This window comes from Leucopleurus acutus (assembly GCF_964270905.1).
Source record: "Leucopleurus acutus genome assembly, chromosome: 7".
Classification (NCBI taxonomy): Eukaryota; Metazoa; Chordata; class Mammalia; order Artiodactyla; family Delphinidae; genus Leucopleurus; species Leucopleurus acutus.
The window spans coordinates 21,842,608-21,986,786 of NC_139150.1; the positions used below are offsets into that span (position 1 = coordinate 21,842,608).

At 37.7% G+C, this 144,179-nt stretch overlaps 4 protein-coding genes across 4 annotated transcripts; 2 read left to right on the forward strand and 2 right to left on the reverse strand.

Annotated features, from left to right (window-relative positions):
• Positions 1-1,231: 1,231 nt before the first annotated feature.
• On the forward strand, positions 1,232-96,795 carry SHOC1 (shortage in chiasmata 1; the record flags this gene model as incomplete). The annotated part of the gene is made up of 27 exons (XM_082843643.1): positions 1,232-1,276; positions 3,745-3,868; positions 7,585-7,672; positions 15,054-15,238; positions 22,604-22,769; positions 22,974-23,085; positions 24,016-24,166; positions 25,124-25,225; positions 26,302-26,410; positions 34,313-34,407; positions 35,141-35,380; positions 41,325-41,738; positions 44,878-44,997; positions 45,960-46,136; positions 57,352-57,456; positions 60,967-61,145; positions 71,038-71,110; positions 75,229-75,295; positions 76,946-77,124; positions 78,783-78,900; positions 80,089-80,200; positions 81,472-81,593; positions 85,705-85,798; positions 89,744-89,875; positions 92,115-92,264; positions 92,918-93,881; positions 96,695-96,795. The coding sequence occupies 27 exons, from the start codon at positions 1,232-1,234 to the stop codon at positions 96,793-96,795; spliced, it is 4,524 nt and encodes a 1,507-aa protein (XP_082699769.1).
• LOC309964541 (heterogeneous nuclear ribonucleoprotein K-like) lies at positions 30,435-31,883 on the forward strand (the record flags this gene model as incomplete). Its single annotated transcript, XM_082843644.1, is given in 2 exon segments — positions 30,435-31,197; positions 31,200-31,883. Coding segments are annotated over 2 exon segments (1,389 nt in total). The 3' UTR covers positions 31,826-31,883.
• A 5,594-nt stretch (positions 96,796-102,389) lies between the features above and the next one.
• LOC309963532 (guanine nucleotide-binding protein G(I)/G(S)/G(O) subunit gamma-10) lies at positions 102,390-109,523 on the reverse strand. The gene is made up of 3 exons (XM_082841969.1): positions 109,440-109,523; positions 104,680-104,811; positions 102,390-103,422 (listed from the first exon to the last, which is right to left on the reverse strand). Exons 1-2 carry the CDS (start codon positions 109,518-109,520, stop codon positions 104,686-104,688), a joined length of 207 nt encoding a protein of 68 aa, XP_082698095.1. The 5' UTR covers positions 109,521-109,523; the 3' UTR covers positions 102,390-103,422; positions 104,680-104,685.
• Positions 109,524-118,194: 8,671 nt separating this feature from the next.
• On the reverse strand, positions 118,195-135,442 carry DNAJC25 (DnaJ heat shock protein family (Hsp40) member C25). The gene is made up of 4 exons (XM_082841968.1): positions 135,042-135,442; positions 122,538-122,690; positions 119,997-120,467; positions 118,195-118,627 (listed from the first exon to the last, which is right to left on the reverse strand). The coding sequence occupies exons 1-4, from the start codon at positions 135,372-135,374 to the stop codon at positions 118,505-118,507; spliced, it is 1,080 nt and encodes a 359-aa protein (XP_082698094.1). The 5' UTR covers positions 135,375-135,442; the 3' UTR covers positions 118,195-118,504.
• Positions 135,443-144,179: the final 8,737 nt, after the last annotated feature.

A 144,179-nucleotide genomic window follows, 5' to 3' on the forward strand; every position in this document is an offset into this window, starting at 1 on the left:
AATCTAACAACATTAAAAAGTTTTCACATAACTTATTGGGTTTGTTTTCATTGGAATGCTTATTATAATATCCAAAATGTCTTCTGATTCATTAGTGAAATAAAATAATTGTGCTCTATATTAAGAAGTTTGCACTTAGATTTTTAACCCAGTAATTGAGTAGTTAAGAATGTTCACTTGACGATAACTGAAAATAGGAATAGATTCATAGCCAATTAACGTAAATGAGATCTTCAGTTCTTCTGGAGAGCAGTTTTACTATTTGGAAATAGGTAAACCTCAAACAGATTTTAAATGATAATGAAACTAAGCAAGACCATTTGGATTAAAATGTGTATTTCATTCACTGAAAGCTTACTGACAAACTACTACTGTATGGAAACTTCTAGTTTATATCTGAATTCCCAAAAACATTTTAAATGATTGATCAAAATGCTAAGAACTTTCTGATAAACTGGACTGTGTCCTAGAGTAAATATTCTAAGCTGTAATTCCTCTGATTCTCACGTAAATGAGAACCATTTTGGACTCATTCAGCATTCGAAATTTATTGAGACAATCTGGGACTAGCAGATGCAAACTATTATATATAGGATGGATAAACAACAAGGTCCTATCGTATAGCACAGGGAGCTATATTCAGTATCCTGTGATAAACCATAATGGAAAAGAAAAAAAATTTACTTCATTAGGTGAATTTGTTGATTTACTAATAATGACCCAATGACCTAAAAATAATATAGTTGCTTTATTCCAAATGAGCTAGTAGGGAATTCTAACTCAGGCTTTTTATTTTCTAAGAGAGTGGAATTTTCCAAATCCTACTCCACTGAGCACAGTTTTGCCCTTTTTCAAGACCACTTAGGAAATACAGTTATCCTGAGAAAATCACTATCAGTCTTGTGAACCCCAGCCTCTTTTGCAACAAAATGATCACATTAAATATATTGCAATCCACCAGCTAGGAGTTGTATGGATAAAATAGTGTGAAAACTATATGAACAATTTTATACCAATATATATTATTTTCATATTAGATTTAAATCACAGTAATAAATGTTATTTTCATAGTTAAATTTTTATCATTCAGAGCCTTTTTTAAAATGAATGAACCAGTGGTTTGTGATTAAGAATGGTTTTCTGCTCCTGGCTTTGCTGTTTTACCAACATTTACTTTTAATTTTTATATTTCCGGACGTTGTAATTTGTACTGCTTCCAAAGAAAGAAGACATGTTTCCAGCATTCAAATATTGCGCAATAGACTATTCATATGAGGTAGAGTATTACTGGATCACTACCTGTTTACTAAAAATTATGATATAAAAATGTTATCTACATTCACTATATGATTATGATTATTTTTCAGTAGTCCTTAGAGTAATCCTTAGTCTAATTACTTTGAAATTCATTTAAAATTACTTTCCACTTTTAATATACCTTAAAAATGCTACTTTGGGAAGGAAATTATTGACAATTTAACATGAATTTGAAGCTGTCAGCAGGAAAAAAATATAGAAACTCTTGACAAGTTTGGACTGCTTTTATGAATGATCTTGAGCGATCTTGAGAGGAGTGGGGAAAAAGCAATCCCAGTTATCTTTATGATAAAATGACAGTAACAATATGTATTGGCCACTTACTATGGGCCAGATACTTCGCTCTTTTGATGGATTATATCATTTGATCACTTGCTCTTTTGATGGATTATGTCATTTTGATGATCATAACTACTCCATGAGGAAGATACTATTATCTTATCAGGTTTTACAGTTTTACAGGTTAGAAAAATGGTGTCTAGAGAAGTTAAATAGCTTGTACAAAGCTGAAATTCAAACCAGGCACATCGTTAAGAAACTAATTAAGGACTTCCCTGGCAGTCTAGTGGTTAAGACTCTGCGTGCCCAATACAGGGGACATGGGTTCGATCCTGGTGGGGGAACTAAGATATCGCATGTCACGCAGCAAAAAAAAAAAGAAAGAAAGAAAAAAGAAACTAATTAGAATAGTTGTCACACAACAGTTCATAGTTCTTATGATCTTAATTAACAAGTTAAATTTTGGTTTTCTTTATAACCTTGACCCCCATCTATCAGGAAAAAAATTGCTCCACTATAACTAAAACTGTGTTATATTTTATAGGAAATAAAAAAGGTATATAGGTATCTTCAGGTTTTCTTATTCCCTCATAACCGAGGAAGGCAAATGTATCATTATAACACATATATGGTAGGGAATCAGAGGTCATCGTTACACAAATATTTATGAATGTATTATCCACTTGCAAAATTAGTCTATACTCAAACATCCTCACACTTTCATCCTCACCAATGGTATCTTAGTTTCTTGCTGGTATCTTAGTTTCTTGCCATGATACAATACAGATATACTAATCAATGGCAAATCTTGCAAAAGATACTGGGTTTTGTAAAGTTCGTGAAAACAGTGTTGAAGAACCACTCAAATAACAGGTAAAGTTATTATCAGACGAAGATTTTACAAAATTAGACCAGATTACAGACAAGAGAAAGAGAATGGTTTGAATATCAAAGGAGTCAGAGATGCCTTGGGAAAATTTGACTAAATCTTCAAATATTTTCTAGAAATATTTATGATCAAAGGTGAAGTAATGACTAGTATCATGCATATCGTCATATAACACGGTTTTGAGGGAAATTATGACAAAAAATCAGTTATAAATATAAGCTAACTATGAACAAAATTTCATTAAATATAAATTTTAATTTTTATAACTTTATTTCATTTTTTAGACAAAGTTCTAATCAAGCTTTTCTTTCCTTTTTACTATGAATCTTTGGTCCTCATTTTATATAAATTACTTTAACTGAGCTTTTCTTTGTACCATTTATTCTTAGATAATGAAGACCTCTTATTTAATATGTTATTATACCTTCAGTAAACATAAAACTCTTGGGAAGTAATGCAAGAAACTATTATTTGTCCAAATACGTAGAATAATGAATTCTGTGGGAAGTTGAGAGTCACTGAGGGACGGCTTCATAGAGGAAATATTGCTTAAGATGAGCCTTGAAAGATGAATAGAATTTTGATAGCTAGAGAAGAGTATCAGGGCATTTTTCAGAGGCACAGTGTAGACCACAGTGTTGATGAGGAAGTGACCACTAAATGTTAACGGGGTAGTAATTGATCTATTTAAAGACTACAGTTAGTATTAAAGAGTAATGGGAAATAAAGCAGGAAACTAAAGGCAGACCCAAGTATAGAGAATTTTGATTTATAAGCTTACTTAACTGATTTAACATCCTTTTAAGGTTTAATTATTAGATTTTTTAAAAAATTAGTAACATATTTGCTGGATGTCACAAGTGAAACTGTGCAAAGATGTAGAAAACAAAAGTTAAGATAGCCATATTATACTGTTAAGTGAAAAACAGCACATTGCTAAATGGTATATAAATGATGTGATCCCATTTTTTTTGTCACACGCGCGCACACACACACACACACACACACACACACATATTTTAGCCTAATCTAGAAAAGAAAGTATCTAGGAAAATACACCAAACTATTACTGATATGACTAGGGACCTTGACTTTCTCAGTTATGTGGTTCTGTGTTAGATATTTTATAGTAAGCATGTATTACCTTTAAATAAAAATAATATAAATTTGAGAGAATTTTAGTATTCTGAATATTGACAGATAAGTATTTTAAACCCACTATATATTAAAAGATTTTATAATCTTACTTTCTTACATAGAATGTAGTTAGAAAGAAGTTTTGCAGAGATGCTTTATTGCTTCGAATCCCTTCATGTTTATATCAAGATGAAAATTATCCTGCAAGAATTACTGATAATAAATTTAGGAAGCCATGGACAAGAGGTATGTTTTATTTTTTAAAAATTTATTTTTAAAAGTGTTTCAGAGTTTAGCATAATAAATTATTAAGAAAATGCAGTGATTTTCTCATTATATAAAAGTGTATTCATATCAGAATTCCAAGAAGTTTACAAATTAATATTTTTATGACAGAATTTAGGTGACAAAGTAAGGAATTGGAAAGTTTATACTAGATATGAATAGAATAAATAAAAGATATGTAGGTGATGAAGTCTTAAAATATTCTAACATTGTAACATTCGTTGTACTATAATAGGATCTTGTTCAACTGTAGGAAGGCTACTTTAAGTTGTAATAATACACTGAATATAAAACTATTTTTAAATGTATATGTACAAAATACCATCTTTTGCTTTTATCACGTCATAGACTTAAGAAAGACTAGCCTCCCTGGAGGATACAAGTCAGTTAACGACATTTATTTACCCTGTATTCTGTATAGGCACCGTTACAGGTGCTAAGAACACAGTTATGAATAAGTCATAGAAATAGTCCCTGCCTTCACTGGGTTTTCAGACAGGTAAGGAGGATGCAACAATAAAACCATTAAACATGTAAACTAATATTTGGTATTGATAAATGTATAGAGAAGATACATAGTGTAATGTTACATGAAATTTCAGGAGTAGGGAATGCTATTTCCTAAGATGGTTAGGGTAGGACTACAATGAAGAGGTGGACATTTGAGTTGAGATCTGAGTAATAAGACGGCAGCAGCCATAAAAAGATATAGGGGAGAAGCCTTTCAAGCAAATGCAAAGTTCCTGACTCAGGAGTAAACTTGATGTGTGTAAGGACCAGAAAATTAGGCCATCGTGACTACTTAATGAAAAAGGGGAGATCTGACAACTAGGCAGATTCTGAAAGATATGAGGCTTTGAAGGCCATAAGATGGAGTTTGTTTGTTTGTTTTTTTATATTATGGCTGATATGGTAAGTCATTGGACAGTTTTAAGAAAAAGTGGCATAACCTGATTTTTGCATTAGAAAAACCATTCTTGTTGTTTGGAGGTTGGAAGGGGTAGGGATTGGGAGGCAAGGGTAGAGGCGAGAAAATCAATCAGGAAGCTACTGTATGGTTCAGAATCTAGACTACTAGGTGAATCTATACTCTACATAAAAGATGGTACCTTAAACTAGGCTTATAGTAATAAAGATGTGAGAAGTGGTTGAGATTGGGATAATTTTAGAGGTCCAGCCAACAGTGAGAGGGTTAAAAAAAAAAATAGAAGAATAAAGAGTTTCTTCTAGGTTTTTGACCTGAGCAACTGGTGGATGGCAGTGCTATTTCCTAAGATGGGGAAAGGCTTGTGGGGAAGCCTATTCGTGGCTGGAGTCAATAGCTCTGCTTTGGCCAGGTTTAAATGCCTATTAGGCATCTAAGTGGAGACATCAAGAGGCAATTGGTTATATTAATCTTGAGCACAGCTGGAGTTTCAAATTGGGGTCATTGATATGTAGACGCACATTAATTTGTAGAACTGTATGAAGTCACTGAGAGCGTGAGTATAGATAGAGCAGAGAACCTAGGACAAAGCGGTAGAACACTCCAGCCATTAAAAGGCTGATATAGAAGGTGAAACCAGCTAAGAAGACAAGTGAGGTAGAAAAACCAGAAGAGTGTGGTGTTGTAGAAGTCTAAAGAAGAAAGTGTTTCAAGAAGGAAGAAGTGGTCAAAAGCATTGGTCCCTGTTAAAGTGTCAAGTAAGATGAGAATTGTGTGTTGACCGTTAGCTTAATTAAATGTAGATCATTGATGACCTTGGTAAGAGCAGTTCCACTGGAATATTGTGTATGAAAGCCTGATCAGAGTATGTTGAGAAGAGAATGGGAAGTGGGATGTGAGATGGTAGTTATAAACAACTCTTTTGAAGAATTTTGCTATGACGGTAAATAGAAAAATAGAGGTGCATTAGCTGAAGGGAGAAATGGGGTAAAGAGTTTTTTTTTTTAGATGTGCGAATTAAAAAAATATATGTGTGATAAGGAAAGAGACTATAAAATGTTTGTCTGCCAATGGAAATAATCTTGGTAAAAAGAAAGAAAATGATGATGCAGGAAATAAAAAGGATAACTTAGTAAAAGAGGATAATATCAAGAGCACAATGGGAGGAGTTGGTATTAGAAGCCAGGATGGTTCTTCCACTATGATACGATAGGAAGGCAGGGTTTGTAGGTACTTATGGTAGTGAGATGTTAGAATTGGTGGTAGAAGATGAGGTCGTTCTTTTCTATTTATACTAACTTTTTGTGTGGAGGCAAGGACATAGAGAGTGGGTAGGGGGATGAGTATCAAAAATTTGAGGTGGGGGGAGTGTCAAATAGTTGTCCTGAAGAATGAGAAAGTCAGTTTTATTAAGAAGGATATTAAGATGAATTACCATTATCATCTGTCAATGTTGGATGCCCATTTAAAAGTTATGGTCAAAATCTCAAGTGAGCTTATTCAGAATGGCTGGGTTTTTTTTTTCCCAAATAATTTTCAGCTGTTCTAGTGTACATATACAAAGTGAAGAGTAGGGGGTTTCCTAAGTTGGTATAAGGGAAAGAGAGGCAAGGGAATTAAGAGTCTTTGTGAGGGAGTGATTGTGAGACTGGCCATGGAACCTAAGCTGTATGAGAAAGGAAGTGAGGACATGAGGGAGGATGAATATATTGTAAAAATGGAAGGGTCAGTGGATTGAAGGTCTCAGTCAGGTTGGAAATAAAGTAAAGAGTAGCTTTCATCAAATGCTTCTCTAAAACTATAGAAGGAAAAAAATGAGTTAATTATTTTTCCTAATTCTTTTCCTTTTCTTCTTTTTAAAAATAATAATAACAATAACACCAAAATTTATTAGGCATTTACACCATGTCAGGCACCATTCTAAGCAATTTACATGTCTTATCACATTTAATCTTTACAACACTATGAAAAGGCCATTATTGTTCCTAATTTGTAGATAAGTAAACTGAGGTAGAAAGAGGTTAAGAGATTTACCCAAGATCATGCAGTTAATAAAGTAGCAGTATAAGTATCTAGGCAGGGTGATTCCAGAACCTGTATTCTTAACCACTAAACTTTTATATTTTCAGTGAGGCACAGACTCAGATGTTCAGTTATTTGTTCAAGGTAACAAGAATAGTAAGAGCTAACTCTTAGGTAGAATACAGGTCCTTTGCCTCTTCACTCAGTTGCTGCTTCTGACACTAGCATATGACGTGGTTCCTCTCCTCAAGGAATGAAGGGTCTAATTTGGGAGACAAGCTATAGATACAAATAAAATTTTAAACTATGACTGTATATGATTAAGTACTGAAGTGAGTGCCACTGACAATATTATGGCCCTTCAAGGGGAATGTATCAGAGTGAGCTGGAATGGTAAATAAAGGCTTTATGAGAAGTTACATGAGCTGTTGAACAGGATTATCTGGGATGGTAGTGCTGTATAAGCAAAAGAGAGGCTGTATAAATGAGAATGCTCTGTTCAGGTGATATTGTTCTGACTGTGGTAGAGCGGGTTTTTTTAAAATTTTTTAGTGGGTGTTGTAATAATGAGAATGATTATTTAAGTATTTGGAATCTGGTATAACTTGAAAAAATTACATTTGTGAACAAATAAAGATAACACCATAATGTAAAAGGTGAATGTTTGGCTTCCTTGTATTAAGTTTAAAAGAAAATTCCAGAAGCTAACGTTTACCATTCTCCTTTCTAGTTTCAGCTGTTTCAGTTAGTGAAATGACAGAAATCTCACTCTTGGATCAATGGAAAGCAAGTCTCTTTGTGGAGGAGTTCCCTGCGAAGTATGTATCCTTAATCCCAAATTTCCCCTTTACATCTAGAAGATGAATAGTAAATTCTCCAGACAGCTAAGAGAGAAGATCCTTTCCTTTACATCCTCACAGGTTTTCTTCTTTTATCCAAAAAACAAGCCCTAGTCTGAACCACAAAGGAGGGGTTAATTGAAATGATTTACAGCCTCTTTTCTATCTTTTCCTCATTTGTCACATATTAACAGTTTTCTATGCATTTGTATTGGAAAAGACAGAAATAAAGCCAAGACGGTATTATGCTTTTAACAATAAGTAAACTTTTGGTGGAAAGTGTCTATAAAAAATCCTTTATATTAAAATCAGTCTTTTTAATCCCTGTAGTAGAAATGCAGATTAAGGCTATTTTCTAACATACTTTGTCAAAATGTTATTTATTATTAGTTCACTCATTCATCAGATATTTATTGCATACTATTCTGTATGCTGGATACAGGATAAAAAATGAATAAGATACAGTCTCTACTCTCAAAGAACACAAGAAAATAGGGATAGAGATTTATAAATAAATAATTACGATAGAATGTGGGAAGTACAATGCCAGAGATAGGAACACAGAGCATAATATGAGGAAGAACATCTAACCCATTCTATGATGTTCAGGTAGACATAAAGTAGAGATTTTAGTGCAAATGTAAATAATTTACTCTGCTGCTTCACTTCATGCAAAGAGTACTGATCAGACCCAGGAAGGATTTAGTTATTGTTCAGATTTCCAGTTTTAGTAATTTAAGTTTTCCTCAGTTACTCTTGAAAGAAACAAATAACCAACTTAAATGTGTCCAGCCTCTAAATACAGAGAAGCCCAATTTACTATTTCTGTCATCTAGGAATTTGAAAATCAGATTAGGAAGATAATATATGAGCAGAAAAAAATTAACAATGTTAAGAATTAAATGATAATATAAAATGACCATCAAAAGGTCTATCACAAGGTATAAGGTCACTACAAAGTATCTATCACATGACTAAACTCTAGAGCAGGGAGGAAGCAGAAAAGTGTAGTAAAAAGAGCTCTGCACTATGAAATAAAAGATGTGGACTTGATTTGAAAAGTCAAGTAGTGACTCAACAAGTCATTTTCTCTCTCTGATCCTCACTTTCTGTATCAGTATAATGATGATGAGTCAGTGTTTCTCAAACTTTAATGTACATATGAATCGCTGAGGATCTTATTAAAAATGGAGATTCTGATTCAGTCGGTCTGTGTTGGGACCTGAGATTCTGCACTTCTAATATGCTCTTAAGTGTGCTGATGCTGCTGGTCCAGGAGCCTACTTTGAGTTACAAGATACAAGATGCTCTCTAAAATTTCTTTTCACCCTAAGAGTTAGATTGGTAGGGCTGTGCCTTTATAAGCAGGAGAGATCAGCTTCACAAAGAAGTAGGAACTGAGCTTGAGCTGGACAAAGAAGGATAAACTAAGTTGAGAGAAAGCATTTCAGGCAAAGGAAACAGCCCGTCTGAATAGAAGCAAAAATGTGCAATAATTACTCAACAAAGGCAATGATCAGGCTCAAACAAAGGATTCCTGTATGAGAGAAATGCGAGGCCCTGAAGCAATGGGCACCCCATCATAACCGACCCTCCATTTTGCAGTACCAAGATCATGTCCATGGCAAAGAAGGTGGAATCTGTGGCACCACGTAGAATAAAATTTATATTTCTCTGCCTCCCTGTAGCCACGTGACTGAGCTTTTCCCAAAGCATATAATCAAAAGACGCTTATGCAATTTCTGAAGAATGTCCTTAAAAGGAAATGGTGTGTTTTTCTCCTCACTTTTCTCCTTTCTGATGTTATGATAGATTACAGATGTAACAATTGGTTGCAGCAACCACCTTGGAGTATACAGGATAAGAACTAAATCTAGGAATGGCAGAGTGGAACAAAAGAAGCCTCAGCCCCTGATGAATTGTGAAACTGTCTCACTAGCCATGACCTGCTAGCCTCAAGACTTTTTGTGTGTGTTTTAGTCATCATTAATTACAAGTTTGTCTCATGAAGTGAAATTTAATTTTTAATAGCCTTTACTTTTTAGATCACTTTTTGGTTCACAGCAAAATTGAGCAGAAGGTTTAGAGATTTCCCACATCAAAATTTAATTTTAAATTCGGGAGCTTTGTTACCTAATGGAAATTAAGAATAAACATTCTGATCATTAGCACTACCTAGATTTCCTAAACCTTGCTTTTCCTCTCTTTCTCACCTCTGTTTCTTCCTCCTGTTTTGTTACTTCTTAATATTGATTCTAAGACCTCAGTTTTTTTACTTTTATTAATTTGTTGGTACACTGTTTTAACATATATAGGCATTTTCTGTCATGTGTCCTGAAAAACCTTATGTTCTTCAAAACTGCACACTAAAAATAACAGGGCATACAGGAAAATTAGCTTCTATAGTCACAGCTATGCTACTTGCAACAGAGCACTAATAAAAATAATAACTATTCTAACTTGTTTTAAAAAAAGACCACCAGCATACTTGAAAAGACATGTTAAATTCCTAACAAATACATATTAGGGTAAATATAGAAATTTGAAAAAAATGAAGATATCTTAATGGGCAGGCTAAAGGAGGAGTTGAGGCTACTGAATTATGGAGACAAGGGCAAAATGCAAAAAGATCATGGAGAACCATGCAGTAAGCTTCCTAGCTTCCAGGACAGAGCTCATGGCCAACTAGAGCAAGAGGAAGAACATATAACAACATTCTCTATTCCTCTGTGGCTTGCTGCATTCAGATGAATGCAGTTGAGTACAGGACATTGCACATATATTTAGTTCATGTACACCTCATAATAACTATGTGAGATGGGTATTACAATCCCAAGATTACATGTAAGAAACTAAGACTCAGATTAAGTCAATTGCCCACAGACATGTAGCTAGTCAATAGTTGGAGTGAGGATTCAAACCCTCAAACCCTAGTCTGTATGACTTCACACCCTATACTCTGGTTTGGTTTATATAACATCTTTATTGAGATAAAATTCATATCCATATAACTCCCATTTAAAATGTCCAACTCTGGGACTTCCCTAGTGGTCCAATGGTTAACACTTTGCCCTCCAATGCAGGGGGTGCAGGTTCGATCTCTGATTGGGCAGCTAAGATCTCACATGCCTTGCAGCCAAAAAACAAAACATAAAAGAGAAGCAATATTGTAACAAATTCAATAAAGACTTAAAAAATGGTCCACATCAAAAAAAATCTTTAAAATTTTTTTAAAAAATTAAAAAAATAAAGTGTCCAGCTCAGCAGTTTTTAGTATATTCACAGGGTTGTACAACCATCACTACAATCAATTTTAGAGCATTTTCATCAACACAAAAGAAATTCAGTACCTATTAGCACTTACTCCCTATTCTTTCCCCCTTACCCTGGACAAACAACCACTAGTCTTCTTTCTACCTCTCCAGATTTGCCTATTCTGTACATTTCTTTTAAATGGAATCTAACTAAAATCATACACCAATCCCAGCGGGGGCTGGGGGGGCGGTGGTGGTGATTTCCCCACACCATGAAGCAATGCTCTAACACCAGCTGGGTGTCTCACAGTTCAACTCAATTCTAACACTATCAACCTGGAGATAGCATCAGATACCACAGGTTAAGGGTTTAGTTCTATAAGACTGCCCCCGCACCCCACACTTTAGATGCCGTTTGCAAGGTTATCACCTGTGCTTCTGACTGACCATCTATAGACTGGAGGTTCCAACAACTCCCTCTTTGGGTTCAATCAACTTGCTAGATAGACTCAGAATTACAGAAACATTTTACTTACTGGATTACCAGTTTACTACAAAAGGGAACAGTCAGATAAAAGAGATACATAGGTCAAGGCATGGGGAAAGGGCATGGAGCTTCCATACTCTCTCCCATCACCCCACTTTCCCAGCACCTCCATGTGTTCACCAACCTGGAAGCTCTCTTAACCCTGTCCTTTTGGGTCTTTAGGAAGGCTTCATTACATAGGCATGATTGATTACATCACTGGTCATTGGCAGTTGATTCAACCTCCAGCCCCTCTCCCCTTCCTGGAGGTCAGAGGGGTAGAACTGAAAGTTCCAATCTTCTACTCACATGATTGTTTCTCGTGGCAACCAGTCCCCATCCTTAGGTGCTTTCCAAAAGTCACCTTATTCACATAACCAAAGATAACTTTATCGCTCTCATCACTTAGGAAATTCCAATGGCTTTAGGAGATCTGTGCCAGAAACAGATATGAAGACCAAATATATATCTCATGTTATAAATCACAGTATCATACATACAATATATGATCTTTTGTGACTGACTTCTTTCACTTAGCATAATGTTTTTAAGTTTCATCTATTTGGTAGTATGTATCAACACTTTTTTTTTTGGCCACGTGGCATGAGGGATCTTAGTTCCCTGACCAGGGATCAAACCCTTGCCCCCTGCAGTGGAAGCGTGGAGTCCTAACTACTGGACTGCCAGGGAATTCCCAGCACTTCATTTTTTATGACCAAATAATATTCCATTTGATGGATATACCACATTTTATTTATCCATTCATCAGTTGATGGATATTTTTTCCCCTTTCTGGCTATTATGAGTAATGCTGCTATAAACATTTGTTGACAAGTTTTTGTGCAGACATATGATTTTATTTCTCTAATGGTGGAATTGCTGGATCATATGGTAACTTTGTGTTTAACTGTTTGAGGAATTGCCAGACTGTTTTCCAAGCAGCTGTATCATTTTACATTCCCACCAGCAGTATATGAAGTTACAATTTATTTACATCTTGTCAATACTTGTTATCATCTGTCTTTTTGATTATAGACATCCTGGTAGGTGGCTCATTGCATGTCATTGTAGTTTTGATTTGCATTTCCCTGATGGCTAATGATGTTGAGCATCTTTTCATGTAGTTATTGGCTTTTAGTATATCTTCCTTGCAGAAATGTCTATTCAAGTCCTTTGCCATTTTTAAATTGTGTTATGTGCCTTTTTATTATTGAGTTTTAAGAGTTCTTTATGTATTCTAGATACAAGTCGCTTATTAGATATGTGATTTGCAAATATTTTCTCCTGTGGATTATCTTTTCACTTCCTTGGTGGTATCCTTTGAAGCACAAAATTTTTAGATTTTGATGCAGTTCGATTTATCTACTTTTTCTTTTGTTATTTGTGCTTTTGGTGTCATATCTAAGAAGCCTTTACCTAAATCAAAATCACAAGGATTTACTCCTATATTTTCTTCTAAGAGTTTGCCTGTGATATATATTTTTAAAGACATAAATCAGATCGTGAAATGTCTCAGTTATTGGTGGTTTATCCATTTCATCAGTGGTACTCAGTTCCAGTTACCCTGACCTTTCTGCTTTTCTTAGACTATGCCAACCTTGCTCCCCTATTTTAAGCCTCTGTATGGCTTACTCCCTACCGTTATTCAGGTATCTGTAGCTCCTCAGAAGGCCATTTACTAACTACACTCTCTAAAATATACCTTTTGTCAACCCTCTGGCTGTTACTTGATGTTCTAATGTCTCTTTTTATTTCACTCATAACAGTTTTTCACCACCTGACATTATGTTATTTACTTATTTATATATTTGTCTATTGTCCCATTAGCAGGTAAACTTCATGAGCGCAAGAACTTTGTTTTGTTCACCATTCCACTCCCAGTGCCTAAAGAGGTGTTAGCACATTGTAGACACTCAATAAATATTTCATTTAAGTTAAGGAATTAGTGAACTGCAGTGGATGAATTTACTCAAAAAGAATGACATGGAAAGAAAGCAAAGACAATATAGACTGGAAGCCTGGGAAACATCAGCACTACAAGTTAGGCAGAGGGAGTGGCACCAATGAACAAAGAATAGATAATATTGGACAAGGAGGAGATCCAGGAAATACTGGTCTTTACAGTTCACTTATATCTAGGGAAAGAGAATTGATGGAGTTTTCTCAAAACTATAGTACCAAGGATTTTTATAAAGTACTGACTCTGTCAGTAATATTTATTTTTTTAAAAAGCAGTTATCTAAGCACTAAATTTAGAAGTCTATAAAGATCCACATAGGAATCAGAGTTCTTATGAGTAATATGGACCTCGGTGAGTTGAAATATTTTTTCTTGTACCTTGTATTTTCTTAAAGAGTAAAGCAGAAACTTTAGAGATTTTTCTATATATGATCTGGGTATGACATGTTCATTATTTTTCTCTAATTACATTGGGGAATTATATTGATTTTGGTTCTTTCAGTCTGTACAGAGAATTATTAAGGCTAAAATATTTTAGGATATCATAAAAATGTATATCAGAACGTGTAGCTCAATTGCCAATAATATATTTATCTGTTGCAAAAATCAGTGGAAAGATCTCTTGTAAGTCCAAATACCCCAATGATATAGACAATGGCAGATATACCTGGATCAATCAGGAAACAGGCAAGGTACAGGCAGGGTGTCAAGGGAGCCAAAAAAAAAGTTCCCAGGACTAACAACAGCTGGAAGTTGTTACCACCCTAAGCTTGAAGGAGCAGTAACCAAAACAGTAAGAACTGCAGCTATGGGAGAGAGGCTGTCTGATAAAAGATATAACTGTTGGTAGAAGAGTGCAGCCACTTCTCCAAACTGTGGCCCAGGAGGGAAAGATTTGGAAAGAATAATATTTCAACCTGTTTGTTTTCCCACCTTTGATCTCCTGCCAGTGCTTCCACTGGTTGAACGCAACCAGAAGACGGAGCAAGGGAGCCTAGTTGGTTCACAGAGATCAGTCTCTGAGGTTGTAGAACAGAATGTAAAAGGTTGGATAATGACATGGAAAAGCAGACATTCAATATCCAGCACAAGGGCATTTTGGCAATGCATGGCAAAATCTAAAAATCTATGTATCTTTAACCTCATCATTTCCATTTTTAGGAACTACATTTTGAGAAAACGATTAGACAAGTGCACAAAGATATTCCTTGCATTGCTGCTCATAATAGCAAACAATTACAACAAGTTTACATTTCCAATACTAGGGAACTGGTTGAATAAATTATTATTTACCAATACAATGGGTTCTTGTTCATCCACTCAAAAATGAAATGAATGTACATTGATTGACATATAAATGTGCTCATGCTTCATTGTTTAGCAGGAGAAGAACAGGTTACAGAATACTATGTACTTGAATCCACTTTTATTTTAAAATATTCCAAAATAATTGAGAAAATACAAAATTTTAAAATTCATCTCTTGAATGGTGGAGCTATGGGTAATTTTTCTCTGGATCTGTTGGAATTTGATAATTTTCTACAGTGAACATATACTACTTGTTAATAAAGATGTTTTAAAATAGGACATACACAAAATCAGTAATTTTCTAATGTCACAGGAAAACAGTTACAGGAATGATGACCGAGCTTAGCTGTGAATTTGAGGAAATTGTTCCAAGTTCAAACCCAGACTCCCAAACTGAAGTAGAAGAAGCCAGCTTATATAACCATAAGGACTACAATGAATTCTTTACACTTGTCAACTGCTTAGAAGAATGTCCATTACTTCAAGCACAGAAGCAAGGTAAAACATTTGTTATTTCCATTGTTATAAAACATTTCTTACTAATATACAAATTTTCATTTCGGTGATTTTTTTCTTTTATCGGATTTTTAAATTTTTTATTTTGCTAAGGGTATTCACCCACAAAATTGTAATTCTGAGTTTCACATTAGTGAAATATTTTCTTTCATATTAATCCCCTTTTTGTAAATGTAGTTGTTTTTGGAGTTTAAGTGTGCTGAGCTTGAGAATAGCCTCAGAGGTTTGATTATAGGTTGCTCACAACATATTGCTATAACGATATTAGCATCTATGTACAGATCTGATGACACAGCAGTCTGGTGTAACATTAAAGTAGTAGATTATTAAGTGAGAGTTATATTTTATTTCCCCAAATATGCTAAACATTTTCAATCTTACCTAATTTATATGAAACCATAATTCAAAGTGGAGATAGAAAAGTTGCAGAATTAGGTCAAGAAATTCACTCTGTTTTTACAAATTTACAGTAAGTAATAATTAAAGATACATTTTATCCAAACTATATGCCAAATCTCTCATCTTACTAGAGGGTGATAAATTTTTCCAACTGTGTAAAAACTTGCTGAGAACTACCTTTCTTGTATGTATAACAACCTATTCCCTTTTTATATTGAAAAACTTATGTCTCCATTATATAATTGCTACTATCATTTAAGATATGCTTTAGCTTGAACATGAAAAATAATTTGGTTCTTTTAGTATTGTTTTTATGTAGATACATAAATGGTGTATAAAATTTTTAGTGTTGGCAAATATGTGTGTGATATAGAGAGAGTTAAATCCCTCTTATAGTTTGAGAAGATAGAGATTGCATTAAAGACTAAACTTGAGAGCATGCTATAATAGGAAGAGCCTGAATTTGGAGTCAGAAGATTTGATCATAGTCTAAATCTACTCTTAAAAAGTGGTACAATTTTGACAGTTATTAAAAAGTTTATGGTTTTCAATTTTCTTCTATAATTTCTTTCTTTTAGTTCATTCTTTTAATTTCTTATAAACAATTTTGTGGGGATCAAATTATATATACATACATGTAAAGATATGATTTGTAAAAAATAACAGGCTACCCAACCACAGCTGTTATTATATTAATGTGTCAAGCTAGAAGCATCTATTGGCAAATTTCATAATATCTGTCATCAGCTAGAACCAGAAGCTTCTTTAACTATTATACACTGAATGAAAATATGCTTGAGTTTCCCAAATACATATGAATTGTCCATATCCTATATCTCCTTAAGGGTCCTGTGTCATTTGACGTCACTTAATAAATTTAAATTTACAATTCCATTTATTTTCCTTGCAGTTATATTGATTGCTACCAGATTTATAGATACTTTGGTCTCACTGTCTAAATTTAAAGGAATGTATTATACTTTGAGATTCAATTGATACTGTAAATTTGCTCTGTCTTATAAGAAATATAGTTATTACTAAATTATAAGTTAATTCCAAACATATTTCTTTAAGACATAAAAACAGTGGGTATTTTTTTTATTATTTGTTGGTTTGTTCATATGTACTAATTTTTCTATAATATTCACATATTATTTGTCAATAAATGTAACCATTTTTATGACTATCCTTTTAGACATCCCAGGAATATATAAATAAATACAAATTTTTAATTTTTAAAAATAGTACATGTACATAGTTTAGAGAGTCAAATAGTTATTCAATGTTTATAATAAAAAGCAGCAGCCCCCTAGCTTCATCAACCACCCACATGTATTTTAGCTTTATAGAGGTATAACTGACAAATAAAATTGTAATGTATTTAAAGTGTACAATGTAATGATTTGATATATGTATACATTATGAGAGGATTCCCACCATCAAGTTAATTAACACATCCATCACCTCACATATTTACCTTATTTTTTCTTCTCTTTTTTTTTTTTTTTTTTTAATTTATTTATTTATGCTGTGTTGGGTCTTTGTTTCTGTGCGAGGGCTTTCTCTAGTTGCGGCGAGCGGGAGCCACTCTTCATCGCGGTGCATGGGCCTCTTACTATCGCGGCCTCTCTTGCCACGGAGCACAGGCTCCAGACGCGCAGGCTCAGTAGCTGTGGCTCACGGGCTCAGTTGCTCCGCGGCATGTGGGATCTTCCCATACCAGGGCTCGAACCCGTGTGCCCTGCATTGGCAGGCAGATTCTCAACCACTACGCCACCAGGGAAGCCCTCTTCTCTTTTTTTTTAGTGGGAACACTTCAGTTCTACTCTCTTAGCAAATTTAAACACTACAGTATTATCACCTATAATCACCATGTTATACATTAGATCCTCAGACCTTATTTACTTATAACTGCAAGTGTGTACCCTTTACCAACCTCTCTCTATTTCCCCCACACCCCAGTTCCAGACCCTGGCAACCACCATTCTACTCTCTGTTTCCATGAGTTTGGCTTTTTATTTTTTAATTAAAAAATTTTTTTAGATTCTGTATATAAGTGATACCATGTGGTAGTTTTGGTTGTTCTCTAACTTATTTCACTTAGCATAATGCCCTCCAGTTTCATTCATGTTGCAAATGGAAGGATTTCCTTTTTCAAGGCTGAACAATATTCCCTGTGTGTGTGCGTGTGTGTGTGTGTGTGTGTGTGTGTGTGTATCACATTTTCTTTACCCATTCATCTCTCAACAGACACTTAGGTTGTTGGCTATTGTGAATAATGCTGCAGTGAACGTGGGAAGACTCTCTTTGAGATAGTGATTTCCTTAGACATCTGTTTCTCCCTTTACGACATTTATATCTTTTATGGTATTACTATGCTGGCTAGGATCTCCAGTACATTGTTCAATAGAAGCAGTAATAGTTGCCATCCTTGTCTTGTTTGGATAGTAAAGGAAATACTTTGTTTCACCATTAAAAATGATATAAATATTATTTCAATGTTTACATCATTTTCAGTGGCGAAACGTTAGAAAAACTTACATACTTTATTGGGTTGAGGAAGCTTCTTCTATTCCGAGTTTGCTAAGCTTTTGATCATGAATGAGGACTGAATTTTATCAGTCCTCATTCATTTAAAATTTTATTAATGAATTTTATGTTTTCCTACATCTTAAGTATATAGAATGTCCCTTTACTAAAAACTTATAATTCTATAATCTAAACAAAATTGTTTTACTATTGTGATCTTATTGTATATGCCTTATAGTATTTTTAAATGTTAACAGTATTTTGGAAACATTTCACCATATATTTAAGTTTTCTTCCAAATCATGGCTTTTAATGACTGCAGCTTTTAATCTTATTCATGTATTATAGATTTCCCAATTAATGTTGTTTTTAATTTAAAGTACGTTCCTAAATGTATTGTTGACCTGAAATAAATAGATTGCCAGATATTTCTCCTGCAAAGATGGGTTTATTTGGGATCAACAGAGAATTACAATTCCAGGTCTGCAACCATGGTGAGCCACATGTAAGTCCTTGCCCAGCAACAGGGGAACTCTTTTATAGATGGGAAAAGGAAGTTGGGAGGGCTATAGTAAACAAAGAGTCTATGGCTTTTCATTGGCTGAGTCCTTGCCAGGAAAAAAGAGGCGTCTTCCTTCTGTTGGGCTCTGCTATCATAGCAGAGCATGAGAGCTTCCCCTGATCATCTCCCAATTCTATTTAATGAGGTTTCTGTTTCTTAATTTTTTGCATTATGTTTCCACTTCCAATTATTTCCTTAGAGTGAATTTCTGGAAATGAAATTATTGATGTAAGCATTTTTTGGCTATACGTCCACTAGCATGGTATGAGAATACCCTATTCATGCCAGCCTTATCATCATTACTATTGATGTTGTAATACATTTATCCAATGTGATGGGCAAAAAATTATATTTTTACTTGCATTTTTAAAATTACTGGTGTTTAGTGTTCATTTGCATATTTTTATGTTGTGAGATGATTCTCTTCTTTGTCTCTTTTTCTATTCTTATATTTTATCTTTATGTATCAAAGATATCAATAACCCCAAATATATTTAATTTGAACCTAACCAGTCCTGTCAGTGTTTCCTTTATGATTTCTTTCATTGTTTTTAATACTGAGAAAATTCTTCCTTGGATTAAATAAATATTTATTCATATTTTGTTTGAGCTTTTCTTCAAGATTTTAGCATATGTTTAAAAGTAAAAATAAAAAAATTTTTTCCTAAATGTTTTGGCAATTTTCCCAATATTGTTTATGGAATACTCTTTCCTTTCCCCACTGATTAGAAATACCACTTACATCATATGCCAAATCCTCATCCACATTACTGTTTGTTTCTGGATTTTCTATTATGTTCTATTGATTTACCTATTACTGTGTCAGTATCATACAGTTTTAACTATTTAATACACTAGTGTAACATGTATTAATAGTCTCCTCATTTTTTTCCTACTCTCATGTCTATATTCTTCCAGACTTACTTTGTAATCAGTTTTCCAAGTTCCAAGACAGACCACTTGAGATATCGAAATGTTATTGGTACCTTTTAGAATTTTTACCATAGTTAGTCTTTTTAGCCAGGAAAACGGTTTATCTTGCCTTTTCTTCAAGTTTATTGATTGATTGATTGATTGATAATGCTCCTCACTAACATTTTATGGTTTCCTCCGTATACTTTCTGCACATTTTTGTTATGTTTATTCCTCAATATTTGCATATTTGTGGCCGTCATGAACGAGTTTTTCCGTTAATTTTTGACTAGGTTTATATGTATATATTTGAAAACCATTGATTTTATAATTTTTTATCAGACACTTTAGTGAACTCAGTTGTTTCATTTCGTTATCTTGGGTTTTCTAAGTAGACAAAAGTATCTTCTGCAAAGAATAACCCTATCTTCTTGCCTGTCAGTAGACCTCTTTCCTTCTGCTTTTTTCATAGTTAACTAGCCAAAATTTTGTTTCCTCATGACAATTTAACACTCCTCTACAATAGAGGAAAACAGTCTCCTCATATCTGTGTTGGTACATATACTAGTGGTAATAAGGTAAGAAATCCAGGGTATGCTGGATTTCGTAGAATATAAGGAAGTAACACCCCTAGTAAAACCTTTGATAGTTATAAAGAACATTAGTTGTGGTGTGATGCTGCCCTCAAGTGGCTCCAACAGAAAAAGGTGGTTACAATGTTCATTGCAGCACTATTTACAATAGCCAGGACATGGAAGCAAGCTAAGTGTCCATCGACAGATGAATGGATAAAGATGTGGCACATATATACAGTGGAGTATTACTCAGCCATAAAGAGAAATTGAGTTATTTGTAGTGAGGTGGATGGACCTAGAGTCTGTCATACAGAGTGAAATAAGTCAGAAAGAGAAAAACAAATACCATATGCTAACACATACATATGGAATCTAAAAAGAAAAAAAATGGTTCTGAAGAACCTAGGACCAGGGCAGGAATAAAGACGCAGACGTAGAGGACGGACTTGAGGACACGGGGAGGGGGAAGGGTAAGCTGGGACAAAGTGAGAGAGTGGCATGTACATATATACACTACCAAATGTAAAATAGATAGCTAGTGGGAAGCAGCCACATAGCACAGGGAGATCACCTCGGTGCTTTGTGTCTACCTAGAGGGGTAGGAAAGGGAGGGTGGGAGGGAGACACAAGAGGGAGGGGATATGGGGATATATGTATACGTATAGCTGATTCACTTTGTGATACAGCAGAAACTAACACACAGTTGTAAAGCAATTATACTCCAATAAAGATGTTAAAAAAAAAAAAGGTGGTTAGAAAACAAGACCTCATAACTGATATGAGGCATCCTCATGGACTCCCAGAAATACCAGGATGAGCCTGTAGGAAGGAAAGACGGCTAGAGGGGCTGTGTTTGAAAGTGGAAGGTGGAGATGGGGATATAAATGAATGCTGTTTGGGTTTTTACTGTTAACATGACTTCATTAGTACTTACGGAATGGATTTACGAACAAACCGTCTTTAAATCGTCTCAGCTAAACCCTGCTTAGACATGGACCTGATTTTGGCTAGCTTTCTGCTGTGTATCATGCGTGGGAAGCTCTTGGTCACAGGATTGTCAAGAACTTAACAGGTTCCAATAAACAGATGAACAATCTCTTAGGAGGCTAGCTTACACAACAAGTTCTCTTTTGGTATTTTAAGTTAGGACTAGGCAAAGAGATGGTCCCTGCCTCTCTACTCTACACCACATATTTATTAAGCACATGTATACCAGTGATGTAACTGGTCATGGGAGACATCACTTCATGCTATCCTTCTCTCATACCATTCTAAAATTACTTAACTGAAAGGCCACTGCCCAAAACAAGAGACCATTGCTTCCCCTTCAAGGTGGCTTTCGCTTTGGGGAGCTTGGTTTTCTGAGTAGTTCCTCATCTGAGTTTATATTTTCCTCTTTCTTTTTCCACTCAGAGATTATTGAGGAATGGGAGTAGGTTTTATGTTCTCTCCTGGGCCTAGAAACTGCTAAAGCACTGACACTGTTAGCTAAGATTCTAAAGTGGCCCAAACATGATAGGGTGGGGATAGAGAGGAGAAAGCTTTTCCAACAATTAACTGTTAGCAGTCGTGTTTCCTAATATGCAAGCTGTGTCACACTTCTCTAGTAGATACTTCACTACACAGCTTCCATTGTAATTAATTTTATAACAAACATGTTTGAACAACCTTAGTGTGCTAGAATCAGAGTTGGCCTCATTTATAGGCTTTTTAGACCATCTCCATTCCCTACATGTCAGTCTCTGGGGATGAATTGGAGACCTTAAGAGATAAAATCTTACAGAGAAGAAAACACTAGGGTCAGCAGAAGTCAAATGCTTTTATTTCTTTACAATCTTGCTGAGGCTAACCCTGGCTATTTTGAGGCGTAAGACCACAAGATGTTTTCCTCCATTGATTACATTAATTTTGTTGGAAAAAAATATGAGCCTTTACAACTCTTTCAGGACATTTGGTTACTACTCAGTGTACTAAATAATGTTACATTTTATTGAGCTTCTGCCTGTGTACCAGTACTATGCTGCATGATTTATTTGCACAGTACAGTGAGGAACTAGAGAATTTAAAATGTGTTTGACTATTATGTATAAAATAAGCTATAACAATATATTATACAACACAGGGAATATAGCCAATATTTTATAATAACTATAGAGTATAACCTTTAAAAATTATGAACCACTATATTGTACACCTGTAACTTATATAATATTGTACATCATCTATACTTTAAATAAATAAATAAATAAATTTTTAAAATGCGTTTGAAAACCCCGACTGTATCAATGGCTGACTACAGTAACTATCTAGATCCTTTTGTATAACTTTTAGATTTCTTCTTCTTCCTTTATATTTCTTATTTATTTTCAGATTTGTATATTGATGATGAAGAAATAATTTTTGTAAATAATTTGATGACCTATAGAAGTCAGCTACCAACTTCGCATACTCTGTTGAGTAGGCTAAAACTATTTTTGGTAAAGGATCCCCTGTTGGATTTCAAAGGACAGATGTTCACAGAAGCTGATTTTTTCAGGTACTTAGTTGCCCAGTGTTGTGAATATTTTTAAGAGAAGAAAATATTCTTTGTATGCTCACAAGTCTAGATGTTATCAATCATAGTATTTTATCATTGTTTACCTCAACTCTAATTTTAATCACTATGTATTTTGATTAACTACATTTGGTATGTACCTTGCTTTTAGTAAACACTAATTTAATGTTTTATTTTTTTGTTAAGGGAGTGTTTCTCTTTTCAAGGAGATATGAAAGGTTTTGTGGAAGATTTTTACATGGATAAAGAGAACTTTTGTCAGGAGAAGCTAGAAGATACAGTAGGTTTAAATGAAGCTGTAATATTTGCTTTCAGTAATTTTTAAATAAAAGTTAGTAAATCACACTTTTACAAGATGTAGTAATATACATTGGCCATTTACTATTGTCAAGTTAAAAAGACTTGATAACGGATTGAACGTGTATCAATTAAAGAGGCAAATTTACTTCAGAGACAGTGGTCTAAACCTTGGCTACACATTGGAAGTACTTGATAAATTTTAATAAAATTCTGAAGCCTGGATCCTACTCAGATATATTCTGATTTAATTGGTCTGGTGTACAGCCCAGGTATAGGGAATTTTTTAATAATTTTAATCAATATACCTGGTATAGGACATTAAGTGGTCATATATATATTGGTCTTAAGGCGTTTAAAGGTTTTGTTTTCTTTTTACTAAAAACTTTAACACACATGGTAAACAAATTAATTCACCTATTAACCCCTTTTCTCCAGTCTCCCTCTTCCTCCCCTGTTAATTCTGAGAGTTATGCACATACAGTCTCACTTGTTGAAGAATCCAGTTCTGTAGGAATGAAAGAGAAATAAATTCTGTGGAATGCAGTAAAGATCCATTCCATTCCATCTGCTCTTTTTACTTCTCCATTCACCAGCTCTCATTTGCTGCAGTGATTGTTTTTAATTTAGAAGTTTGAAAATTTGTTATTAACATAAAAGAAGATACTTCTGCATCTAGGGATATTGTATGTCACTAATGTAATCGGTGGCCATGAAGGATATTACTCAGAGAGAACATTGCTTGTAATATATTTTTTTGGCTGCTACACTTACATTTTAAATAAAATGTATGCAGAGCATTAAAGTTTTTGAGTGTGGGTTTAGTTTAAAATTTGGTACACCAATTAAGCAAATGTATCTATTTATGAACTCAGAAATATTTATTTGGAAAACCTCAATAAAAACTAGTTTTACCTATATGTTATTTCAGGCATCAATTTTGCCTGAGTGTGAATTCTTAATATCTGCAAGCCTCAAACAAGAAGTTGATATTCCATCACTCTCAGAACTGAAGGAGTCATTAAACTTAATGCCAGAAATGATAAATTATGTAGATGAAAATGAAAAGCTTTTCAGAAGAGGTGAGAGTTAAATTTAAAATCTATTACTTGTTAGAACTACTTAATAATGTTTGTTATAAAAATTCTTGTTCATTAAACTTTTTTCTGAACCTTCAGAGTTTTAAAGTGTCCTGTAAGTTTGCACAACGAAATCTCAAAATTATTATTGATAAGACACTTTTCTCATTGTCTCCTCTTTATACACTTGCAAGCTTAAAATGTCTCTGAAATTAATTTAACCATTTCAAGATAATTATAAAAATAGAGCTAAAACACGTATGACTGTATTAATTTTTTTGAGTTATTTTCTTATACATAGTGACAAAGCACTAACAACTTCTATGCTGACTTTAGAAGCTCAGAGTAAGGTTATGATTCATGGAATCAGATGACTGGGAGAGTCATAACCTAGAATTTAGATGGTTTCTTCCCAGTTAGACTAGTAAATATTGTCGAAGTCTTTTAATATAATTTGAGCCCAAATATTTAACTGTCCTCTCATACATTCCAGTTGAAATAATCGAAGATAAATAACATTAGGGAGGAGTGAAGGGGGAATTTGTGATATCCATTGAGAATAGGGATGCTTGTCATCAACAGACTTGAAGGAATTCTTGCAGACAAGAGTAAATCAGGGGATTACTGACGAGCCTACAAGTCAAGCAAGGTAATGAAAAGCCAACCTAAGTAAATAGATCAAATTTATACCAGAACTTGAAAGTCTAGCAGAGCTCAAAACTGCAGGTGGCCCATGGGCTTGTTAGAAGGACACAAATCTATGCATGGTAATGGAAAAGGACAGGTGAATGTACTGAATGGCTGTGGTGCTACACTCCCAGCCTTCACTTGGCCCTGATGGTGTACTAAATGACTCCTCAGAATCATTGCCACTGAAGAATGAACAAGACTACAGAAAAACTAATATCATAGTACTTTTGCTGGTAGTAGGCTTTTTCCTTTTTTTTTTTTTCCCCCCAGATCTTACTATCAAGCATGGAATTTACATTGAGGATATAAAATGCAGCTCCACAGAAATTTTGGCCATTCAAAGTCAATGTGAATCAGAGTACAAGGAACCAGGTAGAAATTTTGAATAAATCATGGAGCTTATCAGGGGATACCTATATATGATGTAAAAGTACAATACATTCACATATAAAGTCTACTATGAGACAGTTTTCATGTTTAAAATTTGATTATTGCAAGCCAAGTTGTTCTTTTATCTACCCCTTTACATTTGTTACTATCATTAACATCCTAGCATCAAAAGAGGAGATTTACAAAGATTGAGGAAGAGGAATGGAGGAAATAGCATTAATATTACAAATAGAAATCTTGTAATTTTATAGCTCAGTTAAAAAGAACTTTATATTTTACCTCAGTATTAGCAGTCTTGCTGACCCTTGTTATACTTTTGTAAATTTAACTTTTTAATCCCCAAAGCAATCCCATCATTATTGTTACTATCACTATCCTACCGAATTTGGAATCTCAGAATCATCTCTTGTTCCAGTGTAATGCCAGATTGTATTGCTCCCTAACTATGTTGATGATGCTGTTATTTAGTTACATTTATATCTGATCATATTAATCATCTATTTGGAAGTATACTGCTTTATTTATGAAAGTGACAGAAACACACTGACTAGTTATGATAAATGAGGATTAGTTTTTCAAGCCCACCCCATAAAAGACATAACTCTGTGCTAAGCCACCTAGACTCCATACTTTGTAAGGTGAAAAATTACTGTCTATTAATACTATTTGTTTAACATCACCAGTATTTAGTATGGAGATAAAAATAGTACTACCTCTTAAGTATTGACAACATAAGTTGTCAGAATTGAAAACATTATTACACATAAAGTCTTAGAATTTATCTTATATAGTAAACAATAAAGTTTAGTTGCCAATGTATTTTTTAAAAATCACTAGTATATAGTTGAGACACCATGTGGTATATGTGTAATCCTTTATATAGATGGAAATTTAAAACTGTTATTTTGTGTTTCAAACAACCCAAATTTCTTTTGATTGAAAATTTCTGTTGTAACACAATGATCAAACATAATAGTTGCTTACAAAAAATTATGAATTATACATAATTTTATTCAATGTTTATGTAACATGATTTTTTAAATTTTTATATATTCTAGTAGAGTTAGAAATGCCATTAACTCATCTACACCTAACAAACCAACATTCTTCAGTGAATTCATTATGTGCAGAACTTCAGAAATTTCCATCTTCTCCTGCTTGTAAAATGTAAGTAAAGATTAAATCTAGAACTCAAATTGCAATTCAGAAGAAGCAATCTTTAATTAAATCTCTCCATGTAAAGTCAATTTCCCAGATAGCTCTGTGAAAAAAAATGTAAGAGATTAAATGGTGTTCATAGTAAGCAACTGAAGGGAATATATGAATATATATGTACATAATTGTTTTTATATGCATAGAATATCTTTAGAAGGGCACACAAAAATCAGGTACTGTTGGTTGAGCCCAGAAGGAAACTGGGTAACCTGGCAATATAGGAGGTAGTAAGTGATCAAGCTAGGCTCTTTTATACTTTTAGTATTTCGAATGTGAATATATTACCATTAAATATAAACAACTTAAAAATTTTAATTTTAAATTTAAAATTTAAACAATCTGCTTAGAACATTGCCAGTGGATGCTTACCAATGACACTGCCTCTATTGTCACTCACTACCATGAAATACAGTGTAGCAGTATATTGGTTTGTTACGGCTGCCATAACAAATACCATAGACTGGCTGGCTTAAACAACAGAAACTTATTTCTTCACAGTCTAGAGGCTGGAAGTCCAAGATCAAGGTATCAGCAGGATTGGATTCTTTCTGAGGCCTCTCTCCTTGACTTGTAGATAGCTGTCTTCTCCCTTTGTCTTTTTTTTTTTTTAAACTTGCTTTTTAATTAATTTATTTATTTATTTTTGGCTGTGTTGGGTCTTCGTTTCTGTGCGAGGGCTTTCTCTAGGTTGCAGCAAGCAGGGGCCACTCTTCATTGTGGTGCGCGGGCCTCTCACTATCGCGGCTTCTCTTGTGGAGCACGGGCTCTAGGCGCACAGGCTTCAGTAGTTGTGGTGCACGGGCTTAGTTGCTCCGTGGCATGTGGGATCTGCCCGGACCAGGGCTTGAACCCATGTCCCCTTCATTGGCAGGCAGATTCTCAACCACTGCGCCACCAGAGAAGCCCCTCCCTTTGTCTTCATGTGGTCTTTCCTCCATGCACGTCTATGTCCTAATCCCCTCTTCTTAAAAGGATACCAGTTATTTGGATTAGAGCCCACCCTAATCACCCCGTTTTAACTTAATTACCTCTTTAAAGGCCCTAGCTCTAAATACAGTCATTCTAAGGTACAGAGAGTTAGGGCTTCAACATATGAATTTTGGGGAGGACAAATTCAGCCCATAATGAGTAGTGAAGAGCCCTGAACTAGAGCCAGATTGCCTGGCTGTATCATTAACTAGCTCTGTGATCTTCATTGCCCTGTGCCTCAGTTTCCTTATCTGTAATATTGGGATAATAATTGTACATACCTCATAGGGTTATTTTGGGGTCTTCCAAAAGATTTGTCATACCTCTCTGACCAGGAAGAGCCAAGGGTAACAGAGCAGTGTGTTCAGTGGTTGAACAATAGATTTGGCTTTCAACTTACTTCCCTAGGAGTATCAGAGATCACATCCCCTCTCTAACAGAGGACATCCACTGACCTTCTTTACCTGTGTCAATGTGGTACTGGTGTTGGGGAAACCAGATACGTAGAACCAAATACTGAGCCACAAATCTGTTCAGTACAGCCCAGGATGGTCTGTAATCTTCTCAGAATTTATACTGCAGGGTTGGATCATTGTATTCTAGTTTGAGCCAAAATTGCATAGCTTAATAGCCCAGCATCTTTGTCCTCTGAGTCTGAGATAGCTTTGACTGCTATCTTATACCATACAGCATACCTGTAATTTAATGTTTTTTATGTTAGATTAGTCTGCCATCCTGGAATAAAGTCACCTCATTCCCCTACTTCTTATGCTAGTTACACAACTAAGAACATAACCAGTACAACCCCCTTCTTCCCCACTGTAATCCTGGAACTTAGTATGTCCTAAAATAACACATTTTAAGGAAAATTACAGGAACATCTCCAAGTCTCTAATAAATTATTCCCAGAGTGGACACTGTGTGCTGGGTTTTGAGTTCTTAGCTGTGATTGGCTGATCTGCCAGAGGAGAACGCTCTTGGATTACTGGAAGCAACTGGAGCATCTCATCACTAGCTGCTCAGGCTTCTATTAATGGTCTCAGGAAGGTGTCACAGCATAAGATGGAGGAGCCTGACTTTGAGGGCCCCAATTATCTTCATCTTCTGGCAAAGAGGTATTTCCTTTGGGGGGTAAATTTGTGCTATACAGAACTCTACCATGAACTAGAACCACCCATATCAGATATGAACTCTAAAAAAATAGCATGGGATGAGTACAGAAACTATCTATAATTGGTTTAAATATTTTTAATCCCTTTGTTAAGGTGCAAGGCATTTATTTGCAGGACGTATACTTCTTTTTTTGTGTGCTCTTTTACTCTTTTTTTTACTCCATATACCCTAATCCATCTGTTAAGGCAGATTGGCAGTTAGAAACAAAAACTAGCTGAAATTAGTATAATCTTGAATTTCAATCTGATATTGAAAGTATTTACTTAAACTGCAGTAAACTCTTTCATCACACAAGTCATATACCTACTTATTGTTATAATTCAAATATCTAATGAGAATTTATGAAACTTGTCTTATCTGTGTATTATGATTTGCCAAAGTTAGAACAAAAAGACTTTTTTTTGGTGTTTTAAATAGCAGTGTTATTTTATTTTATTTTATTTTTTAACATCTTCATTGGAGTATAATTGCTTTACAATGATGTGTTAGTTTCTGCTTTATAACAAAGTGAATCAGCTATACATATACATATATCCCCATATCTCTTCCCTCTTGCTTCTCCCTCACTCCCACCCTCCTTATCCCATCCCTCTAGGTGGTCACAAAGTACCGAACTGATCTCCCTGTGCTATGCGGCTGCTTCCCACTAGCTATCAGTTTTACATTTGGTAGTGTATATATGTACATGTGTAGAGAAAAGGGAACCCTCTTGCACTGTTGGTGGGAATATAAATTGATACAGCCACTATGGAGAACATTATGGAGGTTCCTTAAAAAACTAAAAATAGAACTACCATATGACCCAGCAATCCCACTACTGGGCATATACCCTGAGAAAACCATAATTCAAAAAGAGTCATGTCTATTTACAATAGCCAGGACATGGAAGCAACCTAAGTGTCGATCAACAGATGAATGGATAAAGAAGATGTGGCACATATATACAATGGAATATTACTCAGCCATAAAAAAAACGAAATTGAGTTATTTGTAGTGAGGTGGATGGACCTAGAGTCTGTCATACAGAGTGAAGTAAGTCAGAAAGAGAAAGACAAATACCATATGCTAACACATATATATGGAATCTTAAAAAAAAAAATGGTCATGAAGAACCTAGGGGCAAGATGAGAATAAGGACGCAGACCTACTAGAGAATGGACTTGAGGGTACGGGGAGGGGGAAGGGTAAGCTGCGACAAAGTGAGAGAGTGGCATGGACATATATACACTACCAAACGTAAAATAGATAGCTAGTGGGAAGCAGCCACATAGCACAGGGAGATCAGCTCAGTGCTTTGTGACCACCTACAGGGGTGGGACAGGGAGGGTGGGAGGGAGGGGTATGGGGACATATGTATAACTGATTCACTTTGTTATAAAGCAGAAACTAACACACTATTGTAAAGCAATCATACTCCAATAAAGATGTTTTAAAAAAAAAAGAGAGTCATGTACCACAATGTTCATTGCAGCACTATTTACAATAGCCAGGACATGGAAGCAACATGTGTCCATTGACAGATGAATGGATAAAGAAGATGTGGCATATATATATACAATGGAATATTACTCAGCTATAAAAAGAAACGAACAAAAAGACTTCTAACACTCGTTCAAAGCGTTACACTCGTTCAAAGCATTACTCTCCTTAAAACCCTACACTCATTCTCTGTCTAGCTGTGACCGGCTGAGGCAGCATAGGGACGGCATAGGGACAGTAGCCTTGCTTGGCTACTGCAGCACTAGGGTGTCAGTTGGTCCCACCCAGAACACTTCATTTCTGCCCTGCAAGGATATATTAATAACTGATTGTTGTGTCCCTTTAATACAAGAAAATGGAAACTGAACAGCCAGAGGAAACCTTTCCCAACACCGGAACCAATGGCGAATTTGGTAAACGCCCTGCTGAAGATATGGAAGATGAACAAGCTTTTAAAAAATCTAGAAACACTGATGAGAGAGTTGAATTACGCATTCTGCTTCAGAGCAAGAATCCTGGGGAAGTGATTGGAAAAGGAGGCAAGAATATTAAGGCTCTCCGTACAGACTACAATGCCAGTGTTTCAGTCCCAGACAGCAGTGGCCCTGAGCGCATATTGAGTATCAGTGCTGATATTGAAACAATTGGAGAAATTCTGAAGAAAATCATCCCTACCTTGGAAGAGGGCCTGCAGTTGCCATCACCCACTGCAACCAGCCAGCTCCCGCTCAAATCTGATGCTGTGGAATGCTTAAATTACCAACACTATAAAGGAAGTGACTTTGACTGCGAATTGAGACTGTTGATCCATCAGAGTCTGGCTGGAGGAGTTATTGGGGTCAAAGGTGCTAAAATCAAAGAACTTGGAGAGAACACTCAGACAACAATCAAGCTTTTCCAGGAATGTTGTCCTCATTCCACTGACAGAGTCGTTCTTATTGGAGGAAAACCTGATATGGTTGTAGAGTGCATAAAGATCATCCTTGATCTTATATCAGAGTCTCCCATCAAAGGACGTGCTCAGCCTTATGATCCCAATTTTTACAATGAAACCTATGATTATGATGGTTTTACAATGATGTTTGATGACCGCCGTGGATGTCCCGTGGGTTTCCCATGTGGGGAAAAGGTGGTTTTGACAGAATACCTCCTGGTCGGTGTGGGCGTCCCATGCCTCCATCCAGAAGAGATTATGATGATAGGAGCCCTCGCCAAGGACCTCCTCCACCTCCTCCTGGACGAGGGGGCCCAGGTGGTGGCAGAGCTCAGAATCTTCTTCTTCCTCCACCACCACCACCTGGAGAAGGAGATCTAATGGCCTATGACAGAAGAGGGAGACCTGGAGACCGTTATGATGGTGTGGTTGGTTTCAGTGCTGATGAAACGTGGGACTCTGCAGTAGATACATGGAGCCCGTCAGAGTGGCAGATGGCTTATGAACCACAAGGTGGCTCTGGATGTGATTACTCCTATGCTGGGGATCGTGGCTCATATGGTGATCTTGGTGGGCCTATTATAACTACACAAGTAACTGTTCCCAAAGATCTGGCTGGATCTATTATTGGCAAAGGTAGTCAGTGGATTAAACAAACCCGTCATGAGTCAGGAGCTTCGATCAAAATTGATGAGCCTTTAGAAGCGTCCGAAGATCGGATCATTACCATTACAGGAACACGGGACCAGATACAGAATGCACAGTATTTGCTGCAGAACAGTGTGAAGCAGTATTCTGGAAAGTTTTTCTAAGATTAGTGAAGAACTGAAGGAGTCCTGCATCTTTTTTTTATTATCTGCTTTTGTTTAAAAAGCCAACATTCCTCTGCTTCATAGGTGTTCTGCAATTGAGGTGTAGTGAAATCTTTGCAGTTCACCAGATGTAATGTTTCAGTTCCTTACAAACGGGTGGGGGGTGGGGGAGGGTATGCAAAAACCCTGAAATTTTGAAACAGCAGCAGAGTGAGTGAATTTTAAATTTTGCTTATTGGTGGTGGTTTAAAAAAAAATCCCCCCATGTAATTATTGCGAACACTTTGCTTTGTGGTCACTGTAACATTTGTGGGGTGGGACAGGGAGGAAAAGTAGCAATAGTCCATATGTCCCTGGCATCTAGTCAGAGCAGTGTGCAGAATATAATGCTCTTTTGTAAGACACGTTTTATGATTTTTAAAATAAATTTAGTGAACCTAAAAAATAAATAAATAGATTAGCCGAAGTTTCCAGGGCCATTTGAAACAACTTAAAGGAATTGTCTCATCACTGGTGAAACGGGAATAGTTTCCATTGGTTCATGAATACAAAAACTTAAAAGTCCCTATTTAAAAAATAGATTTACACCTCAACTGTGAAACTAAAAACAAAGAGAAAAAGTGTTTTAAAAAAAAACAGAAAGGAAAAATAATATGTAATGTTATTATACTCTTAACTTGCTTTTATGGCCCTAATTACTTTTATTTCAGAACACAACATTTTGGCTGGAGGTATGCCCAGTTAACAAATATTCTGAGTTCCTGCTACATGTAAAACTCTATGCTAGATTTTATGGTGCTAAAAAGAAAAGTCTGTGTGGCATTACGTCTTTATTTCCACACTGATTACTGAATCGTGAATATATTTCCATACATGAACAAAGAAGATATCAAATTCAGACATATCTTCAGAAAGCTCCATTAAGAATGAGAATAGGGACTTCTCTGGCGGTCCAGTGGGTAAGACTCCACGCTTCCACTGCAGGGGGCACAGATTCAATCCCTGGTTGGAGAGCTAAGATAGCTTTATGCTATGCAGTGCAGCCAAAAAAAAAGGAATGAGAATATTTATCTATATTATTGTCTTCTGCTGAACATGGCTTGCCTAAATATTTTCTCTTCCTTTCACTTTAAAATAATCGCCTACAATATGAGGTGTCTAGTTGTCAAAGAGACCTTGGTAAGGTTGAAGAATTGTCTAGATTCTCAAATATTGCCGCCACATGCCAGATTTTTTGATTATGTGGGTAAATTGGATGGTTTAGACGTAAGACTTAGTTGTCTGCTACTACTCAGAACTGTCAATTTAACTAGCAGTACCTACAATTAGCATGCTCATGTATGCTCCATATGAACAGAGAAGCAAAATAAAATTCTCACTTAGGAGGGAGTGGGAGGTTTGGGGCATAGATTAAAGGGTTCGTGAATTAATGGTCTCTTCCCTACCAAGGCTAATAACTTCATACCTACTAATAAGCAGTATTTACTGATTTACACTGCTTGTCGTACATACTTTCTTCTCTCCTCAGCACCCAAAACACACAGACAGACATCACTCACTCACACACAAGACTGAAGGACTTGAACTAAACTTTAGGACCTGTCACTTCCTGAGAAGATAGAGCAGACAGAACTTTTTCATAGTTCTGATCCTCAGCCAGTAGAAGCTCCAGAAATTCTGTTTAGAATGGACCTGGTGGGGACAGCGATTTTATAAAAATTTGTGTTGAAGCTACCATTTTGTATGGTAAGCAAGATAATTTTATGTAAATCGCATTTTTATTTTGGGTGGCTTATAGTGTTGGTGCTAGCATGTTTTACGGAAGGAAATGCTAAAACCCTCCCAAGTCAGCCCCCTCTGGCTCCAGCTTCCACTGAAGGAAATGGAAGGAAGTAGAAGTAAGTTACAGGAAAGCAGGAGCAGTTAGGGAGCTGACAAACTGACAAACCTTCCTAGGGTAGGAGGAAGTAAGCATTTGAAGTTTGGTCTATGGAACTCTCTACTTCAGTTTACACATTTATAAAATAGAGTTCATTTTTTTAAAATAAATTTATTTATTTTATTTATTTTATTTTTGGCTGCATTGGGTCTTTGTTGCTGCATGTGGGCTTTCTCTGGTTGTGATGAGTGGGGGCTACTCCTCATCGCGGTGCGTGGGCTTCTCATTGCGGTGGTTCTCTTGTTGCGGAGCACAGCCTCTAGGCGCGCAGGCTTCAGTAGTTGTGGCGCGTGGGCTCAGTAGTTGTGGCATATGGACTTAGTTGCTCCGCGGCATGTGGGATCTTCCCGGACCAGGGCTGGAATCCGTGTCTCCTGCATTGGCAGGCGGATTCTTAACCACTGCGCCACTAGGGAAGCCCTAAAATAGAGTTCATTTTTGACATGCTTTTGAGTGTAGAAAATACTTAGAAAAATACTTTTCTTGAAATTTTATTATGCAAAAAGACAATATAATTAATAAATTAAACTTTAACTCTTCTTTTTCAGTAGTTTGCTTATTGCTGAAGAATCAGCTAACAAATACTGTATGATGTGGCAATCAGAAAGCTGCAGAAGCTCTTTGAATACATTTTTGTTTAGAGGTAAAGGTTAATTGATTTTGAATGCTAAACAGAAAGTATAGATAAAAGGTACAATCAGTAGAAATGTATTGTCAGTATTATTATTATTATTGAAAATACTGTCATTATAAAAAGCACCATTCCAAAATTAGGATTTCAAAATTTATAATCCTAATTTTGGATTGAAGCTTGTAATGCAGTTAATATTATTAAGTAGTTGTGCTACTTCAGTTCCTCCACACAATATTCTGTGTCCCTACTTAGGCTAAAAAGTAATGAAGCAGAAAGTTCTGTGTCAAAATACTTAAAATGATAGTCATCATAAAAATCTGATAAAATATATCATCTTGTTTAGGCTCATTATAATGAATTGGAATTTCTGATTTAATAAATCTTACGTTAACTCTTCAAAATATTGTCGAATGTATTAATTTAGTAATTACTAAAATGGTCAAACAAAATAATAGTTCCATCTCCTACTAAATAGTAGAATAATTTTAACTTCATGATATTTCCATAAGTTGAAATAAACCTTTATGTAACTTCTATTGCTATAATATTTTGGACTTTTACAAATATTAGCATCTTGAAGATGAAATACTAGACATAACTTTATTTTAGTTTTTTTCTAATTTGTAAAAATCTATTTTGTAAGAAATTTCCAGTGTGGTTCTGTTTATTGTGTTTTTTTATCTTTTTTGCCCTGTGGACTGTTTCTCACTATTTGTTTTTTGGTTTGTTGTGGTTTTTTAAGTGCCAAGAACTGGAGAGCCCAACAGTCTATATTCAGTTGTAGATTTTAAAAAGATATTTTCTATTGAAGAAGAAAGCCTTGTGGTTAATCCTGAAAATGCAGAGTGGTGGAAACAAGCAGGACTAAATCTGATAATGACAGAAACTTTGGAACATCTAAGTACATATCTGTATCATAATCTATCTTCTGATGATAGTAAACTGGAGACATTTTTGCCTACCAATGTGCTTCAATTAAAATGTAAGTATGTAATAGTAAATATCACTTGTGTAAACATTTTCAGAATGAGATGTTAGATACTGGCTTTCCGCCAGGTTATTGGGAAAATAAAACTAAATTCCAACATTAAATATAGCTCTGGCTCCGCCAGAATTTATAACTTCGACCTTCACTAAGCCTCATTTTCTTCCTTGAAAAAATGAGGAAGTTTGACCAGCTAATCATTAAATCTCTTTCTGTCCTAAAATTCTATAGTCTCAGCTTTAAATGTCTAGCCATTTTCAGTTAGTGTCTTTGTTTTCTTTTATAAATGATTAATTTCTAGCCCATTTTCTGTTTACATCAGCCTAGATACAAACCAGCACTGTTATTTTTCAGCCTGACAGCTGAGCTTTAAGTGTTCAATCATATCTAGTAATCTCTCTTCAACAATAGAAAATCTTCCTTTGTTACCAAAAAGTTTACTCATTAAGGGTTTTTTACTTGTATAATTTAAGAAGACAAAAATGTCTTTTGAGTTAATTTTTTTTCTTCTTCTAGGAACTTTATGTTCTCCCAAGTTCTTTGAGCATATTTATGATTATTACCTTGAACTCTTTATTGGGTAGATTGCTTATCTTCACTTCACTTAGTTCTTCTTCTGGGGTTTTATCTTGTTCCTTCATTTGGAGCATAGTCCTCTGTCCCCTCATTTTGCTGATTCACAGTTTTTATTTCTATATGCATGGTAGGTTGGGTATGTTTCCCAGTCTTGTAGAAGTGGTCTTTTGTAGGAGATGTCGTATGTGTCCCAGCAGCACACTCCCCTCTGGCCACCAGAGCTATATGCACTAGGGGTGCCTCTTATGTGGGCTGTCTAGGTACTTCTGTTGTGGCAGACTGACTAATGTGAGTGGTCTGATAGGCATGGCTGGCCCCTTGTCCAGTTGGTTGCCAAGCCCTGCCCTTGTGTGGAGGCTGCGGGCTACTAGTGGGCAGGGCTGGGTCACAAGGTGGCTGGAGCTCTGGGGGCCCCTGGGGCTATTGCTGGCCCACTCATGGGCAAAGCCAGGTCCCAGGATGGCTGGTTATAGACCTGGGGGTCACAGATCTAGTGTCAGCCTGCTGGTAGGTGGGGTTGGTTTTTGACACTTCAGGGGCCTGGGGTGTCCTGAAGCTGATGTCTGCCAGCTGGTGGGTGGGGTCAGACCCTGAGGTGGCTGGCTGAGGGGCCAAGGTGTCCCAGAGCTGACATTAGCCTACTGGGGAGTGGCAGTGGGACTCAAGGGATCCAGGGCTAGTGCCCACCCACTGATAGGTGGAGACAGGTGCTGGGGTCTCTGGCTGCAGGGTCCTGGGGTGTCATAGCTGGTACTGGCCTGCTGGTAGGCAGGGCTGAGGCCTAGGAGATTCTGGGGCTGTTGTCCAGCCACTTGTGGGCAGGAATGGGTCCTGGGCCTTCTGGTGGGCAGGACCAGGTCCCAGGGTGGCTAGGGGTTCAGGGGTGCCTGCTGGTGGGTGGGGCTGTGTCCCCACGCAGCTATCTGGTTGACCTGAGGCGTCCCAGTACTAGTCGACAGGCTGATGGGTGGGGCCAGTCCCAGTTCTAATAAGCTAGAGGGAGGATTCCAAAGTGGCACTTGCCATCACCAGAATCCTCATGGCAGAATGAGCTCCCAAAACATGGCTACTGCCAATTTCTGTGTCCCCGCAGTGAGCTCCAATTGCCGCTGGCCTTTTTGAAAATCTCTCCAAGATCAGCTGGTGGGTCTGATCCAGGCTCCTTTCAAAGTACTGCTTCTGCCCTGGGTCTCAGGGTGAGTGAGATTTTGTGTGCCTCCGTTGAGAGTGGAGACTCTTTCCTACAGCTCTCCTGCTCTCCCCAAATTAAGCCCTTGTGGTCTTCAAAGTCAAATGTTCTGGGGGCTCGTCCTCCTGGTGCATGACCCCAGCCATGAAAGCCTATGTGGGGCTCGGACCCCTTACTCTTTGGAGAGAACCTCTGCAATTAACCTCTGTAATTATCCTCCCATTTGTGGGTCACCCACCCGGCGGGGGGGTATGGGTGTCGACTATACTCTGTCTCCACCCCTCCTCTCTGTCTCGTTGTGGTTTCTTCTTTATATCTTTAGTTGTAGAAGATCTTTTTCTTCTAGTCTTCAGGTCTTTCTCATCAATAGTTGCCCTGCAAATAGTTGTACTAATTTTGGTGTGCCCGTGGGTGGAGGTGAGCTCAGGGTGTTCCTGCTCCACCATCTTGGCCACTCCCCCTCCTCTTTTGAGTTATTTTGGTTGCTATGTGTGCCATTATAGTAAATGGAACATACTTAGACTCAATTATACCTTTTTGAAATATGTATTGTTTTAAATACGTATTGTTTTCAATACGTATTGTTTTAAAATCAGTTTGTGCAATAGTTAATAAATTTAGCTTTTAAAGGAGCTGGGGAAGTTTACTTTTATTTTATTACAGAGTAAATAAGTATATTTAAAAGTGAATTTTAGGGACTTTCCTGGTGGTGCAGTGGTTAAGAATCCGCCTGCCAATGCAGGGGACACGGGTTCGAGCCCTGGTCTGGGAAGATCCCATATGCCGCAGAGCAACTAAACCTGTGCACCACAACTACTAAGCCCACATGCCACAACTACTGAAGCCCACGTGCCTAGAGGCCGTGCTTCACAACGAGAGAAGCCACCACAATGAGAAGCTCGTGCACCACAACGAAGAGTAGCCCCCACTCGCTGCAACTAGAGAAAGCCCGCGCACAGCAACAAAGACCCAACGCAGCCAAAAATAAAAAAATAAGTAAATAAAATTTTTTTAAGAAGTGAATTTTAGACATTATTGTGTACGTTGGAAGACTGCTCTAAGGAGATAGGAATTGGGGTGAGAATTGTTATCAAGGGATGTTTCAAAGACAGAAGACAGAGGGCTTTGGATGTGGTAGAAAAGAGGGTAGATAAACAGACTATGAAGCAAATGTACACCAGTCTATCCTAAGACCCAGATGGTTACCCATGGTAGAAGAAGAATTTTAAAAGAGATGAGGTCAGATTGTGAGACAAAGAAAAGAGAGAAGATGATTTTATGGAGTCTTCCAATATCCTTAATAATGTATTAAATCTATAAAATTATGTATAATCTTTATTATGATATATAACTATATTGAGGTTAAAATGAAACATATAACTCATCTTGTTATCTAGTAGAATTATGAATCCCGAAGTTTCATCCTGAAGTTTAAAAAGCAATAACTTTATCAGGAGCCCGTGGCCACGTTGTCAGGATAGGGGTGGTTAAAGAGAGTAGTAGAGGAAAATAATCAGAAAAGTGAAATAGTAAACAGTTCCTATTTACCTACTAAACACTCTAGAATATCTCTAGAAAATATCTTGGAGGTTGCAAATTGGTAGCACTCAGATCCTGTTCAGCCCACGTACTGTTGACCCATATGGTATTTTAATTAGTTACCAGCATTTAAAATTTGGAGGGTTGTACGAAACTGATCTGTATTTTGAAATTGTCTTTAAAATTCCAAAAATCAGACTCAGATTCTCACATGGCAACAACTGGTTAGGGCTGGTAGTAGCTCACCATTTAGACAGACCATGCACCCTCCAGTTCACCGTAGTTCCCAGCACTCACAAATTGAGGCCAGGTATTGGTTGGTATTTAGCATTACTCTTGCACTTTTGTCTTATATTTATAATAGTTAAGAGAAAAGTAAAATGTTTCCGATACCAGTATCTCTAATAAAAGCAAAAGCAAAAAAATTTATAGACCACATTATGGAAGAAAAAAACAAAATCTATCTTCCCAAAGATTATGATTTAAGCACTGGCCCTGTACTTCACTCATTTACATATTTAGCTGGCCTATAAGACACTTATGTTTTTTTCAAATAAACTTTGAAGTATAATTTACATATAATAAAATGCACTTGTTCTAACTGTACAGTTTAATGAATTTTGACACATGTATTTTTATACCATGAAACTATCACCACCATTAAGATATAAAATATTTCTATCACCAGGAAGTTCCCTTGTGCTCCATTGCATTCTATAGTGATTCTCCTTCTATCCCACCCTTCTCCCCTACCAACCTTCACCCCTGACTTCAAGTAACCACTGGTCTACTTTCTGTCACTATATATTAGTTTCCTTTGTTCTGGAATTTCATTTATGGAATCATACAGTATGAACTCTTTTGTGTCTGCCTTCTACTCAGAATAACATTTTTGAGATTCACTCATGATGTTGTGTGTATTTGTAGTTCATTTCTTTTTTATTACTGAGGAATTTTTCATTATATGGATGTACCAAGGTTTGTTTATCAACTCTCCTGGATTTTTTTCTAGGTTTTTACTGTTATGAATAAAACTGCTATGAATATTCTTGTAGAAGTCTTTTTGTGGACATTTGTTATCATTTCTCTTCAGTGAATATCTAGGAGTATAATTGTTAGGTTTTATGGTAGGTGTATGTTTAACTCTTTAAGAAACTACTTTTTTCCAAAATGGTTGCTCTGTTTTACATTTACACCAGCAATGTGTGAGGGTTTCAGTTACTCTATATCCTTGCCAACTCTTGGCATTGAAAATCTTAAATTTTAGCCCTTTTGATGGGTATGTTGTGGTATCTCATTGTGGTTTTAATTTGTATTTTCCTGATAATTAATGATGATGACCATCTTTTTACAAGCTCATTGGCTATATTTATACCTTCTTTTAAAAAATATATAATAGCTTTATGAACATGTAATTCACATACCGCATAATTCACCCATTAAAAGTATATACCTCTCGGGCTTCCCTGGTGGCGCAGTGGTTGAGAGTCCGCCTGCCGATGCAGGGGACATGGGTTTGTGCCCCAGTCCAGGAAGATCCCACATGCCGCGGAGCAACTGGGCCCGTTTGCCATGGCCGCTGAGCCTGCACGTCCGGAGCCTGTGCTCCACAACGGGAGAGGCCACAACAGTGCGAGGCCCGCGTACCGCAAAAAAAAAAAAAAAAAAAAAGTATATGCCTCTCTGTGAATACACTAAAAACCATTGAATTACCATTCAAAGTTAGTATATTCACAGAGAGGTATAATCATCACCACAATCAATTTTAGGAGATTTTAATCCTCCCCCAAAAGGAATCTTGTACCCATTAGCAGTCACTCCCATTCTCTGTCTTTATAGATTTGTCTGTTCTGTATGTGCCATAGAAATGGAATCATACAATATGTGGTCTTTCGTGACTGCTTTCATTTAGCATGTTTTCAAGATTCATCCATATTGCAGCATGTGCATATCTTATATGAAGTATTGATCAAATATTTTGTCAAATTTTTAATTGACTTTCTTTTAAAATATTATAACAGTTCTTCAAATATTTTGGATACAGTCTTTTTTTTTTTTACGGTATGCGGGCCTCTCACAGTTGTGGCCTCTCCCATTGCGGAGCACAGGCTCCAGGCGCTCAGGCCCAGCAGCCATGGCTCACGGGCCCAGCCGCTCCAAGGCATGTGGGATCCTCCCGGACTAGGACACCAACCCTTGTCCCCTGCATCGGCAGGCGGACTCTCAACCACTGCGCCACCAGGGAAGCCCGATACAGTCTTTTTTAAAGTATATGTATTACAAGTATTTTCTTCTGGTCTGTGGCTTGCTTTGCATGTAAATTTTTGACCCTTAGAATAACTGTAGGTATGATAGCTCCAAGGCTATGACTTGTTGTTAGACTATTGACAATAGTCTGGAATTCTTTCTTTGCTCAGTAACCTTAGCTCCAGTAATAGGAAAAAGAGGTGCTGAATTTTTATCCTTTAAAAATTTATTTTATTCAGACGAAAAATTGATTTTAAAAGCAGTAAACAAAGTACTCGTAAGGATCAAATTATATTAGTAAGAACCCAGAAGTAAAGGTCATCTTAATACCCTAGTAGAACATTCATTTAGGCATGAAAGTCATTGGATATTTTCATTTTCTGTTTTCAGCATGGCTAGAACATAAAAGTTGTTCCTCACCTATTAAACTTATTGAGATATCTACAAACGATCATTTATCACCTTCACAAAAGACTCCACCTCTGTCAAAAGCAGTAACAGACTCGTATTTTTCTGATGAATATGTTGCTGTTGAAAGACCACGAAAAGAAGAAAAGCCAAAGATTGACCTAGAACTAGGTTATAGAATAATCCGAACTAAAGAAAATAAAGATTACTTGGAACTTGACAGCACAGTACCATCTACTGAATCATCTTCCTCTTCCAAAATTGAAGAAGCATCTTTTAAACATGGTAAAAAACAGGAGAATAATTTGGACCTTTTGAATGACTTTATTATGCTGCGAAATAAGTATAAGACTTGCACCTCAAAGACTGAAGTCACAGACAATGATGGAAAAGACGGTGAGTAATTTAATATTTTGGTGTAGGTATGATAGCTTCAAGGACTAAATGTATAATTTATTATAGAAGGTAAAGAAATAAAGCTCTTCAGATAAAACACATTATTCTTCAAAGAAAATGTCATTGATTCATGACACATTGTATACGGAGATAGATATGGGATATGCAGATATAGATGTAGATATGTATTTTCCAAAAAATTTAAAAGTGCATTTGAACTTTTAAGAAAAGCCACTATTTGTAAAAACTCACTTTCTACAACTTGGTCATACAGATTCATAACATTTCTAACTTTTGCTGATCATTCTGCCATTCTTTTTTCTCTTTTAGCTCACAGTTCTACCTCCATATTTTAACTTGTATTTTAATGTGTACTTAAGAACCTTTTGCCTGTTTGATTGCCTATTACTCTTTTTAACTTTATCAAAGAGTTTCTGTTTGAGTTGTAACTGTTTTACATTCATCGCTTATAAACATATCAAAGTAGTATAATGCGTCATATCATTTCACTTCTGGTAAAAAAATAAAATTCTAGTATTCTAGAATGTGTTTGACACAGCTTACCCAAATGAAATAAGTACAAAAATATTTATTTGTGAGAGTTAGAGTATACCTAGGTCTTACTGTCCTATGTATTGATACTGTTAATGTACATAAAGTCTTGCCCCTGAATAAACTGTAAAATAAGACAAGAAGTAAAATATATACCAGAAATTAGTTTGAGAGTCCAATGAGCTTGCTAACTAAACACCAGAATTGGGCAGAGTACCTACCCAGACCCAGACTATGCTGGACTGGGCCAGGATTCCCCATGGTTGGGGAGCTGCTTGGGAAAAAGTCATGACATAGAAAAGCAGAAAAGAGTGCTTGTTCTTTGTGTGCAGCATGATATGACAACCTTTTATAGATCTATATAAAGTTATATTACTTTGTCCATCAGTGCATTTTCACAATGAAAAATTCAACAAAAATTCAGAAAAGTATTTAAAGATCTCAGAATTTTGTGACCCTTTATGTTTATATATATTTGTCATAAAGTTTCTTTTTGTGTAATTGTTTGACCGCATTATAACTTACCTTGTTAGGTGACAATTCTATATGTAACAGATCTTTCTAACCAATTTGCACCATAATTCAGAGTATAATTTCTGCATGAAAGAATGAGCAAAATATAAAGAATTATCTTATGAATGTGATGCATAAATAGGAATTTTTTAAAGATTTGTTTTTTTCAGGTTTGTGAATGTTTTTAGATTCTATTCATATTTGAGGCCAAAAAACAAACAAAAAAAGGAAACCAATCCAAAATTAGCACTGACACCCTTTTCTGGTTTTCATACTTGTGATGATGTCTTGTAACAAGGTATATTGGCAACAGAAAATGAGAGAAAGCAACAAGAAAGGAGACAAAGATAAAAAGAATATTTTCTTATTTTAAAAGTTAGCCATTAATTAAACAATTAAAGGAATACTGATGTTAGGTGGGAATGCTCTGTACTCCTGATTTTTTCTCTATAGTATTATGTTCCTGGCCTCTTTGCCCTTTAATGTGTTCTCCCCAGAGACACTGAAATTAATTATCTGTATTGTAAATTTGAAAAAGAATAAATTGAGCATAAGCTTGTAGGAATGAGCTGCCTCACAAGTAACAGGCATTCTTCTCTGCTTCTCTACGTCATGAATCTTTCCCAAGCAGTTCCCCAATAGTGCAGAATCCTGGCCCAGTACAGTATAGTCTGGGGCAGGGTAGGTAACTCTAATTCTGTTGTTTAATTAAAAAGCTCTTTTGACTCTCAAACTAAGCTCCTTTCTCCAACTTAGTTTTTATTAGTAACAGAGGTAATATTTTGATATATATATTTTACTTCTTGTTGATACAGGGGTGAGAAAGAATGCTACAACTTATTAGGCCCCCTCAAAAACTCTAATAATTTGTAGTATTTAATCATAGCTATTTAAATTACTTATAGTTAATAAAAAGTATACTTGAAAATAATAAAAAGCTAGTTTAGGATATTTTACTCTTTTTTTTCACTGTGTATTTAAAGCTCATATATTCAAACGTTTCAAGATGGCAGTGTTTTTCTAAAATTATCTTGTAATCATATTATTAATGGATAACATTGCAATCTAGTTAATATAACTCTAATCATAAATAAATTATATATATATATATATATTTTTAATCCTCTACAATACTTACAAACGAAGGAAGAAAACTACAGTTATTGAACCTTGTGTGCTAGGCACTAAATCACATATCAGAGATAAATATGATAACGTTGCTGACCATGAGAAGCTTACAGTGGACCAGACATGCAGATAATTTCCATACAACATTGTCAGTGCCAGGAGACTATGCCAAGTGCTGAGGAAACAAAAAGGAGAGGCACTTTGCTGGCCTGGAAGTAGAGTGGGCAGTGTTTTTGGGTTTTTTTGTGGTACGCGGGCCTCTCACTTCTGTGGCCTCTCCCGTTGAGGAGTACAGGCTCCGGACACACAGGCTCAGCGGCCATGGCTCACGGGCCCAGCCGCTCCATGGCATGTGGGATCTTCCCGGACCGGGGCACGAACCCGCGTCCCCTGCATCAGCAGGCAGACTCTCAACCACTGCGCCACCAGGGAAGCCCTGAGTGGGCAGTTTATTAGGCTTCCTGTAGAAAATGCCTGGGAGCTAAAGGGTAAGTAGTAAGAAATGACCTTATTAAGAAAGGATGGAGACAGATAGGGTTTGGGGCATAGGAGAGAATTAGTAACAGAGGAAGGGTCTGTGGACAGTCACAGAGAAATGATGTAGAACAGTATGTGCCCTTTAGGTGTCAGGAATCATCCTTGGTATTTATAACACCTTATAACAATATTCGAAATAGGTATATTAATCAATATTTTACATATGAGGAAACTGAGGCTAGTGTCAGAACTGAGATTGAAACACTGATCTGATGCCAAAGTTCCTTCCTTTATTACCATTCAGCTTCCTACCCAGCACAGTAAGTCCATTGACCTGAATAGTTGCTCAATTTAATACTGATGCATTTCAAAGAATTTTAGCAATTATGATCATATTACAAGAGAGCATTTTAATCAACATTAAGTTTCCCTGAACAATGCAAATTAATATTTTTATTAGAACTTCAAGACAAAGAAGAACATTCTTTAACTCTTCAAGAAGAAAATCCTATTGTTTGTACTAATGAAACACTAGAGAAAGCAAATCAGGAAAGGAGAGCAGATAATGTCATTGAAATTCAAGCATCAGGTATGCATTATGCTTTTTAAATACATTCAAATTAAGTAAATTTGAAAGCACTTTCCTGGGTATCTAGGACACACCTTATTTTCCATGTAATTTTCTTCACTTGTTTCAGATATTTCTTCATTCCAGTCCTACTTTCAGGTTATTTCCAAACCTGGAGTGCCTTATTCACTGCCTCTGCCCCTCCCTCCCCATCGCCCTATTCCAGTCCACTAAGTGTTATTTCTTCCTTCATTTAAACTGCTGCTTCCCTACATGCATCAGAGAACAGCAAACTGCAGCTCCTCACTCAGAGTTTTCTTCCCAGTCTGGAAAAATGAACTGTTGATGGTTGCCCTCTCCGTTCTCTTACCCACCATCAAGGTGGTGTAAATAAGTTATTATTGATTCCTATACCAATTAAAATTATTTGTTCTGCTGTAAAGAAAAATATTCTTTACATTGACCCCTTAAGAACATCATGCTCACTATTAAAATCGTTAAGGAAATATGACACTAGTTCTTGAATATCATTTCATTCTTTTGGCTAAATTTCATTTATGACCTTTAGATGACAATGCAGATCTTTAAATATTGATATTCTAGTGAAAACTAAAAACAATTTGTCATTGTTATAAATGTGTTCATCTTAAGGTTGTAAGCTAATAGTGGAGGGAGAAGAAAAAAATTGTGATTCTCTTCCTCATACTTGCCCTGCCAAATTAGTCACTGAATAAATCATTTCTAATAAACAAGATAACCATAAAATTATATTAATTCTACAGAGGGTTTTTTTGGTTGTGTTTTTACTAGTTTATTTAGAATAAATATCCTAAAATAAGCCTCTATAGAATCTAATGACTTTTAACTCAGAAAAGAATTTGGATAGAGTTCAGGTTTCCATGAAGTAACATGTATGATTGATTTGTCAAAAAGAACATACCATCCTTATAAAAACACTGCCTTTAATGCTTCTATTTTTGCAGATAGCCAGTGCCAAGCATACTGTCTCCTAGAAGCAGCAGCTTCTCCTATCTTAAAAAAACTTGTATGCCTCTGTACTCTTCCTGCTGCTAACTGGAAATTTGACACTGTCATTTTTGACCAAACAAGGTTCCTCTTAAAACAACAAGAAAAAGTAATAAGTGATGCTATTCACCAAGGTGAGTACAAATAAAAGTCACATTATTTTAAAGGATATAAATTTATGGATTATTAGAAAATGCAGAAATTAGTCATAGATGGAGGCATAACTGTAATTCAGCATATGACACCCACAGACCAATGCTGGAAAATCAGCTAAGCAAGGATAAAAAGGTAAGAAATACAAGTGTCGCCTGCTTTTCATGTTTGCTTTATGTCACTTTGATTTTATGAAGACCTACATTAATATCTGTTTTCACTAACTGAAAGAAATCAAAGAGGATTTTCGTTTTTATGAAAAAAGGTATTTGCTTCTTTACTCCATTTCAGCTTACAAAAGGTTTCATAGGAACTCTCTGTTTTCAGATAGTGGGGGAAACCTGTATCATCTGGCATTGCTTCTCAGTAAAGCTCCTAGTTGACATATATATTACTTGACAGATTCCTATTGCAGAAACCAAATTAACCCTGTTACTGTTAGCATCTGAACCACTTAGGTCCCTCCCAAATAGGTGGGGGGAGGTCAACAAGTAAATTGATTAAAGTCAGTCCTGGACTTTTGCTTCTGGCCAAAATGGAGTAACAGGGATTGAATTTACCCTCCTTCCAGAAATAACAACAACAAACAAAAAGACAAAGACAAAATAGATGAAACCAGTTTTTAAGATCCTAGACATCAGGCAATGAAGCACAATGATTCCTGAGAGATGGGAGACAAGTGAGGTGAGCCCTACCATTGCCCTAGCTTACTGCCTTGAAAGAAATGCCAGGCCATGGCACAGAGAGAGGTACCAGAGGCAGAGCTCAGTGGACAATCTGAGTTGAAGAAGCAGAGCTAAGAGTCCAGGGAGACCAAGGCAACTAAATTTCAAAGGATAGAAGGTTAGGGGCTTCCCTGGTGGCAGAGTGGTTAAGAATCTGCCTGCCAATGCAGGGGACATGGGTTTGAGCCCTGGTCTGGGAAGATCCCACATGCCGCGGAACAACTAAGCTCGAGTGCCACAACTACTGAGCCTGAGCTGTAGAGCCTGCAAGCCACAACTACTGTGCCCACGAGCCACAACTACTGAGCCCACGTGCTACAACTAATGAAGCCTGTGCACCTAGAGCCCGTGCTCTGCAACAAGGAAAGCCACTGCGATGAGAAGCCTGCACACCGCAGTGAAGAGTAGCCCCTGCTCGCCACAACTAGAGAAAGCCCATGCACAGCAATGAAGACCCAATGCAGCTAAAAATAAATAAATTTTTAAAAAAAGATAGAAGGTTAGAGAGCAGAGAGCTTCACAAGAAGAGTCCTAGAAATTTGCAGAGAGTCTCCCTGAAGTATTCAGCAGAGTACTGATCCAAGAGTATATGTGAGGACAACAGCCAAAACATAGAAACAACCTAAATGCCCACTGACAGATGAATGGATAAAGAAGATGTGGTACATATATACAATCGAATACTACTCAGCCATAAAAAAAGAATGAAATAACGTCATTTGCAGCAACATGGATGGACCTAGAGATTATCATACTAAGTAAAGTAAGTCAGACAGAGAAAGACAAACACCATATGATATCACTTATATGTAGAATCTAAAAGATAACACAAATGAACTTATCTATGAAACAGAAACAGACTCACAGACATAGAGAACAGTCTTGTGGCTGCCAAGGGGGTGGGGTGGGGGAAGGATGGATTAGGAATTTGGGATTAGCAGATGCAAACTATAATATAGAGAATGGGTAAACAACAAGGTCCTAGTGTATAGCACAGGAAACTATATTCAATATCCTGTGATAAACCATAATGGAAAAGAATACGGAAAAAAAAAAAAGAACAGCCATCTCAAAGAAAATAAATGTATATGTGAGGAACTAACCTACAAGAGATTGGGAAACAAACCATCTGAAAGGGTTAGAGGGAATAGTACTCTGAATTCACACGGGGCAGGAAATAATGTCTGTTCCCACTAGCCAGACTAGAAAGTCTCATAGTTCATGGAGTATTGATCACCATACTTAGAGAAGTCTTGTCTCAGTAGTGGGGAATAATTATCCCTAGATTTAGCACTGCTCTGGACCTGCCTAAAAAAATCATAAAAGCAAGACTCAAAGTTATCAAACTATTTCCAAGGAACTTAACTGCATCCCAGAACAAAGCTTAAGACTATTTATATGAATACAGAAATATTTAGCACTAACAAGGTAAAATTCACAATGTTTGACATCTGATCAAAGATTGTCAAGCATAACAAGAGACAGGAAAACACAGCCCATAAGGAGAATAATCAATCAAAACAAACTCAGAGCTGACAAAGATGTTAGAATTAACAGAGAGGACACTGAAACTTATTATAACTGTATTCCATACATTCAATAAGCTAGAGACATAAAAGAGATGCAAATCGTAGTTTTAGAGAATAAACTACAATGCATGAGATGAAAAATACACTGGATGGAGTTAATGGCAGATTAAATATTGCAGAAGAAAAGACTAGCTAACTTGTAAGCATAACAATAGAAACTATCTAAAATAAAACCCAGGTGGATAAAAGAATAAAAAAGAAGGAAAGAAAAGAGCATAGTGGGCTGTGAAACAACTTCAAATAGCCTTATATACTAGCATTAGAGTTCTCAAAGGAGAGGCAAAAGGGGGTAAACAGATAAAATATTTGAAGAAATAATGACTGAAATTTTGCCAAACTCAGTGAAAACTACAAACCCACAGATCCAAGAAACTCAATGAACCCTAAGCACAAGAAGCATAGTAAAGCTACACCAAGGCATATTATAATCAAGTTGCTCAAAACCAGTGATAAAGAGAAAATTGTAGGAGCAGCCAGAAGGAAAAAAATATATGCTGCAAAAGAGAAACAATAACAAGGTTGACGTCAAATTTCTTGTCAGAAATAGTGCAAGTGATGTTGAGCATTCTTTCATGTGTTAGAAGAAATGCAAATCGAAACTACAATGAGATATCATCTCATACCGGTCAGAATGGCCATCATCAAAAAATCTAGAAACAATAAATGCTGGAGAGGGTGTGGAGAAAAGGGAACACTCTTGCACTGCTGCTGGGAATGTGAATTGGTACAGCCACTATGGAGAACAGTATGGAGGTTCCTTAAAAAACTACAAATAGAACTACCATATGACCTTGCAATCCCACTACTGGGCATATACCCTGAGAAAACCATAATTCAAAAAGAGTCATGTACCAGAATGTTCATTGCAGCACTATTTACAATAGCCAGGAGATGGAAGCAATCTAAGTGTCCATCAACAGATGAATGGATAAAGAAGATGTGGCACATATATACAATGGAATATTACTCAGCCATAAAAAGAAACGAAACTGAGTTATTTGTAATGAGGTGGATGGACCTAGAGTCTGTCATACAGAGTGAAGTAAGTCAGAAAGAGAAAGACAAATACCGTATGCTAACACATATATATGGAATCTAAGGGAAAAAAAGGTCATGAAGAACCTAGGGGTAAGACGGGAATAAAGACACAGACCTACTAGAGAATGGACTTGAGGATATGGGGAGGGGGAAGGGTAAGCTGTGACAAAGTGAGAGAGTGGCATGGACATATATACACTACCAAATGTAAAATAGATAGCTAGTGGGAAGCAGCCGCATAGCACAGGGAGATCAACTCTGTGCTTTGTGACCACCTGGAGGGGTGGGATAGGGAGTGTGGGAGGGAGGGAGACACAAGAGGGAAGAGATATGGGAACACATGAATATGTATAACTGATTCACTTTGTTATAAAGCAGAAACTAACACACAATTGTAAAGCAATTACACTCCAATAAAGATGTTAAAAAAATTTTTAAAAATAAAGAAATAGTGCAAGTGAAAAGAAGGTGGAATAACATCTTTAAAATACCTGAAAGTGGACTTCCCTGGTGGCGCAGTGGTTGAGAGTCCGCCTGCTGATGCAGGGGACGTGGGTTCGTGCCCCGGTGTGGGAAGATCCCACATGCCGCGGAGCGGCTGGGCCTGTGAGCCGTGGCCGCGGAGCCTGCGTGTCCAGAGCCTGTGCTCCGCAGCGGTAGAGGCTACGACAGTGAGGGGCCCACGTACTGCAAAAAAAAAAAAAAAAAAGAAAAAACCTGAAAGAAAAAACCACCAACCTATTCTGTACTAGGCAAAAATACATTACAAAAACAAAGGGGAGCCCTCTGTCCCCTTTCCGGAGCGGAGTGGAGGCGCACTTACAGGTAACGAGGAAGGATTTATCTGTGATCACTTGCAATCAAGGATGCTCAGGAAAAACCTGCAAGTCCAGGAAGCATGAATACCTGTTTGTGATTGGGAGCAGAGAACGGATAAAGCTATCGTTTGAGCTCCCCCTGCTGGTCGTGAGTGATGCTTTTACCGGAAGACAGATGAAGAGAGTGCAAGCAGTATGGCTGAAAGGTGGGGATGAAACGACTTTACCGTTGCTGTTACACTCCTCATGGTAAAGGGGTTGCTTCACTGCCCGGAATGAAAAGCCATTTTCAAGGGAACTCCTGGCATCCGTTTTAAGAGAACGGCGTGCATGGCCACACTGCGAGGCTTCGTCTGAAAGGCAGAAGTGGCAGCTGCCGTGTGGATGAAAAGCTTTTGGTGCTCCAGCCAGGAGGCAGGGCTCTGCCTCTGAGGTAGGAGAGCCAACTTCAGGACACTGATCAACAAGAGACCTCCCAGCTCCACATAATATCAAACGGCGAAAATCTCCCAGAGACCTCCATCTTAACATCAGCACCCAGCTTCACTCAACGACCAGCAAGCCACAGTGCTGGAAAACCTATGCCAAACAACTAGCAAAACAGGAACACAACCCCACCCATTAGCAGAGAGGCTGCCTAAAATCATAATAAGGCCACAGACACCCCAAAACACACCACCAGACGTGAACCTGCCCACTAGAGAGACAAGATCCAGCCTCATCCACCACAACACAGGCACTAGTCCCCTCCACCAGGAAGCCTACACAACCCACTGAACCAACCTTAGCCACTGGAGACAGACATCAAAAACAGGAGGAACTACGAACCTGCAGCCTGCAAAAAGGAGACCCCAAACACAGTAAGATAAGCAAAATGAGAAGACAGAAAAACACACAGCAGATAAAGGAGCAAGATAAAAATGCACCAGACCTAACAAATGAAGAGGAAATAGGCAGTCTACCTGAAAGAGAATTCAGAATAATGATAGTAAGGTTGATCCGAAATCTTGGAGATAGAATGGACAATAGATTGGACAAAATGCAAGAATCAGTTAACAAGGACCTAGAAGAACTAAAGATGAAACAAGCAACGATGAACAACACAATAAATGAAATTAAAAGTACTCTAGATGGGATCAATAGCAGAATAACTGAGGCAGAAGAACAGATAAGTGACCTGGAAGATAAAATAGTGGAAATAACTACTGCAGAGCAGAATAAAGAAAAAAGAATGAAAAGAACTGAGGACAGTCTCAGAGACCTCTGGGACAACATTAAACGCACCAACATTCGAATTATAGGGGTTCCAGAAGAAGAAGAGAAAAAGAAAGGGACTGAGAAAATATTTGAAGAGATTATAGTTGAAAACTTCCCTAACATGGGAAAGGAAATAGTTAATCAAGTCCAGGAAGCACAGAGAGTCCCATACAAGATAAATACAAGGAGAAATACGCCAAGACACATATTAATCAAACTGTCAAAAATTAAATACAAAGAAAGCATATTAAAAGCAGCAAGGGAAAAACAACAAATAACACATAAGGGAATCCCCATAAGGTTAACAGCTGATCTCTCAGCAGAAACCCTACAAGCCAGAAGGGAGTGGCAGGACATACTGAAAGTGATGAAGGAGAAAAACATGCAGCCAAGACTACTCTACCCAGCAAGGATCTCATTCAGATTTGATGGAGAAATTAAAACCTTTACAGACAAGCAAAAGCTGAGAGAGTTCAGCACCACCAAACCAGCTTTACAACAAATGCTAAAGGATCTTTTCTAGGCAAGAAACACAAGAGAAGGAAAAGACCTATAATAACGAACCCAAAACAATTTAGAAAATGGGAATAGGAACATACATATCGATAATTACCTTAAATGTAAATGGACTAAATGCTCCCACCAAAAGACACAGATTAGCTGAATGGATACAAAAACAAGACCCTTATATATGCTGTCTACAAGAGACCCACTTCAGACCTAGAGACACATACAGACTGAAAGTAAGGGGATGGAAAAAGATATTCCATGCAAATGGAAGCCAAAAGAAAGCTGGAGTAGCAATTCTCATATCAGACAAAATAGACTTTAAAATAAGGACTATTAAAAGAGACAAAGAAGGACACTACATAATGATCAAGGGATCGATCCAAGAAGAAGATATAACAATTGTAAATATTTATGCACCCAACATAGGAGCACCTCAATACATAAGGCAAATACTAACAGCCATAAAAGGGGAAATCGACAGTAACACATTCATATTAGGGGACTTAAACACCCCACTTTCACCCATGGACAGATCATCCAAAATGAAAATAAATAAGGAAACACAAGCTTTAAATGATACATTAAACAAGATGGACTTAATTGATATTTATAGGACACTCCATCCAAAAACAACAGAATACACATTTTTCTCAAGTGCTCATGGAACATTCTCCAGAATAGATCATATCTTAGGTCACAAATCAAGCCTTGGTAAATTTAAGAAAATTGAAATTGTATCAAGTATCTTTTCTGACCACAATGCCATGAGACTAGATATCAATTACAGGAAAAGGTCTGTAAAAAATACAAACACATGGAGGCTAAACAATACACTACTTAATAATGAAGATATCACTGAAGAAATCAAAGAGGAAATCAAAAAATACCTAGAAACAAATGACAATGGAGACACAACGACCCAAAACCTGTGGGATGCAGCAAAAGCAGTTCTAAGGGGGAAGTTTATAACAATACAAGCCCACCTTAAGAAGCAGGAAACATCTCGAATAAACAACCTAACCTTGCACCTCAAGCAATTAGAGAAAGAAGAACAAAAAAACCCCAAAGCTAGCAGAAGGAAAGAAATCATAAAAATCAGATCAGAAATAAATGAAAAAGAAATGAAGGAAACAATAGCAAAGATCAATAAAACTAAAAGCTGGTTCTTTGAGAAGATAAACAAAATAGATAAACCACTAGCCAGACTCATCAAGAAAAAAAGGGAGAAGACTCAAATCAATAGAATTAGAAATGAAAAAGGAGAGGTAACAACTGACACTGCAGAGATAAAAGAGATCATGAGAGATTACTACAAACAACTCTATGCCAATAAAATGGACAATCTGGAAGAAATGGACAAATTCTTAGAAATGCACAACCTGCCAAGACTGAATCAGGAAGAAATAGAAAATATGAACAGACCAATCACAAGCACTGAAATTGAAACTGTGATTAAAAACCTTCCAACAAAGAAAAGCCCAGGACCAGATGGCTTCACAGGCGAATTCTATCAAACATTTAGAGAAGAGCTAACACCTATCCTTCTCAAACTCTTCCAAAATATAGCAGAGGGAGGACCACTCCCAAACTCCTTCTACGAGGCCACCATCACCTTGATACCAAAACCAGACAAGGATGTCACAAAGAAAGAAAACTACAGGCCAATATCACTGATGAACATAGATGCAAAAATCCTCAACAAAATACTAGCAAACAGAATCCAACAGCACATTAAAAGGATCATACACCATGATCAAGTGGGGTTTATTCCAGGAATGCAAGGATTCTTCAATATACGCAAATCTATCAATGTGATAAACCATATTAACAAATTGAAGGAGAAAAACCATATGATCATCTCAATAGATGCAGAGAAAGCTTTTGACAAAATTCAACACCCATTTATGATAAAAACCCTGCAGAAAGTAGGCATAGAGGGAACTTTCCTCAACATAATAAAGGCCATATATGACAAGCCCACAGCAAACATCATCCTCAATGGTGAAAAACTGAAAGCATTTCCACTAAGATCAGGAACAAGACAAGGTTGCCCACTCTCACCACTATTATTCAACATTGTTTTGGAAGTTTTAGCCACAGCAATCAGAGAAGAAAAGGAAATAAAAGGAATCCAAATCGGAAAAGAAGAAGTAAAGCTGTCACTGTTTGCAGATGACATGATCCTATACATAGAGAACCCTAAAGATGCTACCAGAAAACTACTAGAGCTAATCAATGAATTTGGTAAAGTGGCAGGATACAAAATTAATGCACAGAAATCTCTGGCATTCCTATATACTAATGATGAAAAATCTGAAAGTGAAATCAAGAAAACACTCCCATTTACCATTGCAACAAAAAGAATAAAATATCTAGGAATAAACCTACCTAAGGAGACACAAGACCTGTATGCAGAAAATTATAAGACACTGATGAAAGAAATTAAAGATGATACAAATAGATGGAGAGATATACCATGTTCTTGGATTGGAAGAATCAACATTGTGAAAATGACTCTACTACCCAAAGCAATCTATAGATTCAATGCAATCCCTATCAAACTACCACTGGCATTTTTCACAGAACTAGAACAAAAAATTTCACAATTTGTATGGAAACACAAAAGACCCCGAATAGCCAAAGCAATCTTGAGAACGAAAGAAGGAACTGGAGGAATCAGGCTCCCTGACTTCAGACTATACTACAAAGCTACAGTTATCAAGACGGTATGGTACTGGCACAAAAACAGAAAGATAGATCAATGGAACAGGATAGAAAGCCCAGAGATAAACCCATGCACATATGGACACCTTATCTTTGATAAAGGTGGCAGTAATGTACAATGGAGAAAGGACAGCCTCTTCAATAAGTGGTGCTGGGAAAACTGGACAGGTACATGTAAAAGTATGAGATTAGATCACTCCCTAACACCATACACAAAAATAAGCTCAAAATGGATTAAAGACCTAAATGTAAGGCCAGAAACTATCAAACTCTTAGAGGAAAACATAGGCAGAACACTCTATGACATAAATCACAGCAAGATCCTTTCTGACCCACCTCCTAGAGTAATGGAAATAAAAACAAAAATAAACAAATGGGACCTAATGAAACTTCAAAGCTTTTGCACAGCAAAGGAAACCATAAACAGGACCAAAAGACAACCCTCAGAATGGGAGAAAATATTTGCAAATGAAGCAACCGACAAAGGATTAATCTCCAAAATTTACAAGCAGCTCATGCAGCTCAATAACAAGAAAACAAACAACCCAATCCAAAAATGGGCAGAAGACCTAAATAGACATTTCTCCAAAGAAGATATACAGACTGCCAACAAACACATGAAAGAATGCTCAACATCATTAATCATTAGAGAAATGCAAATCAAAACTACAATGAGATATCATCTCACACCAGTCAGAATGGCCATCATCAAAAAATCTAGAAACAATAAATGCTGGAGAGGGTGTGGAGAAAAGGGAACACTCTTGCACTGCTGGTGGGAATGTGAATTGGTTCAGCCACTATGAGAACAGTATGGAGGTTCCTTAAAAAACTACAAATAGAACTACCATATGACCCAGCAATCCCACTACTGGGCATATACCCTGAGAAAACCAAAATTCAAAAAGAGTCATGTACCAAAATGTTCATTGCAGCTCTATTTACAATAGCCCGGAGATGGAAACAACCTAAGTGCCCGTCATCGGATGAATGGATAAAGAAGATGTGGCACATATATACAATGGAATATTACTCAGCCATAAAAAGAAATGAAATTGAGCTATTTGTAATGAGGTGGATAGACCTAGAGTCTGTCATACAGAGTGAAGTAAGTCAGAAAGAGAAAGACAAATACCGTATGCTAACACATATATATGGAATTTAAGAAAAAAAATGTCATGAAGAACCTAGGGGTAAAGCAGGAATAAAGACGCAGACCTCCTAGAGAACGGACTTGAGGTTATGGGGAGGGGGAAGGGTGAGCTGTGACAGGACGAGAGAGAGTCATGGGCATATACACACTAACAAACGTAGTAAGGTAGATAGCTAGTGGGAAGCAGCCGCATGGCACAGGGATATTGACTCGGTGCTTTGTGACAGCCTGGAGGGGTGGGATAGGGAGGGTGGGAGGGAGGGAGACGCAACAGGGAAGACATATGGGAACATATGTTTATGTATGACTGATTCACTTTGTTATAAAGCAGAAACTAACACACCATTGTAAAGCAATTATACCCCAATAAAGATGTTAAAAAAAAAAAAAAAAACAAAGGGGAAATAGAGGTGTGTTCAGACATACAAAAACTGAAAGAATTCATCGGCTGCGGATCTGCACTGTAAGAAATGTTTTCCCAAAGACAGAGGAAAATGATACCAAATTTGGTTTCTCTGCTCTCTTCTTTTCCCTTCCTGGTCATGATTGACTTGTTTACACAAGTCCTTCCAGGGGCTGGAGGTACTACCCATAACTGGTTTTTCTGTTGCTCCTTGATTCCCAGTGACCACTGATTATTTGCTTCGATCTTCATTGCTTAAATCAATAGTTTTCATACTTTTTTTAAAACATCTTTATTGGAGTATAATTGCTTTACAATGGTGTGTTAGTTTCTGCTTTATAATAAATTAGGCCTGGAATCCGGTCTTCGTGGCCGCACTTTTGCATGCAGTAAAATCCAATCTATCATCTTCAATAAGCTTGGAACTACATGGAACCTATTAATTAGATAATTGTCTTGTCCCTATAAGTACCTCTTTTGTTTGAGTCATATCTTTGGACAAATATTCCCAGGTGTCTACCTCCATTTCAATGTATTGCTTTACGTTATGATCCTCCACCTTTATCTAAACCAGTTGGCAAGTTATGAGTTTAATTTTCTTCTTGTTACATAACTGGGAATCATTGTCCTTCTTCCTACCAAGAGTAGAAATAATTGAACATTCTTTGGAAGCAGCAAAGTATGAACTCTGAGGTTAGCTGTAGGGGTTGGAATGCCAGCTCCATCATTTATGCACAAATTGACCTTGGGCAGTTACCTAACCTCATTAAGACTGTTTTCTCATCCATAAAATCAAGATCATAGTAAACTTGTCTGATAGGGTTATTGTTAGAGATTCAATGAAATAAACAGATTATATACAGCTTGGCACATAGTAAGCACTCAATAATAAATGTTATCTATTATTGTTAAGCATTCTGATATATATTCTAAAATTCTAATGTATATTCTGTCTTTAAATATGTTTTTGCTTACCTAGGTAAAAATGTTGAAAGAGAAATGACATTCAAGTATGCTGCCCTCTTACACCTTTTGGTAACAATTAGAGATGTCCTTTTAACATGTAGCTTGGACACAGCATTGGGTTGGTGTGAAAATTTTTTATTTCCCCTTTTCTTCCTATTGAAATATTTTGTCTGAAATAACGTTTACTTTTCTGAAAAAGATGCACTTTGTAAGAAATTATGTAGTTTTTTTTCCTGCATTAAACATTATATATATAGACATAATTATCATGGAATATATATTTTATTCTCCTTATATTCATTAAAAGAAATTTTCTGTAACAACAATCATCACCTAGAAAAATAGGTGTAAGGTTCTCTATTCTAGGCCTGAATTACAGACTCCTAATGGCCTTAAGGGATTTGACTGTGTAATCATTATTATGCACTGCATTTTTTTTCAACATCTTTATTGGAGTATAATTGCTTTACAGTGGTGTGTTAGTTTCTGCTGTATAACAAAGTGAATCAGCTATACATATACATATATCCCCATATCTCCTCCCTCTTGCGTCTCCCTCCCACCCTCCCTATCCCACCATTCTAGGTGGTCACAAAACACCGAGCTGATCTCCCTGTGCTATGTGGCTGCTTCCCACTAGCTATCTGTTTTACATTTGGTAGTATATATATGTCCATGCCACTCTCTCACTTCGTCCCAGCTTACCCTTCCCCCTCCCCGTGTCCTCAAGTCCATTCTCTACATCTGCGTCTTTATTCCTGTCCTGCCCCTAGGTTCATCAGAACCATTTTTTTTTTCAGATTCCATATATATGTGTTAGCATGCTGTATTTGTTTTTCTCTTTCTGACTTACTTCACTCTGTGTGACAGTCTCTAGGTCCATCTACCTTGCTACAAATAACTCAATTTCATTTCTTTTTATTATGCACTGCTTTTTAATGTAAGATGACACTTTGACATATACATTTTAGGTCCTCATTGAATATCTGTGTCTTCGAATCTTTGCTAGATGCAATATAGCTATATAGCAAGATCTTCTGCAATTTCTTTTTTAGTTGTGCATGTAAGTTAGGATATGAATTACTTGAGTATTAAAAATCAAACTATTTTGAATGTATTGAAAATTTTAAATATTTTGGAATTTTTTTCTAAACTATTAAAATCCTTAAAGTATCTGTCTTACTGCATTACTGTTTTAGGCCCCTTATTGCAGGTTGTTTAGACTTGTTTAGTAATGGTATCTTTTTAGGATTATGTTTTATAATTTAAAGTTTCTAGAACCCATTATATACAAAGTGAAAATATTTTTTCTCTGATCTGTGATGCAGACATTTTTTCTTACCTGTGACTCAGACAAATATTATTTCTCTAATCCAAGGTTTGGATAAGTGCTGGGCAGCAGCGAGTTACAACTGTACTCCCTCTACATCATTGGGAGTTGTAATACTTGGCCAAGTATTATATTATTATTATCTGGCCAGGTATTATAACTAAGTTACAGCTACCTTTAGAAAGCCCAACATGGTGCTTTTCCTTTCTTCTCCAATTAAAGCATTTGAGTGCTGATGCTGGATCAAGTTGTCTTGTCTCCATTCCCAGACAACTATAGCCCTAGTTTACAGTATCTGTAGCTAGTATAATGGTGTAGTGTCACATGCTTCTGTTCAGTCACCTGTCTTCATTATAATTTTCAGCTGCCATAGAAGATTGTCAGTCCTACCAACAACTAAGCTAACTATAAAAGCATAATAGTAAGGCAGAATGTCAGAATCTAGAATATTTGGACTTCCAGGGAGAGTACAGTTGTGACTCACTCGTGCTCAATACTTATCAAAATCTTGCATTAGAGAAATAATATTTATGGAGGATTGCTTAAAGTATATTCACCTTTAAGTACTCTATATTTTACCCTAGGATTAAGTGAGACCATTGAGAGCTATATACTTGAACTGAATTGTTTCTGTTCCTCAAAGAAATGCCTTTACTAAATCAAACTTTGGCATTACTATTTGGCTACCTTGAGGAATACTTATAAAAGTAAAATCCTTGTTGGAAAACATAACTTCTTAAACCCTAGGTACCAAGCCATAATGAGTAACCTTGCTGCCTTGGACACTTTTAGTAGAAGGCTTTCTCACTCCTCTAAACCTCTCAAAATCAAAGAGCAAGTTAGGTTGTCCTCCTTTCTTTCTCTGTGAATAGTGACAGAGGAAGAAAGGTCCATGTGGGTCTGACTGCCTACCCTGGACCCAGAATTCTGTATTTTCTCCCAGCTTCCAATTTGCTTCTTTTCCCAAACTAGCAAGGTAATTAGTTTCAAGGTTAAAAGTATAGAGTTTCACTTCTGGGCTTTAACCCAGAAATAAATTCAGTATTGTGTAATGGGTACTGTAGTAGAGATACATAGTAATGGCACAAAGGATGGTGACTGTTACCCTTTCAAGCTGAATTTTTTTTAAATAAGTAGGAGTTCGCCAAGTAAATAAAATATGAAAGGGTATTGTAGGCAGAATTAAGAGCCTAGAAGAATGACTTAGTGGGTGTATGACAAACAGTTCCATGTGGCTAAATTGAGGAGTACAAGGTGGAAAGCAAAGAGAGCTAAGCCTGAAGAAGTAAGAAAGAGCCAAATCATGAAAAGCCTTTTAAGCTACACAAAAGAGTTCAGTCAGTACTCTGTAAATGATAGGGAGCCATTGAAACAGGGAAGCTACTGGATTAGGTTTGTCTTTCAGAAGGTTACGTCTAATGGCAGTATGGAGAATCAGTGGGAAGTTTGGAGATTAGTAAGCAGAAAGAACGTAAGTCAGTCTCTAAATTGCCCATCATTCTAGCTGTATTAATATAAAATTATAATTAATATGTACATAGTATAAAAACATGAACATTAACTTTTTGATTTATTATTGTCCAGATATTCATTGAATACCTGATCTACATAAGTTACTCTACCAGGTGCTCTACTTCAGTAATTCACAAAATTCACTGTGCAGTAGAATCACTGGGAGAAGTTTTACACATAGGAATCCCTGGGACTCAATCTAGATTTCTTGAATTTGAACCTTCAAGGATAGGTCTCAGGATTCTGTGTTTAAAATTGCTTTTAGTGAGTCTGAATTTAGGCACTGCTGTTTTAGCAGCTACATAAATTAATTATGCTTAAATATCATGGATTATGAGAGCTTATAGACTAGTGAGGTTGTTAAGTCGTATACATAAATAACCAGAAATCAAGTGCAAAGCTGTATCGATAGCATACCAAGAAAATCTCAGTGAAATGCATTACCACAGGACTTGCATGTAAGTGTAGATTCTAGGGTTTAGGAAGAAGGCAATAGCATTTAACAAGCCAGAAGGCAGGAAAGGATGAGAAATATTCAGAGAATATGTAGAGTATATCCAGTTATATTGGTATTATGTAGCTTAAAAATAAACATTTGCTACATATTTCTCAGCTTCACTTAAACTTAAGGTTTTCATTAGTTTCTATCTTTGATCAAAATCAGAAAAGTAGTAAAGGGAAATTTAACTGTCTCTGCTATGACCCTTATTTCCTTTTAGGTTTTTACCATGCAGTTTCTAAAAGAACAAAAAGACATGCTTTTTTTCCCACTTTTGTTTTTAACAGGATATTTGTCAAATGCAAAAGATATCTACAAAAGCATTTTAGGCTCCTATTTGGATGACATTTGGCGACAACTGGAGATTGTACAGTTTATTAGGGAAAAAAAGCCTGAAACCAGCTACAAGATACAAGAATTGCAATGTCAGATACTAAATTGGATGCAAAGTGGACAGCAAATTAAGGTAAGTACTGAAATAAAGCAGATAACAGCAATCAGCTTATATAAGAATTGGATGTAAGATAAATTTTTGCATTTAATTTGAAATTATGAAATAGTATAGTATATACTATTTGGTCCCTTGACAGTTTTCTCCTTGAGTAAGTTAACAGGACAGAATCAGACCCAGAGAAAGGATCATTGGCATCATTATTTATATGTCTTGAATTTTTTTAATACTTTAATTTTTATTATACATAGTTTTCTGTGGATTAATCCTTTAAATCTCAAAAATTTTGTTTTCTACTTGTAAGTTCATGAACACATACCAACAATAGAACTACAGTAATTAATTTTTAGATATTGAGCCAGAATCTCATCTTATGTAATTCTAAAAAAAAAGCACTTGTTTATTTCTTGGATTATGTTGGAAATTTTTTGCCCACTCTACATCAAGCATTGAACAAAGTTTGCATAAGTAAAGATTTAAGAGAAAATACTTTAAAAAATATTTTCAAGCAGAAAAGCATCTCAAAATCTTTACACTAAATCTGGAAACAAATTTGGCCTTTTTCTTCGTTTTCCTCTGTCCCTGCTGGGGATATTCTTATCCCCAACTCTATGGTTACTTGGGTAACTTGCCTGTCATTAAAACAAATTAAATCAATCAGTAAGAAATTTAAAATTGGGGAGTGATGTCAGCATCATGGCAGGAAGAGATGCTCTCTCGGCTCTCCCCTTCAATCTGCAACCAGGAAAACATCCACAACTCAACAAAGGGGCCTTTGCCTAACACCAGGACACTGGAGAGTTCCACCCATCTGTACCTGTAAAGATAGGTGGAATGGAACCCATAGAAGAGGCAGAACTGGAGGATCAGCATAGGCAGTGCCTGCAATTTTGGACCCTGGGCTGTAGCAGCTGAACCCCAGTCCAGAGAACCCAGTAGCAGCGAGGGCGGCATCCCACATGACCCCGGCCTCCCACTTGCACTGGTACCCACAGCCACAGATAGCTGGAGCAGCCGTGGCACGAGGCCTATGACCCTGTCCCTCCAGCTCAGAGCCACCCACAGCTCTGGCGCCCCACCCTCCATCAGCAGTGAGTGAGCCCAGAAACCCAAGAGCACCAGAAAAGGAACGGCACACATGACCCCAGTTCCTCCTCCCGGCCTTCCTGCTCCTTCTGCAGTGGCAGAGCCTGTGACTCAGGGATCCCAAATGAGGCCACCGTCCTAGTACTCAGGCAGTGACATCAATAACACCAGAAACAGCAAGGCACCAACAACCCCAGAGGCACAAGCAGTGACAACAAATGCTTTGGGTGACCCCTCTGATGTAGACACGGAGGGTAGAAAGTGCCAATACTCAAACACAACCAGAGGCAGCACAGGTAAGAGAAAACAATGTTCTATAGTGCCACCTACTGGAAAATAAGAGAAAGGCTTCTATTTACAATGGAGAAAAGACAGCCTCTTCAGTAAGTGGTGCTGGGAAAACTGGACAGCTATATGCTAAAGAATGAAACTAGAACATTTCCTAACATCATACACAAAAATAAATTCAAAATGGATTAAAGACCTAAATGTAAGGCCAGATACTGTAAAACTCTTAGAGGAAAACATAGGCAGAACACTCTTTGACATAAATCTCAGCAAGATCTTTTTTGATCCACCTCCTAGACTAATGAAAATAAAAACAAAAATAAACAAATGGGATCTAATTAAACTTAAAAGCTTTTACACAGCAAAGGAAACCATAAACAAAACAAAAAGACAACCCTTAAAATGGGAGAAAATATTTGCAAATGAAGCAGCCGACAAGAGATTAATCTCCAAAATATACAAATAGCTCATGCAACTCAATATCAAAAAAACAAACAACCCAATCAAAACATGAGCAGAAGATACAAATAGACATTTCTCCAAAGAAGACATACAGATGGCCAAAAAGCACATGAAAAGATGTTCAACATCACTAATAGGGACTTCCCTGGTAGTCCAGTGGTAAAGAATCCACCTTACAATGCAAGGGACACAGGTTCAAAGCCTGGTCAGGGAACTAAGATCCCACATGCCGCGGGGCAGCTAAGCCCGCGTGCCACAACTACTGAGCTCACACGACTCAACTAGAGAGCCTGCAGGCCCCAAATTACAGACCCCACGCACTCTGGAACCCGTGTGCCACAACTAGAGAAGAGAAAACTAGTGAGAAGCCCATGCACTGCAACAAAGAGCCCGAAGTGCCGCAACTAAGACCCAATGCAGCCAAAAATAAATTAAATAAATAAATAATAAATAAGTCTTTAAAAAATTCACTAATTATTAGAGAAATGCAGATCAAAACTACAATGAGGTATCACCTCACACGGGTCAGAATGGCCATGATCAAAAGATCTACAGGGCTTCCCTGGTGGCGTAGTGGTTGAGAGTCCACCTGCCGATGCAGGGGACACGGGTTCGTGCCCCGGTCTGGGAAGATCCCACATGCCGTGGAGTGGCTAGGCCCGTGAGCCATGGCCACTGAGCCTGTGCGTCCGGAGCCTGTGCTCTGCAAAGGGAGAGGCCACAACAGTGAGAGGCCCGCGTACCGCAAAAAAAAAAAAAAAAAAAAAAGATCTACAAACAGTAAATGCTGGAGAGGGTGTGGAGAAAAGGGAACCCTCCTACACTGTTGGTGGGAATGTAAAGGGGTACAGCCAGTATGGAGAACAGTATGGAGGTTCCTTAGAAAACTAAAAATAGAACTACCATACCACCCAGCAATCCCACTCCTGGGCATATACGCAGAGAAAACCATAATTCGAAAAGATACATGCACCCCAGTGTTCATTGCAATGCTATTTACAGTAGCCAGGACATGGAAGCAATCTAAATGTCCATCAACAGAGGAATAGATAAAGAAGATGTGGCACATATATACAATGGAATATTACTCAGCCATAAAAAAGAACAAAATAATGCCATTTGGAGCAACATGGATGGACCTAGAGATTGTCGTTCTGAGTGAAGTAAGTCAAACACAGAAAGACAAATATATGATACCACTTATATGTGGAATCTAAAAAAATGGTATAAATGAACTTAGTTACAAAACAGAAATAGAGTCACAGATGTAGAAAACAAACATGGTTAACAGGGGATAAGGGAGGAGGGATAAATTGGAAGATTGGGATTGACATATACTCACTACTATATATAAAATAGGCAACTAATAATAACCTACTGTATAGCACAGGGAACTCTACTCAATATGCTGTGATGGCCTATACGGGAAAAGAATCTAAAAAAAGAATGGATATATGTATAACTGATTCACTTTGCTGTATAACTGAAGCTAATACAACATTGTAAATCAAGTATACCTCAATGAAAATTTAAAAAAGAAAGAAAGGAATAGAAAAGATGGTATGGAATTTGGAGCATGGCCAGGCCAGGAGTGCAATTTCTCTGGAATCCTCTGCCCCAGTCCCAGAGGATGCATTAGGTTTAATGAAGAAAAATGACTGACAAATTACCAGGTCACTGAGTGTGAAATTTATATTTTTTGCTTCTTGCTTTCACCCATCCAATAATTGTATCGACCTAAACAGTAAAGATATTGCTATTGTCTTCTTTATTGCAGCACCTCTGAAAAGGGAACTGCTGTGTCTCAGTAGATTTTTTTTGCTGGATAAATCTTTTCCTTGTGATAAATAAATCTCCTAACAGGGTCTTATGTTTTTTTAGAAAAAGAGAACGGCTTCTAGTTTATAACTTGTTGGTTCATTAAAATCAAGTAGAAAAAATTATTTTTACCTAAAGAAGAAAGGTGTTCGCTACTTCAGATGTGTCAGCTGAGGAACAACTTATCCAGCACCATGAAGAACCACAGCAACACTGTATCACAAAAACAAAATGACAATTCATCAGAAATCAAACTTAAAGTCATGGAATATTGCAATCTAACTGATAGAGAATTCAAAATAGCTGTCATGAAGAAACAACAAGCTACAAGAAAACTCAGAAAGGCAGTTCAATGAGCTCAGGAGTAAAATTAATGAACAGAAGGAATACTTTACCAAAGAGACTGAAACTAAAAAAGAACCAAACAGAAATTCTGAAGCTGAAGAGCTCAATAAATGAGATTGAGAATTCATTAGAAAGCACTGGAAATAGAGAAGACCATATGGAAGAAAGAATTATTGAGCTCAAATTTAGAAATCTAGAGATGATACAGGTAGAAGAGGAAAAAGAATTAAGATATAAAAAAGGGGGAAATTTTATGAGCATTATCTGACTCTTTTAGGAAGGGCAACATTAGGGTAATGGTTATCCCAGAAGAAGAAGAAACAGAGAAGTTAGCAGAGAGTTTATTTAAAGAAATAACAGCTGAGAACTTCGCAAACCTGGGGGAGGAACTGGATATACAAGTCTATGAAGCTACAAGAACACCTAATCACCTCAATGCAAAAAGATCTTCTCCAAGACACTGTCAAAAGTCAATGAAAGGGCTTCCCTGGTGGCGCAGTGGTTGAGAGTCCGCCTGCCGATGCAGGGGACGCAGGTTCGTGCCCCGGTCCAGGAAGATCCCACATGCCGCGGAGCAGCTAGGCCCGTGAGCCATGGCCGCTGAGCCTGCACGTCTGGAGCCTGTGCTCCGCAATGGAAGAGGCCACAGCAGTGAGAGACCTGCGTACCGGGGAAAAAAAAAAGTCAATGAAAAAGAATTTTAAATGCAGTCAGTGAAAAAAGGATGCAACCTACAAAGGAATTCCTATTAGCAGATCAGCAGATTTCTCAGCAGAAACTCAACAGGCCAGGAGGGAGTGGAATGACATTCTCAAAATACTGAAAGATAAAAACTGTCATCCAAGAATACTCTATCCAACAAAGTTATCATTCAGATATGAAGAAGAAATAAGGGCTTTCCCAGACAAACAAAAGCTGAGGGATTTTTATCAACACTAGACCTGCCTTATAAGAAATGTTGAAAGGAGCTCTGCTGCCAGAAAAAAAAGGCAAAAGTACACAAAACTTTAAGGTGATAAATAGATGAAGAGAATCAGAAAATTGCAACTCTGTATCAGAATAGGTTTTTAAATACTTTATTACAACTTAAAGGTTAAAGGGAGAAATATCAGGAAAAAAACAATAGCCACTTCAATTTGGTAACAAATGTAATATAAAAAGGAATAATTTGAGACAAGAAAAACATAAAAGGGGAAGAGGAAAAGAAGGGAACCCATATAGGCAAATGAAGATAAGATACTATCAGCAGAAAAAGGACTACTTTATCTATGATACATTTCACACAAACCTCTTGGTAACCACCAAGCATAAATCTAAAACAGAGACACAAAACATAAAAAAAAGAGGAAACTGAGAAAAACATCATAGAAAACTACCAAACCAAAATGGCAGACAGAAACACAGGAAAAGGAAACAATGGAGATATAGAACAACCAGAAAACAAAATATAGAATGGCAGTACTCATCTATCAATAATCACCCTAAGTGTAAATGGATTGGATTCACCAATCAAAAGACACAAAGTGACTGGATGGATTAAAAAACAAGAGCCAACTATATGCTGCCTCTGGGAGACTCGCTTCAGCTCTAAAGACAAACATAGGCTCAAGGTGAAGTGATAGAAGATGATACTCCAAACAAACGACAGACAAAAGAAAGCAGATGTAGCCATACTCATATCAGACAAAATACACGTTAAGCTAAAAAAAGGTAACAAGAGACAAGGAAGGATATTATATTCTGATAAAGGGGATAATTCATCAAAAAGATGTAATAGTAAAACAAACAACAAAAAAAGACATAATAGTTAGTAATATCTGTGCACCTAACATAGGAGCACCAAAATATATAAAGCAATTATTAACAGACCTAAAGGGAGAAATTGGTGCAGCACAATAATAGGAGGTGACTTTAACACCCCACTTACATTAATAGATAGATCATCCAGACAGAAAGTCAACAAGGAAACAGTGGTCTTAAATGAAACATTAAACCGGATGGATTTGATAGATTGGTATAGGACATTCCATCCAAATGCAACAAAATACACATTCTTCTCAAGCACACATGGAACTTTCTCTGGGGTAAACCATATGTTGGGACACAAAACAAGTCTCAATAAATTTAAGAAGATTGAAATCATATCAAGCATCTTTTCCAACCACAACACTATGAGACTATAAGAAGATAGCTGAAAATATCACAGATATGTGGAGACTGAACAACATGCTACTGAGCAACTATTGGGTCAATGAAGAAATCAAAGGAGAATTTTTAAAATACCTTAAGACAAATGAAAATGAAAATACAATATACCAAAATCTATGGGATGCAGCAAAAGCAGTACTAAGAGGGAAGTTTATATCAATACAAGCCTATCTCAAGAAACAAGAAAGTCTCAAATAAATCATCTAACCTTACACCTAAAGGAACTAGAAAAAAACAAATGAAGCCCAAAGTCAGTAGAAGGAAGGAAATAATAAAGATCAGAGCAAAAATAAATAAAATAGAGACTAAAAAGACAATAGAAGAGATCAGCGAAACTAAGAGTTGGTTCTTTGAAAAGGTAAACAAAAATGACAAACCTTTAACCAGACTCACTAAGAAAAAAAAAGAGAAGGCTCTGATAAATAAAATTAGAAAATAAAGGAGAAAAATAACAATGGATACCACAAAAATACAAAGATTGTAAGAGAATATTCTGAATAGTTAGTAACCAACAAAGTGGACAACCTAGAAGAAATGAAGAAATTCTTAGAATCATGTAACCTTCCAAGACTGAATTATGAAGAAATGGAAAAATTAATAGACCAGTTTCTAGTAAAGAGATTAAAACAGTGATGAAAAAAAAACCTCCTAAAAAACAAAAGCCCAGAATCAGATGGCTTCACAAGTGAATTCTACCGAACATTCAAAGAAGAATTAATATCCATCCTTCTCAAACTCTTCCAAAATATTGAAGAGGAGGGAACACTTTCTAACTCATTTTACAAGGCCAGCATTACCCTGATACCAAGTCCAGACAAAAACAATACAAAAAATATACATTACTGACCAATATCTCTGATGAATATAGATGCAAAAATCCTGAACAAAATATTAGCAAACCAAATACAATACATTAAAACGTTCATATAGCATTATCAAGTAGGATTTATTCCTGGGATGCAAAGATGGTTCAATATTCTCAAACCAGTGTGATACACCTTAGCAAAATGAAAGATAAAAAACATATGGTCATCTCAATAGATGCAGAAAAAGCATTTGACTAAATGCAACACCTATTTATGATAAAAAAAAACTCTCAGTGAAATGGGTGTAGAAGGAGTGTATCTCAGCATGATAGAGGCCATATATGACAAACCCACAGCTAACATCATACTCAATGGTGAAAAGCTGAAAACTGTCCCTCTAAAATCAGGAACAAGACAAGGATGCCCACTCTCACCATTATTATTCAATATAGTATTAGAAATTATAGCCAGAGCAATTAGGTAGAAAAAGAAATAAAATGCATCCAAATTGGAAAGGAAAAAGTAAAACTGTCACTGTTGCAGGTGACATGATTTTACGTGTAGAAAACCCTAAAGACTCCACCAAAAAACTATGAGAAATAACAAAACAAATACAGTAAAGTTGCAGGGTACAAAATCAACATATAAAAATCTATTGTGGGCTTCCCTGGTGGCACAGTGGTTGAGAGTCCGCCTGCCGATGCAGGGGACATGGCTTCGTGCCCTGGTCCGGGAAGATCCCACAGGCCGCAGAGCGGCTAGGCCTGTGAGCCATGGCCACTGAGCCTGCGCGTCCGGAGCCTGTGCTTTGCAACAGGAGAGGCCACAAAAGTGAGAGGCCCGCGTAGCGCAAAAAAAAAAAAATCTATTGCATTTCTATATGCTAAAAATGAGCTAGCAGAAAGAGAAATTAAGAAGACAATCCCATTTACAATCACAACAAAAAGAACAAAAAATACCTAGGAATAAATTTAACCAAGGAGGTAAAAGACCTGTACACTGAAAAGTATAAGATATTGTTGAAGGAAATTAAAGATGCAAATAAATGGAAAGATATTCCATGCCCATAGATTGGAAGAATTAACATTGTTGAAATGTCCATATTACCTAAAACAATCTACATATTCAATGCAATCCCTATCAAAATCCCAAGGACATTTTTCCACAGAAATAGAACAAAAAATCCTAAAATTTATATGGAACCACAAAAGACCATAACTAGCCAAAGCAATCCTGAGAAAAAAGAACAAAGCTGGAGGCACCACAGTCCCTGATTTCAAACTACATTACAAAGCTATAGTAATCAAAAGAGCATGGTATTGGCAGAAAAACAGATACATAGGTCAGTGGAACAGAATTGAGAGCCCAGAAATAAACCCACACATATATGGACAATTAATTTACAACAAAGGAACAAAGAAGAAACAATAGAGAAAGGATAGTCTCTTCAATAAATGGTGTTGGGAAAACTGGACAGCCACATACCAAAAAAAAAAGTAGACCACTGTCTCACACCATACACAAAAATCAACTCAAAATGGATTAAGGATTGGAATGTAAGACCTGAAACGATAAAACATAGGCGGTACACTCTTTGACATCAGTCTGAGCAATATCTTTCTGGTTATGTCTCCTCAGGCAAGGGAAACAAAAGCAAAAATAAACAAATGGGACTACATCAAACTAAAAAGCTTCTGCACAGCAAAGAAAATCATCATCAAAATGAAGAGACAGCTTATTGAATAGGAGAAGATATTTGCAAATTACTATATTCAATAAGGTGTTAATATCCAAAATATATAAAGAACTCATACTACTCAACAACAACTACAAAAAAATTTAAAAATGGGCAGAGGAGCTTCATAGACATTTTCCCAAAAAAGACATACAGATGGCCAGTAGGCACATGAAGAGATGTTCAACATCACTAATTGTTAGGGAAATGCAAATCAAAACCACAATGAGATATCACATCACACCTATCATAATGGCTATTATCAAAAAGGCAAGAAATAATAACTTGGTGAGGATTTGGAGAAAAGGAAACCCTCATACACTGTTGGTGGGAACATAAGTTGGTGCAGCCACTATGGAAAACAGTATAGAGATGCCTCAAAAAATTAAGAATGGGGCTTCCCTGGTGGCTCAGTGGTTGAGAGTCCGCCTGCCGATGCAGGGGACACGGGTTCGTGCCCTGGTCCGGGAAGATCCCACATGCCGCGGAGCGGCTGGGCCCGTGAGCCATGGCCGCTGAGCCTGCACGTCCGGAGCCTGTGCTCCGCAACGGGAGAGGCCACAACGGTGAGAGGCCCACGTACTGCAAAAAAAAAAAAAAAAAATTAAGAATGGAACTCCCATATGAACCATCTACCCCACTTCCGGGTATTTGACCGAAGAATACAAAAACACTAGTTTGAAAAGATACACCCTTATGTTCATGCAGCATTATTTACAATAGCCAAGATACGGAAACAACCTATGGTTGATTTGTTATCTCCACCCTGCACGCCCCCAAAACTGTAATGGTAAGTAGGAAAGTATAGCAGCAAATCATTGGTTTTCTTCAGCAATTCAAACCTGCCTGGGTTAAATTTAACACTTACAGTACAGGCAGAGACAACTTATATATAGTCACCTATATTGGAATTCTTGAGGAATACTAAGAATGCCCTACTCCAAAATACTTTCCTCATTAATATTTGATCTTACCAGAATTTATCCCTTTGTGTTCAAGCACTGATATCTTTTGCAATACAAATATTTACTTTGCCACCTTATTGTCGTTAGTTTCATGTAACCAATTAAGTTTGTTATTTTTGTCACTGTAGCAAAAGAATATGAAAAAGAATAATCATTCAGATATACATGTATATGAAATTCTTATTTTTGAACAGGTGCTGATTATAATAAGAATGGATTCAGATGGTGAAAAACATTTACTTATTAAAATCCTTAACAAAATAGAAGGTAGGGAGTTTTAAATTATGCTTCATTTGATAACAAATGCTTGAATATATAAAAATGTACTGATCTAACCAAGTTTTTAATTAAGATATGATTAACACACCATAAAATTCATACTTTAAAAATATATAATTCAGTGGGATCTAATCAGTTTTTAAATCAATGTGGACTATATTAGTCTGCAATATAAATATACTACAATGTACTTATATGTACATTATCATTACTGTTAATTATTATTACCAATTGACACCTTTTATTGTCTACTAATCGCTAATATTATGGACTACTTACAACTCTATGAATAGGTTTTATTAAGTCAGTTTTTACAAATGAAGAAACTAAAATTCATAAAAGTGATGTATCACGCCAAAATCACAGGTAGTAAGTGAGGGAATCAGGATTTGAACCTAAGTCTCTCTTGTTCCAGGGTCATTTTTCAACTCTTCTACCCACTACTGCCCCCTCTGCCAACCCTTTCCACCTTGTGCTGTGGAACGCATTGCTAAGATGTAAACTTTTCTCCTTCTTCATCTCCTTGTCTTAAGTGAAACCCAACTTTCCCTAGATGATAATGCTTCCCCTGTATCCCTTTCATATAGAAGCTGATAATTTTCTCTCTCTGTGTATAGGGATGAGAAGGCCATTTCTTGCTTTCCATTATCCTTTTCCAGAACTTTATTCCTCCGTCCTTTGAGGCTATGCCATATTGCCATGTCATTCTCTACTACCCCACAATCATCCATGGACAGTTTTGCACCTGATTCATGGTACTCTCTTTAGTCCTGGTCCTGCCATTATCCTAGGTGTCTTTAATGTGAATGATTCATTCAATACCCTGACCTCTTAGTTTCGTTGGCCTTCACAACAAATACGATATTCACTCCTTCACTTTGCTATCGACCTTGTGATAATACAGAACTGTCCTGCCTCTAAACTTTAAACTCTGATACATTGTTCTCTGTCTACAGCTACCTCTAGCTCTTTCATGATCTTCAGCATTCTAGAGATTTATAAATTGTCAACTCCTTTTTTCATTTTTTTCTCCTTCCAGAATTGGGGATGGCCATCACTTTAATCAGTCTTGTTCTTCTATTGTATTGATACCTTCCATTTAAACTTCAGCCCTCAATCAATCAAGATTTAATCTCTCTATTCCTACACCTGAGCTGCTGAGCATTACTGGAGAAAATCAGATAGATTGGTACCACTACAAAATCAGGTTCTCTGAACTTATAAGGGCTTTTAATAATTCTTAACTATCTTTCTATATGTTCTTAGTTCCCATTCCTATCATACTAATGGCTGTACCATAAACCCGTACCATGCCACTCGTCCCCTCATTTTGAGAAGGGAATTATGCCTTCTAACGTCCTTTAGTCCAGTAATAATCCTCCTCAGTTTCATCTTCCCCACCATCTACAAACTTATATTTATTTCTTCTATTGTTTTATCTTTCCTCCTTTCTCTACAGAGGAGGTGAATCTCCACCCTTTGAGAACCAATCTATCACTTGTGCTGTGGATCCCATCTCTTCATGCAGTCTCAAACACTTTATTCCATCAGTTATTTCCCAGCCAGCCTTCTTCTCTAATGACTCTTTCTCTTAATCTTTAAGCCTTCCAGTCTTAAAAATAAAATAAAATAAAATAAAATACCACCCTCAACCTGTGTCAACCTTTATTTATTCTCTTCCCTCTATGAACTGCATCTTTTGTCATCTCCCAAAATATTTCTTTGCTCTAACCCTACCAAACTATTTATCTTGCTGTCTCCTATCTCCATGCCTTTACCCTTCCTGTTCCTGCTATCATAATGCTCTTCTCTCTTCTTTAGGAAGCTAACTCCTACACATCGTTTAAAAATTAGTTAAAACATTTGTTTAGGAAACCTTGATTTAAATACTTTCCCTCTCTACTCTCAGGGTATTATGTGCATCCTTCTAAGACACTTCTTACATCCTGGGCTATAATAACTGATTATCTTGTCTGTTTTCCTCACTAAAATTTCAGCTTCTGGAAGGTAATGACCATGCCCTGATTTGTATCTCCAGCACCCACAAAAATGCCTGGAACATGGAAGGCACCTCATAAAGATTTATTGAATAAATGAATAAGCTAATGAATACCTCCCTATATACCCTACTTAGACTAAGACTAGTGAGAAAGATTTAACTGAAATATATGCAAGTATTGTGACGAATATCTGCTACTCTGTGAAGTTAGTAAACTATTAAAACATATCAATAGTAATGTGAGAATGGAAAGCTCTTTTAAGCAGAGCCTTATACGGTGCTATTTCTTGACAATGTTATCATGTGCTAGAGTCCAAATTTTCAAGCTTGGATCTTATTATTTCGTTCAGTTTTCCAGTCCTGGGAAGATAAATTCATATTTACCAAATCACAAGATCCTTACTAGTACCAAAATGCTAGAGCAATACTTAACAATTGAGGAGCTGAAGCTGCCACAGTTGTCTAGACAATCAGGGTAATTGGAAACTTTTTTTTTTTAATTGGGGTATAGTTGCAATGTTGTGTTAGTTTCTGCTGTATTGCAAAGTGAATCAGCTATATGTATACATATATCCTCTTTTTTTTGGATTTCCTTCCCATTTAGGTCACCAAAGAGCACTGAGTAGAGTTCCCTGTGCTATACAGCAGGTTCTCATTAGTTATCTATTTTATACATAGTAGTGTATATTGCACTGACCAATGTTAGCATTATAAAACAAAGGGGGATATATGTATATTTATAACTGATTGCTGTACACCTGAAACTAACACAACATTGTAAATCAGCTATACTCCAATAAAAATTCTAAAAAATAAATTTTAAAATATTAATAAGACAAAGGGATTTGGATAACCAAAGGAATATTTTTGTGAAGAAGCTGAGGAAATATTCCTGCCCCACAGAAAAGAATACTTAAACCTACTTAATGAGACACATTTTCCTTTGATGTCACGTAAGATATAGTGGCAAATTATTGCTGTATATATATCAGTTCTTATGTAGGCTTCATGCCGAACATTCCTATTTCTCTTGACATTTGGGATTATATCATTACTACTCTTATTGTTTTGTTTCAACAAGGTCTGCTGACACAAAAATATTGACTCTATATACTGAAAAATGTTTTTACTCTGTTTGTAACTGGCAACTATCCTCTGTATCTAGAAGCTAGGCCTTTTCTTTCTGTCTAATGTTAGAAAATAAAGATGTGGTTCCATCATTCCACGTGTTTGAAAGATCCTAGTAATGTGCTCAGCAAGTAATCTGCTTTGGGATCAAAGCTAGTACAAACCACTTAAGGAGATTAGGTTTTAAATAATATGACCTCATAAATTATAAAAGAGAAATACTACTAACTCCATTCTTATTATCACCAAAACTACTGTCATATCAAGTAAACATGAAATTATTAAACATTACTCTGCCATTATTACATCACACTTTTGGGAACTCTACAGTTGACAAAAGTTCACTAACAGAGTATAGAATTTATTTTTACTAGAATTAGCTACTCTTAAATCAATTATGTGTACCAAAAATAAACTGTATATGTGGGTATAATAAAATTTTTAAGTTTATTATATTTGGTTTAAAATATAACATAAATAATATAAGTAATTTAAATTATAATTGAGAAGCAGGAGTGAATCTATGAAACAGGTAATGTCCAGGAAGTCTTCTTTTTCTTATACAGCAAGGAGAAAGGAAAAAAAAATTCCTACTGCACTGAAATATAGTCTCTTACTGTTTAGTTATGTACTTAAATTTTTGGCTAGAAAAAAGGTAAAATCTACTGTAATTTTTAGCAAAATAAAATGAACTGCACAGAATTGGTGAGTATTTAGTTATTTTAACATTAAGTTTTTGATCTATTTTATTATTTTACATGATAAATTCAGAATTTCCAGGCTTATATACACACAACATACATACACACCAGAAACAGTGCCCATGGCTCAAACTTTCTGATTCCCTAGACTTAGAAAAATAATCCTTGTTCACAGATCTTTAATTCATTTCTATGGTAGTGAAATATATGACACACCTAAAAATATATATGAACAAAATATTGAAAAAAACTTTTTGTATTACTCTTTTTTCCAACAGGTTTGACACTGACTGTCTTACATTCGAACAAAAAAGATTTTCTGGAATCCAAAGGTGTTTTAAATGGGTAAAAACATATTTGTTCATCTCTGGGGAGGAGACATACCAGTTCCACGGGAAAAGTGCAGTTTCTCCTAGAACTTAACTTTTTAAAGTTTTTTTTAGCCAATTTTTAAAATTTTATTTATTTACTTATTTGGCTGCGTCAGGTCTTAGCTGCAGCACATGCGGTCTTCGTTGTGACATGCGGGTCTTTTCGTTGAGGCGCGTGGACTTCTCTAGTTGCAGTATGTGAGCACCAGAGCGCACAAGCTCAGTAGTTGCGGCGCACAGCCTTAATTGCCCTGCGGCATGTGGGATCCTAGTTCCCCAACCAGGGATTGAACCGACATCCCCTGCATTGGAAGGCAGATTCTTAACCACTGGATCACCAGGGAAGTCCCAAAAAAGGTTTAATAAAACCTGAAATTAATCAATGTCTCCACTCTCTTCCTGAAAAATGCTTTAACTAAGTTTATTGCCTTGTGTATTATGTATTATTGTCGTCCAGAATTTTAGTTCATTCTTTCTTTAATATCTCCAAATTATCATTGTTATTGTTAGTGTCAGTACAAGTAGTACCTATTTAGACTTACACTTGTTTCTTTCTAACCAGTGTTTTTGCTCAGCATTGTTTCTTATATTTTCTTCATTCCTTTTGAGTTTCCTTCTTCTTGTAGTACATCACTTAGAAATTCTTTCAGTGAGAGCCTGCTAATAATAAAGTTAGTGTTGGCTTGTCTAAAAATGTTTTCATTTTGCCTTATTTTATGTAGAAATTATTTCTAGATAGAAAGCAGCAGTAGAGAATTTTAATTATAGTAAATTCTGTGTTATATGAAATTCGAAGATGGGAAAGATAAACTTACGATATTTAAGTACCCACCTTTTTGTTGTTAAATCACTTATGAAGCCCATTGAGGAAAAAAAGCCATTTCAAAGTCATCAGGAAGGGACTTCCCTGGTGGCACAGTGGTTAAGAATCCGCCTGTCAATGCAGGGAGCACGGGTTCAAGCCCTGGTCTGGGAAGATCCCACATGCCGTGGAGCAACTAAGCCTGTGCCCCACAACTACTGAGTCTGCGCTCTAGAGCCCGGGTGCCACACCTACTGAAGCCTGTGCACCTAGAGCCCATGCACCGCAACAAGAGGAGCCACCGCAATGAGAAGCCCACGCCCTGCAACGAAGAGTAGCCTCCGCTCGCCACAACTGGAGAAAGCCTACACGCAGCGATGAAGACCCAATACAGCCAAAAAAATAAATAAAAAATAAATAAATAAAAAACAAAGTAGTCAGGTAATATTCTACTATATAGATTCTCAAAGATTAAAATCTCACATTTATAAGAAAATGAGGTTGATTTCTCATGGTGATTTGTGTATTACTGATAAGACTCAGGTATAAAATAGGGTCCCTTGCATATGAGGATGTGAAATAGTCCACAGTTTTTTTATATCCTGGTTGTTTTTTTTTTTAAACTATGACCATCAAAAAGAAAGATAAAAAGAGATTAGCACAATTGGAAAACAAGTCAACAGAAAATACGCCAGTGTCCTTCCAAGATAAGTAGGCATAGATTAGAGAAGAATAAAATAGCCAAAACAGTCATCTTTTAGCATTCCAAGTGTATAATGACACAAGACTAATTCTATTTTCTTGGCTTTCTTTTGTCTTCAGTACAAGTTTCTGTGCAGTTGTACACAATCAACATATTGGAGCAGATTTCCCCTGGAGTAATTTCTCTTTTGTGGTGGAATACAATTTTGTAGAAAACTCTTGTTGGGCTGAACATTGTGAAAAATTGAATATTCCTTACTTGGCCTTTAAAGTGATTCTTCCAGACACAGTTTTAAAGAGTAAGGATATAAACCAAAATTCCTTTTTTGTTCCATTAACATGAAAATTTGCTGCTTTCTATTTCTGATCTATGGAAAGAGAATAAACTATAGCATTAGAAGACTTGAGTTCAAGCTCTAACCTCACCACCAACTGTGTGACCTTGAGCAAGACCTTTAACTATCTCTTGCCTCTTGTAAAATAACCTTTACTGATTGTATTTGTCTTCATCCGTTTAGCTTCTAAACTTTACTTATAATAGCACTATTAAATTATAATTATATCTAATCTTAACTGACTTTTATGCAACAATATTTTTATTGAATTTTAGGGAAAAATATGTCATAGTATGTTGACTGACACAGAGAACTTTTAACACACAACAAAAAATTATGCACAAATGCTTGGCAGAGTCTAAACCACTTTGCATAGCATTTGGTTTCTTTGTATTTCTCAGTAACGCTTCACATGACTAAGGTTGTGAATTCTCAGATCCATTAAATTAAAAATCCTGTATATTTTTAGTCCCAGTGCATCTCTCATTCAAAACTTGCCATAAGTCACTTTCTATCCACCTCAAGTATGAGTAGGAAGTTTGAATTCTGAGACATTCCAACTCAATTCTAAAAATACAACCATAATTATTACTTTGGAATCTTTGATACAGAGATTTAAGCATTAACTTCATTAAATAATTAAAACATGGGTTCAAGAAAGGATAAAAGGTAAACATTCATCTTTAAACTGAATTTATTCAACCAATTCCTTATTTGGGTCATTTATAATGCTTCAATTTTCTACTATTATACCACAAGATTTATAGTAGTTTATATATCTTATATATCTTTATGTACTTGTTGTAAGAAGTAAAAATTCCAGGGTAAAATGAATTGCTGGTTCAAAGGTATACACACATTTATATATTGCCAATAGCTTTCCAGAAATTCTATCCCAATATATATTTACACGGAAAGTGTGAGAGAATCCTTTCCCTCATATTTTTACTACAAGTAGGTATTATTAATCTTTTAAATTTTTGAAAGGATTAGAGGCAAATAATATTTTATAGTTGTGTTATTGCATTTCTTTGATTATCCATACCATTTCATAAGTGAATTGATCTTGTATAGCCATTCTTTTATAAATGGCCAGTTTATGTCCTTTGTCCACTTATTTGTTGAGGTATATGATCTTTTTCCTATTGATCTGTAGCATGCCCTATGGATTATTGTGCATAATTTTAAATTTTGATGTAAATCAGTATATATATTTACACAGGAAATGTCCAATATGTACTAATTGAATAAAGCAGATATTAACATTCAGGTAGAGTATGATCCTGTTTTTTCTTTTCCTTATTTTTTCAAGTGAATGTACATGTGTAAGTATAGACAAGCAAACATATAGAAAAAAGTGTGGAAGTATGTGTTAAACTCTGTTTTTAGTATATAGTAGTTTTAATAAATTCTATTAACTATTATTTCTAGGAGTAGAATAACATGATTTTTATTTTATTCTTCAGACCTTTCTTTATTCTGAATTCATATTTTTACAATGAATATGTTTTATTTTTATACTACTCCTTGAGCATACACCTGTTATTCTCATGTTTAGTAAAAAGAGAAAGAACTGAGGGATGAGAAAAAAGAGAAATATTTATAAATTTTTTCATATTTAGGAAGCACCTTGCTGGATAGTTTTGGTGGTTTTCTTTTGGAAATTCAGATTCCATATGTGTTTTTTGCATCTGAAGGACTTCTTAATACTCCAGAAATACTTCAGTTGTTAGAAACCAAGTAAGTTATTGACTTCATAACTTAGGAAAGATGTATATACCCTAATTGGCTAAATATTATGCTATATATGTGGCACTATTTCTTTCTGATTCAAGCCTGGAATTATATCACATAGGAATAGTTTTCCATAGAGTTTATGTCAACTTATACTTCTCTCCCTATAGTACACCATCATAATTATTGAATATTGTCTTTTTTTGGTTATATATCAATTTTGTGGAGAAAAAACAGTTAATTATTATTTCAATTCATTTTTAATTGCATTTCTTTTGTTACCAGCAAATATGATGATTTTACGTGGGGGGGTTTTCTGTGAATTACATGGTCATGTCTTTGGGTCATTGATATTATTGAGAATGAGTATTCTTATTTAGAGGACTTTAAATACTGACTAGGAAGCAAGATTATGAAGTTCTAAATGAATTCTCAAGTTTTTAGACCTTTAGTTCTAACATCATACCAACACGGAGCATTTTTAAATGATCTAAAACACTATCATAGCATACAAGTTGTCACAGGAAGGTTAGACATTGGGCTATATATCAAGGAAGGATAATTATGCTGTGACCTTCATTAAAATGCAGATCTATTTTCCACACTTTTGTTTTTATATCTTAAGGCTGTGGGGCATTCACAGAAAACTGTGAGCTTATAAAAGATAGTTTAAATCTAGGCAACTTTTCAGGAGAAAAAAGAAAATTCTGATAAATGCAGAATGTTTTAGTCTCATAACACAATGTTTTAATTTCATGAATTATTACTTACAGAACCAGAATAAATTGGTCAAGACATTTATAATAGGGGAATTCCCTGGCAGTCCAGTGGTTAGGACTCCACACTCTCACTGCCGGGGGCCCAGGTTCAGTCCCTGGTGGGGGAACTAAAATCCCACAAGCCACGTGGGTGCGGGCAAAAAAAAAAAACCCAAAAAACAAACAAAAGAAAGACATTTATAATAGTATCATGTACAGTAATATTTAGCAAAATACCTAAGGCAACACATATCTCAACTAATTTGTCATAAACGGAATAATTCATAATTTCATTCCTCAAATTTCTTAAGTAGAATAAATTGAGGTATGAAACTTGAACAGTAGTTCAAATAATTTAATATGCAGGAGGACAATACAGTTTTTCTTAAAGAATTTTTCTTAGCCATCTGTCACCCCAAAATATTATATTTTACAGGTATAATATCACATTGGTGGAGAGATGCTGCAGTGAGTCATTGAAACTCTTTGGAGGTACAGAGCATTATGTAGTGGTGACAATTGATGAGGACACCACCATAATTTTGCAGGTAAAACTATACAATAAAAAATATAAATCAAATATATTAAAATACATGTGTAACCATGTAATCTATTAGCTTTAGAGAGCTTAACTATAATCTACTCATGATTTCTTCCAAAACTTTGCAAATGGGCCATAAGTGCTAAAATCATCACTGTGGAAAATGGCTATTACCAAGCTTTTTCAATGCCTTGTAATTTTTAACGTACTTTAAGAAGATAGAGCAAATATAGTATCTTTAACATTATGTATTGACCTTTTTAAAATATATTTATAGAATAATTATAGTGTTGAAAACTTTAAAAATCAAATTCTAGCCACTGTGTTTCTTAAAAGGAGGTAACATATTAATCTGTAATTGGTAATACGGGATTTCCTCTAAAGTAAGTGGGGATTGCCTATAAATTAGTCAGTTTTTAAAAAGAGAGAGAAAATCTCTTCAAAAATCCATATATTTTAGAATTAAAATGTATGAATCTCCCTGATATGTTTGCTTGATTGGAGTACAAATTACAAAGAAATTAATTTAATAGTGTGGGAGTGGAGAGCAGAAAGCAGTTTGATGGTATGGAGTATAAATTAATGGCACGTATTATGGTAAGGTAGAAGTCTGATTTGATAAGCAAATGTTAATACTATAAGAATTATATGAGGGAAACAAAAAAGCTCTGTTAGAAAGATTCTTATGGAATATTGTATCTTGCATATTTAAGGTTATTAAATAAAAGTTATTTGTGGGAGGGAAATCCTGTTTGGGAAAACTGTTTTAATCCATGCTTACATAACTTACTGTTAGAATAAAATACTTCTTGAATTATTCACTCTATCAAAAATTAATATTGTTAAAGGAAAAAAGAGATTCTAGATCATTAGAAAGACATTCCTATAAGTTCATTAACTGCTGATTTTTCATCTTCCTTAAGTAAGCATGAAGTGCAGATTATCCCGTGGGTTTTTGTCCTTAAGAGTAGCCAGATCCCTGTCTACAAAGAACTGCCCAGATAGGAGCACTCTGTAGACTGCTTGCTTCATGTCTAGGACTTTGGGAGATTCATGAACCCCCCTTGCTGAGTCTATCATTAACCGTTTTACAACTACTGTAGCTTTTCCCCTACTACTTCCAGTGTGACTTTAATTTTTCCATAAAATGGGAACCCATACCCATGCTTCTTCTCAAGTTATAATTTATATATCATAGATTCTAGAAATATGGCAACAATAATTTCGTAACAACTCGTCAACCTAGTGAATCTTTTTATTTTATTTATTTTCTGGTAGGACCTAGAAGAATTAAACTGTGAGAAGGCATCAGACAATATCATTATGAGACTGATGGCATTATCATTCCAGTACAGCTATTGTTGGATAATTTTATATGCCAAAAAACCATTAAACTCAGAGTAAGTAAACACGTCTCCATCCAAAGTCATATATATATCTTTTAAGTTATCCCATCTTCTTCTTCGAATAAAAGTAGGTATGTAAATTTTCCTTTTGCTCATCTAGTTTGCTTTAAGTAAGGGATTCTCAAGGTGAAGGCATGCCCATAGGAAAACAAATCAGAATTTTGGAGATGATATATTTCCCCTGGACAGTCAGTGCAAATCATGCTCCCCACCTCTACCTCACTAAGAATTGCTGCTGTGAGTGTTTCATATTTTATTAATTTTTAATTCTGGACTCGTCTGTTTAAAAATGTCATTCTTAAATCACTTCTCTCTAAAATTTTATTAGATATACCAACTAACTAGCATCTTACTATACTTTCTTTCATTGATGTGCTTAACTGAAAAATTGCCCCCCAAATCCACGCCAAGACACTGGCTCAAATTATCATTATATGTCTCTCCTTTCCCTCATTCTAAATCTTATGAACATACTGCTTTCACTTTCTCCTTTTATTCTTTGCAATCTGGCTTTTCTCTCTATCTCTATTCTGATCTCTATCTCTCAGATGTCACTCATCATTTGTGACTTTCTTATGATCATATCCAAAAATATTTTTATCTTTCACTGCTCTGAAGTATTTAAGACTATTGTCAGTGCTTTCCGCCTTGAAACTCTTCAGTTCCATGGCACTTCAATGTTTTTGATCTTCTACCTCTCTACTTCTTGTCTTTACCTCTTCTTCTTCCTTGTCCCAGTCTCCAGATAGATATGAAATCTCTTTTTTTCTTCTATTTTGTCCATTAAAAATCTTATCCTCTCCGCTAGCTTCAGTTATCATCTTTCTGCATATAATTATTATATTTCTATCTGCAGCTGCAGTCTCTGTTTGAATTTCCTGACCTAATATCTCTAATTTTCTATATAATATTTACACTCTGATATTCCACCGGCTCTCAAAGTTAACATAGTATGAGTTCCCTCCAAAACTGTATCTCCTCTTTTCTGCCCTTTAGCTATTTATGACCATTGCCTTTCTTTTAGTCATCAAGACTGGAAAACAAATCCTATAGATTCAACCACTGGACTTTGATCTCTCCCCTCGCTCCATTTATATTACCAACATCTTAGTTCAGTTTCTCATTATTTTATGTGGACTGTTATAACAAATGGTTTTCACACCTCCAGATGACTCTCAACATTACTCTTCATAATCTGTCATACACTCAATTAATATTCCTAAAATCAGGCTCTTATTATTTCACTCTGATGAAACACCTTTACTGACTTCCCCGTTATTTACTGAATATATACAGACTACTCACCCTAATATTCAAAGTCTTCGGCATATAATCCTAACCTATATTTTCAGGCTTACTTTTCACTGCTTTCCATTTCAATCAAAAGTTCTGCTCATTGGCTTGCAAACATCCTCCTTGCTTTCCTACTTCTACTTTTGCTCATACAGTTCTCTTCTTCCTACGATATTCCTTCCTTCCTCCAGCTATTCCATCTGGTGAAATTGTGCCTATTTTTCAGGACCTATCTACTTTTTCTATTCAACCTTTCTTCAGTATCTCCCACTCTTGCATATAAACAGATATTTAGTTGTAACCTTTCCAACCTTCCAACTCCTTAGCTCCCTGTTTTTTCCTCATCTTTGATATTATCGTATTTTGTTTTGTATTATCATTTTGGGGCACTTGCCCTATATCAATGACCACATTGCTTTCATATGATAGATGCTTGGTAAATACTCTTTGATTGAATGAATGAATCTTTCCAACTAAATTGCACACTAGACTTATTCACTTTTTTGATCTCTACAATACTACATTATACATACCACACACATCACAGTAGAAGTTTCAAAAATATTCTTTAGTTATTAGATAAGGTACAGGTATCTTATCTTATTTAACATTACATTATCTGTGTGATTTTTTTCCTTTATTGACTTTCTTGTTTGACTCCATTTTTGTTTATCTTACTGTACCAAGCTCTTTGTATAAAATTATTATCATGTGAGGATAAGTGTAAGTTAGAATGTAAGTATACAAACAACTTGGTTCTTATTCCTTCGTCTATTAACAATAACCTCTAGTAGTCACTTAACATAGTTTTTCCTTTCTATCAGAACTGAAAAATTAAAATAATTATTCAGTTCTAACAGGGGGATGGGAAAGCTGGGACAAAGAGAGAGAGTAGCATTGACGTATATACACTACCAAATGTAAAATTGATGGCTAGTGGGAAGCTGCTGCATAGCACGGGGAGATCAGCTCGATGCTTTGTGACCACCTAGAGGGATGGGATAGGGAGGGTGGGAGGGAGGCTCAAGAGGGAGGGGATATGGGGATATATGTATACTTAAAGCTGATTCACTTTGTTGTACAACAGAAACTAACACAACATTGTAAAGCAATTATACTCCAATAAAGATACTTTTAAAAATTATTCAGGTCTAAAATCTTCATTCTGAAGATTAATAAAGGCTGTAAAGCATTTTAAGCTTTATCAAGAACTTGGAAGTATTCTGGATAAATAATTGATGTGAAATTTTTTAAAGTTGTTTTTAGATTGGTATCCACCTAGAGGTGCAGTTGAAGTACAAGAGATAATAATAGGAGATTTACACTTATTTTTATCCAGATGTTCATGAAAAAAATTAATTATGTAACACTCTGAGATTGTTTTGTGTTCAGGATAGAATTATCATTTATTCACAATAATATATTATTATAAAATGTAATTCTTTTCAGACTTCTAGGTATCTTGGTTTCATATTTTTAGATCATTGGAACATTTTTAAAGTATCTTAATCAACTGACCAAATGAGGAGAATTGAAAATACAAAATAAAATTTTTTAATTACTTTAGTAGTTCATGCCATTAGTTCCTGTTTGAGGAAATGTGTCAGGAGTCCCCAAGACAACCCCAAGTTGATGATTTGTTAGGAGTATTCACAGCGCTGAAAATATTCTTGTACTCAAAGCAAATTCAGCAAAGGGAGAAAGGGCATGGATCAAAGTCCAGAGGAAACTAGGAGGAAGCTTCCAAGAGTCCTCTACTAGGAGAGTCACACAGAACATGCTTAACTTCCCCAGCAACGAGTTGTGATAACGTTTGTAAAATGTTGTCTACCAGGGAAACTCGCCAGACACTCAGTGCCCAGGGCTTTTATTAAGAGCTAGTCACGAATCAAAACTCTAGATTCCAAAAAGAAAGCAGGTGTTCAATAGAAACCATATCGTTTGAACAAACAGTTTAAGCACAGTGTGTCTCTCTTATCAGCCACTCTTTTGAAAAGAGCTTACCTGAGAAAGAAGCCAACAGAGGAAAGAAGAGCAAAGAGATTAAGAGAGCCATTGTCTCAATGACGTTGTTTGAGTCCCTGGGTCCAAAAATGTCTTCTCCTGGACCCCTTAGTAATATAAGCCAATAAATGTCTTTTTCGTTGCTTGGAGTACTTAAAGTGGATAAAGATAGTAGGAATATCCACCCACAGCTTGAGTCACATCTGATGTGCTTAATAACTATAGACAGGGAAATAGCAGTGTTTTTTAAAATTACTGAGATATAACTGAGTTATAAGATTGTGTAAGTTTGAGGAGTACACTCTGTTGATTTGATACATTTATATATTGTAATATAATTACCACCTTAGTGTTAGTTAACACCTCTATCATGTCATATAATGATCATTTAAAAGAGTGTTTTTTCTAACAGTTTAGGGAAAAGACCCAGGGAGGATTCTAGTTATCCTGGCTCTGGTCAAATGTTCATATCTGAACCTGATACCTTGGCCAGGTAGTTGGCTAGGCTTCAGTCACATAGCCATCCCTGGGGCTAGTAAGGGGATGAATTAAACTTTTCTACACACACACACACACACACACACACACACACTCAGCATCTCCTAGATTTAACGGTACTATTGAAGAATGGCGGTGGAACTGTTCTTACAAAAGAGTGCTGAGTGGACAAAAAAAATGAGTCTGCCACACAAGCATTGTTTTAGCCAGGTTATTCTAAAAACTTTATAAAACGTGAAAAATAAAATGAATTTTAATAAGTATAGTCAGACATCAAATGAGTAGAATATAATAATATAATTTTTTTTAGGTACTATCTTACAGAAAAGACACTTCATCACCTAGCTTTGATTTATGCAGCTTTGGTTTCATCTGGGCTAAAATCAGAAGAATTGGATGTAAAGGTATTCTTTTTCTATATGTTTGTTTGTATTTTTCATAAGCCAAAATTTATGAAATCTGAAACTCAACTGCCCAGTGAGAAGAAACATTAAATGGGTAAACTAAAAAACACTTAAAAGCCATATAAAGAACAGTTTCAAATTAACAAATATTCTTTCCACTTAAATTTCTGCTCTAAAAGCCTTTAATGAATTTAAATTCATATTTTATCTCTTCATTACTACTTAGATTTTTTGAAACAGGTCAGGATATGAATAAAAATAAATATCCCTTGATCAAAAATGTTCACTTATGAGAGACATACTGTTTTTATCTGCTGTAAAATGGAAATCTTATGACATATGAATAGAGCAATATCTTGCTGATCTCTAATGAGTCTCCTTTCTTGGCTTTTTTTCAATGTCCCACTCTGAAGTTTATGTATTTCCCCAAAATTCAGGGCTCAGTCCTCTACTATTATCACTTTATATTCTTTCCTTAATAAACTCAGACATTCCCACAAATTTAGCTTTCATTTTTAAGAAAATCCTTAAAATTTTTCTAACTTTTCTTAAGGTCTGCACCTATATTCTAGAATTCTTCTGGAAATCCCCACATGAATATCCCACAGGTACCTCAAATTCTGCATATCCAAAACACAACTTCTCATCCTCCCCCAAACTTGATGTTGACCTAAAACAAATAGACTACCAGTTATTTCTGCAGCAAAAATGGGTTTATATGGGATCAACAAAGAATTGCAACTCAGGGCCTGCAACCATGGCAAGCCATATGCAAGTCTGGGCACAATAAGGTGAGGTGAAATCTTTTAAAGAGGGGAAAAGGAAGTTGGGAGGGTTATATAGTAAACAAAGAGTCCATTGGAGGAGTTGAGAGTTTCATTGGCTGAGTTGTGACAGCCTCTTATTGGCTGAGCTCTTGCTAGGAAAGAAGAGGAAGTCTTTCTTCCTATTGAATTGTACTATCATGGTAGGGCATGAGAGCTCCTCCTGCTGGTCTCCCAACTCTATTTTAATTAAGGTTTCTGTTAGTTTTTTACACCTACTTTATGGCATCACTATTCTAATCTAATCAGTAGCTAAATCTTCCTTTTAACTCTGCAGTGTCTCTAGAGTATGCCTCTCTTTTCTACTCCCATTGCTATTTCCCTAAATTCAGGCCTTCACCTCTCACTTGGCATTCTAAGGTAACTTTCTAATTAATCTCTTTACTTCTACTCTTTTCCCACTCCCGTGCATCATGTATATTGACACCAATTACATTTCTGAAATACAGCTGTGAATATTTCACTCCCTAGACTGAAAGCATAAAAGAAAGGGAACATGCTTTTCATTTTTGTCTTCCTAGCACCAAGCACAGAGTCTACGTAGTAGCCTCTTGATAAATATTTGTTGTTGAATTGAATTTTTGTGCTCAAAAGACCTTCTGTAGCTTCCTACTTCATCAAAATAGAGTTAACCTCAGGTGGATTCAAACTCCTCTATGATTTGACCCCTAGTAATCCTTCCTTTAACATCATTCTACTCACCTTTTCCTGAATATGCCCCCACCTCTCAGCCATCTGATTCTGTCCTGTCTTCCCCCAGAAATACTATTCCCCATCCCCTTACTGCCAGTCTTCATAGTTCTGACTTTTTCTACCCAGCTCAAATACCACCTCCTTTAAAAAATTTGCACCAGTTATACTCTCTCAAGATGAATCTCTCCTCCCATCCTCCTAATAATGCTTTATACCTTTATTATAATATGAGGTGTTTGTTCATATATCCTCCACCCTGGATGGTGAGAACTAGGCCCTTTTCTTTGTAAAAGCTATAACATCTAGCACAGTGTTTTGTACACAGTAAAAATATTCAACAAACATCTACTAAACAGAATTCAGTGAAAGCAGAACCTGTTAAGAAAATCAACAAATGATCTATTTGAAATAGAATCCAGATAATTTTGATCCTGTGATGCATGTTAAACATAGAAGTAAAATTCTTAGAAAAGTTATCTAAATAAATATAAATTTGTCTCATTTATTCATTCAAGTGAGGTTTTACCACTTAATCAGCCTCTTTTCTCTTCAGCTAATAGAAAGCAGTCATATACAAAATATGCTTTAGAAAATCATTTTAAAAATCTATACATGGGGTATCTGATACCAGAAAGTTACCCTATTCAGGTACAGTGACATGATCCACAGAGGACATGTTCCAAGGAAGGCATTTGGAGATGAAATAGGAGGTACTGCTCAGGCACAATCCATTCCAAACGAAATGGAATGGATTGTTTGTTCCCACCTGGATCTAACTACTCCAAAAGCTTTTCAAGTTCACATGATAATCTTAAAAGTATGTCCACTTTTCCATGGAATTTGAGAAACAAGATGATTAATTTGCTCTAATTCTTGTATCAATGTATCACCAATACTCAAGTCTCCCATTCTCCTAACTTGATGACCTTATGACATTAAAGGGGGTTCCCTAGACTCGTATTATTTTAGAATACATTTAGTAATATGGCTTTTGGCCTCTTAGGCCAAAAAAATCCATCAGGTTGGATTATTTTTTTATTTCCAAGCATCTGGAGAGCCTAGCCATAAAGGGAATATTAAGAAATTTAAGTACATTTTCTTAAACTAAAAGAAAATACAGCTAGTAGTGTCATGCCATATTTTACTTTAATATAAAAAAATTCTATAAATTTCTTATGAATTCTCTTTGCAGAAAAATGCTTAGATACACACATATGCAAATTTTTGAAAACAATGTTAGCAGGGGTTCTTGAATCTCCCAAAGTCTAGCCATCAGCTCCAGAATCCTTACCCTTAAGTTAAGGTAATATTCATTACCATTATAAAATTATGCTCTTTAAAATAAAATTTATATTTAAATAAAAGTCTCAAATCTTCTCAAAACGTCCAAAACTTTTAATAAAATAAATTTGGAATCAAACAGTGTATTTCTGTGTACTCTATATATTTCATATAAAAAGAAAATCCTTCTTTAGCATGCATATACCCCCAGGTATATGCTAGCAGTTTCGTATTTGTTATTCTTGTGGAAGAAAAAAAATGTCATAATTATTTTGTGAGGTTTGTACAGTCTTTGTTTCTTAAATTTCCACTACAGGACAGAATATTCATATTTTTAAGATGTGATTGTTTAGGGCAGTGTTCTCTATCCACATTAAACTGCTAACCCATGAACTATCTTTCCTTCAACCAAAGCCAAAAGACGAAGAATAAGATAAAAATAGAAATGAAAGGGGAAGGAAAAGGCTGGCATTGCAGAAGAGGGAAGGGCATAGAGGAAAACACAAGAGACAGATAGGAAGTAGGACATATTAAGAAATTCTTTTTAGAGTTAAGTTTAACACACACATCACACATTTTTGTCAGGGGTATCTTACCATCAAATAAGCCAAGATTGGATGAACAATTCCAAGAATACTCTAAATCAGAACATATTCTTCTTTTTGAATACAGCATCAAATTAATCTGTAAATATCCTTATTTTTCAACTTTGTTTTTGAAAAATCTTGCACTATTGTTTAATTCTTATTTTTATTTGAGAACTGTTAAGTTTAACCTAGAAAAAGCAAAATATTAATTATTGCTAGTGACATCCAAATTGCTTTTTTTCTAATACAGATGAAATAAAACACCAAATACGTTTAAAAGACTTTATTAATAAATGCCAAATGGAAGTGAAGAATAACAATTTAGATCCAAAAATTAGAAACTACAAGGATATCATATTTAAAGAAGGAAAGTAAATTGTTTATCCTCACAAATAAAACATCCTGGATTTCACATAGATAAATTAGTAAATTATATCTAAAATAGTGTACAAAGATTAGAATCTTCTGGGGGGTTTTTTCTCCTAATTGCAAACAATTTTTGAGTGATATATTTTGTTTCCTAGTATTTCCTATAATCTAACATAAAAAATATATTTTAGCTTCTAATTGCCCCAGGAGTGGAAGAGACTGCACTGCTAATTCGACAAATTGCTGACCACAATTTAATGACCTCGAAGAGGGATCCTCACGAATGGTTGGATAAATCCTGGCTTGAAATCTCACCATCTAAGGTTTATTTCCTAATATATAAATTAGATATTTGCAAAGCAAATATAAATACATGTACTTGAATTCTTTTTCTGGTAGCATTTTCTTGTTCTATCATGCTTGCATGAATATATGTAACAATAGCCATAATGCACAGCATTTATTTAGACAGTTTTCCAGAATTATGAGTATTTTTCAATCTCAAAGAACTGTTTTTTTATAAATTTATTTACTTTTGGCTGTGTTGGGTCTTCGTTGCTGCATGTGGGCTTTCTCTAGTTGTGGCAAGCGGGGGCCACTCTTCGTTGTGGCACACAGGCTTCTCATTGCAGTGGCTTCTCTTTGTTGCAGAGCATGGACTCTAGGCAGGCGGGCTTCAGTAGTTGTGGCTCGCAGGCTTAGTTGCTCCGTGGCATGTGGGATCTTCCCGGACCAGGGCTCGAACCCCTGTCCCCTGCATTGGCAGGCGGATTCTTCCAAGAACCTTTATTTGGTCACACTGAAATCTGATTTCAATATAATTTTCAAATGTCACAAAATAGTCTTTTCCCCCCCCAACCATTTAAAAATGTAAAAACCGTCCTTAGCTCTTGGCCTGTTAAAAGGTAAACAGGTACATTAAAATCCTGAAGTTGATTCGAGGGCAGGCAGATTCTTAACCACTGCACTACCAGGGAAGTCCCTCATAGAACTATTTTAATGGGATCTTTTATAATGAACTTTCAAATCTAACTTATTATAAGGTGATCTAATGGCTTCAATGTCTAATATTTTTAAAAATATAATAATTTTTCTAATTCCTACATTTCAGCATTCAAGAATAGTAGGTATGAGAATAGCAAAATTCTATCATTCTGTGATTTGTCAGTAACTCAATTATATAATTGAAAGTAGAGTTATGAAATACTTATAAGATTAAATAGTTAATTTTTAGAAATTCCTTTTGTTTAAGCATAAATATTTCCAGGCTTTCATACCAACCTAGTGTTTCTGTTACCTTTATTTTCAATATATTCAAATCCTGAAGCCATGAGAAAAGAATGATGAAGATCGTTATGTACTAACTTGGAATGACCTTCAAAATATATTAAGTGAAACATGAAAGTTGCAGTGCAGAGCATGCAGTACACTACCATTTGTGTAAAACAAGGGGAAATTAATATTTATATGTATTTGTTTTTAAATGTATAAAATATCTCTGGAAGGATACCAAGAAATTAATTATCTCTAGAGAGAACTGAGGTAATGGAGTAGGAATGGGACTTTTCACTGTATACCTTTTAGTGCCTTTTGAATTTTACCTACGGAAAAAATAAAATTATAAAACAAATAAATAAAATAGTCATATATATTAAATCACAGGACTTTTACATGTCTAACAGAACATAACACTATCAACAATATGGGTATAATTAATTATGACATATATGTATGTGCAATTTCCTTCCTACAAAGGCACGTCCAATCTACTCACGTGTCTGTCGTTTGATAAACTAAAAGAGGGTGCAAAAAGCCAGTGTAACCCAGGAAAAAAAAAAGAAAGAAATTTGGCAATAAAGATGGCTGCTACATTTCTAGACATTTATGAGATCTCTCTGAAAATGTGTATTTTTAGACTGTCAGGGTCAGTTCTGGTTGATAGTAATTCTTCCTGTACTTTTCACAATAAGCCTTTCCTGAAATTATAACATCTGTTAGATATCATAAACATGGTTCATTTAACCAAACCATGATAGTATATGGTCTACAAAGGGAGAGCTAAAGAAATCTTGAGCTATATAACTAAGTACCCTAAAACAGCAGTCCCCAACCTTTTAGGCACCAGGGGCCGGTTTCGTGGAAGACGGTTTTTCCACGGACTGGGGTGGGGCGGGATGGTTCAGGCGGTAATGCGAGCGATGGGGAGCGGCAGATGAAGCTTTGCTCCGCCCTCTGCCACCTCCTGCTGTGCGGGCGGGGGGCTGGGGAACCCTGCCCTGAAAGGTAGAAGAGCTGTCATTAGATAAAACGATTGTCATTTGAAGGAAATGGACTGTAATGAGTCTCTTTGGATGAGTGATTAGACTGAATGAACTTTAAGATCCTTCCCAATTCTGGGTGTATGAATCTTTACTGACAAAAAAGTTTCCTTCCTCCTGGCCATACATTTTCCCCCAAGCATCTCAAATTGAGTGGTAGGTGCAACAACAAAAATTTTAATCTGCTGGAGTGAGTAGAGTAAGAAAAAAACACTGGCTGATTATTCCTTACACTTTTTTCTAGGAAGAAATGTACTTACTTGATTTTCCAAGTGTTAATCCATTGGTGGCTCAGCTCATGTTAAATAAAGGACCTTCACTGAACTGGATACTATTAGCAACTCTTTGTCAACTTCAGGAACTCCTACCTGAAGTTCCAGAAAAAGTGTTAAAGGTTAGCTATTTGAGATCCATATTCTTCTATGAATTTATTTCCTTTGCATTTGAGTATCTATTTTTACCATAAGGGTTTTCAAAATGAAGTTATCCAAGTTTGTTTTGGACTTCACAGAGCAAAGAAATGATTTACTTAAACTAAATTTCATACAGAATTCTCATTGGTCGTCAGTCACATTATATATTTTAAAGCTATCTTATATAGATAATTCTGTACAGATCATTTATCACACTTCAAATCATTTTGAAGTGTTATACTGCCCACAGATATTCAATTACACACTCTATTCATATGTGTTTACATTATCTCTTCCAAATAATCCTGAAGCCCTTCTTTATAGTAGTAGCTAAAGAGAACTTTAGCCTTATCAGTAAGTTTCTTTAATTTTTATGAAGGAAATGGTATTCATGTAAATTGTGTAACTAAAAATTTTATTTTAAGTGATTAGAAAATAGATGCAAATTACAATGTATTTCTTTTAATGGAGCCTAATTATGTTCTCACTACATGGATCAATATAATACCTTTGGACGGACTACTTATTTATATTTTTCTTATTTCCATTTAGATAAGTGTCATCACTTATATTTACTTGACTGATGTTTATGTTGTATTTTTATTATATTAATTAATTTTTAAAATTTTTTTAGCATTTTTGTGACATCACTTCCTTATTCAAGATTAGTCCTTCTGTAACAAAATCACCTCAAATTTCATCACCTCAGGAAAATAGGAATCAAACTAGTGCCTTTACTTCTCAGACTTCAGCTTCTGGCTCTTCAGATTCTGTCATTCAAGAACATAATGAATATTACCAATATTCAGACTTAGGAGAGACAGTGCACGAAGACACAAACGCCACTTCAAATTATAACTCTTCCCTTATGAAACTAAAAGAAATGCCATGCATTTTACCACCTGTGACTTCTTACAATCAGACCAGCTACTGGAAAGTGTCCAGTTGTAACCCTAACATAATGCAGAATAATTCTTTCCTGACTAATATAGAAGCAAGGAATGTGTCTGGTAGTTCCTTTCTGAACCAGAATGATTCAGAGTCAGATGTCTTTTCTTTGGGTCTAACAGCAATGAATTGTGAAACCATGATATCACCAATTGACACTCAGAAGAGAGTTACCCCTAACTTTATAAATTATCAGAAAAAGGAAACACATGAAGCAAAAGGACCTACAAACAAAGAATTGTCTGCCCCTGTCTTTTCACTAGAGAGTTCTCAATCTCCTCTTCATTGGAACTTTAAAAGAAATGTATGGCAACAACAGAATCACTCATTCAACTTACAGTATGGTGCAGAGCAGAATACATGTGATAAATGGTCCTCTCAGAAAGATAATTTATTCACTAATCAGCAAAAATGTCTATCGGATGAGTTAGAAGGCCTCATATGTGAAAGTTCAAATGCTGAGACTAAAAAGACTTTCTGGAAAGAATTACCATCCGTCCCCAGTTTGGATTTATTTTGTGCTTCTGATTCTAATGTAAGTCAAAAAGAATTCAACAGTCTTTATTTCTACCAAAGAGCTGGAAAATGTTTAGGACAGAAAAGGCACTCTGTATCTTCATCTAACTCAGGAGACAAGAAATCATTAACAGGTAATACTGTCTATAGTTGATAAAACTACTCTCTAGTGTAATTTTTAAAGATAGACTCATCTCCAAGTTAAAAAAATTTTTGTTTTAATTACTACACTTAAGAATCTTCAATAACTTTGGCATCAAAAAAAATCAAAATTCTAATTATAGACTTTTAAGAAAATAAAGGCAAAGAAAATATGTCAAATTCTCATAGCTTTAGATGAGCTAAGCATTTAACTTAAGAAGTTACAAGTAAAAACATGGAACAAATCTAAGTCAAGCAGAAGACTAAAATTAACAAAGATTAAATAAAGAAATTAGTGAATTAGGAAAGTAGCCTCTTTGTCAAGCAGGGATATTTAATGAGCTAACATTTATTAAGAACTTATTATATTTCCTTTATGTGGATTTAATTTTGACAATCCTATTAAATAGATACTACTATAGGCTATCTATTTTACAATTGATGTTTCTGAACATTTAGTCATATCAATTTTTTAAAACAATTTTATTTTCTCACTTCTGGTAATTATACCTTTTATTTCTGTGTTATTTCTTATTGCCTTGGCCTAAGCATTTAGAACAAAATATTAAGTTCTGATGGTCATACAAAGGTGGCCTTACTATGATGGGGAAAAAACAAAAAGAAAGGAGAAGCTGGAAGCTTCAAAACTCCTCTTTTGGGCTTCCCTGGTGGCGCAGTGGTTGAGAGTCTGCCTGCCGATGCAGGGGACACGGGTTCGTGCCTTGGCCCGGGAAGATCCCACATGCCGCGGAGCGGCTGGGCTCGTGAGCCATGGCCACTGAGCCTGCGCGTCCGCAGGCTGTGCTCCGCAGCGGGAGAGGCCACAACAGTGAGAGGCCTGCGTAATGCAAAAAAAAAAAAAAAAAACTCCTCTTTTGCCCAGGCCATTTTGTGAGGCCAAAAGGGGCCCAGAAAATCTTATATTCTTTGTTTTATTAAAAGAGGAACACTCAAACTATATAAGTCCCAGACTCACAAAACATGGATTTGGTCCCATTTAATAGTCATAATTTGTTTTGTTCCTGATTTTAAGGGAAAATATTCTATCCCTAGTTTTGTAAGAACTTTTGTGAGGAATAGATGCTGAATTTTATTCAAACTCTTTTTGGTCCCTATTGGGGAAAATCAAACATGTTCTCTCTGTTGACATTAATGTAAATGTTTACAGGTTTACTAATAATCATTTTTATCATTTCTGTGATAAACCTAATTGGCTTTTTTAAAAAATATCTTTATTGGAGTATAATTGCTTTATAATGTGTTAAAGTTTCTGCTGTACAACAAAGTGAACCAGCTGTATATATACATATATCACCATATCCCCCTAATTGGCTTTTAAGGAATGATTTTTTAACATATGCTATTAAATATGGTTGCTAATATTTATTTGATTTTCATATCTACATTCATAATGAAATTAATTTATTGTGCTCTATTTGTACTCCGTAACAGTCTGACATGAAGGTAATTCTGGCTTCATAAATGAACTGGATGAAAATTTCATCTTTTTTCCACCCTGGAACAAATTAAGCATGTGAATTACTGTATATTTTTTTAACATAGGGCAGCCCAGTGTATGAGATAACCCAATTTTTCAATAAGAAGATCTCAGAAATTATTTTTTAATAAATTTTATTATTTAAGGTTTTAGGGATATAGATGGAATAGTCAATGTCTACCTATATTTTAATTCATTAATTTAGTTATAAATATATTTTAAAATCATATATCATATAAATAATGTTGGTTTAAAAATATTGCTTTTTTCCACTTTGCAATTATTTTTATAACAATTCAAACAGTTAACAAGAATCTTTTTTTTTTTTTTTTTGCGGTACACGGGCCTCTCCCGTTGCGGAGCACAGGCTCCAGACGCGCAGGCTCAGCGGCCATGGCTCACGGGCCCAGCCACTCCGCGGCATGTGAGATCTTCCTGCACCAGGGCATGAGCCCGCATCCCTTGCATTAGCAGGCGGACTCTCAACCACTGCGCCACCAGGGGAGCCCTGCATTCCCTTTCGAATTTGCTTATAAAGGCATCCAACTCTTGCCATTGAGATTATATGGCCAGGAATAATTACTACTGTTTTAAATATTTTAGCCTCCCTTTTTTTTTTTTTTTTTTTTGGCGGTACACGGGCCTCTCACTGTTGTGGCCTCTCCCGTTGCGGAGCACAGGCTCCGGAAGCGCAGCCTCAGCGGCCATGACTCACGGGCCCAGCCGCTCCGCAGCATGTGGGATCTTCCCGGACCGGGGCACGAACCCGTGTCCCGTGCATCGGCAGGCGGACTCTCAACCACTGCGCCACCAGGGAAGCCCTAGCCTCCCTTTTTATTGATTTAATGAATCAATATCCATAAGTATCCAAATCTAGAATATTTCAGGCTAATGTGTCATATAAAATACAATCATAAAAGATGAGTCTATACATGATCACTACCTATCATATATCAGAGCTCAGGATAAATTTCACAACATTACAGATATGCATTAAGAAACAGGCTTAATGAAGGAAAACTTAAAAGCAAGAGTCTTAAATCCAGGGAGATTTAATTGTTTGTACAAGGCATGAGCATACAAATACAAATACATGTATCTAACACTAATCAGTATTGGGCCTTTAAGAACAAGCACATATATGCTAAAAAATGTAATTTTTAATAATTATTTTATCTCAGTTTGGAAATTTTAACACTTTGTAAATAGATGATGAAGAGACAGGATCCACTTGAACAGCTGGAAAAAAAATACTTATATGTATTATTATCAGCAATAAAATGGTTTTCCTTTTTCTCCTTTTAACAGATTTCACGTGCTCACAACTACCACCATTCAAAAAACGACGTCTAGTGTATGAAAAAGTCCCTGGTAGACGTGATGGACAAACTCGTCTGAGGTTTTTTTGAAAGAAACGATAGTGCTTCATGCCACATTTCATTCTTTTTTATGATAAACTAGTAATAAAATGATTTAGGTTTGCTCATAAATCAACGAAAATGCACTTGTTCTTCGATGTTCTCGGTGTTTCTACATTAAATTTTCATAATATATATCTTGCCTTATAGTTTATATCTTTGTAAGTATTCTAATTAACATAATATTGTTATAAGATCCAAATAGCTCCCAGATTCACTGAAACATGAAAAGCCTTTTTTTTTTAAGAGATATAGAAAACCTTGCCGATGTATATCAAAGGGTTGTTTGTTGTCTCCTGAAGGGCCTGCTGCCTCCACCTTTCCTCCAGCAAAAAGCCTTTGAAATGAGCCTCCATCTCAGTCTGACCCTCTTGAGTCCAGAAGTGAAGATCACCACAGTCAACCCTCCACCACCAAGAAAGTTAAAACCTAGGGCAAAATTGAAGTTAAAGAACTTCCAATTTAAACGCTGTCTTCGTAAACAAAATTTTCAAACAAACCACTGAGAGAAAATATTTGCAACCCACATGACAGAAAAAGGGCGCACATTCCTAATATACAAAGAATTCCTACAAATTGATAGGAAAAAAGACAACCTAATAGAAAAATGGGCAAAATATATGAATAGCTATTTCACAGAAGAAACAAAAATAGCCAATAAACATTTGAAACAATATGCATCTTCATTATTTATTAGGCAAATGCAAATTAAAACAATAAATTACTGCTTTTTCACGTATCAGATCAGCAAAATTTTTGAGAATTCCAGTGTCAGCATATGGAAGAAAGAACGCTTTCCTGTATTGTTGGTACAACATTTGGGGAGGAGAGTTGGTATATTTTTACATGGATGATTGTAGGTTTCTAATTACTATAGTATTTGTATTCCATTGAATACATTTAAAAGAAAGATGTAATAATTTTATTTTAAAATGTCAATATTTCTAATAAAATTTTATTCTTTGCAACTATTCAAAGTTCTGATGAAACTTTTACATGTCAACTCTAAAATGGAGGTACATGGATTTGGGACATCCTTTTTGCAAAAATGTTTGAAGACCACAAGCATTCTCTCTCTCTCCTGGCTTCTGAAATTATCACCCTGTTACTACCAAAATTGACCTCTACCTTTTTAGACCCAAAGGACATTCAGACATCACCTCACTTAATTTCTCTTCAGTGTTTGATACTGTTAATCACGTCCTCCTTTTTGAAACTGGCTTAACTTGACTTTAAACCAACTCTCTTACTCTTTTATTACACTTTTATTTATAGGATGTTTGGTTTTGCTTGGGTGTTTGGAGGGTGGAGACTTCAAAGAGAAACTATTTCTGGAAATTTTATTGGAATTTCTGTTGTGCTTTCTTAAAGTTTTGGCAGGATTTCTCTTAAACTAAGGTAAGGCTGTCTTACCAGTTTGCGGATCTCCTTGATCCCATCTTTTTAGAAAAAAAAAACTTTTTTAAAAAATTTATTTACTTACTTATTTTATTTATTTTTGGCTGCATGGGGTCTTCATTGCTGCACCTGGGCTTTCTCTAGTTGCAGTGAGCAGGGGCTATTCTTTGTTGTGGTGTGCAGGCTTCTCATTGCGGTGTCTTCTTTTGTTGTGGAGCATGGGCTCTAGGCACGCAGGCTTCAGTAGTTGTGGCACTCAGGCCCAGTGGTTGTGGCACACAGGCTTAGTTGCTCCGCAGCATGTGGGATCTTCCTGGACCAGGGGTGGAACCCGTGTCCCCTGCATTGGCAGGCAGATTCTTAACCACTGCACGACCAGGGAAGTCCCTTGATCCCATCTTTAATCAGCTTGCAGAGGAGAGGAGTTTCTTTATAGGCCCTAGACTGGGGCAAGCTTAGGCCAAGCTATCAACACCCACACCCCTGCTTCCTCACCAAATAGAGTGAAAGCGTCTGAGTCCTCCTGCCTGTATTTCTCAACGATGCTCGGTGTTTAAGGACACATTGATTCTGCCTGGGTCTGGAGCAGCCTCTAGTGCTGTTGCCCATCAGAGGTATTACTGGGAGGCAAGTCTTGTGTTGGTAGCCTGGGAACAGAGGATAAAGTAAATGAGTTCTGCTTCAGCAGAGCACTCCCAGGGAGCGACTGTCACATGACCGATTGGGTTGGTCCATAGGAGAAGCCTGAAGGGTTTGGATAGGTCCTTGTTAGGGGGTCAGAATTGTCAGTCCAGCCTCCAAGATCCTCTCCCAAACACCATATCACATGGAATTATTTAGAATAGGCCCAGCTTCCCAGGTTGGCTCTTGCCATGGAAACTTCGATTATCTGAGAGCGTTTCCCCATGAGGTTTTTCATGTTCTAAGGGGAGTTACTTGCCCTTAGATCTACGACTGGTAGCTGTGATGCTCACCTTTGAGGGCTTTTGAGTGGCCTTACCCCCAAGTTCCTAGGCCCAGCCCAAACACTGTAGGACTCATCAGAACATCAGCTGTCCCTTCCAGTTGTGGGTGGACATAAGATACTCCTTCCCTCGTCAGTGAGACTCAGCGTACAACTGGGGATCAACACCAGGGTGTCGCACGCCTTGCCTCTCACAGTAAGAGCCCAGTTATTCTCCCCAAATAACAAGCCTGCCCTAAAGCAAAGTATCCAACAATTTTAATAAATGGAGTAGCCTAGGTTGGAGGGGATGGGGAGTGCAAACCGTAGCAATCCAAAATGAAAGCTGAAAAAAATACGTTTTCTGTCTTTTGCTTTTTTATTTGGTTTATCAGTTTTACCGTACAAGAATTTTAAATTCCATACTTAATTATGTATTTAAATTGCTTATTTATTTAAATTTAATTTGATCATCAAGTATACATATCTTCTCTTTTTTGATTTCTGGGTTTCCTGCCTTGCTTACGAAGCCCATTTTACCCTGAAGTTACACAACTATTCTCCTAACTCTTCTTCTAATGCTTTTTTATCACCTTTCTTTAACCTATGGAATTTTTTTTGCATAGTATAATACAGGGCCAATTTTATTTCCTTCCAAATGCATAGCCAATAATGCCAGCACTATTTGTTAAATTAACTATACTTTCCACTGAATAGAAAAAAAAGTCAGGTCTATTTCCGAACTATTATGATCCATCCAATCATCTATTTGTCTAGTCCTATACTACAATAGTATTATTTTGAATTTTTTGTTTTGAATATTTTGTTTTTTTAAGTCATATTGTTCTGATTCAGCAGCTTCAAAGTAAGTTAGTATCTGGTAAGGCAAGTTTCACCCTCCCACGTTTCATACACACACATGCACGATTTTGTTTTGTTTTAATTTATTTATTTTTTATTTTTGGCTGTATTGGGTCTTCATTGCTGCATGCAGACTTTCTCTAGCTGCAGCAAACGGGGGCTACTCTTCACTGTGGTGCATGTACTTCTCATTGCGGTGGCTTCTCTTGTTGCAGAGCACAGGCTCTAGGCCCGCTGGCTTCAGTAGTTGTGGTGCATGGGCTCAGTAGTTGTGGCTCACGGGCTCCAGAGCGCAGGCTCAGTAGTTGTGGCGCATGGGCCTAGTTGTTCTGTGGCATGTGGGATCTTCCTAGACCAGGGCTCAAACCTGTGTCCCCTGCATTGACAGGCAGATTCTTAACCACTGCACCACCAGGGAAGTCCACATGCACAGTTTTAAAAGCTATTCTTGGACACTTGATTTTCCATATAAACTTCTAGATATTTTAACCAGTTTCCCTTAAAAAATAAAATAGGAATTCCACTAAATTTATAGAAATTTTAGTAAGATTGCATTTTAATGAAATTGTCCTAATATCCTGAAATTTATTTGGACCCTGTTCTATAAACATCAGTAAAATCTTTTATGATTCTTGCACTTTTGTTAAATGTATTTTCAAGTATTTTTTATAGTTTTGTCATTAAAGTAGAAATGGGATAGTTTCCATTTCTATTTTTTAAAATTATAGTTGATTTACAAAGTTGTGCCCATTTCCATTTTTAACTAGCTATTGTCAGTGTAGAAAATGCTTTTTATTTTTCTATATATACTTTGTATCCAGCCAGCCTCCCAAATTGTAATATTACAAATTCAAGTATTTCTTTTACTAAACTGAGTTTTCAAAGTGTAAAATTATATAATCCATAAATACAGATATTATTTCTTCTTAAATGTTTATGCCAGCAAGTCATTTGATGAAATCCAATAGCTGTTCTGAATAAAAACTAAGTGAATTAGTGAAATAAGAGAAGGAAATTAAAGATGATAAAGACAGTTTACTAAAATCAACAGCAAATTTCATTACATGGTGAAATGTGGAAGCATTCAGCATATTAGGAACAAACAAAATACTTTTTATCACCACTATTATTCAGCACTACTTTGGAAGTCTTAGCTAATGCAGTAAGATGAAAAAATGAAATGATGTAAACATTCTCTCCTTTAAACCCTTCATGTAATGAATGACATTGATAGATTTGCTTACGTTGAATTAGCTTTGTAAGGCTGTATCTTCTCTTGATAAACTACAGAACTTGACTTGCTTATATTTAAGACGTATCTATACTCATAAGTGAGATATCTATAGTTTTCTTGCACTATCTTACCAAGTTTTTGCCAAATGGAAAGTGAAATCAAGAGATTTTTTTTGACACATAAAAAGCTCTACATAATTAACGTATACAACTTAATGAATTTGGAGATACGTATACATACACCTATGAAACCACTAACATAATCTATGCCATAAACTTACCCATCACCTCCAAGTTTCCTCCTGCCTTATTATTTTTTGTCATAAGAACAATTAACATAAAATCTACCCTCTTACCAAATTTTAAAGTATCCAGTACAGCAGTGTTAACTACAGGCACTGTGCTGAACATTAGATTTCTAAGATATACTCATCTTTTATAGCTGAAAATTTGTTTTTTGTTTTTGTTTTTCGTTTTATTTTAGTTGCGGCACGCGGGATCCTCGTCGCGGCAACGCGGGATCTTCGTCGCGGCATGCGGGATCTTTTAGCTGCGGCATGCAGGAATCTTTTAGTTGTGGCATGCAGGCTCTTAGTTGCAGCATGCGGGATCCCTGACCAGGGATCGAACCCGGGCCCCCTACATTGGGAACATGGAGTCTTAACCACTGGACCACCAGGGAAGTCCCGAAAATTTATTTTTTAATGGAAATTTTTTTTTAATGCTTTTTGTTGTTAAGATGGAGAATGGAACATGTTTAAATGCTGATAAAAGGACGCAGTAGAGAAGTTGAAGATAAAGGAGAAAAGGGCTAACTGATGGTGTGACATTTCAGAGGTGAAACGGATCCACAGAATAAGAGGGTTAGAAAAACGACACCTGAATTTTGACCAAATGGAAGGGATTCAGATCACTTAGATTTGGAAGTTTAGTGGCCGGAAGTAAAAGAAGTTCCATCTTATGACTTCTACATTCTCTACTATAACACTACTTATGTTCAAATATATTCTCATTTATTTATTTATGGATTTATACATAGCTATTTCAAAGAGCAAATGTTGCCAGTAATTGAGATATTTCTGCATGTTATACATATATCTATTTTTCACAAAATTCTGTGAGGGCTTGTAAACAAAAATTTCACCTCCCACTACCAGCACTCAATCTCACAAGCAAACAAAATCTATGAAGCCTTAAAACAAAATCAGACACAAAATGTTGCTGTCATTAGCAGAAATTAAGCAGAAATTTTATTTCCAAGCTCTTCAAAGATTATAACAAACACATATAAAGTATTCTTTTAAGTGTCCCAAATTAAATCAAAGGCACATCATCAAAGTAAAACAGTTGTGACATTGAGAATTCATTTAGGTTGTAATATTTTCCCATCACTTTTTTTTTTAATCATTTGCAATATTCTGTAGATGACATTTAAACATTGATTTAAAGACATGAAATAATTTAGTTTTTTTTTTAAGTAAAACCACCATTATAAAATAGAGAAACTTAAGAAGACAAAGATCAAATCTGCTTCATATACAGGATGGGGCAATCTAATACACAATACAACATTAATCCTTTCAAACAAATTCGCTAAGAAACAGCTCCCATATTTAGTGTTAAAAATAAAACAATCTTCTCATTTAGAAAAATCAAGACATCATTTGAATAATAAAGCCCATTCTTCCCCAATTTTATACTTGCTTGTCTTCATTTAGAAATTATAAATTCATGAGAAAAGAACAAATTTTGTTATGGTATAAAAATCTTAGTCGGGAACAACAAATTACAAATATTTAATTTTTTTAACAAACAATACTGTTTTCCTTCCAAAAATGTAAACATCTAGTAAATAAAACATATGTAACATCCAGGTATAGAAACGTTAGTAATTCACTTAATGAAAGAGGTGTATTTTGGTATATTTGGTGGTAAGGTTTTTGTTTAAGTATAAAGCACTTCAACAAAGAACCAGGCCATTATTTTTTAAAACCTACTCCTTCACCCAGTTTCCTTGAGTAGAAACTCATAAATTTCCATAGAATTTTGGCTAAAGGACCAGGCCACAGGAAAGGTCCTGTGAAATACCTAAAAGTCATTTGGCTGGAGAAGTGCGTTCTTGAGATTTGGAGGCAGTCATTCATCACTTGGTGCTTGAAAGCATTCCTCAGCGGACTTCTTCCCTACTGGAAAGAGAATTTGGTAGGCTTTCACTTAGTAAAAGTTATACATAAAATTAACTAGTCATCGGGCTTCCCTGGTGGCGCAGTGGTTGAGAGTCCGCCTGCCGATGCAGGGGACGCGGGTTCGTGCCCCGGTCCGGGAAGATCCCACATGCCGCGGAGCGGCTGGGCCCATGAGCCATGGCCGCTGAGCCTGCGCGCCCGGAGCCTGAGCTCCGCAACGAGAGAGGCCACAACAGTGAGAGGCCCGCGTACCGAAAAAAAAAAAAAAATTAACTAGTCATCATTTCATAGGTCACTTTAGGGTTCTCAAAGAAGAAAGTAACATGTTAATACCAGAAAATCCAAACTACAACCATTGAATAAGTAGGACCCATGAAAGTGCTCTGTAAAAAGAAAAATGCTATGCCAGCAGAAGACTATTATTTTAATACCATAAATATGAACATTTTCCATTAAAAGGTACAATAGTACCTGATAGTATGATTACTTCCTTCTTGTTAATGTGAATAATTTCCTTTTCAAGTATATGAAAAAAGACCTAAGATGATTACTTCCTGTATAAACACCCCTTAGAACATGTAATTTGAAATATATTGGCCCCAAAAGACTCTAACAATTTATGCCCTGCCCTGCTCCCCCCGCCTCCAAAAACAACAGTGAAAATGTGAATGAGACCCCATACAACACACTAGAATCCAGGAAATTTATTATAGGCCACCAAAGAGGTGTTTTCATTTCAAGAATAAATTTTTAAGGTTCTTTTAACCCTACTCACACTTTCCCCAGTTACTCCATTTCTTCCTCCATTAAGACACAGAAATACATTCTGAAAGCTTCTAGGAAAGAAATCACAGCTGGTGATGGGACCAAGTCTCCTCTGGAGAGTCCTTAGTCCCAAGAGTAACAAGTCAGTTGATAGCACCAAGCAACAAATCACACTCCAGGATGGTGTAAGGACAGAGAAGATGGTATTGAGGTCAAGAAATTATTATTGGCCAGCTCAGTTCAAAAGCTCAAGTACACAAGGATATTAGCATCTCATGAGTTAGTGCAAAGAGCATTGAGACTCTTCTAATTAGATATATTCCACAAGCAGCAGATTAGAGTCATCCTTCAGGGAAAGTTGTGCATTTTGCTGGGTTTATTTTAATTCCCCCAAGAACGGTAGATATTTAAAACTCAGTTGCCCAAGTCCTTTGGGAAGCCCCATGATAATGCTATGGCCCCAAGACGGCCTGGTGTATCATTACTCACCAGTCTTCAGAGTAAAGCACAGGATCTGTGCTCCCGAAAGGGGTTGCTTCCGGCTGGAACACCTACCAGCAGGGCGTCCTTACAGGCATTCTGCATGCAGTACTGTTGAAGCTCTGCTGCCGCCTGAGAGACCTGAAACAAAGGGACAAGAGCTTGACACGCTGCTCACAGCCAGATCCATCCAGCAGTCACTTGAGACTCTGAAAAATGATCATACAACCTGACAAAGGTCATACTTTGTGCAACCTCCAAGAGTCTTTTTTGCTGAAAGTTCTAATAATTGAACTCCAAAGAGGAAAGGTTACAATTTCTATAACCTTGATTTAGGGTATTTTTGGTTTAATGGCTTACTCAACAAAGGAAGGATAAAGCCGTATCTTTCATCCATTTAGAATCCTAGTTTTGAGACTGAATTTGAAAGAAATAGCTTATCCTAGTGTGCCCTTTACAAATTTTCACTTATAAAGCATGCATTGATATATCCAGGTCTGCCATGTGAACAGACTATTTTAATGTTTACAAGGCTGGATGGAGCCTTATCTGGTCTGCTCAAAACAAGTGATGAGGTCCCTCCATCATGTTTGTCTTGTTTTGGGGTTTTTTTTTTTTTTTTGCGGTACACGGGCCTCTCACTGCTGTGGCCTCTCCCATTGCGGAGCACAGGCTCTGCACGTGCAGGCTCAGCGGCCATGGCTCACGGGCCCAGCCGCTCCGCGGCACATGGGATCCTCCCGGACCGGGGCACGAACCCGCGTCCCCTGCATCGGCAGGCGGACTCTCAACCACTGCGCCACCAGGGAAGCCCTCCATCGTGTTTTTGAAGCAGAACAGCTTATTGGTTAAGAGTGCAGTCTCTGGACAAGTTACTTAACTTCTCAGTACCTGTTTTCTCATCTGTGAAACGTATTTAGTAACAGTGCCTACCTTCCTGAGTTGATGTAATAATTAAATGAGTTAATGCAAGTAAAACACTTAGAATAGTGTTGACACTAGTTAGCAATCATTTGTGGCAGACTGCAGAAACAGTCACAATATTTTGCAGCTCCTACCACCAAGAAGTAAAGTCTTTATCCACCCCTTGAATCTGGGCTGGCCTTGAAACTTACTTTGACCAGGACAATGGCAGAAATAATGGGCAAGTTCCAAGCTTAGGCCTCAAAAGCCTTTGCAGCTACTTCTCTTACTATGGTTGCAACCGTAAGACCACCATCAAATGAGCCCAAGCTAGTCTACTGGAGGTCTTGTGGAGGAGAACCAGTCAGCCAAACCCCAGCTACCTGCCTACTAACCTCCAGACATATGAGTGAGGCCATCCTAGATCATCCAGCCATCAGCCAACCCTCCATTTGATGGCAGATGCACAGAGAGCCCAGCAAAGACCAACAGAACTATACAGCTGAGCACAGCTTAAACTGTTGATCCAAGAATTGCGAGTTTATAAAGGTTGTTTTAAACCACTAAGTTTTGAGGAAGTGTATTAGGCAGTATTAACACTATATTATTCTACCTTTCTTCTTAGCCTCCATTTGATGGATATTTGTACTTGGAGGCTTTCCTTGCTTTCCATTTTTCTTGTACTGAAAAAGTGTTTTGTATAAAATCTCACCCATATTGTACAAAAATGTTCCGATTGCGGTTCAAGTATTACTACTAATGTGTGTTAATTTTCCAAGCTTCCAAATAACTGAAAAAATCGATTCCTTAGGTGTCAGTTACTATCTAGTTTCTAGAATACTTTAGGAATTTTAGTTTCATTAATGTAGTAACAGTTTATATCATATAAACATGTAATATAATGTTGCCAAACTAATGTTTAAGCTTGCCTTTCCCTCAACAGAAGTTCTGACATTTTCATGTTAATTATAATTGGAATTACTGATTATATATATATGTTATTAATTCAAAAGAAATTTGGAACCAATTATGCTCATACTTATTATCTCAGCTTCAGAGGGAACAAGTGAACTCCACACATGATGGGTGGAAAGAGACTGTCTCCCAGGACTCCCAGAGAAATGGGACTAACTGCACCCTAGCCTAAAGAACATGTCAAAAAGTTAAGGTGAGGGATATGCAAAGCAAATGAGAGAAGAGTAAAGTGGTTGGCATTTCTCTAGCACTTTGAAGGGAAAAACTCTGGCCTGGGAGAATACAAGCCCACACCCTTAGAAGTTGTATCCTCCCAATGGAGGTGGGATAATCCCTACCCAAATCATATAACTTTCCTTGGTTTGAGCCCAGGCTGACCCATCAACTTCTGAGAGACTTCTCCAAAGCAAAGAAGGGGTCCTTGGAAGGATACTGAGCACTGAAGCACTGGGAAGGGGTGCCCTCCATCATATGCTAAGAAACTGGTATTCCGGTTTATTTACCAGTTAGCAAGTCTGTGAAAGAGAAGACGTCTCTGGGTGTGCTGAGAACTTCCATCCGTCACTGAGCCCTGGAAGGGTCAAACCAGGGTCAAAAACCAGACCCTGGAAGGTTGTGACTCCCTAAGGTGCTGCCTGAGAAAAGCCCTGCCAAGCACCCCAAACCATACTCCCATGAGGACACCCTGCAAATAAGCTTATTATCTGTGTGACTTTGAGCTATTCACTTGACTTCTCTGTGTCTCAGTTTCACCACCTGTAACTACTTTTTAAATGTAGATAAGAATACCTTCCCCAGCTACTGCACAGGGTAGGCAGGCGTCTGGCTCACAGTTTTTCTTTCCACTTCAGGTCCCCACATCATCTTAAACATTTCCAACAGCCCTAGTTTCATTTCCCTGAGCTCCTCTCTTCAAACAACCTTCTCCTCAACAGCAGTAGTTACAGCCAATACCTGTAACTGCTCCACATCTGTAATTTCACACTCCAACATCCTGCCTTCCGATCACAATCTCTCCTGCCCATCCAGGGTGCTGCTTCCTTTCTCCTCACTACACCTGCTCTTTGACCTCAGGGGGAACATCTCTTCCTTTTTTGTCTGGCCCATCACAGGGAGGCTGGCTCTGTTCCTTCTCCATTCAGCCTGGGTTCAGCCTCTTTCCGGCCAGACGCTCAAATTCCTTGCTCTCCACTCCCATTTCTATCTTTCTGGCAAAACTCCCCCGCTAACCCACTACTTGGATCAACTACCGTTCACCTTGGGCACTCAGATTCCTGGGCAGCCAAATACTGCTGGAGACAAAAAAAAAAAAAAAAAAAGTAGGACAATCAATCTCACAGTAGCTGGGTCTTCAGAATCACAAAGTGTCTATGATTGTGCCTGCTAGGGGGTCCTCTCCCATTCCCAACAGCACTCTCTCCCTCATCCTCAGCGCTTGTGACACCGTAAGTTCCCTTTTTTCTGCCTTAAAAGAAAACTTGGCCTCCTATTTCACAAAGACAATTGTCATCATACAAGGTATTAAGGCCTTACTTATCTGGAAACATCTATGTTAACACATATCCTTCCTCCTTTCTTCCTGCCTCAGAAGGTGCCCCTCCAACCCCAGACCCCCTTAGACAGACTACCTGTCTCTACCTCCAGTTCTCCTTCTCCATTTGTTTCTCCCCCTCGACCTAAAAATACAGTGTGTTCCTTACTCTCAACCTCAAAATACAACTTTTCATTTCCTAAATTAAAAAAAAAAAAAAGGTTTCCTCTTTAAAACCAGATTTTTTTTTTCAAAAAAGTCTTTCTATCCTATTACAAATTAAACCTCTTCTGCATTCCACAGCTCTCTCTCTACCTTGTTTTAGAATCAATTACATCAATTACTCTCTGAAATTATTTTATTTATTGGTTAGTGTTGTTATTGTTTATCTTCCCCACTAGAATGACGTATTCTCAGTACCTAGAATAGGGCCTGGTACAAAGAAAAGGCACTACTGAGGTCCACAGACTATCGCAGCAGTGTCCATTCATTCACACACACATTCTACAAATAATGCTATATACTAGTTGGTAAACACAATTACACATCAGATGCTTTTTAATCAACTGACTGAACACTGGACACGTTGACTAAGCCTCAGAATTGTGAAAACCCCTCCTTCCTCGCTTCAGCACCCTTGCTTTCCCTTGCTTCCCTTCTCGCGGGCATCTCTTTCGGCGGGTCCCTGGGTTCCACGCTCTGGTCACTTCCTACAGCTTTCACTCCTATACGTTCTCTCAGCCTCGTTCTCAGAGCTTCGGCCCAGGTAGCCAAACACCTCCCGGGCATCCCCTCAAAGTCCACGTATCCGAAACTTACGCATCATCTCTCCTCCTTACCGTAGAGATTGGCAACGCCATCCATCCTGTCACCAGGCCAGAAACCCGAGCAGCGCCCTCCTCCCCCCTCATCCTATCAACCCATAACCGAGGCCCATCCATTCAGTATCCTCCGCAGCTCTGGACCCCATCCTCCCGCACCAGCCAAGCCCGGGGGGGCCACCAGCACGTCGCCCGCATTCCTGGTGTCCTCGCGTCCGTCGGGCACCCCGAGTCATTGTCCCCATCACTGAAACGTGACCGCGCCGGGGCTCTCGGTCCCGGACCGCCCTCGCGGGGACAGGTGCGTTTCTCCCGGGCGCCGGGGTCCGGGCCCGGCCCTGCGCGGACTCCCACCGCCCGAGGCCGAGCCGCGAGCCTGGTCGGGCGCCGTCCTCAGGGCCGCCCACCGCGTCCGGCCACCCGGCTCGCGCTCAGGCCGGCCCCGCAGCTGTCCGCCCGGGCGCGGCCTCCTCCTCCCAGGCCCGCGGACGGCCGGGCGGTCTCCGCTCCCCGAGGCCAGACGCCGGCGCGGGCCTCACCTTGATTCTCTCCACGCCGGCCTCCAGCTTGAGCTGCTCCACCAGGCGCTGCAGGGCGCTTACGCTGGCCCCGGAAGACATGGCGGCGGCCTGAGCTCCGAGCGAGTGAGCGAGCCGGTGGGCGGGCGGAGACGCGATGCCCCGAGGCCCAGCGCCGCCCCGGGGCGGGGAAGCCGCTGCGCCTGCCCCGCCGCCCGCCGGCCGCTCCCGGCCTCGCCCGGCAGCCGCTCCCCTCAGTGGCAGACGCAACAGGTAAGCGAAACCTTGGGGTCCCGAGCTGACGGACACCTAACTCTGCGCTCTAAGCAGGGAGGGCGCCTGCGTCTACCCCGGGCCCCGAGCCGCGTCGCGGGGCCCACACAGGGCGCCCACCTGCACATCGAAGCTTCTAGGAGGAGCAGGAGTGGGTGTGGGGGATGGAAAAGGAGAAGACGCTCTCCTGGAGACTCGGAACTGTGACTGCGTGTGGATGGAGCAAGGTGTGGAGCGAGTGGCAGAAATAAGGGGCCACGTGTGAAGGCTTCGAAGCCCTGCGAGGGAGTTATTCTCGGGTAGGTGAGGACGGTCGATGGAGTTTCCATGCAACAGAAACAGGTTTCTGCGTTAGCCTGTGACGGTGTGACGGGAATCCTAGCGGCTGACGCATCAGGGTCAGTAAAGTAAGAAGGGTAAAATCGCAGGCCCTGACATCTTTGCAGAACATACGGAAGAAAATTAAATTCAGCCCCCCTCACTCCCGTCTCGCCGTTCAACTGTAACCATTGTTTCTCTTGTGCTGCATTTTTTTTTATAGTGGACATTAGTTTGTTTCACAAAACTGGCATCATTACTATATGTAAAACGTGGTTTTTGTTTTTTTTTAATTAATTTATTTTATTTTATTGTTTATTTTTGGCTGCGTTGGGTCTTCGTTGCCGCACGAGGGCTTTCTCTAGTCGCAGAGAGTGATTGCTACTCTTCATTGCGGTGCGCGGGCTTCTCATTGCTGTGGCTTGCCTTTGTTGCGGAGCACAGGCTCTAGGCGTGTGGGCTTCAGTAGTTGTGGCATGTGGGCTCAGTAGTTGCGGCTCACCGGTTCTAGAGCACAGGCTCAGTAGTTGTGGCACACAGGCTTAGTTGCTCCGCGGCAGGTGGGATCTTCCTGGAGCAAGGCTCGAACCCGTGTAGCCTGCATTGGCAGGCGGATTCTTAACCGCTGAGCCACCAGGGAAGACCCAAACGTGTGGTTTTTGTTGATTTTGTTTTTCACTTAATGTATTATGAATACTTCCTGATTATTCTTGTGCGCCATTGTATTTGTTAGAACCCACTTAAATTGAGTAATGCAAAAAGGTAATACACTGGCTTGTGTAACTGAAAAGCCCAAGGACTTTAAAGTAATGGGTTTAAATGCCCAAATAATAGCTGTAGGGCTCTCATTTCTCCATCTCTTGGCTCTGCTTTTTCTGAGTGTTGGCCTTGTTTTTTTCAATGGTAAATAGACTCCCTCTAGTGCTGCGAAGGAAAGTTTCATGCTTTTATTGCCCCGGCCTAGGAACCCCAGGAGCAGTAGCACCTCTTTTCTGTCTTTCTAATTGCTGCAGCAAAAATCCCCATAATGGACCTCACTGATCTTATTGAGTCATGTGTCCACCCCTGAACCAGTCGATTTGAAGGCAAGGGTTTGTGTGGTGTTGGAATGCCTGGATTAGCTGCCCCTGGCCGAGAGCAGGATGTGGGCTGGGGTCAGCCCCACCTCTAGTGGGCCCTGTGGTGTGCCACCCAACTTCCCATTTAGGACCAAGGCATTCATTGCCCCACCTGCCGGGAGTAGCAGCAGCTGATGCCTCTCAGCTGAGTCCCTCTGGAAACTGCCCTTAGCCCGAGAGCCATCCCTCCCAGGGTCATCTCTCATCCAATGACGGAAGTGTGGGATGCATAAGATCTGCACCCCAACCCCCTCGCCTCAAGCTGGCACAACAGTGAAGGATGATGGCAGCTCAGAACTCCCCCTGGGGTCATCTGAGGCCTTTATGGCAGCTGCCTCACAGTTCGGTGCCTCCCTCTGCCTAATCCCCAGTTCCTGGACTGCCCTACAGGTGTTGATCTTCACACTCCGCAACAGACTTTCTGCATGAAAATCTCCATCCCAGAGTCTGTTTCTCTGGGGAACCCAAACTAAGACACCCACCCAAACCATATGGACTGAAAGGGGAAGATCAGTTCCCTAAAGGAAAACCAGGATGCTGATACTAGAAGGGGGCCGGGGGAGTCAAAGAAAAGATCTGCTCTTCAGCTATTATTTTTAATGACTGCATGATATTCCATTGTACAACTGGGTCATAATTTATTTACCTATTGCCCTATTAGTTAACATTGTGGTGGCCACCTTAAACATACAGCTTTGTGTATGTTTTTTATTTTCTTATGATGCATTCCTAAAAGTGGAATTGGTGGATCAAAGAATATAAAACAGTTTTTAAAACTTTTCCCTTCTTTATCCTCCAGAAGGTGGTAGCAATTGCTATTTCCACCAGAAGGCTGCCTGTTTCTCTGCACCCTCACAGTTCTGTATTGTGGTTCTTTATCCCTAAAAACCTAATAGATGAAAAATGGTGTCTTAAGTCTTTTAGATGTCTTAACTGTTGAGGCTGCACATTTCTTCTGTTCCTTTTGTGAGCTATGTGTTCAATCTTTGAGGTGTTAGAGTTTTTCTTAGCTCATGACAAGAGCAGATTAGCAAATTTTAAAGCCCTCTCCCGTGGGCTCCCTCACCACAAAGAACGTATATTCTTGTCAAAACATGAAAGTACACGTTAGAAACGTGACTAAATTGGTGACAGAATAGAAAAGTTGCGTGTCAGAAAGATGAGGCAAAGAACTCAGAGCAAAGATATAGACTGGAAGGATCAGGAAAAGCTCATCTTAGATGGTGAGACCTAGACCTTGGAAACATGTGTCCTGCAGATGGCAGAAAGGAAGGGGGAAAGCAGGGAGAACAGGAGGCCATGCACACGTGGAATGAATTCGTTAATGAATAAAAGAAGGCTCTAGTGAGTAACAGAAAAGTCACAGAAAACCTCATAAGAAACAGGAGTTTGCGGCAAACAGTGGGGTAGCCACGTGGTAAGACATTTCAGGAATATTAATCTGGGATGGGGATAGAAAATGAACTGAAGCTGGGGAGACAAGATGACTTCAATAGTAGTTTTGTCTTTTTGGTGGAGTGGCAGGATCGAGGCCCTAGAGAGGACTGTGAAGGTGGGATGGAGAACAAATTCAAGAGACTAAATCAGTAGGACTTCATTGTAGTTATGAAATGCAAAGGAAAGTGGGCAGAGGCTTCTGAAGCAGAGAATAGGTGAGATCTGATGCCTGTAACAGAAATTAGGAAACAGGACTAGGTTTGAAGGTAGGAGCGAAGAATAAGGATGAGTTTGGCTTAGGAGAAAGTAAGTCTTCAACTGTACTGCTTTGTGCCTCTAGGCTGCTGAAAATGTTTAGTGGCAGATGTTGATGTGGGAGACATCTGCACAACCTAATGGTAGCTGAAGAAATGAAATGATCTCTAGTTAGAAAAGGGGGCTTCGGGGTTGCCCACGGTGAGGAAACACCCAAAGGGATACTTGTGTGTCAGCCATGAGGTAGCAGAAAAGGTCTAGGAGTGTGCCCCATCTCCCTCCTTCGTGCCCAATCACACCCACCACCCTGCTTGCTGCTGTATGATTGATGGTGCTTTTCTTGGAGAGAAGTGGTCTGGCTTTGAAAGAAACAGCCAGGTTTTAGCATGCAGCCTCCTGCAGTGATCCATGGACAGGCAGGCTAGGTGCCGCTTGTTAACGGAGAGCTGAACATCTGTGCTTTGCTTTATACGTCACCAAAATGTTTTCTCATCCATTATTTTTGCATCGTGGAACTTCAGGGTGGAAAGAGACCTTCAGATAAGGTAGTCCATTCCCAATTTTAGAGACGAGGAAACTAAGGCCCACTAAGAAAAGTGACTTGCCTATATGGCACAAAGTGGGAGGAAAAGAACTTCCATTTTAGCTTTCAACAGAAGTCACTGCTCACCTGGAGGCCTAGAGTCTGTCCCCACAGATGCAGTTATTTCCAGAGCTCTGAAAGGTGAGGCATGGGGACAGAGTATCCTTTCCTTCTCACCCCAGCTAAAATGCACAGGTCACCAGTATATTATTTTAGAGAATTTGTTACCCATTTATTTCTTGGTTAAGATAAAAACTTATAAATTTCCACTGTTTCTAAGAGTCTCAGTACTTTTGAGAAATGTCAGTGTCCTTGTAAAGACAAACATTTCATTTGTTTCCCTGTTGTAATCTATAATTCTTCACTCCTGACATGTATTTTGTCACCCTTTTACTAACAGCAGGTTATTTTTCCAGAAAAGCAGCTTTAAATCACTCTTCTCCATAAAAATAATGATAAAATGGGAAGGTGTTTCTGCTACCTTCAGTTTTCTAAAAAAGAAACAGGGAAACACATTAACAACTATATTTAATGTGACACAGTATAATGTACCAAAAAAAAAAATCATTTCACTTCCTTCTACCCATTGCATTATTTTTAGAACTTAATGACTCAGGAGTGAAAGATTCACCAACAGGTGTGTGGATTCAGCTTCTCTGGAGAGATTTTTACAGGCTGCTTGAGACTTTGAGAGGCAGTGTGACTTAGGGCTACTTGACATTCTTTTGAGCAGCCATTCCAGGCATGCCTCTGTATCTCACTGGAAGTGTCCCTTCTGTAAACGTAGGCCTTGAACTAGTGAGTAGCAGATTATTCTATTCGCTCTGAAAGTTCTTTCTTTCCCGAGTTGTCATCTCAGCTGCTTCACCTTGTACCCCAGGGTGCAACAAGGGGCAGGCGGCTGCTTTTAAGACACACAATTCCAATCCTAAGGAGCATCACTTTTTCACTCTAGCACAGTACTCTGCACAAAGTAAGGGGTTCAAATACCTATTTAAATAATAAAGAAACAACGGGTTTGTAATCATCACTAAACACTCCATTACCATGGATTTTAACAAACAAGACTCTTTCCTATTCCCTCTGAAGCATTAATATATGCTAGCCATTTTACCCCATCTTATTTAATTCTCATGATAATCCTGTGAAGTAGTTAGTATCCCCACTAACTATTAGAGACGAGAAATGAGGTTCAGAGGTTAACCTACCCAAAGTCAAACTATTCGTTGCAGAGCCAGGAACCAAACTTTGGTCTATCCGGCTGCAAAGCCTGAGCCATTCCCCTGCATCCTGCTCCCTCTTCTTGAGGTTATAAAAGGAGACACTGTCAAATGGGAGGAAGTTTCTTCATCCACTAATGAAACTGGGGAGGAGTCTGTAGGAAATCCCATACGTCACTGCTGTAAGACTATGTGATCCACTCCATACATAATTGTCAAGGATACTCTGAATCCGTTAAGAAACTGATTAAAGTTTATGACAAATCCTATAGGCTTTTTACTTAAATACTCATAACATTTCTCAGTTGCAGGCAATCTAATCTCCTTCAGACCCTAAACCTATGTAAATTCACAGGCTTATAGATTTTTAAGTCCTAATTATCTAAAAAGATCCCCTGGGGCTTCCCTGGTGGCGCAGTGGTTGAGAGTCCGCCTGCCAATGCAGGGGACACGGCTTCGTGCCCCGGTCTGGGAAGATCCCACATGCCGCAGAGCGGCTGGGCCTGTGAGCCATGGCCGCTGAGCCTGCGCGTCCGGAGCCTGTGCTCCGCAACAGGAGAGGCCACAACAGTGAGAGGCCCGCGTACCGCAAAATAAATAAATAAATAAATAAAAAATAAAAAGATCCCCTCATTTCACAGATGAGGAAACCAGAAAGGTTAAATTTGTTTAGCAAATTTTATTTAGTTATCAGGGGCTAGATTTGGCCTTAGCCCATATTTAAATGTGAAGAGTATCACACTTCGTAAATAAAATTAATTATAATTCATCCGGGGCCTTCCCTGGTGGTCCAGTGGATAAGACTCCATGCCCCCAATGCAGGGGGCCTGGGTTCGATCCCTGGCTGGGGAACTAGATCCCACATGCATGCTGCAACTAAGAGTTCACATGTCACAACTAAGAAGTCCGCATGCTGCAGCTAAAAAAAAGAAATTCATCCGTACACAGCTATTTTGTATCAATACCAACATTTATCTGCCTCAATTGCACAATTATAACTCAACAGAGACCATCTCTGATTTAAAGTCTTTAAGTAGCTAGACCTGTTCATACTAATGTCTAATAAAAGCTATTTCTCTTTAATTTCCACAGAACTTTCAGTATGGGGCTGGCACACTGGTCCATAATACTAGCTGCATGTTAGCTTAGCAGTTGGCTTCTACTCAAGGAAATATTTCCAATGTGTGGGTGTTAAAAGTTTCCTGCCATTTCAGTCCAAAAAAATCTCAAAGTAAATAAAACTACTGTTTTTCTAAACATAAATTCAGTAGTACTAAAATAGTTAATTCTATAAACTGAATTTTTTTTTCATGTAACATTTTAAATTTCTGTATACCACTTGTAGTGTTTAAAATTCTACTCATGGCCCCTACTTGATAGATGTGTTATGAAACTGCAACCCAGGATTTGTAGAACTTGGAGAATTCATAAAGAAATAAGACCAGTGAGGGAAGGGTCAGTTTTAGAAACTGCTGTGAGGATATCTGACATCAATGTAAGTAACCCTAAAGGGTAATTTTAGCACAGACCTCAGTTATAGGAAGTGATAATAGAAAGCAATAAGCAGCTATGCTCTATAAACCCCTGAATTCCAAGCAAGGAGGAAATGGTGATAGCCCTAAAATGAAGCACAAGAGAAATTTTCTAACTGTAGTGGGGTTCTGGGATCCCCTACCCAGGATTCTTCTCCAAGTGTTTCTGAAATGGAGAAGCTTTTGGTTCTTTGGTGGGGGACTGGCAGAGTATGCAGATAGTAAAGATGCCCAACATATGTGAACGACACTTGTGACACAACTAATTGCCCTTCCTTTCCTCCAGGATTTTGAAGCATAAAGCCATTTTGTTGAGGGAAGGGGAGAAAAGAATCATAGTCCTTCCGTTAAGGAGAGTCCATGCATCTCACCCATACAGGGACCATGATTCCAAAAGACCAACCAAACTTTTACCAAGTGAGCAGGCTGCCAGGAACAATTCCAGAAATAAGACTTCTATGTAAAGACAGAAAGAAATACAGCAATCTAGCATATATGCAAAATAATATCCAGATACATAGTTTTTATCAGCCAACCTTTATGAACGCTAACGTAGTCAGTCCTCCTACTTTTCCTTATCACTAGGTTTTTTTGAAATACAGTTAATCATACATTTATTTGAAATTTTAACAGAAGGGCAAGAGCCTCCATTTCTTTCTGGTCTGCATAACATATGGTACCCACGTCGAACCTTAAGTGATGATGCTGTTGTGTGGCACGGGTGTGGTAACATCTCCACTGGGACAGGGGTTACTGACTGCAACCACAGCACTTTTCAAAGGCATTTACCTATGGTTTAGAGTTGGGCATTTGGGGTTTGAAGCACAGCTTCCTACAATTTAGCACTGTAATTTCTCCACCCTCCCAAATAATAATGAATGCATAAAACACTTTCATCTGAAGTTTACAAAAATATAAATATTATATAATTTCAGAATTTTAGAGCTGCAAAAGGCCTTAGTGATAATCTGGTCAAACTCCTCCCCTAATTTTCTAATGAGGAATTGAGGCCTTCACTCACAGGCTAAATAACCCACCTCAGGCCTTTTGCTATATTAGCACGGATGGAACTCTTCCCTCCTGCATCTCTGTATGTGTCACATATTTGGGCTGAGCTCTTGAAAGGACTAGTTTACTTTGAATAGAAACAGACTCTGCATAGCTACTATGCTACACTTTTATGCTATGTCTTTTACAGTTATATAATGCAAAAGCAATATGTTAATCTTTGACTTAAAATGTCATACCAACAAACTTGTGATATATTGCAACCGTTTTATTAATATGATGGACTGGGATATGTCTTTTAACAGGAGTATTGATTCACTACCATGAATGTGTTTCGATACTTTGTTGCAGTATCATACTTGATTCAGTCAAATTATGTGTGAATTACTTTCACTTTCACACGTATAAAACATTTACATTTCATTGTTTGATAGAACAGCACACAGCCATGCACCCCTTCTTTCTGGTTTATATGCATGTAAATATGCTCACATAAAATGTATTTTTCACCACTCAAGGACTTCATAATATATGAACTTTTCATGACACTATTTCTGCTCTTTTTTTTTTTAATTGAAGGGGGGTAAAACAATACTGTGGTACAAAAGACCTTCTTACAAGGTTCTTTCTGGAGAAGTGTTTGAGAATACAGTTATAGTCCTATAATGACTGTAATCAAGCTCATCCTACAAGGACATGAAGGTAGATTCACTCTCCTGGAGAGTTTCCGATCTTAGTAAGAATATTATGACTGGGGGGAGATATTATAAAGACAGTCCAGCAGAAGACTCTCCTAGAGAGATATTTTGAACATAAATCAAACCTATAATGACTGTCGTAAAGATGACATGATAGTTGAATAGTTTTGCTGAAGAAGTCTGTGTCTAGAAAGACACTCAAAAATGTAATTAAACGCTGTTATAATTTTTATGTTTTGTGAAACTAATAGAGGCCACGAAAGCAGAAAAATGTAGCACTATAACAAAATAAGGAAACACTTTTGAAGAATAAACACTTAACACGTAAAATTTTTAAATGGTATCTAATAAATTTTCATGTCAGATTTTTTAACCAAACATATAAAATTTTTAAATGGCAACTAATAAATCTTCATGTCAAATCTTTTAACAAAATCCACAAATTGATTATAAAAATTGAACAATCATAAATGTCTTATGTATAAAGTTTGAAGGGAAAGTTTAAATTTCTACATCATACTGTTTAATCAAATACTTGAGGAGTTTTAGTTACTGCTGAGGAACAGTCAGTACATTTCTAAAATAATTCAGTTATGAAAATAGTATCACAATTAAGGTTTGGCATAGTAGCATTCCAGCAATCTTCAGTCATCCACAAACATTAACCGTCCAGGCCCTTCATTCTTCATCCACCTCCTATATCTCTTCCATCTAGGATCATTTGCTAATCTTTTCTTTAGTTCCTCTTCTTGTTCCTGTTTGTAGACCTGTAAGTATAAGTAACATAAACTAACTTGACAATCCAAAGAGAAACATTTGTCATTAGCTTTATGGCATGTTTATATTTTTCAAATATAACTTTAGGGAAAAGTTTCCAATGAATGTATTGGTTTGTCTTCTGAAGACCATGCACCTAAGATTACTAAGCAATTAAGCACTTTAATGTTCAATGTTAAATAAAAAAGAATAACTTGTGCAAGAACTAGTAATTTTTTTCACTGATTTCTGTAACCTGGAAATACATTCTTTTCCTCCTTGAAATCATATGTAAGCTGAGTTTAAAGGGTTTAAACATTTCCTCTCTACGACTAATGTCCAATATTAAAGAGTCAACACTTTATTTTTCTAACATGGTACTCTGTAAATTTAACAGATGACTTTCAGTTTTGTTGATCCTAACCAAGGAACAAAGTGACCTTATAAATACATTTGTCTCCAAATTGAACTTACAACTAATTTTATCTTCAATGATAATTATTGGTTTTTCAAAATATTTTTAAAGTTCCCAAAGAAGGTTAAATAAACCACAGAGGTTAAGAACAAAGAACATCTTTCATTTCTATAACCTTTCATGTATATCAGTTGAAGCTAAATGGACAAGTTTTCATAACCAATTTCACAGCCATATCAAATTTCAGAAAGAAATTATTTTACTTCCAAATTTCAGGAAGTAACAACTAAGATAACCTCATGTAATACCATGATAATTCAGCCCAGGATAGCACTCTATGACAGAGAGTTTACTGTATAGTGGGCAGCTTCAACTACTTGAAAGTGAAAACTTATCAAATAATTTAGGAGCTACCATGTTACCTTCCATTTTTATGTTCTTTGTAAGTAGGCTGAATATATCTACTTGCCAAATCATTCTGGCAATTCATAGTACAGTTTAACACAACAAATTAGACCATACTTTAAATTTTTAGCATTAGTAAATTAAAGTATTTGAAGTTCATCTTTTTTTTGTGTGTGGTACGCGGGCCTCTCACTACCATGGCCTCTCCCGTTGCGGAGCACAGGCTCCGGACGCGCAGGCCCAGCGGCCATGGCTCACGGGCCCAGCCGCTCCGCGGCATGTGGGATCTTCCGGGACCGGGGCACGAACCCATGCCCCCTGCATCGGCAGGCGGACTCTCAACCACTGTGCCACCAGGGAAGCCCTGAAGTTCATCTTTTAAAAAGACAAATTATAGGTTAAAAACCCACTGTTCCACTACTAAATATAGTCATACAGTCAACAAAAGTAAGATCTTTCTATATTTAACTCTTCAATTTCAGAAATTTGAGCACACTTCTGTGATCCCTTGTCACATACCTAGTTTTAAGTTGGTAAGGAAGGTTACAGTAATTACTCACCTCATAATTCTCCTTTATCCAAAGCTCCCGTTTAAGAAAAGTTTCTTTCTGATGATCTTCTAGACTATCAAACTGAGACTTTGACATCTTCATAGATTTACGTATGATATATAGTCTTTCTTCTTCCCCATATTCTTTGCCTTTGATGTTAAAATTATAGATCCACCGGCAATACCAGACTATATATGAGCACAGGTGAAAGGGAGCTAAGAGAATTTGAAACAGGAGAAGGTCACGGAACTGGGGTTTCTGATAGCCTCCCTTTATATCTATTTTACTTTTTATAATGTTCTTTATGATGTTCTCCTCCTCGTCGCGAATTTCCTCTTTGGACTTTTTGTTTCTGCCCTTCTCTTTGGCTTTTCTCAGCAATCCCTGCTGCTTGGCAATCTCCATGGCTTGGATACGGTACTTGGGCACTGTGGCCAGGTAGCTGATTGCCTTGTTGTAGCTGTTCCACCAGCTGAAAAACTAGAATATTTAACAAAGAAAACTGGGTCATTTTTATTACAAAATTCACCTTGGTGAACACAACCCCCCCACCCCCCCGCCGGCCGCCAAAACCTATTCTGATTAAAAACAGGGACCTCAAAAATCTTACTCTGTAAGTTGAAGATACAGTTGAATAATGCCCATGTGGACACGGGATCTCCAGCCCTGATAAGTCAGATAAGCCCTGAGCTGAGCCAAAAAGCCACCGATTCTCTACAGGAGACACCCAGGATCAGAGGATGGATCGTTGGAATCACATCACACCTGTTGATTTCACATCTTTACCATTTGACTCTTCCCTAGATCACAATTAAGAAATCCCTCTTCTATTTTTTTTTTAAGATTGCAGTCTACTTACTGGAGGAAGAATCGAATGGTAAAACTAGCTGGTGAGGAGTTTCTTTCAAACAATCCCTGGGTATAGACTCGGGCAACTCTAAACCATCTGCACATACCACAGTAAGGCTCGTCACATTCTGAACTGAAAGATTCAAATATGTTTGAACTCTTTACTTATTTGGACAGGAAAACATTAAGTCACTTCATAAATATATTCAACCACAAAGGGTTTTATTATCAGAAAAAGTCCTACGCCTCATATAGTAACTCCACACATTTCAGCTATTTTACTGAATAAATACAGCAGTTGTACCAATAATATCCTGAAATATTATAGTAGCAATCTATTAGGAATAGCAAAAAAAAAAAAAGTGATTAGGGTATTACATTATCTAAAACAGAAAAGTAAAGTTGCCCTTCCTCTCCCTGTTGAAAAGGCAACACTACAAAAGCTGATACATTTAAAATATACAGCTTTAGGGCTTCCCTGGTGGTCCAGTGGTTGAGAGTCCGCTGCCGATGCGGGGAGCACGGGTTCGTGCCCCGGTCCGGGTGGAATCCCACATGCCGCGGAGCGGCTGGGCCCGTGAGCCATGGCCGCTGAGCCTGCGCCTCCGGAGCCTGTGCTCCGCAGCAGGAGAGGCCACAGCGGTGAGAGGCCCGTGTACGGGGGGGAAAAAAAAAAAAAAAATATATATATATATATATATATATATACAGCTTTAGTTTTCAATAGGAATTCTTTTGTCATATCGATTGAATTTCATTTCTGGAAATTAAACTGGAGAAGTAATTCTGAAACTAGCAAATTGCTTCATTCTAGTTACTTGGCTTTCTTTTTAAAGGAGGATATGATAGGTGTGGTTAGTTGAGGAATAATAGTAGGGAAAACTCATTTCAGGCTAAACTTGTATTTCTGTGATATTTTAAAACAACATAAAAAGTTACTGTAGCACTTTTAGTCTATTTCAGTGGTTCTCATACTGAGCAGGAGTGCCCTTAGCCGTCATGTGGAAATGTGTGAGACATTTTTGTTTGTTACAATGATGGCAAGCTCTACACTCCTGGCATTTGGCGGGAAGGTGCCAGGACTTGTTAGGCCATATTAAGGAGTTTGGAATTTTCCCCAAGTTTAATGGGAAATCATTGAAAAGTCCTATGAAGGTAGTTTGGTCCTCGAACAATGCGGGGGGGGGGGGGGCACCACCCCGTGCAGAGTCTGAGTGCTGCATATGGTTGGCCGTCCGTATGCACGGCTCCTCCCTATCCTCCGATTCAGCCAACCTCAGAAGGTGCACTGCTGCGGGTCGGCACTGCAGTTAGTGAAAAGAATCCGTGTGTACATGGACCACTGCAGTTCCAACCCATGTTGTTCAAGGGTCACCTGTAAATTATATGGTGTAGTTGGCATTCACTCTGGCTGTTATATGGAGAATACTCTAGAGGGGGAAAAAGAGAAAAAGATCTGACTTTTTTGTTTGTTTGGTTTTGACAGTTATATAATGACATTCATGATTTCTTAGATTGCCTGCCAACAAAGATTCCAATGTTATCAATTGGTTAAATAAATATTTTTCTAATATAAAAAATTAATCTCACCTGGAAGTAAAATTCTACAAAAGGGTACTTCTAGTTCAGTTTTAACGACTAGCACTAGCCAATGTGCACTCCTGCACATGCACGTAGATACACACATCCATCAATACACACCTGAAACACTGAAATAGCACACACACTGACCAAGATCACAACTCTCACATCCACTTTAGGGGCTAAGCGCCTGCTGTAGTAGTGGTAGTAATGGCTGTAGTACTCTTCTGGGTGATCCAGCATGTAATCATAATCTTTTCGAGTTTCTTCATCCTGTAAAATAACAAGATATCCAGTTTCATAGGACAGCTCATAAAATGGTCTTAGTGAATAATCTGTTAAAGTCAAATCTAGAATTCTGTAATTATGTAATCAATCTGAATAAAAGAACAAACTGTTAAAATCAAAAAATTTCCCATAATTCCTCAAAGGGACACACAAATTTGTTTCCAGAACTTTAATACTAGGTATAAAGCATAATAAAAAAATTTCCTCAAATTCTTGAGGAGTATTAGTCCTCCTGGAAAAAATAAAAACACTTCAGTAGCAATGAACCATGCCTTTTTAGCCAGTGCTGTGGTGCTAATAAGGAGGTCGCCGTGTTCTTATAATTTAAGAGCATGTTGACACCTACTCTCAGTAACTGTTGATAGAAAAAAAAGAATGTTTATCTCTGTTGTATATATTCGCAATCATTTCCCAACCTTGTATAGAAGGTTTTCTTTTGAAAGCAATGATTAAAACAACAAAAAAGTAGACAAAACCAGTCTATGCCCTCAAAATTGAATTATGCTCATCCCAAGGAAACACTGAGACATCGATTCAGTATAATGATCAAAGTCTAGCTTTGTGATATCAGGCAAAAATTTTAGCCTCTCTGAGCCTCACTCTTCTTCACTTGTAACTTAGAGATATTAATAGCTGCCCTACTAATTTTACAGGGTTATTTTGTATATCAGATGACATACAGTATACAAAAACAGGTTAAAAATATGTAGTATTCACTATTATAACACATTTTCACAGCCCAGTTCATAAATAAGGTAATATATCGCTCTTTCTTAGTCATGCAAACATGTTGAAAAAATTACAGCATTCTGAAATGCTGCTCAAATGGTCACAAATAAAGCATTTCTTAAAACCTTCTCTAATTTTAACCAGTTTCTAAAAGGTAGAAACGCCAATCTTTTACTGAGCTACATAGGTTGAAAAGTTGCCAAACTAGGTTATGATTTGCTTTTTTTTTCTAAGCCCACAGGAAACCTATTTTTCAGCTTGTCTTGTTTCCAAAAAAGTGTTAAAGAATAAAACTACAGCAAATTCTTTACTCTCTATAAGTGAATACAACATAAACCATTATGAAAAAAAATCTTTCTTTAACCTAGATGATTTCTTTCTATGATAAATTAATTATTCAACATACATAAAGTTGCAGATTATTAGCTCAACATTTCAAAATCTGCACTTAGTGCTTTGTCACCACAGAGGCGCTGGGGTCTGTTCAGGGCCTCCTCCCGAGTCCTCCAATATGCTGTTTCTTAGATTTAAAATAAGAAGTTTGCTAATGATAAATCTTTCCTGTACCCATTAATATCATTATATATTTTCTATTAAGAATTCTGAATTTGAATGAGCACATTCTCAGTAACAGTTCTTTTTTTAAAAAAATAAATTTATTTATTTTTAATTTATTTTAATTTTATGTTTGGCTCCGTTGGGTCTTTGTTGCTGCGCGCAGGCTTTCTCTAGTTATGGTGAGCGGGCTTTCTCTAGTTATGGCGAGCGGGGGCTACTCTTCGTTGCAGTGCGCAGGCTTCTCATCGCGGTGGCTTCTCTTGTTGCAGAGCATGGGCTCTCGGTGCGCGGGCTTCAGTAGTTGTGGCATGCGGGCTTCAGTAGTTGGGGCTCACAGGCTCAGTAGTTGTGGCGCACAGGCTTAGTTGCTCCGCGGCATGTGGGATATTCCCGGACCAGGGCTCGAACCCGTGTCCCCTGCATTGGCAGGCAGATTCTTAATCACTGCGCCACCAGGGAAGCCCTCAGTAACAGTTCTTACGCTCATTACATTCAAAATATTTTTTACCTCTGACTAGAATTTGAAGCTAGATGAAGTAGTATCTAGTATAATTAGATGTAAATATATTTAAAGTCTATTCCATGGCACTGTATGGAGGGCCAATATGCGAATCATCTATTATATAAGGAAAGCTGAGCTCAGGCTGATATTATTTTCAAATTCACTCCTTGTATGTTCTCTTCCATTAGAAAAGATTTTCTCGGGAGTTCCCTGGTGGCCTACTGGTTAGGATTCCAGCCTTTCACTGCCGTGGCCTGGGTTCAATCCCTGGTAGGGGAACTGGGATCCCGCAAGCTGCGTGCCACACGCCTCAACTGTCAGTCCATTCCTCCTATAAGCCATCATCATATTCTAGAGTTTCTAACCGAAAGAGGCTAAAACGTTACAGGTCATACAGATAGCTCTGAAGACTAAAGCCTATGTCCCTTGATGTATTTCATTCTGAGTACTTCAAGACATCCTTTGAGAATTTTTCCATTCTCCCTCCATTTTTTTGCCCTTTTGGCTAATTTTATAGATATGCTCTGCTTCTGGCCTGAATTCGCTGCCTTTTATACTCAGCCTCCCAATCTTGGCAGATGCTTTTTGAAATGTATGTCTTCAAACACGATTCTTCTCCTTGCTCCAACTAGATTACAAGTAGTTTTGAAACTAACTGCCCCCCTGAGATGAGATTCCTACAGTCCTCCAGCATCACTATCTCTGCACAGTCCATTGCCCATTCTGACTGTCTGTACTCCTCCTGGTTGAAGTATACAGCAAGATCTGTGAGTGTCACTGAAATCTGCTCTGTGAATGTCATGCGTCTAGTGGCTGTTCTCTCGTTTGTTCTCTTATCTTAGTGAAGGTCACAGTCCACAGAATGCAGATATCCTTCTTCAAGCTTTTCACCCATATCTTCCCCCAGAGTCACCATCTTCTCACTGGTCCCTAGATTTGTGACAGAGCTTCATTTAACAGGATGGTCAGCTAATGCTCCAGTACCAGCAACTCCAAAATTTATACCTTATGTCTAGCCTCTCTACTGTAACCAGAGCCTGTAGGGTCTATTCAGGGCCCTCTATAATGAGTCCTCAAACTACCTCATCCCTGTAAAAGGTTTCAGGGTCAAGTCTGACTTCTCTTAGAATGGTTTTCTTTTCCTTGGGGCCACCATAATTTCATGGCCCTGTTTTGGTCATGATTAGAGACAAGAAGGTCTGCGATCTCCTTGTTACAGCGTTTATTCAGCCACAGTCTTCTTTCTTTAATGTGTTTAAAGCTTTCTCTCCAGAATGAAGAAAATGGATTTTAGGCTGAGGCATGCATAATACACTTTACAAGGTTGTTCAAGGTTGGCACAAATTGAAGAGTTAGGGATTCTCAACAATCTAAGTCAAAGTCCTACTCTTCAGTAGCCTACTAAGTTTAGAATCAACCTAATATGAACACAGGATACCAGGAATATTAGCAAAAAAGAAAAGACAGACTGGGACCCAATTAGAGAGTTTCACGTACATTCTTACATATTTTTATTCTTAATACCATATATATATTTTTTTCCTACCCATCTTGGGACTAACGTAGCCTCACAGTTTTTTTGTTTGTTCTGTCCAATGCTTCCCAGTGTCTAGTAAGGCAAGTTCAATTTTCCTTGTCATGCAACAAGGCCTCCATAACTGACCCAAACTTACCTACTTAAGAAACATCTTATCACTCTCCCTTCTTTTGCCCATAGCAAACATTCAGATAGCAATTTCTGGAATTTGGTGTGTTCTTCAAGTACAGCATGCTCTTTTATATCTATGACTGAACAGATAATTCACTTTAACTCAAATGCCCGTGCCTTTCTTCCAACCTCATGCGCTCCTATTAATCCTTTAGAACATAAACATTAGTAGACAGATTTAGACCACTCTTATTACACTTATTACCTATTTATTATAGCACTTATCACATTGTAATCATCAGTTTTTTTCTTTTCCTTGAATGAGAACTTCTAGACGGCAGGTAGGGTGATTCCTTAATCTCTGTATATCCAAGGCCTAGCACAGTGCCTGGCATTCAATAAATATCATTTCAAAACTGAATGAAATTTTGTAAAGGCTCTCCCTTACTCTAGACATCTCTCCAGCCACACAGGTCTCCACCTCACAAGGAAGGCGAGACGGGTGATTAGGCCACAAAAACTTGGGCTTGGCAGAAATGACTGCTTGATTTCATAGCCTATGAAGATACGCTAATGTGGCTAAAATAGCTTAAACCTTAAAACAGTGTAATATCTTACCTTTCAATAAGGTAGTACTTTTTCTTTCAGCAATTTTGTGGATCTTAAGGTCCCAGGGTCAGGAGATTCCAACTTCTTTCCAAAACCAAAACCTTTATACTTGTTTCTTCCTCCTCTCTGTCCTGAGCCTTGACAAGCAGGGCAATAAGCTCCTTGTTTCTAATCTCTACAGGAAAAAATGGTGCTTCTGCTGGTGTCCACTCCACTCCCAATCCTCTTGGGCATATGCAGGAGGACTGGAACATAACCACCAATATCTAGATCAAAAGTGAACAAGAGGAAACCCACAAGCAAAGAAAGCACTGAACCCTTCCTTCTCTTATGAAAATGATCATTCCCCCCTCCCCAGAGGCAAAAATATATTATGTTCTTGTCCTTGAAAGAAATAATGAATTGTTTGGTTTCAATAAACATAAATTGCAATAATTAGATATTGCAGCCAGGTTCACATTAAAAATCTTCAATTATACAAATAATAGAAACCATTTAGGAGGGCAAAGGCCAAGAATCAATAATATATGAAAATATAGTAATCGTTTGTTCATTCTTAAATATATATAGTAATCCTGTTTTTAAGAGAAATACACATACAAATGATCCTTTAAAAAAATAACATCTGTTCCCCTAAATTTTTTTCCAGGCCATTATACCCTACTAAAGAGGAAGAAAGTTAACTGCTCTGAGTTTTCATTTCTCTTCCTGTTCCCTACCCACCAGCCACTCGTGCAACTATCTTCTACGTCTTCTCTTCTCAGTCTACATGTGGTTATAGCAACTTACATCATTTGCAGTATCACCTATATATCATATACGAGTGACACTCAGATCTGTTTTCCCTGCTCCTACTATTTTCAGATACCTCCTGAACATTTCCTAAATGTAACATAAATATCTCAAATTCAACATGCTCAAAACCCAAATCTGCTCCTGTGTCTCAGTTAACAGTATCGCCATCTACTTGGTTACCTGAGCTTTAAAAAGCCTTAGTTATTTTCAGTTCAGAAAATAGTTATGCAGGGCCTTAAGCCATGTGCTGAGCACAAAGGAGGATAAAAAAACAAATAAATTAAGGACCTGGCCTCAATAACTCTCCCATCTACAAGAAGAATCTAGCAAGCAAGAAGAGCACAATTCAATGTACTAAGGACTAACTGTGCCTGAGACCACTGGTAATGGGATTCACAGAAGACGTGAAATGAGTGCTAGATCCTGAAGAGCAAGTAAGATGTGGTAAAATTTGTTCCAGGCAAGGGGAACAGCAAGTGTCAAGGTACAGAAGCATCAGTGTAGAGAACAGATTCAGTGAAGCTTAAGCACTGGGGAAGTTTAGGGAAGAAAGGAGTAGTAAATGTGGCCAGGAAGACAGGTTTGGATAAGAACCACAGGGGATCTTATATGCCATGCTAAAGTGTTAGGGTGTTACTGTCTGTGCTATTCAAACATAACATGTTTTCAAGTATGAGAAAAATAAATAGCATTGAGTAGAAGTATATATTTTTGGACGATAACTCTGACAGTATTGTAAAGAAAGGAATGAGGGAGAAACAGATTTTAGAGACTAAGAAGTAGAACAAATAGGACTTAGTGATTAAAGGGGTACAGGAATCAGTCATGTTAAGCATGATACTGATGTTTCTAATTATAGTCACTGTGTGAACCATGTTATTCTAAGAATAAAGGAAGAGGACAGCAAGTGGAGAAGATGCAGGGGAAAATTGTGGAAGATTTTGAAATGGGGAGGAAAGAAAATTACTGGATAGCTTTTCAGTGTCTGGAGCCTCCAAGGATTATCTTTTCCTGTAGGAGGGGTGTGCCTTTATTTGTCTTTGAAAAGTCTATTTTAACTTTGTAGAGAAAGAAGTAACTTGTGGAAACCTGGAAGTAATGCAAATAATTCTTATTCACAAAAAGACAAATTGTGACCAGTGGAATTAAGGCAACTGATAACTGCCTTGTCATATTGACCAGTATTACAGGCATTTCAGCACTCCTTGTCTTGACTGTAAACTGTATGGCACTTTTTCTCTTTTGAACCAGTTTTAATATCTTACTGGTTCCCTCATTAATTAATGAGTTAAATAAAATCTTTGACACGTGTTTATTTTGTATTTGTACAAGAGTCAACCTCTTTTAAAATTTATGCTTTAACAAAGAAAACAGGATTAGTTTCATGTGTAATTTTGGGTACCTGTGCTACAAATGAGAGACAATTGAAAAATATGAACCTAGAGAATACACGGATTTCAGGGTTGTCAAGGATGTAGTTGAGTTTCATCAGGACGAGCTTAGAAAATAAAAAGAAGAGTCCCCAAAGGACAGGACTCTAAGGAAATGTAATGTTTACGGTGAAGGCAGAGAAAAAAAAATACAGACTAAAAGAAATGGCTAGAAAGCTTGGAGAAAGGGGAGAGAATTACATGAAGGGAGTCAAGGGAGAACAGCTTAAAGAACTACGTGGTCAACATCAAATGCCACAAATAGTTCCAAAAGGAAGAGCAGCCCTCTGATCTGATGCTTAGAGCATCACTATTCATCTTAGGAAGAACAGCTCCAGAACGTGTGCTGATGCACATGTCAGTCTATGACAGTTTAAATGAAAGGGGGACGAGGAAGTAAGGATAGCCAACAATGAGGAAAGAAGAAAAATGTGACCGTAGCTTTAAAAGAAGCAAAATTAAGGAATGAGAAATGAACCAAATAAGAGATTCTTAAGTTACCAAAGAGGAATGATGAGATTCCAGAAGACTAAGACGGAAATAAAATGAGTTCAGCCAAGAATACCTTCCTGCCTTCCCCAACCCATCTTCCATGTTGTTCCCAGAACTTTCTTTCTGAAACAAACATCAGATTGTGTTACTTATGCACTTTAAAACCTCTGGTAACTCTTCAATACATCAGGTTCACATGCCTGAACACAGCTTAAAGGGTCGATCCCAAACTATTTCCAGTCTCCTGAAACATTCTCCCTACCATGCACCTGACAGGCTTCTAACCTAGAAACAGTAGATCCCCTACAGTCTCTAAAAATACGGTAAGGGTCTTTGTGCTGTGACTATCTCAGTATATTCTGTTTACCCATGATAAATTTGCACAAGCAAAATTAAAACGTCAAGTGCTTAGTTTCTGGCTAGAATTACATCAACTCAGTAGTTTCTGTGTTACTCAAAAAAGCTCTGATGGGTTGTTGATACCATCATGTGTCAGGTAGTCACAGCACTAGATTTAAACACATCTGGTGTATGATCAACCTTGGCCATAAGTAGGGAAGAACAGGTGAAATTTTAAGGGATGAGTAAAAAATGAAAAACACTTATGGGTTCACAGCAGAAATAGCAAATGTGGCACATAAGGTACCACACCCTTCTTCTGGGCCCATGGGAGGACAGTTTAACATGTCATCTTTTCCACTAAACCCAGACAAGGCCCCCAAATTTACAAGTGTTACATGGAGTCGAGACCAATTACAGTTGGCATGTGAAATGAAAATTATCTGCCATCAAGCTGACTTGACTTGCCTGTGTATCAGCCTCACAACTGTGATAGAAATTTACATCATTTCTATTAGTTTTATGAATACCCAATTATTATGAAGGACTGACTAAAATCTGGATTGATGCTGGAAAAGAAAAATAGTAATACCGATAAGTGCAGTTAATTTTTTTCCTCCAGAACAAAGAGTCCCTGGGAAAAGCATAATAGAAGTGATCCTACATCTCATTCCTGGAACCAGCCTTGCACACTCATGACTCCACGTTTTCGTGGATCAAGACTTGTCTCTACCAGAAATGTCCCTCCACAGTCAACCTTGGGGACTGTTCTAGATCCAGATCAAAGAGTGCATTCTTCTCCAATCCCCTGAGAAGAAATAATTGTGTTCTCTCAGTGCTGCAATATAAGCTACACGTTTTTATTATATAACTTAGATAAATAATAACCAAACAATAAGTATCTGTATCCTTCTTGTATTAAAAGCTTAAAGGCAGGAACTGTGCCTTTTTCATTGTTATGGTCTCCTCCCCCAGCATCTATGTCAGTACCAGTGAGAGAAAGGGTTAAGCGAATATACAAAGGGAGAACAATAAACAGTAACCCTAACAGGGCAGGAAGTTCATACTCCCCTTTTTGTCAAATCATTCTTAAGTGCTAAAGCCCTGCCACATCAACCAGACTGGCAAAAAGAAACTGACGTGTTCCTGTGACTTTCCTGCCAAGACAAGGCTGGAGGAGCACAAGGCTCTCTCTACACATCCCTTCAATTTATCAGATAACCTGCACGCCAGTAATACCTCCAAGACCTTTTCTATGTTCTTCTCTCACGATCTTGCAAAATGCTCTCAAACTCTACCATTTTCTACCAATTGCAGTTTTTCTAAGTGCGTCCTTACCACCTGTTCCCTCATCTGCTGATTTCTATGCCATCCTTCTCATTTTATCTAATTCATCCAGTTTGTATCTATATCAAAAATAATTAATGTTCTCTAAAACCCTGAGAAAATAATTTCTCCTTAAAAACAGAAGTATAATTTTTCTCTCATGCAGGAATTTTTCATTCATACCCATCCAATCTACTTTATCTGTACCACTCTTTAAGACTACAATTAATTTCGGGTAAAATGCCAAAGTAGGCTTCACATAACAATGTCAAAACGCCAGAAATCCACTTTCGATTTCCATCCTATCTGAATCTATCTCCAGATAGGAGTTTTTATTTTACAAGCATTCATTATCTATGTGCCAGACACTGTGCTAGGTGCCATGGATATACATGCAAAAATGAAGTTTAGTGGAGAGGGGAGAAGGGCTACTCAGGATTTACAGTGCAGTGTGATAAGTGCTATATCCACATAAAAAGATCCAATGTTGACACAGCGAGTGAGAGTCTGTTTACTTAACTTCCAAAGTCCATGTGTCCTGAATCCCCAGTAGTCAAATACACTAAATAGTTATTTCACCGGCTTAACTCATATTGTGAAACAAATATAAAGCAGTGTGTGAAATCATAATGGTTTCAAGTCCTGCTGAGATCTAGAGGTTTAAGTTATTTGAGAACATGGACTAAGCATGACCTGGTAAAAGCATCTGACAGGTCCCTTTGCCTTCCATTATTACCCGTCCTTCTTTTTCTGGTTTTTCTCAATCTCTCTATTCACAGGTAGAATCTCTGTTGCTATGAAAACAATGACCAACTGTGATAATATCTCCTTGTCTGACCAACTGCATTTAAATCATGTCAGTATCCTTATTTTTTAACAATTTCCATCTAAAAAAAACTCTCTCTCAAAGAGGCATTTATTTAACCAAGACAACTTCAGAGTCATAAATCCACTATATCTTACACAAATATAATTCTCATTTTGGTGATTCAGAGATGCTTGGTTGTTATAAGTTTTGATGGAACACCATTGTAAGATTATAATGAGGATATAATATAGCTTTTTATATCATACATGTTAAAAATGCTAAGAGACTTGAACAGACCAAGAACAAGAAATTAAGAAGGTTATCAAAAAATTATGGGGAGAGAAAAAAGGCTCCTGGCTCCAATGAATTTACAACTAATTTATTTCAGATTTCACAAAAGAAACAATTTCTGTTAGATACACTGTTCCAGAGATGGTCTACCTGGGCATTCTACAAAGCAAATATAGAATCAACTTTTCCCTTCATATGCCAGCAATAACTGAACATGGCTGTGAAGGAGGACACAGTCTTCCCAAGGCCCTCCCTCCTTTTCAGCTCTCACAGGGTTTATTGCTATTCTTTATGGAGAAATATATAGTGTATAACAAAAAGAGCAAATAGAAATGAAATGCGGTCCCAGGTCTGCAGTTGCTGCCCCCATGAGATGATATATGGAATTTCAGGTAGGCTTCTGCGGCTCGTCTTCATTCCAGAGCCACTGGAACTTATCAGCTTCTCCCACTATTCTATCTGACCTGCTCGTAGTAAAGGCCAGGTGGACCTCTTATCCCTCTTTCCAGTCTGTGGATATAATCCAAGCAAAACAGTGGTTGCATCCCTGTTGCCTCAAGGGGATGACCCCAGTTTATCAGATCTCTGCATTACCCAGAAATGATATCTTCTGGCAACCTTCTCACAATTCTCCATTATGACAGCAATAAAATCAGACCACCCTGTTTGTCTTTAATAACTTCTTCCACACATGGCAAGTCAAAGTCCTCTTCCTTATTCCAGGAGAGAGCATCTTCAGTGAAGTTTTTTAAAAAGTTTCTGAAGGTGTTCTACTTGGAAGTGGAACCCTTATCTATCTCTATAAATTTAACATGGGAGTTTTCATAGAGCCCAACTAAGTCTGATTTCCATGGGTCCAAACCAAGCCCAGACACCCCTTTTCTCTCACAGATAATTTCCGTTCTCCTGCAGTAATAATGAGTGGGGTTGGGGAAGCTATAGAACATTTTCTCCCACCCTCCATCAGTGCAACTACAATTCTAGTTTCCTGTTTGGAGGCATTTGCAGCTACCGCAGACCTGTCCCAATCAAGAGTAAGTGTTACTTTCTCCAGACATACTAGTTTTTAACTGCCTCAAAGTTCCTTGTTCTTGAGTGGACACATTATTTTATTGAGCTTTTTATTAGCTGACAAATCAGTGCTAAACTCGTAGCAGCATTCAGAGGCAACCATTACAGCCAGTTCAGCCTCTGAATTTGTCTCTTCGAGAAAATGGCAAGAATATTTAGAGTCCTGGGATTCCTCCCAGCCAGATTTTCTATAGTCTCTATTTCTTGGCACTTTTTTTTCAAAGTTCTTACTATCATGCTCACCATTTTCATGCCAAATCTCCCCATCTCCAACCCCAGCAGAAGGGAACAGTCGCCACTGTTTCTGCTGCCTCTCTTCTGGAAGTTCTCCACCTGCCCAGTGCTCCCTCTTGTGCCACGAGGGCTTTGGAGGACCAGTGGCAGGCCTTCTGGATGCCCGTCTGGACCACTATCTTTCCTTACGGCAGAAAAGCAGACTGGAGCTTCACATGCTGGGCTGCCTTGAATGAAGTTCTTTTCCATCTTTCTGAAGTCTTTGCTCAATCACTCTCTATCCCAAATAATAGGCAACCAAGCCCTCTGGCCTCAGCACTTTCCCAAAACCCCCATTCCTCAGTTAACTGCCAATAAAAATTACAATCTCACCAATGCTGGTGAGAATTTAGTGAATTTTATGACTCCATATTATCCAAAATGCTCTGGAAAGTAAGCCATTAACTCCTTGACTCAATATTTTCAGCTCTGGAAATCTAACCTGGAAAAATAATCCATGGTTAAATTATAGCATACCCACTCAAAGTAGTCACTAAAAGCAGACGATACAGCAACATGGAAAACTCTGCCTCAAAAAGAAAAGAAAAAAAAAGCTAGAAAAAAGTACCCTACAACTGCAACTGCTGTTGCATTAGCATGATGGGGCCCTTGAAGCAGTAACACTTCCACCAAATATGTTTTGTACTTAGTGATTTCTTATGGTTTGCTTTTCCCAGCAGTAAAAGAAAACAGGATCAGGCTAAATCTCCCCATCCCCACAAGACTCAATAAAACCTTTGGCAAATGACTACACATATACTCACAAAATATTTCCTACTAGAAATTCTCAGTCTTGAAACCCAAGTCATTAAGCACCTATTTGCAGGTCCTGTATAGAGGGTTTCTCATTCATCATTTAACCTCATAACAACCCGTGGAGCAGGCATCATGGCCTTAATTGTGCCTATGAAGAAACAGGTACTCTGACCTATTAAGTCACTATCCAAGGTCATACAGGGGTGTTCAGAGCCGGAGTCAAACATCCGGTGTTCTTCTTAGTATTTTTCTACATCCTTAAACCCAAGCTAAATGTCACAATTAATACCATCCCCAGAAACCAAGTTTCTGTCAACTCAAATTCGGGCGATCTCACTGTCACTGGAGCCCTTTCCTGTGTTCTATCACAGATCTTGGTAATAATAATCACCCTGCTTTCCGAGAGTGAGCTGCACATTATTAAAACATTTTCACTAAATCGTAAGAAGCCCAAAGCTTTGCATAAAAAGGACTGTAACAGAAAGGAGGGGGCTGGCTGCCCTCCAAGACCGAGGGGGTTCCCATCTTTGTCAGTGGGCCGTATGCGCTCTCTCACGTGGGGAAGCGCGAGCATCCTAAGGGTGGTGGCGGTGGTCGCGCCCGGCGCCGGAGTCACAGGGAGGCTCGCTCCACGGGCCAGGGGCCGAAGGGGCCACGCCGCTCGCTTCGCCAGCGGGTCCTCGCAGCCCATCCGCGCCCCCAGGCTTACCTTAAGAGTCTCGTAGGCGGTGGCCACCAGCAGGAAGGCCTCCTCAGCGCTCTGCGGCGTCCGTCCGGGGCCCTCGTCGCCGGGCTCTGGCCGGTAGCGGTCGGGGTGGTAGCGCCGAGCCAGCTGGCGGTAGGCCCGCGCGATCTCCGCCTTGCCCGCCGTGCGGCTCACCCCCAGCACCTCGTAGCAGTCCCGCGTGCCGCAGTACAGCCCTTCCACCAGGGCCGCCGCGGGCCGCGGCAGCAGCACCGCCAGCAGCAGGGGCGGCAGCAGCACCAACCAGCCCCGGCCGGTAGCGCCGGCTCCCCGGCGCGGAGCGATCGGCGTCGCCATGCCGGCTGGGCCACGGCTCCACTAGCCCAGCCGCACCCCGGCACTCCACCGCGCGCCCGGGTGGGCTGCTGGACCCAGATCCACGTCAGCACGCGGCGCCTCCGCGCAGGCGCACCGGGCGCGGCTGCTTCAGCCACTTCCGTCACGACCGTTGCTAGGGGAGCAGCAGGACGCCTCAGCCGCCCGGCTGCTTCCGCTAAGTCTGTGAACGCGTTCCTAGTCCCAGCGGCCAGAGGATTTGTCCTCAGGTGGACGGACCTAAAGAATGTCTCTGTGTCTGAGGTGCACTTAACCAGTGTATGCAGAGTGCTTTACTGTCCACAGTGCCCTTCCCAGGCAGTCTTTTAGGCATCATGACTTCGTTTGTTGCCATTGGTTGGTAGTCTGGCCCTCTTGCCCTCTGGTTATCAGCCTCAAGATGTGTGCCCAGGGTTTTAAAGCTGGGTCTCAGCCCCGACTCCGTCTCACTAACTCCATTCTCCCTTTCCAAAAGGAAGTTTAACTTAGAGATTCTAGGCGCTTTCTGCCTTAAAGTTCATGGCTATCTAGTTCCGGGTTTCTTAGCCTCCGCACTATTGACATTTGGCCTGGATAATTCTTTTCCTTGTAGGGACTGTCCTATGCATTGTACGATGTTTAACAGCATCTCTGGCCTCTACACACTAGATGCCAGTAGTACCACCACCTCAGTCGTGACAATCAAAAATGTATCCACATATTCTCAAATGTGTTCTGGGGGTACGGCTGCCAGAAAAGATGCAGGTCGCTCAGGTAAATCTGAATTTCAGATAAACATTTTTTTAGTATATTATGTCCAAAATATTGCATGGGACTCTATAGCAACATGAAGAACTTTACCTCAAAAAAAGTTGTTTCTATCATTCACTCAGTAAATATTTCTTGAGTCTTTACTATGAACCTAGACACTGTTGTAGGCTCTGAGGACATAGTGGTGAGCAAGGTAGACAAGGTTCTTAATCTCAAGGAGCATATATTCTGGTGGAGGATGACAGACAATAAACAAGCAAATAAACTTTAAGAAATAATAAATTCTTTTAAGAAAATGGAACAAAATAAAGTTAAAAATATAGTATGGGGCTTCCCTGGTGGCGCAGTGGTTGAGAGTCCACCTGCCAATGCAGGGGACGCGGGTTTGTGCCCCGGTCTGGGAAGATCCCACGTGCCGCTGAGCGGCTGGGTCCATGAGCCATGGCCGCTGGGCCTGCGCGTCCGGAGCCTGTGCTCCGCAACGGGAGAGGCCACAACAGTGAGAGGCCCGCGTACAGCAAAAAAAAAAAGACAATCCATATGGCTGGGATGGGCGTGGAGCTGGGGGATGAGGAGTGGAGGGGATGAAACTGGAAAAAGCCAGATTATGAGGGGTCATTTTGTTCCATGTTGAAGAAATTGCTATTTATCCTAAGAGCAATGGAGAGCCAGCGTAGAGTTTTTAAGTAATAAAGTGACACCTTAAGATTTGCATTTCAGAACAATTACTCTGCCTGAGAAAACGAGCTGGGAGATATCAGGAAGACCGTTATGAGACAGTTATAAGAGTCCAAGTAAGAGATGCTACAGGCGTGTTTCAAGGTAGTATAGCATTGAGAATGGAGAAAAGTTGAGACACATTTATGAAGCAAAATGGGTAGTATTTAATCATTGGTTGTGGAGGAGTGAAGGAGAGCACTGTGTCCTGATGACGCTAAGGTTTCTAGATTAGGAAATCAGGTGCCATTCCTGAAATAAGGAACACAAACTTACAGTGTAAGATGATGCATTCATTGATACGTGTTGTGTTTTGAGATGCCAGCCATCTCCACATCAGATCATGTTGTTTCCATACTTGAAACATTTGACGATTCTCATTGAACCTTGTCTCCCATGAGGTTCTTCAGCTATGCAGGTTTCCCAGTCCACTTCCTTTGTGCACACTCCTCCTATAGAAGCTCATTGCTGCTTGTTCAGGGCTCTCCTTCCCAAACAGAAGGAGTTCCCATGCTGCCTGGAGATAAAGGAAATTTTCTGCATTACAAATTTGGTCATGTTACTCTTACCCAACTTCACCCTCAGATTAGAGTTCAAATACCTTAACGTGGCTTTCAGAATTCCATAACAACCTAGGGTCTCCCATGCTTTGCTTCTGCCCATACTGGTCCCTCTCCCTAAAATATCATCCCTCTTCCACTTCAAGGCCTTCCAACCTGCTATAACCTACCAGACGTAGCCTAAGCATCTCCTCCCTTTGGACTCTTCCCTTCCCAGGTTTTAGTCCCAGAGCCGATTTAGAGCTCCGTAGTCAAGCTAAAACTAACGTAGGGAAGGCTCACTTCAAAGCAGACAGAACTTTAGTCTGTGGCTGTTATGAATTTATTGCCTCTGAGCTGCAAAGCCCATCATCCCTTGCCCCAGGGAACGGCACTCTGCAGACTGCATTTGCCTGTTGCCAGCTGGCTGGATGTTAAACTCTGCCAGTAGAGGGTGCTTGAAGCACACTGCAAGGTTGGAAAAGGAAACGGGGACTTTTTTTTTTTCTCAAGTAAACAGGTCTATGTGCAGATTTCTCTGTGTGGCATCAGTTTTCTTTGCCACCACATTGATGATGACTCCTGTTGTGGGTCGAACTGTGTCTCCCCAAAAAGATATGTTCAAGTCCTAACCTCTGGTACCAGTGAATATGACTTTATTTGGAAACAGGGTCTTTGCAGATGTAATCAGTTAAAATGAAGTCACTGAATCCAGCGACCTTATAAGAGGAGAAAACGGAGACGTGCACACAGGGAAGACAACCATGTGAAGCCAGAAGAAGAAATTGGAGTTATGCTCCCACAAGGCAGGGAGCATCGGGGATTGCCAGCAACCACTAAACGCTAGGAGAGAGGCGTGGAAGAGATTCTCCCTCAGAGGTCCCAAGAGGACCCAACCCTGCCAACACCCTGATTTCAGACTTATAATCTCTAGAACTGTGAAACAAAAGTGTGTGTACACTTTAAAATGGCTAAGGTGGTAGATTTTATGTTTACATATAACAGAAAATTTTAAAAATAGTAAATACAAAGGGTAGCCACTACCCCTGTGACTGAGGGAAATGGAAATAAATAAGGAACTAAGAAACACAGAGGAGGCTCTTGCCCCAAGTCTGAGATTATTTTTTTTTATTGTAGAAAAATATACATAACAAAATTTACCATCTGAACCAGTGTATGTATTTATGTATTTATGTTGATGTATACTTGACATGCAGTATTATATTAGTTTCAGGCATACCATTTTAAAGTGAGTGTACAACCCAGTGGCATGAAGTACTTTCACAAAGTTGTGCAACCATCACCACGATCTAGTTTCAGAAACTTTCATCACTCCAGAAGGAAATCCTGTACCTATAAAGCACGCATTTACTACTTCTTTCCTCTATACCCCTTAGAATTCTCTTTTACCCCTTTTGGTTATTAACCATGACCGGCATCATCAAGGAGGATGCCTAAGCTGGGGTTAGAACTCTGAGAGAAGGTAAGACAAACTAGATGGCAACCAGGGAGGACCACAGAAGGGCCAGGCCAGGTAAGAGTCAGATGATAGACTAGTCATGGGGGTGCTACATCCTGGACAGAATTACCCTACTCAGAGAGGTGGACGATGTGATTGAAAAGTGCTGACCTGCTCAGGTTTCATTTCATCTCTCTCATTGTAGAAAACTCCATGAAACAGAATCTAGAATAAAATATTAGGAAAACCACCAAATAGATAGTAAGTTGAAAACATGGATGGGATGCAAAAGTTCCTAGAAATATATAAAATGCCAAAAGTGGTGCTTGTATAAACATTAAGGAAAAAGTCATCAGACTGTCATCAGACTGTTGATGACTGAAAAAGTCATCAGACTGTTCTCCTGAAAAGAACAAATTGTTACAAAAAAAATAGACAATTTTCAAAACCTGCCTACTCGTTTTATGAAGTTAGTGTAATATAGATTCCAAAACCAGATAAGGGTAATACAAGAAAATAATAACAGCTAATTGAATCCAACAGTATTTGTAAAAAGCCCTACATCTTGATCCAATAGGAATGGATGTACTATTAACTGCAGCCACAGGGCTATCCCATTTGTCATGTTTTCCCCACAACCCTTTTTTTTTAAAATTTGGTTGTGCTGGGTCTTAGTTGCGGCAGATGGGCTCCTTCCTTGTGGCTCATGGGCTCCTTAGTTGTGGCTTGCGGCTCCTTAGTTGTGTCTTGAGGGCTCCTTAGTTGTGGCATGCGAACTCTTAGTTGCAGCATGCATGTGGGATACAGTTCCCTGACGAGGGATAGAACCCGGGCCCCCTGCATTGGGAGCATGGAGTCTTAACCACTGCGCCACCAGGGAAGTCCCTTTCCCCACAACCGTTGTCCACAGAGCAGAACTTCTTCTTTCCTGACTTTCTTTCCCAAGGCTGTACTAGAAGAAGCAGGGAGGCTTATCAATCACTGGTTCATTTCATACTAGAACCCGGGGAATGGGGTTTAAGAGCTATTACCTCCTGTGGCTCAACTGCTTAGGTAAAAACACATTCAATAAATCAACAAAACCCTAACACAACTAGGGTTGTATTGACCAATATTAAATTATTTAAGCAATAACATCTGAAACCAAAACATCCTTATTATCTAATCTGTGGCCTTTGGCTCTATTTATTTTAGTCCAAATTTCAAGATTAGATGAGCAAACATGGGATTTTGAGATGTAACCTGTACATTCTATTCCTTATTTATCTCTTCCTTGGATTTCTTTATAAAAGGAGAAACGATAGCATAGTAAACAGTGATTTCCTCACAGACAATCTCTAGTCAAATGACCTCAGTGAGTTAGTAGACTTATAGCCTAAAACAGAGTTCATGATTAGCAACTTGATCACAGCTGAATTTTGGATTCTGGTAACTGAGATTGACCTCTACAGCATTTCTAAGTTTTGATAAACAGTATTGGAAAGTCATGTGGAATACAATTAATTTTCTAGTATCAGTATGGACTTGAAACTTCCATAAACTTAATTTTATTTCATTTGACGTTAACTTGTCACAGACTAAGCACACATACTTATTCCAAAATAGAAGTCTCTATTAACAGTAACATTTGCAGATTTGCAAGTGCACTCGCAACTAATTCACACACATTGCGGGAAGTCTCAAAATCTTTCTTTTCCAAATGAAGAAAAAAAATGCTCAATGCATATATAATTTAAAAATAAAATCACAGATTCAAAAGCTATCACAACTTGAGTATGTTGGTGACTTTTAACAATACAACACCAAAAGCACAATCCATGAAAGACACGATTGATAAGTTGGACTTCATTAAAATTTAAAAACTTCTGCTTTGTGAAAGACAGTGTTGAGAGAATGAGAAGACAAGCCACAAACTGGGAGAAAATATTTGCAAAAGACGCATCTGATAAAGAACTGTTAGCCAGAATATACAGAGAACTCTTAAAACTCAACAATGAGAAAATGAAAGACCTGATTAAAAGATGGGCCAAAACTCTTAAGAGACACCTCAACAAGGAAGATATACAGATGGCAAATAAACATATGAAAAGATGTGCCACATCATATGTCATCAGGGAAATGCAAATTGAAACAACGAGATAGCACTACACACCTACTAGAATGGCTAAAATCCGGAGCACCGACAACACCAAACACTGAGGGGGCTGTGCAGCGGTGGGAGCTCTCGCTCACTGCTGGCGGAAGCGCGAACAGGTGCAGTCACTCTGGAAGGCAGCTTGGCATTTTCTTATGAAACTAAACATACTCTTACCTTACACTCCAGCAATTGCACTCCCTGGTATTTACCCAGAGGAGTTCAAAATGTGTCCACACAAAAACTTGCATGTGGATGCTTATAGCAGCTTTATTCATAACTGCCCAAACTTGAAGCACAAAGTTTGTCCTTCAGTAAGTGAATGGATAAATGTGGTACATCCAGGCGATGGAATAATATTCAGGGTTAAAAAGAAGTGAGCTATCAAGCCATGAAAAGACATGAAGGAAGCTTAAATGCATATTGCTGAGTGAAAGAAACCAATTTGGAAAGGCTGCATACTGTATGATTCCAACTATATGACATTCTGGAAAAGGCAAAACTATGGAGACAGCAAAAAAAAAAAAAAAAATCAGTGGTTGTCAGGGGTTGGGAGAGGGAGGGATGAATAGACAAAGAATAGACAAAGAACAGAGGCAGTGAAAATACTCTGTATGATATTATAATGATGGATACATGTCATTATACATTTGTCCAAACAAATAGAATGTTATACAGGAATGAATGAATGAGCCCTAGTGTAAACTAAGGACTTTGGGTGAGTCGGGTTGTGTCAGCGTAGATTCATCAGTTGTAACCAATGTCCCACTCTGGTGAGGGGATGTTGATAATGAGGGAGGCTGTGCATGTGGGGGAAAGGGGTGTATGGGAACTCGCTGTACCTTCCCCCCCTCAATTTTGTTGTGAACCTAAAACTGCTCTAAAAAATTGTCTGTAAATAAACACTAAGGCCATAATGCCTTAGCATTCAATAGATACTTTTTTTTTTTTTTTTTGCGGTACACAGGCCTCTCACTGCTGTGGCCTCTCCCGTTGAGGAGCGCAGGCTCCAGACGCACAGGCTCAGCGGCCATGGCTCATGGGCCCAGCCGCTCCGCGGCATGTGGGATCTTCCCAGACCGGGACACGAACCCGTGTCCCCTGCATCGGCAGGCAGACTCTCAACCACTGCGCCACCAGGGAAGCCCAAGGCTCCAGTACTCTTAACGGTGACCCATTCCCACAACCATTCCTCTGTGTGCTGGGATTTACCATGAGTCCAGCTTCTCTTGAATAACATTCTCTTGTTATCTATTCTGTGCCCTCATTGAATTTGGCGTGCCAAAGAATGGTAAAAGACAGAGTAGATACACTGGGTCCAGAGGGCCTTGGCCTGATGACTTGCATCCTTTGAAAGAACCCAAGTAGCTGTCCTCCAGCTTTAGACTTGGTCATGTGTGAATTGCGGTGGGAGAACCAGGCAGTGTCCACCACTTGGATTTTCTCTCTGGAGCTAGTACCAGTCATCATTCTTCTAATAGTGTTTGCCCCTCCAGAGGGTCTCCCTTCTTGGTGGCCTATATTCTCTTAGGAATGAGTCAGTCATCAAGATGTCAGTGGTGCTGAGTGGGTTGAGGAAGTAACGGGCAAAACTATAGTTGCTATGAAATAAGGTGTTCTGGAGGAAGACGCTGGGAATTGTGCATCGTATGCTGGAATGGTGAGGAAGGGGTCAACTGAGATCCTGGGGGAAGTTCAGAAATGCAAATTCTCTTCCAACCTTCTGCAGCTCTACCATTTGGCCACTGATTAGTGGTTTTGAATAATGGCCAGGTGGATTTAGATTCCAAAGGTCATTAATAGTACCCTTCAAACCAGAAGATAAGACGGGGACCACGGTTGCATGGGGGAGCAGCTGGATGGTGCCGAGGTTGTGCAATAAGAAAACTATGAATTGGATCCTTTCAAATATTCATTTAGAGATGGGAGTGAAAAATGAAATTACTTTTTCTTTTGGCCACGTGGCTCATGGGGTCTTAGTTCCCTGACCAGGGATGGAACCCGGGCCCTTGGCCATGAAAGCACAGAGTCCTAACTACTGGACCACCAGGGAATTCCCTGAAATTACTTTTTAATTACTTTAATTAAATTACTTTTGGTTGACAAATTGCACTTCTTTAAACATGACTGCATGCTTCTGAACCCTGTAATTGTCAAGAACTGTGAAGGGGCTGAGATTTTTAACCTTCCTTTTGCCTGCCACACAGATGCTCGTAGAAGACTCAAAACTCCTGGGTCAGAGACAAAGGACTTTATTACTTACGGCACAGCAAGCAGCATGAGGTTCATGTTCATGTTCATGTTGGTTTCCTCTTGCCACCCCCAAGTTCACAGGGGAAAGACAGAGGGGCCCATGTGAATGCCATGCTTGCAGAGGATTTGCATCACAGCTGAGGAGCTCTGAGCTCAGGGAGCCCAAATCTTGATAATAGACATTTCCACCAAAGGGAGACATTATTACACTAGAAAGAAAACAAAACTGCCCCCTGCTCTGGAGGGAGACCCTGTATCTTCCAGGCTGTTTGCTATACAAACATCTTGGAGAAAATAGTCCAGAACAAATGTGGTCAGTGCCTCTGTTCCCAGGACATGCAGAAACATGGAGAATTGTCTCCCAACAAAAATAATAGTAAAAAAATAAAAATAAATAATAGTAGCTACACTCCTATAGCTTACTGTGCATTGAGAGCAGTTCTAAGTGCTTTGCTGCTTTATATACATTATCCCACTTAATCCTCACAATAACTCTGTGAGGTTATCCTCATTTCACAGATGAGAACATTGAATTTTATGATGAAACAGAATGCTAGACAGTCATGGAAAGGGCATGATGTTTATTTTTAACAAGCCCCAAAGATTATTCTGATAGACACCAAACCTTAAGAATCACTAATTTAAAAGATAAGCATCACCTTTTTAATTCCTTTCACTATTTAACAAAACTTTTTACTCTTCTCTATATTTATGCTTACCTAATAAAGCCAAGAATTTTATTTCCTTTTATTTAAAACATAGGATTTTGAGTTCTTACTGTGTAAGGAAGACAAAATCAAAAAGGAAAAAAGCATAGATTGTTTGCAATAAAAATGTTTAAAGAAAGTACAGGCTTTGAAAGGACTGGCTCACTATATTAACAAACACAACATGTATTTAGATGAAAAGAAAATCACAAGATTGCCAACATTCCC

Excerpts from the sequence above, each read along its gene's own strand:
- DNAJC25 (XM_082841968.1), bottom strand. The coding sequence starts at position 135,374 with ATGGCGACGCCGATCGCTCCGCGCCGGGGAGCCGGCGCTACCGGCCGG. Across the intron at positions 120,468-122,537 it reads GTGCTATTTCAGTGTTTCAG|TTTTTCAGCTGGTGGAACAG; the intron begins GTGTGTATTGAT and ends TAAATATTCTAG. Across the intron at positions 118,628-119,996 it reads GGATAAAGGAGAATTATGAG|GTCTACAAACAGGAACAAGA; the intron begins GTGAGTAATTAC and ends TTATACTTACAG.
- LOC309963532 (XM_082841969.1), bottom strand. The coding sequence starts at position 109,520 with ATGTCTTCCGGGGCCAGCGTAAGCGCCCTGCAGCGCCTGGTGGAGCAG. Across the intron at positions 104,812-109,439 it reads CCGGCGTGGAGAGAATCAAG|GTCTCTCAGGCGGCAGCAGA; the intron begins GTGAGGCCCGCG and ends CCTTTGTTTCAG.